Below are 129,611 nucleotides of genomic sequence, written 5' to 3' on the forward strand. Positions count from 1 at the left end.
AAAAAGGCTAGTAATAGTGTCAAAAGAGTGGTGCTCACCTCATCTTGTTCTTCAATCAGATATGGACACCAACACCACAATGCTTCTTCTCTCAACGAATCCCACTGGACCGACTTGGACTACTGCAAGGCTAACAATGTACTATATAATCTTCTAAACAGTTTATTAATTTGTTTATCCTGAATATCGATCGGTCTCCTACTATTATATATATATATATACTTGGTGGTGTAGTTGTGGTACGCATATGCCAAAACGATAGCGGAAAAGGATGCGTGGAGGACAGCCTCCGAAAATGGGATTGATTTAGTTGTTGTGAATCCCTCTTTTGTAGTTGGTCCATTACTTGCTCCAACACCAACCAGCACTCTCCAACTCATTCTCTCCATTCTTACAGGTAATTAAAGCTCTTTTTATCTCTTCTTCTTCTTCTTCTTCATTACAACAACAACAACAACAACTTTACACTGTTGCAACAGGTCAGCTAGAAGAATACCCCAATACAACAATAGGGTTTGTCCATATAGACGATGTTATTGCTGCTCATATCTTGGCTATGGAGGAACCTAAAGCATCCGGCAGACTCATCTGTTCATCCACAGTCCATCACTGGTCACAGATCATCCAAATTCTTAAAGCCAAATATCCATCATACCCCTACACACACAAGTGCAGCACCAAGGAAGGAGACAGCAACCCACACACCATGGACTCCACCAAGATTCTTCAGTTGGGTCTTCCTCCTTTCAAGACTCTAGCTCAAATGTTTGATGACTGCATCCTAAGTTTCCAGGAAAAGGGCCTCCTCCTCCCCTCCCCTCACTCTCAGACTGAGGAGGAGACTTAAAATGCATCTCCATCTTCTTCTTCTTCTTCTTCCACTTTCTTTCCTAATTGCATTAGTATCAGCAAGCAAGAAAGATCCCATCCACCTCTTCTCTGCTTTAAAATAACAAATAAATAAATAAATAAAACTATGTATATTGAATCAATAATAATGCCAGCATCATCCTTTTATTATTATTATTATTATTATTATTATTATTATTACATTAGTGGCTGTCCTAAGGAATACTATATAAAGGAAGAAGGGGGTAGTGAAGAATATTGTCAATGTGTTGTAATGCTTAATATATAATAATTAATGGGCAACATGAATGAGATGAAATCACTAACTAGTTATTTTCTCATTGCAACAGTGTTTGAGATGAAACATTTGTTTCTCATTCTTCATGTTATACCATACCATACCCATACAGACTATTAATTAGTAAGTAATAGTATTTCATTATAGTTCATTCTCCAGTATTTCATTAAGAAGAAGAAGAAGAAACACAAAAAGTAGTTAGGGTTGCAAAACATAATAGGATGATAAATGAAGCTGTTTGTGTGTTTGCAGAAATGAAATTCGAAGTAAACCTTTAATCATCCTCCTCACCTAATTCCTGCTGCTGCATCACAAATCAAAGCATTTCATTTCTCAGAGTTAGCCCTCATTATTTCAAAAGACCATAGCATAAGACTGGATGGAGTATTACTTAACCTCAGTCCGCTTCTTCCTCTTATTCATCTTCATCTCTGGTGAAGAAGAAGAAAAAGAAGGAAATTGAGAGAGATGATGAAGTTGCAGCAAAATGTTATCCGTTCTCCTTATTATCTATCTTACAGATGGAACTGAAGCTTAACTGATCGAGAGGCTTAACAACTGCTGTATGTTCCCAGCCATATCCTCTTTGAATTCTTGAATCAACTACACTTCCATTCACTACACAGAGCTTCAAGAAAGCTCCAATCCCCAGAGCTTGCAGCAAAGTAAGTCCATACCCGGAAGACAAAATGGGTAAAACTTGTATATATATAACTGACTGACAGACAGACAGACAGACAGAGAGAGGATGAGGAATCTATGGCTGCAATTAATTCTCTGAAGAAGAAGAAGAAGAAGAAGAAGAAGATTGTTTATAAATTATCAGGAATTAAAGCATTGATAGAAGATGAACCCACCACACTACTAAACCCCTACATCAAAAATCTTTTTTTGTTATTTACTAAGCAGGTACCACAACCACAAAACCCACAGATTTCCATTTCAATCAAATCTTGTGCAGCAGCAGCAGGAGGAGGAGTGTACGTAATTAAATGGCTACGCTTACCAGCTTCCCCCGCCTCGTCACCCGTGAGTTCAGTTCGATGCATCTTCCATGTGCCCGCACCTTCAGATCCAAGCCCTTGTATCTGACGGCTGGGAGACTTTTCTCTTTCTCCGCCGCCGCCGGCGAGAAATCTAATATGACTCCTCCATCAATCGTCATCTGCGGCGCCACTCGCCGGAAGCCGCCTGGAGGTGTCTCCTCCGCACAGCCTCTAACTCAAGGTGAACGGTTCCTGCAGTCGCTTCTATGGTTTACAGAGGGAGTCTACATATTCTGGCTCTTCTTACTCCCATTTGCCCCAGTATGCATTTCTATTTCTATATCTGCTCCCCCCTTAACATAAATTTTGATTCATCTGTTGTTGTTGTTTCTTGTTTATATTATTATTATAATATACTTCAGGGAGATCCCGTTTGGGCTATCAGCTCGGAGACAATCAAGGATCTTGTGGGACTTTCTCTTAATTTCTTCTTCATTCTTCCTTTGTTCAACACCCGTAAGTTTGTTTGTTTGTTTGAATAATGACAGGACAGACATCCCCAAATTCAAATTTCTTTTTGTCTTCTTCTTAAATTGATTTGTGTGAAGAAACTGATATTTTCTTTGGCAGAGCAGTTGGTATATCTCTCATTAATGCACCGATACTTCACCCTGTAAGAATCTGTCAAATGGAATTTTGTTTCTCATTTTGCATGTATTGAAATTGACATCCTTTCCTTTCCTTTCCTTTCCTGATCTGATCGATCAGATGTCGGAGGGACTGTTCAACTTTGTGATTGGGTGGACATTCATGTTTGCTCCGTTGCTGTTTACTGATTCAAAACGAGACAGATATAAGGGCTCTTTGGACATCTTATGGGGATTCCAGATGTTCCTCACAAACAGTAATTAAGTCTTTTTTTTTTTTTAGTAATAAAAATACTTTGAGAGAGATTCTTTCTGTATTTAATTAAATTAATTAATTTTCAGCATTCCTGATTCCTTACATGGCAATCCGGCTGAATGAGGCCGCCGCCGATTCCACATCAAGAAGAAAGGCTTCTGCACTGGGCACTGTTATGAGGAATGGTGCAGGCATAGTTGGACTATTTGGTGGCTCAATCTGCCTGTTGTCGATATTATGGTCATTTTTGGGCAGAGCAGAGGGAGGTCAGTTCGGGGGAATAACAGAAAGATGGAACTTCTTGGTGAGTTATGTTGGATCGGAGAGGCTTGCTTATGCCTTCATCTGGGATATATGTCTTTACACAATCTTCCAGCCTTGGTTGATAGGTGATAACCTAGAAAATGTGAAGACTAATAAGGTCGAGTTGGTGAAATACCTCAGGTTTGTTCCAGTTGTGGGTTTGTTTGCATATCTGTATTGCTTAGATGTTATTGATAAAGATGATTGATTTTTTGTATTAACATTGAAAAAGTACATACATATCCCTCCCATCATGAAAAGAATTGAACTAGCTAATTATGTAGTAGTAGTAGTAGTATATAAAATGAAAGATGATCATGATCTAGCTAGCTAGCTAGTGATGCAATGAAGGCCTTGATGTGGGAAATCAATTGAGTGGTCCTGGTTGTAGAGATTTGAGTCTTGTCCAAAACATGAAAAGCATGCCCAACTCCATTGTACACCATGCGTTCCACTCTCTTCCCTGCCCTTCCCAAAGCATCACAAAACTCCATATTCCTGTCCTTTAATATGTCCATTTCTGCTATGCATACCATTACATTATTATTATTATTATTATTACTATTATCCAACTTTCCATACAAACCACCGCCTGACGAAAACAACATCGTCGTCGTCGGGTTGCTCCACGGGTGGTCTCTGTTGGCTCCCTCGGGGAGGGACAGCCGCCAGTAGGTGTCTGAAACGTCCAGAGTCAGGGGACATGTCTTCTTGGTCATGTTCTTCTCGGAAGCGGTCCTGGCATGACCTCCAAAAAACGGTTGGATGAGTATTGTTCCTTTTATTGCCATCAATAATGAATCAGAGCTCCTCCTAATTATAAGTCCACTCACATTGTGGGCTATGTTAGCACCAGCACTATCACCACCTAAAAAGATATTATTAAAGTCACATTTCCTAGCCCAATCATTATTATTATCAAGTGCAGCTTCTTCTTGTCTCATCATCGTCTTGACCCAACTCAGTGCCTTAACTCCATCATCGTATGCAGCTGGGAGAGGATTTTCTGGTGCCAATCGGTAGTTGACGGAGAGGACAAGGCAAGAAGCCTTGGCAGCCAAATTAGCGAGAAAATCGTGGTAGCAGCTCCATGCAGCGGATCCGACACAAAAGCCGCCTCCATGAAAGTAGACCAATAAGGGAATGAGCTTGTCGTGATCGTGATGCAACAAAGGAACGTAGAGGCGTGCCCAAACATTTGTGAAGGGGTCTATGATGACATCCTTGCAGGTGACGGGGAGGTCAGGGGGCAATAGTGTGGGAGGGACAGAGGGAACTATCTGTGGTCTTTCCGTGTGTCCATCCTTGTACACCTTAATCAAACCTTGGATTTCTTCCACCACCGGCCCATGTAATTGGTTAGAAGAGGACCAAGTTGTTGTTGTTGTGGGTACTTGGCCGTCACTACTAGTGCTACTACTACTAGTATTGGTTCGATGATGTTGATGATGATATACGGTCATGGCAACCATTCTTGGGCTTCTCCTCCTTTCTCATATAGATATATAGAGAACAGGAATTCGATCTGCTAGCTAGCTAGCTAGCTAGGTAGCTAAACGACTAGAGAGAATGAATGAATGTATATATTGATGTTGTGAGTGATGAGTTTAGGTGACAAAAAAAGACATGGACATGAGGAGGGGTTTTATACAGAATTCAAAAAGTGATCCATCAAAGAGATAAGATTGAGAATGATATCAGCAGCAGCAGCAGAAGCTAGCTAGCTAGGGCATCAAAAATGTGATTCCTTTCATCCTTCTTTTGTATGTATATATATTATAGGTTGACTTGTTCTCTCACTAGTGACTTTCTTTATAACAAAAAAGAAAGAGTGTTCACATGATTTCAAGTGGGCAACTGGTTAATGCCCCATATGTCTTCACATGAAGTAGGCCAACCAACCACATCAAATTATTTTGACAATAAATTTTCTTTTTATTATTATTATTATTATTATTATTTAATTCAAAATTAGACAAATGTATCAAATAATTAATTTAAAAAAAAAAAAAAATTGGAACATGTAATTAAGAATAAGTAAACAAAAATATATATATATATATATATATATATATATATATATTAATATTGTCCATCCTTTTCGTTTGACCTTTGTGTGCCTGCACTTGCATTGCACTGCAATGCACTCCACTCAGCCACCATTATGGACCAACCAACGGATGGATGAACGGACCCCATTAATTTGTCTACTTGCATCATCATATGCATGCCTATCTTAATGTTCAAGGAACAACAAGAATATTATATATTATTTGGCACATAATTAATTGCTTCAAAAATGAATGTTATATATAAAAAAAAACGTTATTAGGAAATAAATGAATTAAAACTCATGATCTAGGAAAACCTGGATTTCATTTCCATTTTGTAACATGACATGAGCTAGCTAGCTAGCTCCATATATAAATAATTATATATATTTATAGAATTCAAAATAGAAGTTAGAGGCTGACAAATAATTAGATAGACATTCCATATGCGTTGCATTGTCTTCTTGTCGTGAGTCAAACAAATTCAATGTGGCAGATTTTGCCTCCCAATAACATCAACATGTCTAGTCGCCCCTCTTTTATTTTTATTTTTTAATTTGGAAAGTTATTATATTCAAAGATTTATTATTGTTGAGTAATTAATATTTTTTCTCTTACATTCCATCTATATTTATATACATAGATAGATATATAGTACTGATTGAGAGGTTATTTAATTAATTAATTAATTTGATCCTTCTTTGGAAATTGAGGTTATTTAAAGTTGTTAGTGCATGCGTTTTAATTAATTAATTATTTAAACTAACATGACATATTGGAGACGTGTGTATGAATGAATTGACAGACAACCTAATTATATGTGAAAGGCAATCTATATATATACAATGATGCTTAATTTTTAAAGTGTCCGGATTGCCGGGTCGAGAGCTGTGGTTAATTTGGATACTTTGGTCGGATTGTGGGTTCACCCGCCTTTAAATTTAAAACGGTTAAAAATAAAATTAAAAATGTTAGAAGTATGTTTTGAACTTACAACCTAACAAAACAAGTTTAACTCTTTAACCAACTAGGCTACTAAGACTTTATATTTTAAATTCAACACCAAATTTGATAAACGCGGTACGTTTTAACATTAATATAAGTTTAACTTTTTAACTAACTAATATATAATGATGTTGAGTAAATGAATACTTGGGTCGGATTGTGGGTTGACCCATCCATAAATTTAAAACGGTTAAAAATAAAATTAAAAATGTTATCCGGAATTTTTTTTCACAATTTTTTATATTATTACTCGTGCAAATGCACGGGTTAAATGCTATTTTAATTAATTACTCTGTATGAATTTGTTTGGCTTGGCCGTCCCTCTTCTTCTTCCATTCATTCATTCATGGAACATGCTTATGTCCCACATGTCTTAATTTCATAATAGCATCTCTTTTTTCTTTCTTTTTTAAATAAAAAAAATGATTGTTTATTTGATTTTTAAGAGACCACATATAAATTGAAGTCAAAATAATCAATGCTTTCTAGTTTCTTCTCTCCCCCACTAACGATTATATATTGTTGATCACTAGTGATTCAACCCTTTGTTTTTGTTTCATCTTTTAATTACTAGCTACTTATAATAATATCTTCATTCACATGAGAATTACATTTAATTATTACAACCCCATACAATAGATCGATGGTCGATCCTTCATTATCTCTTGCACATTTAATTACTTGTTTTTTTTTTCTCAACAAATTCAAATATATATATCCTCAATAGAACATTCCCAGTTCGCATCTAGTCACATCACTCACCCATACGTATTCACATTGGCGGATCCAAAGGGGGGCAAGAAGGGGCTTAAGCACCCCTTGACTCTTCTAAAAAGTTTGGGTATAATTTATACAAATTAATTATGAATTATATATTTTTCTCTATACATATAATTAGAAATGACAAGTGGTATTGCAAAGGGGGGTGGTGCAGTTGGTTAGTGCGTAGATCTCATAACTTCTACGAGTAATCCTTAGGTCGAGAGTTTGAATAATGTGTTTTCTCTGGTTTATTTTAATAGTGGGAAAACACTTCTCTATGTATGACCAAATGTATGTTTTTTAAGGGCTAGTTCCCTAAAAGTATAGACTAATTTTTAAATATACTCTTAAAGTATAGTTTTATGATAGATACACTTAATATGCTAAATTTTGATGTTTAACTTTACCATTAAAAATGTTGTATTCATTTATAATTACATGTTTTGGAAAAAAAATTTGTATTATAATGAATAGACAAAAAAATCTTTTATTGTTTTCTAATAGTATTTTTATTTTTATTTTTTATAATAATAGGTTATTGATACAATGATTCAAAAATTAACAATCGTTTTTTGGAATCAACTACGGAAGTATTTACTTGCATTGTTTGTTTAGATCCAAATAACTCATTTTCTCAATTTGATATTGTAAGATACTCAGTCTTGCTAAGAAGATGGTTGAAACTAAGAAACATATAGTTTTTACATCAGTATATCGGTTGATTGAGTTATCATTGAATTTACCTGTTACAACTGTTTCTGTTGAAATAGTCTTTTCTACGATGAATGATTTACTTAATAGAATGGGTGATGAGTGGATGAACGACAAATTGGTGTATACATTGAGAAAGAGATTTTTGTCACAATTAAAAATGAACAAATTTTACAACGTTTTCAACAAATGAATACCCGAAAAACTCAATTGTCTCTATTTGTTTGTACGTCCAGTAGTAGTTGAATTGTAAAAATAAATATTTTATTAGTATCGGTGTGATTTTGTATCTTTATTATTATTATCATTATTAATTATACTTTTATTTTTGATATAAATGTTTATAGTAAAAAAAATTACAATTGATAAATTTTAGAGCCCGCTAAAATCTATGATGTACCATGTCAAGCGCGTCGCACCCACCCACCCCAGTTTGTGGATTAAGTTGTGATTATCATGAGTAAGTTGACTTTGCAAGTTTAATTAATATATATATCATAAATGATGAATCTCAGCCTGCATGCATGATCAATCTACTCATGCCATCATGAAATGGATGAATACAAACATAGCTGCTAGCTAGTAGTGAAGATTAATATACTAGCTCATTAATTTGAGACAATATATGTATCATGTATGGATCCATAATTATTAATATCTTTAATTATTAATTAAAGTGTCTTTTCTTAAACATTACTTCCAATAGTATGAATGAATGAATTAATTAATTAATTAATTAATAATAACAACAACATTTTAATTAAGGCCAACAACCACTATCTGTCGGCTCAAAACCACTCATACTTACTTTTTCTTTTTCATATAATTATAATATTAATATATAATTCCACAAATTAAAATCCGAATTCTTTATTTTCAACAGACTTTTTTAACCCCCAATCAATGCTAGCTTGTACAATTACAAACAGCTAAACACATTAACATAAATTCAAAATATTATATATTTTTTTTTAATAAAAAGAGTGAAAAAGTTGTTTGGAAAATATAAATTAATGAGAATAAAATCTAGCTAAGACTCACACCAATATATTTTAAATTATATTCTTCAAACATTCCATTTTTTTTATCCAACTTTTTTTGTTCAACATATTAATTAATTAATTATTTGTTCCCCAAAACTTTAAAAGATGAATTAATTCTATTGTAAAGATTGCAACTTCTCAGCAGCATGTCATTATAATATATATCTCATCTCATGATAGATCAGTGGGAAATATTGGGAATAGAATAATATATATTTTCCAACATCTTCCCTATTGGAGAATATTCCATTTTTTTAATTATTTCATTTTTGACCAGAACCATATTTTATTTCATTTTTTCTTCTTTATTTATTTTCTTTTAAAAAATAAGTCTATACAGACACTATTACAAACTAATTAAAAATTAGGAAGAAAAAAGCAATTCCTTTTTTTGTTTAATTTTAAATCCTGTATTTTTTTAAAATTAAGATCTGCATGTGAGTTTTAATTAAACCAAATATATTTTGGATTATGACTCCATTCTTTAGTGTGTAATTTATAATTAGTCATTGTAATAAATGTAATTGTTTTGCAAATAAATGATTAAATAACATCATATATAGACTTGTTGACAATTGATTTAATTAAAAAAGTTTTGCTGCATACTTGCCAACTAATACTCCACCCATGTGCCCAACTACTAGTAAAGAAGATACTAGTAAAGAAGAAGGGATATTGAAAGCCACATTTTTTCTTTCTTTTTTATTCCTATATATGAGAAATTTTCGGCCTTTTTTTTTCTCTTTTGGGCGGCAGCTCCGATGGATGGGTGGATGGTCGGTGCAAGATCAGAAATTGGTATCCTTCGATCACGCCGGTCAATATTTCATAAATAACCACAAAAACTAATAAATAAATGAAAAGTTGGCGTGACATGTCTTAAAATATATGATGAGATGAGAAAAAATAATGAATATAAGGTTGGATTAATTTATAATTAATTCAATAATTAATAGACTTTTAATGCAATATTTATAGTGTTGTTTAATAAACCTAAATTAAAGTGATCAAATACGGTATTAAGAAAGGTTTATGGGATACTAAAGTTATGGAATAAATGCATAGAAATCAAAGAGTTATTTAAATATTTATGAGAGTCTGATTTATAAATAACCAAAATCTAAAAAAGATAGTTACGGTCTCCAATCTAAACAGCGTTACACTGGATCATACCCATTAGACTTAATACATATCGATTGGTATCAATAGGGTTAGGGCATTCAGTAGGTAATAGACATCTCTCTTGTCTCTCCATCGATATAGATTATGAGAAATCCAAAGTGAAGTTAAGGGCTGTGCTAGATTGGAAGATCCATCAACCGAAATTTATCCCAAGAACAATCAAAACAATGAATGCTAAAGGTATGTCTCGCTTTAGTAAATGAATTGATCTATCAAATCCCTTATTTATCATTTGATGACTATTTAATGTTTATATAAAGTATTATTAAATTTGGTTTATAAAATCTAACCTATAACATATGGCTTACAAATAAATTGAAATGCATTAGAGGATTTATAAAATCTAACAAATCTAACATATAACATATACAGTGCCGGACCCAAGTTTTGAGATGCTCTAACCCCGATAAAAAAAAATTCATTTTTTGTTGTTGCCCTAAATTTAGTAATAAAACTTGATAAAAAAAAATATTATTTTTGGTGGGATTTGAACTCCTAAGTTAAGTAAAATTTTAAGTTTATATCTAAAACCACTATGCTACAATATTATATGCCTATAGATGATATATTTTTCTATATATCTTATATATTTATTTATATATAAATTATATATTTTATTAAATGGACTGTCATAGGAGTAGGCTACCCTAACTCATGGACTTGTCGAGTTTAACCAGGGCTGCCCTAAACATATATATGGCTCACAAATTATGTCATCTCAATTAATAGAACTTACCGGGCCTAGCTATTTGTGACATTGGCAAGTTCATATATATAATATATTATGGCGGCCCATAAGAAGAAGTTGTTTTTGTTGTTTAATTAGACGATTTCTTAATATAATATGACTTACAAAAATAAAATAAAATATATTTTATATATGAATTTGTTAAAGTGTTTTCATTGTGGTTTTTGAAAAAATCTAGAGAGAAAAAAAGTAATGATCGGTGATGATTTTGAGGTGATAATTTTGAGGGAGTGATTATTATTTTTGGTAAAAAGACTTAAAGTGTATTAATATATGAATAAAATAAAAAATAATAATTTAAAATAGAGGGTATTTTAGTATTTTGGTTAATTAAATGAGTGACTTAAAGGATATTGATATATGAATAAAATAAAAAATAATAATTTAAAATATATAATATTTTAGTATTTTGGTTAATGAAATAAGTGATGTGATTGTTAAGAAGTGATTGATTGGAAAATTGATTTTAGATGAGTTTTTTAAAAAACTTAAAGAGAACAAGGCCTTAGGTTCTCTTCAAAAAAAAATAATGAAAAAAAAAAGTTTTGTAAATAATATTTTGTATTAATTTGCATTTTATTTGATATAAAATATTAATGTGGCATTGTAATTAATTATGAATGTGGCATAAGATATATAGTAGTCCGTGACTTATGAAGATTGATTCCTATGTCCGTGACTTTGAAGGTCCTTGCTTATTTGCAATCTAATAATCTTTCATCCTTATCCGAAATTAGCAGATGTGGTCCCTATCAATGCCATTGTCTTCATTATATTTTAAGCTTAATTAATTACATTTTGTTTTCTTATTATTATCTTTGCATGATAAAACATATTTGAATAAAATGAGAGATAACATGTACAAATAAATAAATAAATAATATTTTGGAGGGAGGCTAAAGGGGAAGGTCTCCATCATATAAAATTTAATTTATATCATATAAAGTTTAATTTATTTGAACATTCAAAATATATCGGTTGGTTGGTTGGGTTGGATTCATGTTATGTATTTAATTTTTGGGCCAAAAAATGGCCCCCTATCATCATCATAACATTAATTAATTCTTGTTTCGATATGGGAAGTTGGAATTCAATTAAATAATCCAAAAATCAAACAAGCCCTAGCTACCTAGCTAGTGGTGCTGTTACCTTTCCAGCCTGGCATAAACAAACAAACTTTCATTCTATTTCCGCGCGTGAGTGGGTCCCACTCAAATTTTCATGCCAAAAGAATCCTGTAAAATACCAAAATAGCCCTCCACCATCATCTTTCTACTTTCTTTCACACACACACACACACATTTTCAACAAACAAAGACTCTTTCATCATCGAATATCATGTCCCCGGAGCTCCACTTCCGGTTGACCTCCTTCCTCCTCCTGGTGGTCTTTTCAGCATATATATCCTCCTCCTCCTCCTCCTCCGCCGCCGCAGCCGGAGCAGATCTCCCCAAGTTCCGGGAGGCGCCTGCATTCCGCAATGGACGGGAATGCCCTCAATCACCGTCGATCATCCACGTAGCCATGACCCTAGATGCCACCTACCTCCGAGGCTCAATCGCCGGTGTTTTCTCAGTCCTCCAGCATGCCACCTGTCCGGAAAACATAATCTTTCACTTTCTCGCATCCCCCGCCCATCGCCGCCGCACCAGTACCGATCTCCGTCGCACAGTCGTCTCCACATTCCCCTATCTATCATTCCAAATGTACCATTTTGACGCCGCCCTTGTCCGCGGGAAGATCTCCTCCTCCATCCGTCAAGCGCTCGACCAACCTTTAAACTACGCCCGAATCTACCTCGCCGATCTTCTTCCTTCCTCCGTCCGCCGCATAATCTACTTCGATTCGGACCTAATCGTAGTCGACGACGTCTTCAAACTGTGGTCAATCGATCTCAAGAATCGAGTCCTGGGCGCCCCGGAGTACTGCCATGCCAATTTCACCACTTACTTCACCCAGAAATTCTGGGCCGGTGGAATTAATAATATTGATATCGATCCCCATCATGTATTCTTGAACCGAAAGCCGTGTTACTTCAACACTGGTGTAATGGTAATAGATCTGGAAAGATGGCGCAAGGGGAGGTACACCGAGAAACTGGAGACGTGGATGAGGATTCAGAAGAAATACAGGATCTACGAATTGGGTTCGTTGCCGCCGTTCCTGCTGGTTTTCGCCGGAAATGTGGAGCCGGTGGAGCACCGGTGGAACCAGCATGGACTGGGCGGGGATAATGTGGAAGGACTTTGCCGTGATCTTCATCCGGGTGCAGTCAGCTTGCTTCACTGGAGTGGCAAGGGAAAGCCATGGCTAAGATTGGACTCCAATAAACCTTGTCCGTTGGATAGCTTGTGGGCCCCGTACGATCTGCGCCTCCTGCGTTCTACCCATATATATAACACCTGAAGCACTGGATTGATTAAAATGAGAATCGCATAGACCAAAAGTCAAGAAAAATTAGGAAGGGTCATTTCGAATTTGTAGCCCAGTTTTTTTATTTTTTTTATTTAAATTGTATTTTAGTCTTTTTTATTTTTGTAAATATTTTATGGTTGAATCTTAAATTTGATTTTTATAAATTATATCAATTTAAATTTCTAAATATATAAATAAATAGTATAAAATAATTAGGAATGAAGGGAGAAAATTTAGACTTTATATCATTAGCATGTTAAAACTAGTTAACATATTTGTAACATGTAGGACTGCAAATGAGTCGAGCTACTCGTGAGCCGCTCGGTCAAAGCTCGGCTTGAGCTTGACTTTGACCGAACTCGAGCCGGCTCGTTTAAAATTCGAGTCGAGCTCAAGCTCATATAATGTTTGCTCGATGGCTTATCGAGCTTTTTCGAGCCTAAGTATATATATAATATATAATTTTTTTATTTAATATTAAAACTCTAATAATATATTTTTTCCCTCTCTTTTTCTTCAAAGCCCATATGAAAGGCCCATAATCCATAATTAAAACCCTAATTTCTAACACATCTACGACTTTCATCTAATCCCTCTTCTTTATTTCTCATCTAACCTGACTCTTCATCTAATCGTCTCTTCTTCTCTCATCTAACCTGTTCATCTAATAGTCTTTCTTTCCTTCTTTCTACATTTTCTCTTCAATGCCTCTTCTTTCATTCTTCATTCGTTTTCTTTTCCATCTTCACCATTTCTTTCACTCTTAATCTTTTCGTCATTCGTCTTCACATATTTTTTCAGAAAAGTCTTACAGTTACATTACAGGTAATTAAATTTATTTTCTCTTTTTTATGATAATTATTGTTTTTGCGTTTTTATTTAACTTTGATTTTTTTTTTACTTTAAGGAAATCTAACAACAAAGAAAGGAAAAAATTATTTATTGGTGAACTCAGTGGTAATGTAAGTCTTGTTCATCTTTTTTTCTTAAAAAAATTTATGCTTATATATCTTTTTTTTGTATTAGGATAAACTTAGACTTCGATTATTCTATACCTAGGTTGGATGAATATATAGAATAATACTTATTAGTTTCGATTATTCTATAAAAAGATTAAGAAAAAGATGAAAATAATTTTTTTTTAAAATAAATTATATATAATAAAAGTATATTATATATAATATTGAAAGAGATAAAAAAGGGTTAATATATTATATATAATAAAATAATATTAAGATATAATAATTAGTTTAGTATAAAAAGAAATAAATAAGGTTAATATTTTATTTATAATAAAATTATATTACACTTATATTGAAAAGAGATAAAAAAATACTTATATTATATTATACTTATATTGAAAAGAGATAAAAAGATACTTATATTATATTATATATATTTTTTATATATAATATATATTATAATATAAAAAAAATAATATATATCCAATATTATCTAAGATAGCAGTTGACATTTTAGTGGCTTCAGAAGCAACATTTAGTACTGGAATAAGAGTCATTAATTCTTACCGTTCATCGCTATCTACGAATACAGTGCAAACTCTACTTTGTGGAGGTGATTGACTTCGACATATAAATGGAATGAAAAAGAAGACTAAAGTAAGTTTTTATAATTAAATTCTTATGTTATATACTAAATTTTATCACTTATTTAATTAATTTTTCACTTTTTCAGAAAGAGAAGACATATCAAGAAATTTTGTTGCCGGTATCTACATCTTAAAGTAAGTTAAATTTTAGTTATTTGTTTTAACATTTATTTTTTATATTAATTATTTTTAAGATTAAACATTTCATATTATTGAATGCAGGTAGTTGTACGTGTGCTATGATTGAAGAACATGAGTTAAAAAGATTAATATATTGAATGTTCAAACAATTTTTATTGTTTTGTACTTTAATTTTTGAATTTTATGTTTTAGAATTTTGATTAGTAATGGTGATTTAATGTTTTGGATTATTATGTTTTAGAATTTTGAATAGTTATGATTGTTTCATATTTTAATTTTGAAATATCATGTTTTTATTAATATGTATGAAAGATTGATATTTTAATTTTATAAATAAATTTGGTTCGAGTTCGAGCTCAAATCGAGCTCGAATCGAGTTCGAGTTCGAGCTCAAGTTTGAGTTTGAAAATTAAATTTTTGTTCAAGCTTTCGAGTCGAGCCGAGCTTGTAGGTAATATAGTCGAGTCGAACTCGAGCTCAAATTTATAAGCTCGTTCGAGCTCGAGTTCGAGTCGAGCTAATAAATACTTAATCGAGTCGAGCTCGAGCTTCAGCAAGCTTGAGCTCGGCTCGGCTCATTTGCAGCCCTAGTAACATGTCATTACGCAAAAAACAAATAGTAAATTGAATTATAAAACAAATATGATTATAAAAAAAATCTTGCAGTATTTGACTTTTTTTTCAATTGAAAAAAAAAATCTAAAATAGAGTAACTAAGTGCAAACATTAAGCACAAAATGAATAAATTTATGAACACGGAGAGTCTAATTTTTGTCATTTTGTAACGTATATGAAATGGAAGGAGGGATAATCTTTATATGTTATTGGATTGTCTGATTCAATTGAATTCAACACACTATCATCAAAATTTTCAATATAGTTTCATTAAAAAAAAGAAAAAATTTAGATAATCATAATAACATTTAAGAGTAACAAAAACCTTTTATCTTTGTGTTATTCAATTGAAATTAAGCCTCCATTTAACCACTCGTTTAATTTGAGTATTGTTTATATATATATATATATATATAAATAAATAAAGTAATAACTAGCTTAAAAAAAATATTATAGTATCAAAATATTATTTAATCGATAATGTAATAATATATTATTTTACATGTATAATAATAAACGGAAATGATATAGGGAACGAATTAGATAAACGAATTATAGAACGAATCCACCTGGCATGCCACAGAAGAAAGAAAAAAACTTACATTTTCTCTCTCTCTAGCAAACCCTCATATCTTTTCTCGCTCATTATCAAACAAAACTCTTCTTCTTCTTCCGTTTTCTTCACCCTTGACACGCCGTTTAGCTTCTTCTCCTTCCGTTCTTTAAATTTGTCTTCATCCTCATCGTTTAGCTTCTTCTCCTTCCGTTCTTTAGATTCGTCTTCATCCTCGCCGTTTAACTTCTTCTTCTTCTGTTCTTTAGATTCGTCTTCATCCTCGCCGTTTAGTTTCTTACTATACTTTTGTTCGTTTGAAGAGATCACTACTTCTGAGATTTGCGTTTTGTTTAGATTTGTCTTCGTCACTATCCGTTTAGCTTCTTATTCTAATGATATATCTTCTCTGTCATCCTAGTTTACTTTTTTCTTTGTTTTTTTTCTTTGTTTGTTTTATTGTTCTTTTGTTTGTTTTATTGTTTTTCTATTTGTTTCAAGAGATTCACGTTTTTTCTGTTGTTTTGTGATTGTTATGTGTAGGAACCAACAATCGGGGACATAAATATGTATATCTTTTTGTTGTTTATGTAGCTAGACTGTTAATATTCTGTTATTTTCAAAAACATGTGTAAAATTGTTAATATTTTTATTGGCTTGTGTTGTCCTCTATTTTATTATATGTTGTCCCGTGTCTTAAACTATGATGTCTCGTGTCTTAAACTTTGTTGTCCTGTATTTTTATATGCTGTTGTCATGTGTTTTAAATATTTAAGTTGCTCGAAATGTTAATATTCTATTGTCATTTGTATTATTGTTATGCGTAGGAACCAACAACCGAGGACATAAATATGTATATCTTTTTGTTGGTTATGTAGCTAGACTGTTATTATTCTGTTGTTTTCAAGAACCTGTGTAAAACTGTTAATATTTTTGTTGGCTTGTGTTGTCCTTTGTTTTGTTCTATGTTGTCCTATGTCTTAAACTATGATGTTTTGTGTCTTAAACTATGTTGTCCTGTATTTTATACGTTGTTGTCATGTATTGTAAATATTTAAGTTGCTCGAAATGTTAATATTCTATTATAATTTATATTATTGTAATATGTTGTTCTGTGTTTTAAACTATATTTTACTGCGTTTTCATGCGTTTTATCCAATATGTTGTCATGTATTATTGTAATATGGTGTTCATGTGTTGTCATGTATTCTTTGTGTTGATTTCTCTTTTTTGTATTCTTATGTAGCCTTATGGATGAACCATCATCACCATGTACCAAAGACAAAATTCTCAAGGTTGGGATGGCGTTTGTTTCTGAAAATGACCTTCGAGAATTTTATAGATTGTATGCCCAATCAATGGGTTTTGAAGTTAGAAAGTTGGGAATGAAGAATGAACCAGATGGCAAGTAAAAAAATTTCTTTGTTGAATGTGCAAGCAGAAATAAGGTTAGTGTCAAAAATTATGTCGTCCTATGTCAATACCATGTTGTCCTGTGTATTACACTATGTTGTCCATGTATTACACTATGTTGTCCTATGTATTACACCATGTTGTCCCGTATACTACACTATGTTTTAAGACTTCGTTGTTACTTTGTTTTAGGATACTACCACAACAAGTAATCCTTCTCCAATATCAACGCAAGAGCAATGGAATCAACACTTCACCACCCATCCAGTCTCGGCTCAACTATCATTTACATCATTGTTAGTAAATCATTACTAACAAGTTATATTCTTTACTTTATGAATGAAATTTAATAAATCATTACTTTACATTTAGAAAAGCAAAAAAGAAACCAAGTTCTAGAAATAGTGTTAGTGTCGAAAAGTATGTCCTCTTGTGTCCAATACTATGTTGTTATGTTGTCCCGTATTTATAACGGTGATGTCCCGTTTCTTATACCATATTGTCCTTTATTTTGTACTATGTTGTCCTGTGATTATTAATATGTTGTCATGAGTACATAAATGTTATATTTCTACAAGAAGTAAATGTTAAGTACAACTTGTTGCTACACATTAAAGCGTTAAGTACAACTTGCTGCTTCACAACAAGTAAATGTTTTAATTCTACTAACATAAAACCATTACATTAATGTTTTGGATAATTTGGTTTCGTACAACATTCTGGTCTTGTATTTTAAGTTCATCCGATAAATCTTAGAATCGGATTGTAGAATCCTCGATAGGTATTGAATTTGTAGACAATGAATATTATTGCTCGCATTTGCTTGGGTTATGCCACAAGTCCACTTCGGATCTCCCTTTATGTCTCCATGTGCAACATACATTATACTCCACAATCCTTATAGTTCCATAAGTCTTTCCAGGTCATTTTCAATAGCCTCATAATGTATTTAAAGAGTGCGTAAAAAATGTTCAACTTCATATCCGCAACAAAGTTCAAAAACATGCATCCAATAGTCTTCAATATTACTTACTTTGAACTTATATCTATACCCTTCGGGAGTGATCTATTGTCAATGATATCCATTGTCTCCAACTTCGTATCGTAAATAACCAAATAAAAATGAGAATCATAACCTATGGGTAGAAAAATTTGCATCCAAATATCACAGCACAATAGAGTTAACATAGTATAGTGACAACACACAATATAGTAACATAGTTAACAACATAGGACAATATAGTTTAGTGTAAGACAAGGGACAACACAATATAAGACACTAGACAACACAGTACAAGACACAGTACAATAGCATATTAAACACAATACAACATACTTACAAGTTCAGCCCTTTCAAGGTCTCCAAGCATTAATCCAAACTCTGTCATTTCCTTTTGTAATACAGTATTATAGTCCTTTTGTGACAAGTTTGTTGCACCTTGTTGAAGAACTTTTATGTTAGACGAGAAAAAAACTATTATATAAAGACTTAATGTTCATGTGTAGTACTCACACTATGAGTGGTTAAGAAAAAAACTCGGCTTCAAGGTGCTCCTGACTTTGTAGTGTGTTTGACGCAGATATTCATTTCATGAGCTCAGGCATCGATTATACCTGCATTAAGTCAACTATTTTTCTGAATTGTCTTTAGGGTGCCGCGTTTAAGAGTAGTCATAGTGCTGAAGTACAAAATCTCCTCTTGATCTGTCTTTTCTGCGAATACCAGGTTCGCGTATACTTTGTCCCTAACTCTCAAGTGTGGTAATTCAACCTCAATCTCAACAATATAAGGCGATCTCAAATGGGTCGGTAGAAGGAAACGTTTTATAGATAGGAGAAGAAGAAGAAGTTGAATAACGTTTAAAAAAGAAGTTGAATAACATTTGAAGAAGAAGAGGAGCGTATACTGTTTGAAGAACATCAGATACTTAGGATTAAGGTTTGAGCAGATTCCGTTTGAAGAGCAGTGAATACTTAGGATTAGGGTTTGAGCGAATTTCGTTTGAATAGTAGTAGATACTTAGGGTTAAGGTTTGAGCGGAAATGAGAGGGAGTTTGAGCGGAGATAGATTGAAGCGATGGAGGGTTTTAGCAGAAATGAGAGGGAGTTTGAGCGGAGATAAATTGAAGAGAGAGAATGTTTGAGAGAAAATGATAGGGAGTTTGAAATGAGGGGGAATTATCCTATGTAGAAAAAAAAGGCAAAAATAATTATTTTTTTACCTACATGTCATGACAACGGGGATTCGTTGATGAATTCGTTTCCTGTATCACCTCTCAATAATAAAATATAATTTTATTGAATGTTATTGAAATTTAAATTTAAAGTCTATATAGTGGATTTATTTATTGTGTAAGTTGTTAAAGTATAATAATTTGTAAAATATTTCTAATCTCAAAGCATTTAATATGTACGGTTACAATAGTGTAATCTCCTATATTGTAAGATGATTTTTATCTCAAAATATTCACTTCAAGTACATACATACAATACACAATATTTTTAAGGCGTTTTGGTGATAGCGGGTATGTTAAATATGGAAGATGTGGCTAACAACTTGCCAACAATAAAAGAGAAACAGGGTTATTTGCCACTGAAGATGTTTTCAACATGGTTGTTTTTATAAATTACAAGATGATCATTCATTGAATACAAACAACCTTGACGAGAAGAAAAAAGGACAAGAAAGAATGACAGTACCATTTATTGCAATGAAGATGAGTCAGAGAAAATGTCATTATGAATAATCGGTGTGCGAAACCGCGTGCTTCAAAACTGTTAATTTACCAAAGTTTAAATTGCCAATAGTGCCAAAAAATGAGCGTGAATGACTGGATGTATTGTTTGAAGAATATGTTCGATGGTTCGACAAAAGATGGATGGACGAAAGGTTTTTTGATTATTTGACAATTGTCTGCCCATCCAAAGGTAATTCAAGGGTTACAAAATGTTAAATTGTTCTTCTTACCACACAATACAACTTAAAAATTAAGCCATGTGATGAAGGAATTATAAGAGCATTTAAGAGGCATTATCGTCGCAGATTTTGTCGTTTCATTTCAGAGGGTTTTGAGGCTGGAGAAACAAATCAGAGTTCTAGATGCAATCAACATTGCTATCTCAACTTGGATGAATGATGTTGTGAAGAATACCACAATTGCAAATTGCTTTCAACATTGCAAACTTCGTTCGGGTAGAAAATTTGGTTTCACAACCTTTAGAAGAAGAAAGACATTAGGGAATTATGGTTCAACATAAATGAGTTATATTATCGTTAACGCAATGAATTTGAATCAACTCTTAGATTATTCGGGTAAAAAACGACACGACCGAGATTTTAACTGATGAAGAAATCATTGGGGTCTTAGAGAAAACAAACAAGATGAAGACATATGAGGATGATACTAGTGGTTTGGAGCCTGTTTCTCGCAAAAAAAATCAATTAGAGCAGCAATGAAACTTAGTGATTTTTTCCTACATATGATAAAGCACTTCACAACTTCATAGAGTTTTGTAAAAAGTGAGATATGAGATTTAAATGAATATAAATTTTCATACAAAGCAGACAACAGTGGACTCATATTTAACTGAGGCCTCTGAATTATTAAAAAATAATATATTATTACTTTATATATCGGTTGGGACCTATATGTGCCAAAAAATTATATTACTTAATAAAGTTTATGAAATTATTAATTTAAATATTCGTTCCAAGTCGGGGACTATAAAAATTTATTACTTTATCGAGGTTATAATTTTATTGATACTTATTGATTCGAGAGTCTTATATATATATATATAATAGATTATATATATATATAATAATAATAATAATAATAATAATAATATATGAATTTATTTATTAAATTATATTTACATAATTTTAAGACAAATACTAATATTACCTTACAAGGAACTAATCATCTAATCTAGTTGAAGATTTAAAATTTACATGATTTTAGAATATTATTTCTTTTCATATATATTTAATGTCATATCAAAATTTATAATCAATATTAAAAAAAAAGTATAAATACATTGCAATAAATATATATATAATTAAAAATCAAATAAAGTATTATAGTATCTTCAAATTAGTAAATATATAATTATTTAGAATGACTAATTAGAAACAATTCATCATTTCTTTATAAGTTGGTAAGAGGAATTCGTATCAGGTCCAATACCTTAAGTATCATAGGGAGTGAATTATTTTCAATAGAAATAAATGTGATTCAAAATATTAAATTATAATAACTAAAATATTTTATCCTATATTATATATTATTAAATATAAGTATACTAAAAGATATATGATATTCATTACAACTTTTTACTTAATTTTATTTCAATTAATAATTTTAAAATTATTCAAAACAGGTTAATATGAATTATTTAATATATTTATAAAAAGTTTGTGATCACAGTTTATTACTAAATACGGGAAAAAAAAGTTTGAATTATGTATATTTTGGTTCGGATTGAATAAGTCACTCATTTAACCTCATTTAACCTATTATTAAATATATCAAAATTAGATCTTTAAATAACTCAAAATACATGTGCTAATATATTTAAAGAATTTTGTTTTATCCTTTTACTCTTTTAGTTTCATTTACAGATTTTTTTTTTTTTACCGTTTTTGTTAGACATTTTCTCTTGAAATAAGTTATAGAAATATATATAAACTGATTGTTACAACTAAATGAAAAATAACATATATGAAAATAATATCACCGAATAAATGGTTGATTCGAGGCATGTATTTGACACATTTTCTTTAAAACAGTTTCACCGTCTCCCTTGTGCTGAAAGCTTATTCACAGATGGCCAGAGCCGGTCCCGAGGTTTGGACTGCCCTAGTCTCGGTAAAAAAAGTTGGATATACTTTTTGTTGCCCTAAGTCTAGTTTAAAAAATTGATAAAAAAATTCATCTTTTGTGAGATTTGAACCCATAACCGAAACTTTAAATGTATAACTTGAACCACTAAGTTACTACCATTTATGTTTAAAATTTCAATAAATATATCTAAATATTTTGATATTTTTATCAAATGGGCTACCTGGGGAGTGGACTGCCCTAACCCGAGGGCTTGTCGGGCTTATCCCAGGGCCGACCCTACAGATGGCTGTCTTCCAGGTATACGAATCTAGTAGTGATTCAATACTGAAATCACTATGTAACGAACTGACAAAGACCTGAATCAATCACCAGGTTTCAACAAGAAATACGACGAATTGAAGATCTCAAAGACCACTCGATTGAGTGAAAACTCAAAAACACTCAGATTGAGTGAAGAACTCGAAGAACACTCAGATGAGTGAAGAACTCGAAGAACACTGAAGAAAACAAATAAAAAAACTTTTTAAATCTAAAAAGCTTATGGACGTGAAAAGAGATATGATATATATTTAAGAATTCCAACATGAAGATGATATTTATAGCCGGAAATTAAACTATCACCAATAAATTCATTTATCAATTAAACGGTTAATAGTTCATCCAAACCGTTGTCATTCTTAAACTCTTTAAATTTCAAAATTATTGGCATTCATCATTAAATTTCACAAAAAAATTCACATTTGTATTGATATTAATTTATATTTATTTAGATTAATTATATTTAATTGTATTATCTAATTCTCATTTTTATTAATTAATGAAATTAGTTTAAATTTCGTATTAAGATACCAATCTAACCTATTTCATGAAGAAAATGGACCAAAGAAAAAAAAAAAAAAGAACAATTTTAACTTACTTCTCACTCCTAATCCTACTTATTCAAATTCACTCATTTTTTTAAGCTGTCCATCAATAGGCATCATGAGGCATCAAAGTCGTTTGTAGTCATTGTTGTCACTTTGTAGAGTCTATTTTCTTGGTTTAACTTATAAATGAATTGTGTTTTAGTTTTATCATTTTTTGTGTTATAAGGGTTAGTCCAGCAAATTATGTCAAATTTAAGTTAATGTCAAATAATCAATAAAGTTAAAATTTACCCCGAATTATGACTTCCCTTAACAAAGAGCTCGTTTGATGTTTTTTTTTATAAAAAACTAGGTTTAAATAAAAACAAGTTTATATGATTTAGAAGAATAATTGATTTTTTAAGTACAAATTAAATAAATATCCTTTGTAACGCCATTTATCGTCGTTCTTGGTTGTCCTGACTCAATTTGAAAAATACTTTTTGTTTTAAAAATTTTTAAAGTGGGGAGAACTGACTTTGTCTATGCGTTGGGTTTGTATAGAGTTGCATCTATTTTTTGTTCGGATTGTATAATCAAACATAATTTTTCTTTGATTCAGAGCTTGATTACACTCCAAGGCATTTATTGCTTTGTCTGACTATCTCAAATTTTAAATTTTTGATCAAATTTGAAGTATTATTTTAACAGGAAATTTGAAGAAATGACACATGCACCGGTGACCGGGCATATTTTTTTTTACGAAATTGCCCATGTCGCGAAGGACGAATATCTTGCTGCAGGTTTTAACCGTAGCCTTTTTTGATTGTCGAAGCTGTTCTTGACCGACGGAACGGATTCGCCTCTCCTTAATATTTTTTTTTTTTTTTTAATGAAGGGCTCGTTTGTAAATATCTCAAATTCTGGAAGTTTCTTTCCGTTCTTTCTTATATATATTCTTTCCGGCTCTCTAATATTTATTCTTCCATTCCTCTCACTTTTTTTTTGAGTGATTCTGAATTTTTTGTTCTTGATTTCTCCTCTAACCATGTATTCTTTTCTTCTTCCATTGAATCTCACAGAATACCTATACCAAATACTGCAAACTAAAATGCTGAAGATGAAGATGTTGTATTAGAACTTGACAGAAACTATCGTCATTATAAAACCTAGTAAGTAGCGATCCTGATAGTTATATACCTACTTACCGATTCCAAGTATGAAAATGGTCCGCCTCCCCTTCCTACTTTTCTTAAGATTCTCTCAAATTTTAAGAGCCAAGTTTGGCAAGATCCTAGAAATTGTAGGATATTTCTTTCTTACACGGTTAACAAGATCTACGTAGAGATGGAGTGAACCAAGAAGACGACTGGGGTAAATCAATCAACTTAACAGACGGATCTGGGATTTCTTTACTCCATATCGATTACTCGGATTTTAATTATGTGATGATTTTTCTTCCATGGGAAATTCAGATTCTTATTTAGCTTGTATATTTTATTTAGTATTGTTTTTTAAGCACTTCATATGGGATTTTGTTTATGTAAGAGTTATTAAAGTAGTGTGGCTGTTTGATTAGTTAGTAGAGACTTAATAATATAGTGCAAATTTGTTGGTTATGAATTTAAATTTTATATTGTAAACTTTAAATCATAACTTATATAATTACTCTATGAATCGAAAAAAATAAACAAAAATGGATACAGAGAGTGAAAGTAATAATTAAATGAAAGAGGTAATACTTATTTATATTATAATATTGAAATACATTTGTTGTTACAATATATATGTTTGGATTTACAGTTATTTTCCGAACTTTTACCATATTTCAAAAGCATTTTCAAAAATTATATATTATTCTATAGGTATTTTTCGATATTATCTATTAATTGATTTTGCGCCCTATGATAAAGTTTTATTATTTATCGTTAATTTTTATCAATATGTTTAATTATTATAAATGTACTAGAGGTAAAAAAAAAAATATATATTTTTTTTTTTAATATGATTACTCTAGCTCAGCTGCAATTTCCAATCTATGCGAGGGCAACAAATATATGTGTCCAAATATTTACATAACATTACAATAATATACTTAAATGATTTAAATATTACATAATTTTAAGAAATATATAATAATACTTTTTTATATATTATCTCATATTAAAATTATATCAATATTTTAAAAAATATTAGGAAGGGTCTCGTCACTCATTTTTTTAAATGCTATCGATTTTATTAATATTTTCTATTAATTTTGTAAATATTTTATGGACTGAATCTAAATTGATTTTTACAAATTTGAATTATAAATTATATCCATTTGAATTTCTAAATATATAAATAAATAGTATAAAATAATACTTATTATTATTATTATTATTATCTTATATAAAAGAAAAGATATAAGAGAACGTAAAAAGAACACACCAAAGTTTAGTTTAAACTTTATTATTAGGATTAAGGGAAGAAAACTAGACTTGAAATCATACTCCTCCTGATAAAACTAATTAACATGTCATTACACCAAACCAAAAGCAAACAGTAACATTAACAAATATAACCTTCTTTGCCAAATACTTGTTGCATGTTGAGAACAAATACGTATAAAGCTAATAATAGCTCCTTGCTGAAATATATGATAGATTATAGAAAAATCTTGCAGACTTTGGCTTAATCAAAAAAACCTAAGATAGAGTAGCTAAGTGCAAACATTAAGCAGAGATGAAGATTTTGTACAAGGATTTGTAATATATTGGCCATTCTCTATGAATAACTTGGAACTCCGGTCTAATTTATTATCAATATTAACGAACATAAAATGGAAAAAGATACTACTAAGATGTAAACAGCAACGGTTCTCATCTTAACCTTTTCCGATGGATAATCTTTGGATGTTGTTGGATTGCCTGTTTCAATTTATCAACGAAATTCTCAGTATAATTTCATTCAATAAAAAAGAAAAAAGTACAGATAATAACATATTTAAGAGTAACAAAAACCTCTTTTCATTGTGTTATTCAATTGAAATTGAACTTCCTTATTGTAATGACTCTTTTAATTTTAGTGTTATTTAGATGTGTTTGTATACGTGAGAATATGATATATATATATATATTTTGTAGCTGAGAAGATAATGATATAATTTATTAAATTATATTTACATCATCCTAGGACAAATATTAATATTTAATTAATTTTAGGAAATATATATAATACATTTTATATGTAGTTTATCTCATATCAAAATTTATAATTAATATTAAAAAAAAGTATAAATACATCCCAATATATATATATATATATATATATATATATATTAATAATTAAAAATCAAATAAATTATTTAAACTATCTTCAAATTAGTACATATATAATTATTTTAGAAATGCCTTCTTAAAAAATAATTATTTTAAAAAAAATAATTAAAAATAATCCAGCATTTTTTATAAGTTGGTAAAAGAAATCCGTATTATGTTCAATACATTCCTATATATATGGAGTAGATTATTTACACTAAAAATAACTAAATGAAAAATATGAGTTAAAAAATATTCAATTACATCATTAAAATATGTTTAGGTTATATTATATGTAATTAAAAATAATATATTATATTTACAATTTTTATTTAATTAATAATTTTCAAATTAATGTAAAACATGTTAAATATGGATTATATATATAATTGTGCTCACAATTTCTTACTTAACCCAAAAAAAAAATGATTTAAGTTGGATAGACGTGGTGGATCGTATATTTAACATGATTAATAAACCTATCAAAATCCATGTACATAAATATAAAATCTCACAATGCTTCTTCTCTCAAGGAATCTTATTATTATTCAACCAGATACACTACTGCTTTTTGAACTACTGCAAGGCTAACAAGTGATGTAGTATAATCTCTCAAACAGTTTATTTAATTAATTTGCTATTTTAGCACTCATCCCAAGTAAGCAATAGACAGTCAAAACAAACAAAACAGATCACAAATTAAGGAAAGATTGCATATATTGTGATGTTTGTAAAAAGATGTATCAGTCATTCACCTCAAAGTCCCTAAATATACTACTGCCACTACAACAAAATAAACACACTCATAGTCTCATGTCGAATGATTATTATTAATTTCCCCATTTCCATCTTCTACACGCCTCCTCAAGAACCATTGCACGGCCTTGGCTTTTCTTTCCAGCGTCTTCAATCCAAGACCTGCACATTTCCCAGCCCACATTCATTTATTCATCTATCCAATCCATCGCATATAAACAAACACACAAGGCTACCTTAGTATTCGCAGAGCCTCTATCTCAGTTTCAAGTATACATTTAGTATCCACCTGTTCCTTCTAGCTTCATCTCTAAATACTCGTTGCTTTCTCAATATTCTTTCGCTCATCAATATCTTTCGCTTCTCATATTCAAGCCTTTCTGACATTTCTTTCACTTCTTCATTCAGTCTAACCACCAACTGCTTTCTGACACCTCCAAACCTGCCTTCTCCTTCAAACACCCTGCCTAGCATCTTCACTTTCACTCTTCTCCTCTTCTAGCTTCTCGACTGCGTAAAGGTACCCTCCTTCACATTACAAGAACAGTTTTCACTTCTTCCCGCTCTATCCCAATATCTCTTTAGAGTTTCTTTGCTCAGAATCTCAGACTTTATCTCTTCCATTGCTTTTTTTCCTACAAAAACCTCTCTGCTTCTACCCTCGATATCTCAAATTGAATTGCATCACCCCATCCTCCGCTGGTCAGCGCTACAGCTGCTTGTTGCCTTTGTTGAGCGGTTATTTTGGCTGAAACCGCTTACCTTGTCCTGTGAATAAATAAGTTATGCAAAATACTACCAAACTTCAACATCTACATCAAGGCACCCTTAAAATGACTCAACTAATCATTTGTAATGTGTCAAAAAGAATTTTACATGGAAAAGGATGCCTATATATTACTGTTTGATTATTTGGATTAAATCTAAAGAAACCACAAGAAAAAGAAGAGACATAGACTGACCAAAAACTTTTCGGAGTATGCTCTTGTCACCGGCCATCATGTCAAAATAGAGCGATTGTGATGCATCGGAACTGATGTTCCCCATATCCATAAAATCCATGCCCATCCTTGATATCTGGACTGTAAATAAGTCAGACATTAAGGCCCTTTGGACAACTAGACTAAAACAAAATGTTTCTAAATGGGCAACACAAGTGAATGAATATTGAATATAAACCTGTTTAAAATTTCCCTATTACCTTTTCATTAACCCAAGGAACTATTCGTCCATACTCTAGCGCGATTTCCAATCTATAAGATCCTGACGCGATAAAAACCTAGGGCAACAATATGTGTCAAATGACTAAAACATCAATAAGCTCGCTACTAATTAATGAAAATGATAATCACTACATTACATTGAACATCGATGAAGTACCTATCCGGAAAGAAGTAGACTAGGCCGTTTGGGTCATAATTGGAACAGCTACCTGATAACTTGCTACTAGTTATACCCGACTTTGCAAGAGCTTCATGACAATCCGAGAAAATCTTTAATTTTCCTTCAAGCGGCGACTATAGGCTCTATAGAACAAATGAACTGAGGTGCAAAGAAAAAAAAAATACCTTGTATAGGCCCAAAATCAGGGTCTTCAGGCCTCACATCATCAAATGCAGCAACTTCTGAACTAGAAACGGAAGAAGAGATGTGTAATCTATGCTTCGGGTTCCTGTAGAAGACATAAAGATTACTACAGAACAAAAAGAGGAAAAAAATAGTTCACTATCAGATTTAACATGTACCTTTCCAACATTGAATTGGATCGAACTAACCATCGAGCATATTCCCTCCTAGTACACAATTCGCAGCCTTAACATCATATTCAATAATCTGCATACCTTAATGACACGTGCAATAATGCACAGAACTGAATTTTAAAATATGCATACTTTAAAAATTGTTTCCCGAAACATGAGAGAAATCTTGAAGCAGGGTTATACGATTTTACAAGTTCAAGAAACCATGGTGACCTTGAAAGACAATTTAAATTGATGCTCTTTCTAACTAAGATGTACCTTCAATTTCTTCAATACCAATAATGCTTCATGTTGAGCAGCATCCACAACAACCGGAAGAATGACACGGACAATCTTTTGTTCATGCCCTTTATATAATCAAAGGAAAAGGTTGAGTATTAACATATCTATTATCTACTTATGAATGGTACAAACAAGTCACCCCAGATGGAGAGATATACAAGCAAATTAAATTAGCAGCGGCATTTTTCTAACAGTAAGTATAGCACATAAATACATAAAAGTTACCTATACAAAGTTCAACATCTGAACTGGGATACACTCTCCGAGCTAGCACCACCAGGTAATTTATTATCAGTTATTTCCCTCTCTACTTCTCTTTGAGGCAAAGCAAAAATTGGGCTGCTAAAATCGAAACTTCAGTCGTCGCCCTGATGGAAGCAGAGAAAACACAAAACAACAATTCAGAGAGCTTACTTTAATGTGGGTAGAACAGATATCGTATTGGTAAATTATCTATCTATCTATTACCATTTATTGAGAAGAAAAGTAAGCAATTGCAGCAAGCAAAGCAGCAATCGAAGTCCCAAACCCAGTAGCATCAGTGGTGGCGGCAAGCCTTGAAGGAAGGAAGAAAGAATGAATTATTTTATAATCAATTGCTAAAAAGAATGAAATAAAACTAAAACCTTTTTTGTTGTTGTTGTTGTTCCTGGGCATATGGTCGATTATTTCCCCAATTCCCCAGCCTCCATAATGATCATCATCAGAGGCATTAATAGGGAACCAGGAGGAGAGATGATGATCAAGGTTTCTCTCAGCAAAAGAAACAGAAAGTGATGCGAAAGACTTTGTGGGTCTCGCAATTGAATGTGGAGTGGTGAATGCTGAGACATTGTTGTTGCATCGATGATGATGGAATGCAAGTGGAGAAACAGTGGAGAGGAAGAGAGAGTAAGACGACGACATTGAACATCACAACCACACCAAACGCGGTCAAGCTTCTTCTAAGCAGAATTTAGGGTTTTTTTGAGTCAATTCACTAGGACATGACTCATGATAGATAGATAGAGAGAGTTAATAAAAGAGTTTTTTATGTTTTTTTTTTTTTTAATTAAAAGAAACTCACTTGAGTAAAGTAATTTTTTGGTGAGATAATAGGATTATGCTCTCAAAACGCTGCTTTATTGTTAATATAAATAAATTTATAATAATAAATAAATTTATAAATATAATTTGTTAGTTATTGTTTTTTAAATTATGTTATATATAAATAATATTATTAAATTTGAACTCCCTTCCCATAACATTTCTTTTTTAAATCTTTTCAGTTTGGCCTTTATTTAATCTTGGCTAAGAAAAAAGACTTAATTTTTTTTGTTTGACAAAGTGATAAGATTTTATAAAACTATACCTAAACAAACAACAGCAATACCGTTCTTGAGAGTTTATATACAGTTTAACCAACTACAACAAGAAGCAAAGAAAGAAGATCTAGAAAGTTTTGGTTTAAAAAGGGCTAACAATTCTAGCAAGCTTCAACATGAATTCCGGTGCAAGGCGTTTACTTGGCGGAGCCTTGTCATCTTTATCGAGGGCTTCCTCGTCTGCGGCATGGATAACCGCCACTAAATCACGCACCATTTCATCATCCCCACCCCTCATAGGATCCTGCAGAAGACAACAAAGCAAATAAGTAGTAATTAATATTTAATGTTGTCCTCCTCAGAAAATCACATGAAGAAGAACACAATGATTGATGACGACTTTAACTACCTGAACGAAAACATCTGTATGCGTCTTCCCCTCGTACATAACTGCTTCAGCTTCCACACCCACCCTTTCAAGAGTCTTCGCAAACGACTTACTGCCCATCAAAAGTCAAAACATTAACTAAACGCATAAACATAAACATAAACAAAGCAAAACAAAGAAAAGAAAAGCAAAGCAAAGCAAAGTAGGAGACCTGGAGTGACAAGGAATGGAGTAGTCTTGAGTGCCATGGAAAAGAATAGTGCGTGGAAGAAGGGAAACCGCTTTCCTATTTGCAGGATCCTCAACTTTTACTTCAGGAGAGAATCGCCCCAACGATTCTTCACCCTCCATCATTCTATATATATATATATATATATATATATAGATAGATAGATACTCTTAACTATTAGTTATTCATATGATGATGATTGATGAAGAACAAGAACAAATCTAACTGTTAAATAGATATATACCTCAAAAAGACAGAACGAGATAGACCTCTATTATGGAAATGATCCAGGAGCTCAAACAGATTATACCCTCCAGATAATCCAAAAAATATTTTAATCTGCTTTACACTCCAAGAAAGACTGCAATCTCCAGCTTCTTTTATTGCTTGATCCACAATAGCACATGAAGCAATGTGTGCACCAGCCGATTGACCCATCAAATAGATCCTATTAGGATCGCCTCCATAATCAGCAATATGCTTACAAACAAACGATATTCCTTCAGAAGCATCCTGCACCATCTTGCTCATGCTAACTTGAGGAAAATTCCTGCTTCAAATCAATTCTACTCACATATATATATATATATATATTTTAGTTATTTCTCATATTACAGTTTTGCATTGGCATAAACTTATAGTTGTTACCTGTAATCTATGCACGCCACAATGATATCCCTTTCACATAGCTGCTTCCCTAAAAGACAACCCCATGCTTTATACCTGCATGCAAATTCAATAAAAGAAACTTTAATAAATATGTTAAAGAGACATTGAAGAAACAAATATGTTAATAAGCTCACTGACCCAAGAATCCATGCTCCTCCAGTTATAAACACAACAACTGGCTTTGGGCAATGAGATTTAATTGGTAAATACAGATCGAGCCTGCACGAAGAAGAATATATCAACAAAAATCGTAAAGCAATCAAAGAGGAAGAAACTGGTGCAGCAAACCCATATTACTTATTCCTCGGTTGATCGCCATAGACTATATCTCTGCGGACATGACTTGAGGTATAATAATAGTATGCTCCTGTGACAAGACAAAACAAACAAACACTGACACATATTAATAGATAATAATAATAATAGATAGAGAGATAGATAGATATCTAAAGAAAGAGATAGAGAGAGACCTCTTAGAAAACCAGGGGAAATAAGGAAAGCATAAGAAAGAATGGCAATAACCCTCAGTATGACCATACAGCCTGACCTGAAAAACGATTAAATATATCAAAATTTCAATGAATACAAGAGAATTGAGCCTAGCCTAGCCTAGCAATAAGAATATATATATATATACCGAATGCAACGAGTGAAGTTTAATATCATCAATAGGTACGTCGTCTCCTCTTGTTGTTGTTGTTGTTGTTGTTGTTGTAGTGCAGAGTCGACACGAGCGGACGATCGGGCGTGAATAGCGTCGGGGAGTTGAAGAGGACAGGGTGAGTGGGAGTGCGGTTTGTGAGAGAATTTGGTAGTTGTTTGATCGGAAACCCTAGGAAGATAATAAGGTTTATTTGTATGAATGACATTGGAATAATCATCCTCCTTAAATTGAGGAGTAGGAGGAGAAATGAGAAGAGAAGCGGAGGATAAATTCTGTTTTGATCTCAGCAACATTGTAGGTAGCAAGCAAAGTGGAAAGAAGGTTTTTAATGAGAGAGATGTGGTATGGAGATGATTATATATATAATGAGATAGATCGAAAGAAAGAAAGAAAGAGATGGAAGATGTATGGATGGATAGATGGATAGATACTTAAATTAATGGAACGGTTGAAGGTTGAGAGTTGCCAGTCTATTTGTAAGATATCGTGTGGGTCTCTTTCTTCTTCTTCTTCATCTTCATCATCATCTTCTGCTTCTTTCGTCTTCGTCGTCATATTGATTAATCCACTACAAACTCTGAAAGTCAGAGAGAGAGAAAGTGATAGAAACACCTACTCTTTCTTTCTCCTCCACCTCCTCGTTGAAGAATTTAATGGCGATCTAATTCTGATCTGCCTTCTTCACCTTCCCACCAAGTAGCTAGGGAAATTTGACAAAAATGACTTTAATAATGGACCGTTTGTTTTTTGGAATGATTTTCTCCGCAACTTTAAAAAGCAAGCCAAGCCAAGTGCTTCAATAATATTTGCAAAAATTATATCGTCTGACGCGAAAAGTGCCTCACGAGAAAAGGGTATTTTAGAAACGTAGGGGTATTTTCGTCCCGAAAGAGTTATTTTTTTAAATTTTATCCGACCTAGTTTTTTTAAAGTACCACATCATCGGATATTCATTTATATTAAAGAAAGAAAATCAAATTAATTAATCAAAATGTCACTTAAATCATTATTATTATTATTATTATTATTATTTGACATACATAAATCCTTGACCTTCAATTAAAATTTCAAACCCAACCTAACTTAAACTTATCAAAGTCTTTAACCCTCCTTTTCTCTCAAGTAATAAAACTAAAAAAAAAAATTTTAAAAAAGAAGTCTAACCCTCCTCTCCCTTCATACACACATATATATATATATATATAATGTCAGTCATCTTTGACCGTTGATTTTTTATTTATGGCCTAATTGATTGGCTGTTGAGATTCTAAAAACACACAATAGAAGGTTAAGTAATTATAATTTATAACAAAACAAACAAAATATATAATTTATAACAAAACTCTTGTATAATAATAAATAAATAAAAAATAGTTTATGATTAATCATTGATTATAATATATACTTCATTAAATTCATATCTGGTCCAACGAAATACATTGATTGATTTGTTGCAAATCTCCCACTAGATAGTGATCATGAAAGATTATCATCAATCTTATTTTTGGTGGACATAATTAGGAAGAACAAGGGCAATCACACATTTTCTCCTAATCCTCTTTAATCTTTTAATACAACTTATTAATTTATTATTAATTAATTAATTAATTATTGTGAGACCGACTATTTCAACTTATAGCTAGGTTTACGTATTCTCTTTAAATATACTACCTTTTTGTCCTATTGCTATATATATATTTATGGCAATCCATTATAAAAAAAAAAAAACAAAAAACATGCATGACTATCTATTTAGTAAAGAAAATATAAAAATTAATTGGCTTTCTTGCACGCATGCAATTTATACCCTTTTTTTGTGTGGGATTAATTATTGTGATTAAAATCATGATATACTTTTCTATAAAAAAAAAAAAAAAAAAAAAAAATTGTATTTAATATAATATAAAAGTAATATATAGATATCAAAATTGAAAATTAATTAAAGAGAACATTTCAAAGGTTTTCATTCCAGTTCCACTTTGTCATGCATACCTAATAAATATGATAACAATAACTCTGACCCTGGAATTTTCTTAACACGTGCTCCTATTATTTAGATTAAGTATACTTTTGAAAATGAAGATTTATATATATATATATATTTAAGATATTGAATAAGACAGATATGTTAATTAAGATGATATGAACAATACCCAATGAAATTACAAGTCTTTATTTGTAACATTCAAGTCTGAACATTTTAAGCTAAACCTAACCAACCTATTTTTAAAATAATAAAACATGTCTCCTTCACAAGTTATGTTTATGTACTTTATATGAAATGGAAGTATATAAATTTGGGTTAGGGACATGGTAGGTAAGATGTCACTATATATATACATATCATAAAATTAAGTTTACTTTAGTCCCTTAAATGCTCAAACTTGAAATCAAATGTCCTTTTTTTTAGCGGGCTCGTTAAATTTAACGAGGTATAATTAAATTTCCTAATATACTTTTTCATTAAAAAAAATATTTTGAGTTTTACCATCTGATAACTCGTTTTTAACTACAATTTCATGTAAGTTTATTATGAATTAAAGACGACTAAAGTCAAATTATGAAACTTAGTTATATATTAATCTTTTGAAATACTCAAACTGTAAAAGGGTCTTACTTTTATGACCCATAAGATAAGAAATGTATAAAGTTAGATTCTTACTAGAAAGGGAATCATGACAATAGGGTCATGTTAACCACCCCAATAAATAAATCACTCATCACAACAAACAACAAATAATATTCAAATAAAAGAGGTTGTTTGTTTTGGGATTTTGGAGAGAAGTGGGTTTTCATAGTTTGTTTTAGGAAAAAAAAAATAGTGTTAATGTTCAACTAGAACTAGTATAATAATAAATAATAATTTATGTGAATAACAACATTGTTTTATAAAACAAAAAAGACATGATTATCCCGAAAAGATAAATTCAACCAAACAAAAGTTATAAAATCATATACTTCATCAATTCTATGATTTTGGGCAGTTGGACTTGGAGGAGGTGGATAAGCACTTAAAAGGTGGAGGCAAATTTGTAGCTTTAAGAACAATACTAATATATTCCAGTAACAATTCAAACAAAATTCTAGAATAGGGTTTGAGAAACAATGAAATAGCTTGAGCGCAATCACAAAAGGTTATGAGTTCGAGTTTTCACCCCGAACATTTAAGCAAAAGAAAAATGATTGAGATAGAGTCCGGGGGAGACTGAAACATAGCTAAGTCCTGATAAAATTTCATTGGGAGAGATCACATTTAAATATTTATCTATATATCTTCTAACATCATCTATTTATACTAATTTCCCTAACCACCCTTCTTGGAATAACCTAAGTCACCTAACAAACTTGGCTCATTTAACATCATGTATGTATGTAAGTATCTATGGCTCATGCACAGAAAAAAAATAAAAATGTATCTGTTAATCAGAAAGTGCAATTCAATTTCATTCCATTCTGAAATTCTTCTTCCGTTTAAAGACACAATCTTCTACTATGCCCTATTTACACTCAAAGAGAGCTTCTTGATCTTCTACTAACCTCTTTCTGAATGTAGAGGCATGACCTCATTTGAGTTATCATAATTATTCCTGCTGTTCAGAATCTCTGTAGTGGAATTATGAATACCAAAGGCCATCTTCCTAAATAATCTAATTTCCGCCCATTGTTCACCAGAATTTATTATTTGACTTTCACCCACACGCATTCCATTGCTTAGATCTGAAGAAGTGCTCATACTTTCCAACACTCTCACTATCTGAGATGACCAATCCAAACATGTATTTATTTAACCCCACCAAAAGACCAGATCTTTCTATATGTATATATTATGTTAAGAAACGTTGTTTCTTACCTGTCCCATCAATGGTCTTTTGGTGGCTGAATGTCGTATACAAGATGCAGCTGCCTCGATCATGTGAAACATCTCTTTGGCAACATAGTTGTTTTCTAGCCTCGGATCAACCAACCCATCTAATTCTTGACTGTCCAGGGCACGGCCAAGCAAAGGACGCGCCTGAAAACCAAACCAGTCCTCATAAAATGCAAAAGATCTAAACCAGACTACACAAATAAAATTAGGTTCAAATCAATCATCATGAAACCTAAATGCAGTTTATTTATTGCTCAAAACTTACCCATTCAACAAGACTTTCATCTCCCAAAGGTTGAGAGGGATCTACTGGCTTTCGACCCGTAATGAGCTCCAGAAGCACAACCCCAAAGGAGAACATGTCAGATTTCTCGGTCAACCTACCACTTGATGCATATTCAGGAGCCATATACCTGAAATTACATTACATTACAACCTCCTCCATTAAATTAAAGCCTTCCTTTGAATATACATATTTTTGTTACAAAATGTAGCATCCAAAACAACGGAAGACTGTATACCCAAATGTTCCCATAACGCGGGTTGATACATGCGAATTTGTATCCAAATATAATTTAGCAAGCCCAAAATCAGAAACCTGAGTGAACATATATACAGTTAACACAAAATATTAGAATATATTATTTATATTCCATTTTGACATGAAAATAACTTGGAGGCACTGCATATTTTACATACCCGAGCTTCAAAGTTAAGATCTAGAAGAATATTAGAAGACTTAATGTCCCTGTGGATAACACGAGGATGACCTAAAATTGAACCCAATGAATTTAATCAGAAAGACAAGTTAATATATATATATATATAGTGGCCGAATAATAAAGAATGAGGCTACATTCATTCTTTTATATAAAGAATTATAGACTTGGCAAGAAAAACTGCAAAATACAGGAAAAAGCTAAAACACGGAGGTGAAGATAAATTACAGTCTTCATGCAGATATGCAATGCCACGAGCAGCACCTGCAGCAACCTTCATCCTTATTGCCCAGTTCAAGACTGGTCTACCTAATCCTCCTGAACAAATGAAGCAACAATATTTACACAAGTCAGTGAGCTACCAGAGGTAGATCAAATTTGATACATATTTGTAGTAAACTTTACCATGAAGATGATAGTGAAGGGTATGGTTAGGAACATATTCATACACCAGCAGCCTCCTTTCTTCGGAAATACAGTAGCCCACAAGTGACACCAAATGGCGATGGTGTATCCGACTAATTATCTCAACTTCTGCCTTAAATTCTCGCTCTCCCTGCCCTCCACCAATCGTCAGTTGCTTTACAGCTATCTCTCTTCCATCAGGCAGGTATCCTTTGTACACTGAACCAAATCCACCTTTACCCAAAATATTCTCTTCAGAAAACCCCTTAGTAGCACGTATCATTTCTTCATAGGTGAACCATGGCCGCGAATTTCCCAATCCACGTGGCCCAACTGGTGAATGTGTTAAATCACTACCAGGACCACTTCCAGTCTTAGGTGAAACCATCTCTATTTTTAACAAGGCTGAATCTGAATGGGAATAAAAAACCTTGAATAAATAAAGATCCAATCCAATGAACTTTGAAGACAAGGAAATTCGGTCCTCTTAACTGTCTCACAAAAGAATTGGTCCACAAATACTTTGATAAAGATAGTTAAGCAGTGATTTACTTTTAATAAAGTAAAACAGGGAGTATAATTTGATAAATAAGATGAGTGAGATAGATCATTATTACCTGATCTGCGTGAAGAACCTAGTGGAGTAACATGGCCTCCATTAAATCCAGAAACTTTCTTTTGTCGTTTGCTAATGCACCAGGCAGCAATTCCAATCAGACCTAATAGTAAGAAACCTAAAATCAGACTAAGGGTCACTGTGCCTCCAGTGCCTAGGCCTCCATTACTCGGAGAGCTTGAATTGCCAGTATTGTTTGTTGACATGTTTCCTGATGATGGAACTGACACATGTGAAGGTGGAGTTGGGGAAATAGGTAGAGGAGGAGGAAGAGGTGGTGGTGTAGACGGCTTAATTGGCGATGATGGAGGAAACCGTTTGGGTGGCTCAGGTGTTGGTGGAGGGGGTGAATTTAGATGTGGCTCAGATTTTGGTGGAGGGGGTGAAGTCGAAGGTGTATCAGATTTTGGTGGAGGGGGTGAACTCAGGGGTGGCTCAGATGTTGGTGGAGGGGGTGAAGTCGAAGGTGTATCAGATTTTGGTGGAGGGGGTGAAGTCGAAGGTGTATCAGATTTTGGTGGAGGGGGTGAAGTCGAAGGTGTATCAGATTTTGGTGGAGGGGGTGAACTCAGAGGTGGCTCAGATGTTGGTGGAGGGGGTGAAGTCGAAGGTGTATCAGATTTTGATGGTGGGGGTGAAATCGAAGGTGTATCAGATTTTGGTGGAGGGGGTGAAGTTGAAGGTGTATCAGATTTTGGTGGAGGGGGTGAACTCAAAGGTGGCTTTGATTGGGGTGGGGGAGGTTGTGCCGGTGGAGATGGAGTAGAACTTATTGGAGGGGGCAAATTCGATGGTGATGGTGGTGGTGGAGGTGAAGGTGAAGTTGGTGGTGCGCTAGGTGATGGTGGGGGAGGTGAATTAACTGGAGGAACAGAAGGGGAAAGGAAAGGGGGGGAGGTAACTGGCGGAATATTGGGTGGAGGAGGAGGTGAAGAAGTTGTGGGTGGATTAGAATCCGGAGGAGGAGGAGGAGAAGTCATGCTGCCTGTGGGAGGAGGAATGTATTGAGGTTTTGGAGTTGGTAAGAGCTCTGGAGGATCTGCATTGGGCTGAGAAGTTGGAGAAGAGACAGCAGCAGGAGGAGGAGGAGGAGGAGATGCTGCCGGATTTGGAGATGGCAATGCTACTACAATTGCCATCTAACCAAAATATATATTAAATGGGTATGCATACATACATACATACATACATACATACATACACAGAAATTCAGCACAAACATACACAAGGCATACTAATAAATACACTCAATTGAACGGTCCAGCTGGGATCAGGTCACCTTCATTCAAACCTCAGCAAGACAAATTAACAAGCTACCAGCTTAGCTGCATGCCCAAATCCAGCATCAATCAAACAACAACAACACGAATGCAATAAATTAACAACTAATAAATTAATTAATTGTTTCTTCTTCTTCTTCTTCTTGTTTATAAGAGATCTCAATATCATGTACAATTTCACAGTGTTTGACCTAACCAAACAGAGATGCAAAATCAGTTAACTACTGAGCACCTGATGCGCAAAAACAACACTTCCGCGGCAGGCAGGCAGGCAGGCAGGCAGAAATAAATCAAACTCCCGGTCAGATTTTTTCCGACACAAGTAAAATTGGTTGGTTCGATCGAATCGATCGACAGTCTGTCTAAGAAATATAAGTAGAGAGATTAATGTTATTTTTACCTCGTTAGTTTAGCAAAAGTTGAAGTGCAACGAAGAACACCTCAGGCTCAGTCAGTCCTGTATTGTGCCCCGTAGAAGAGAAGATATCAAAAACCCAATCTCGTTTGGAGTGATAGTGACCTTAAAGGACAAAGCTTTGAAATGTGAACACTTCTTCTAAGTCCTGTTTTCTCTTATGCAAGAAGAAAGAAAAAGAAAGAAAACATTTTCTTTTCTGTTCTTTTCTTCTTTTTTTGGGTTTGTCGTTTTCTCGCCTTTTTCTTGTACTTGTGTTTATCCTCCACGAGTATATACTGAATTATTAATTTAATTTAATTTATTATAAGAAAAGAAATATGTTTTATAGAATTCAAATATATATATACCGGCTACCTAAATTGAGATGATATAGGATTTGGGGAGGGGCGGGAGAAGGAGGTTAATAATTTAGATCGGAAAATTCTCTGAACCCCTCAGTTTTAAATAGGAAACAGAAGGAGGGAGGGGCATATAAATCCCGCATCTCTCTCTCCCAAACCATTATTAACACCTTCTCTCACGAAAACTACCTCCAAGAGGAAGAAGAAGAAGAAGAAAGAGAAGAATCTCATCAAAAAGCCTTCTTCTCCTCCTCCTCCAACCTCGCCGCCGCCGCCGTGTATTATTCTTCATTGGATTGATTCTCTAACCGGTACCCTTCTCCTCTTATATTTCTCCAATGTTCTTGTTGTTTCTTCATCATGAGCAATTGAATCATTTTTGAAAATCTAACATTAATTCCAACTAACTTCTTCTATCTATGAAATGTATATAAATGTCTGGTGGTATTCAGGTGGTAAGGGGCTGAATGACTTAATGGAGTCAAAAAGTGGGAAAAATAAGTCTAGCAGTAGTAGTAATAATAATAATAATAATCTATCCTTAATCTACGAAGCTCCCCTCGGTTACAGCTTTGAAGACGTAAGACCAAGCGGAGGAATCAAGAAGTTCAGATCTGCGGCATACTCCAATGTATCTCACTTTTTCTTCTTCTTCTTCTTCTTCTTCTTCTTTTATTTTACTAACCCAGATCATTGTTTTTTATGTTGTTCTTCAGTGTGCACGCAAGCCATCCTGACACCCATTATTCATCTTGCTTCCCTTAACTACATCACATCCTCTCTCTCTCTCACGTGCTGCTGTAGTTCATCGATCAAACATTTTTGTTTCATTTTTTTAATTTTACTTAGTTCTTCCTCCTCCTCCATCATCAACATCCTTTCCTTTTCCTTTCCTTTCTTTGTTATACACTCTCGACATATACATACAGACATGGCAATCTCTGCAATTGGATTTGAAGGTTATGAGAAAAGGCTCGAAATTTCCTTTGCTCAATCATCTACCGGGAAAACCCTCCGATCACTTTCCAAAGACCAGTTGGATGAATTTCTACGACCAGCTGAGTGCACCATAGTTTCCTCTTTGTCAAATGAGCATGTTGATTCATACGTTCTCTCTGAATCAAGCCTTTTTATCTACTCTTACAAGATCATAATCAAAACCTGTGGGACTACCAAGTTGCTTCTCTCTATCCCGCCCATTCTGAACCTGGCTCATTCCCTTTCCCTCCATGTACAATCCGTTAGATATACTCGCGGAAGCTTCATTTTCCCATTAGCTCAGTCTTATCCTCATCGTAACTTCTTTGAAGAAGTTGATGTCCTCAATAGCTACTTTGGCTACCTTGGTTCAGGTGGCAAAGCTTGTATAATGGGTACTTCTGATAAGATGCAGAAATGGCATGTTTACACAGCATCTGCTACTGCTGCTGATGATGATGATGCTGCTGCTGCTGCTACACAATTCTCTTCTTCTGACCAACCGATTTACACAATGGAGATGTGTATGACGGGTTTGGACAAGCAAAAGGCAGCTGTTTTCTTCAAAGACCAATCGTGCTCAGCTACTGTTATGACCGTTGATTCTGGAATAAGAAAGATTCTCCCTGATTCCCAGATATGTGATTTTGATTTTGAGCCGTGTGGCTACTCTATGAATTCTATTGAAGGAGATGCGATTTCGAGCATTCATATAACTCCTGAAGAAGGTTTCAGTTATGCAAGCTTTGAAATGGTTGGTTATAACCCGAAAGTGATGAATCTAGAGCATTTGGTGGAAAGGGTGTTATCGTGCTTCCAACCGAGTGAGTTCACGATTGCTATCCATGCTGTTGATGTAACAGGGGAGCAACTTGAACAGACATGTTCTGTGGATGTGGCAGATTATTGCATTCAAGAGAAAAGCAATCACGATTTGGGAATGACTACAGGTTCTACTATCTTCCAAAAGTTTGTGAAAGCCACTGGACTTGAATCTCCTAAATCCGTTTTGGTATCTTGCTGGACAGACGATGAAGAAGAAGAGGAGTGAAACTATAAAGGGTATATGGTTTTAAAGCTTTATTTTGCTTCTTTTAAATGTTTCCGCCAGTGTAGCTCTCAGTGAAACAAACTAGCGGCACAAAAGAGATTTGATTTTGGCGACCACTCTCCCCTTCAATCTCTCTGTACATTTTTGTTGATTTGTTTTTGTTAATGTATATATTGTTGATGTGTAAACAATATTTTTTTATAACTTTTTTAAAATGCAAAAGTTTAGAAACAACAATCTTTATATTCTATATCTATATCTATTGTAACATGTAACTTCATTTGTTGTTTGTTGAAAATATAATATTATACATGAAAATTTTATGATGGAAATTATGGATTAAAATTTTGTATCTATTCATTTGATAACATGCATACAACTTAAGGTCTTGTGAGAGGACTTTCACATCAGTTTCATTTTCAACATTCCACATCTCCCATTTGCACATTTCCGACGTTCCTCGGCCCAATGCATCGGTGTCAATTGTCACACGAATTTTCAGATTCAAGTCTCGTTCATTAATCATAAGATTTAATATATCTCTAATTTGAATTCCAAAAACCAAAAAAATCAAAACCTTATGTTTTGAATATCGATTCCTAATATTTTGGTATCCTTAATTAAAATTGTCTTTGTAAATATATTCTAAAAACTCCCATGAAACTTATCCAACTAACTCCATAAAGAAACACCCAAAGATAAGTTAAAACCGCACTAAAAATAAGTTTGCCAAAAATTTTAAAATTGGAATTCAAAAGCGTTTGATACACACCAAAGAAGTGCTGAGAGAAGAGATCAAAATCAAATCTATTAGAAAAGTGAATTATATTAAATTGCTGCATCAACTTTTTGAAATAGATATATACAAACAACGGCGAGTTATCAATTGAGAAATAACATAATTAAGCCTTAAAAATATTGCATTTTACTTTTCATCTCCTTACGTAATAATCTCTATATATAATGATGCTTAATTTTTAAAGTGTCCGGATTTCTGAGTCGAGAGTTGTGGTTAATTTGAATATATATGTGAGAGTAAATTAATACTTGGGTTGGATTGTGAGTTGACCCACCCATAAACTTAAAACGGTTAAATATAAAATTAAAAATATTATAGGTATGTTTCGAATTTGCAACATAACAAAACAATTACAACTTAACCAACCAAACTAATAAGATTTTATATTTTAAATTCAACACCACATTTGATGACACAGGACATTTTTAACAATATAAGTTCAACTTTTTAACTAATATATATATTAGTTAGTTAAAAAGTTGAACTTATATCAGTTGCCACTAGTAAAAAAAAGGCAATTAGCTAGAAAACATAGCGATCAAAGCAGAGTTCTCTTGTCTCCCTTTGATTTCGTATCAAAAGAAACTTCCACGGAATGTTGTCCTTCTTCTTTGGAAGAAGAAATTTCTTGTCTTGCTTTCTCGGTCTAAGGAGTGCACTGAAGGAAGACATAAGAAGATAATGAATAAACTAAAAGTGAAGGAGGTGGATTTTTTTTATAACAAATTGATAAACGGGCAACTCTTGAGTTGGAAGTCATATTAAGCAAATCCTAAGTAGGCCACCAAGAGATGAGATCCATAAGTTTACTAATGTTTTTGGTGTTATAAAATAATGGGGAAGCACATAGTGTCCTACTACTAGATGTTTTGGGCGTTATAAAATGATGGGGAAGCAGATACTACTAGATATTTATTTGTTATAAATTGATTGATGGTGAATTACTTAGTGTCTAACTTTACACTATAAATTTATAATATGTTTTTTTTTATTTTTAGGAGTAAATCTCAGTGTCTAACTTTACACCATGCATCTTATATCTAACTTTGTCTCATATAAAGGTCTTTGAAAACTATCGTGCATGTACTCATTTCTATAAAGTACATGTAGCCAATTCTATTCATGAGGTTCTAAAACACCCCAAATGGAAGAACAATATCATTGAAGAAATGTAAGCTCTTATGAAAATTGCATTTGGTCCATGTGCAAGTTTCCCATAGATAAAATGTGTGTAAGTGGAACTTCAAGATCAAACACAAATTATAAATTGAAGAACAATATCATTGAAGAAATGTAAGCTCTTATGAAAATTGCATTTGGTCCATGTGCAAGTTTCCCATAGATAAAATGTGTGTAAGTGGAACTTCAAGATCAAACACAAATTATAAATTGAAGAACAATATCATTGAAGAAATGTAAGCTCTTATGAAAATTGCATTTGGTCCATGTGCAAGTTTCCCATAGATAAAATGTGTGTAAGTGGAACTTCAAGATCAAACACAAATTATAAATTGAAGAACAATATCATTGAAGAAATGTAAGCTCTTATGAAAATTGCATTTGGTCCATGTGCAAGTTTCCCATAGATAAAATGTGTGTAAGTGGAACTTCAAGATCAAACACAAATTATAAATTGAAGAACAATATCATTGAAGAAATGTAAGCTCTTATGAAAATTGCATTTGGTCCATGTGCAAGTTTCCCATAGATAAAATGTGTGTAAGTGGAACTTCAAGATCAAACACAAATAAAAAGAATTCGACAAGAGGAAGCCAAAACCGATGGCCTTGACAACCATATTTTGAACGTTCAAGAATTTTCGAACGAGTTTGTAAAGGCTTTTTGGCGAAGTTCGGATGTTTAAAATAGTTGGTTTCCTTGTTTTTTGTTTCTTGGAAGAAACGGGGGTGAAGAAGTTTTCTCTTAAATACCTTCCCACTACAATAAAAAGAGATTTGCACGGTTAAATATCATCATATAATTTTAAAAAGATGAGAACATGACAATTTAATTTAAGAAACATGACATTTCGGTTTAATAAATATTAAAAACCAATTTAAAAAAACATGACATTTTAGTTTAATAAAATGACATTTCAGTTTAATATAAAACATGACAACACTGTTTTGCTAACATGACAACGCAATTTCTTAGAAAATTTGTTTATACATTTGTAGTATTCAAAACATGATGAGGAATGACATTTGTTTAGATATTTGCAGTATTCAAAATATTATCGTTTGTTACTTTTCAACTTTGTCAGTTAACTTCTTTTTCACTCTCTTACTCTTTTTCTCTTCATTATTTTTCGATGCATCAAAGAACCCCATTTGTTTATCTGAATCCTAAACATCATATAAAGTCGAAAGTTAGACATCATTACTCACGAAAAAAATAATTAATAGTATAAATGAGTTTACAATTTTTAAAGCGACGTTTGCGAAACCAACACCGAAGAACAATAGTCGAACGAAAATCATAGATGACGAAAGAGAAAAAGAAGAGGCGCGCTAATGACGAAGAGAAAGAGGAAGTTGCGCGCTAATTTTGTAGGAAGGGGCTAGAGTTTGATATAAATTGCAAATTTGAAAAAGAAGAGTAGAGAGGCGTAATGTTTCTCGCTAAAAGAAAAGGGGAAAGAAAAAGAGAAAAAATAATTTATTATTATATTTTATTTTATAATGTTTTGAATCAGACCCACGGGCCGACACATGAAAATAGATGATAAACCCGGCCCTGGAAGAAACGAGTTTTTATATATATTTATAGTATATAGACAAATAAAAAAAACGATATATAAATTAGGGCTTTGGCGATATTTCAGACGAAGAAACAGTACTGGAGAAAGTCATAGCCTCTCTAAGCTAGGGTTTGGATATTTGTCTTCTCTCGATAACTTCGGTGAATTGCTAAAGATCGTATCTCTACACCTTACGTAGGTTTACTCAATTTTTACAATTTCTTTAGATTGTTCTTCTATTCCTGCTTTGGCAGTGCAGGATTCGAGGTGTTTTCCTTTTGAGGAAGCTATTATCTTTATTTTCTCAATCTCTTGTATGTAATATTGAGGAAGACATCGATGTAAATTTTTTTGAAAAATAAAATAAAGAAGTGAACTTTTCTCTTTTGTAATGCATGATATACTTGTGTAATCGATGAGAGTATGTATGATGAGTGGGTACTGCATGCATAAATCAGCTTGAATTAGACCGTTTAGTGCATAGTTAATCTGCGATGAATGTTACTGTTATTGATGTTTATTGCTACTGGTACTTTTTTTGAATACTGATTGAAACACCATCTGTGAACCTTTTGAATACTTATTGAACATTATCCTCCGTGGAACCTCTGTGGATGCTTTCAGTAAAACAATTTTTAAGTTTGAAGCATTGCATACCATTCTTTGCCAAATTGGGTTGAAATAGAACTTTCAAGTATCTGTATATGCAGGGCCTTACCGATGGCTGATTCAGAGGCAAATGAAGCTGTCTTGGTTGAAGGAAAAGAAGTACTAGAGGATGTTGATGACGGTGTTTCTGCTTTAGTGCAAGAGGTTGACAAGAAAGTTGATGATCTGGATTTGGATGAATCTGAAGGTTTGAATATATAAAATATTATTAGTTTAAACTGAACAATCGCCAAATCTTAGGTATAGGTTTCTTGATTAAGTAAAACTCCCCTCCTTTAAAAAGTGATTTCCTCAGATGTATCAGGAAGTACAACAAAGAAGAAGAAAAAGAAGAATAAAAGTAGGTAAGAATTTCTTCAAAGCTTCTATAAACTTCAATATTTTTGGCAAGCATTATTTTGTGTAATGATGGTGAGTAACTTGGTTATTCCAGCCGGAAGAAGAAGGAACCGCTACAGCAAACTGATCCACCATCTATAGCAATTGTTGATCTTTTCCCATCTGGTGATTTCCCCGAGGGTGAAATTCAACAGTACAAAGATGAGTAAGTAATGCTTAACATGTTTGATGTTCACTTCTATTCATTTGATGCAGTGGTCACTTTGCTTTTATTGGTTTCTTACCCTTTTTTAGTTCACATATATGGATGATGCAACTGCTCATCTTTAAGGTTTGATAGATGTTGACAAGATCACAAGTCCATTTGTATTTTGTGCTTATTATACATTCTGCAGAATTGTTCTTTAATTTCAAAAATTTGTATCAGCAATCTTTGGAGAACAACATCCGAGGAGAAAAGGGAGTTGGAACGGTTAGAAAAACCAATCTACAATTCAATTCGGCGAGCTGCTGAAGTTCATCGTCAGGTTGCTATTAAAAGAATATAAATAATTCCTTCTATATGTATTTGTGTTATATCGTTTCACTTTGGAGTATGTGTTCTCAGGTTCGAAAGTACATCAGAAGTATTTTGAAGCCGGGGATGCTAATGATTGACATTTGTGAGACGTTGGAAGATACAGTTCGCAAACTGATATCTGAGAATGGTCTTCAGGCTGGGATTGCATTCCCAACCGGATGTTCTTTGAACTGGTAACTGCTCCCCGCAGTCGTTAATTTTTTTTTTGTGTCTTAATTTTTTTTATTATATATTCTTCCCATACGTATTTGCGCTGATATTACACTACTTCATCAGGGTTGCTGCACACTGGACTCCAAATTCTGGAGATAAAACTGTACTTCAGTACGACGATGTGATGAAATTAGATTTTGGAACTCATATTGATGGTGATTTCCCTTGATCGATTTTAATATTTCTTTTTGGTTTAGCTTTTTTATACAGTATCTTTATTTTTAATTTTACCCCCTTGCAGGACGCATTGTCGATTGTGCATTTACAGTTGCATTTAATCCCATGTTTGATCCCCTGCTTGAAGCTTCCAGAGAAGCGACAAATACTGGTATTAAGGTATTAACGCCAAAATTTGTTGGAATTTTTGTATTGATGACCTCCATTTATGCTTACAAATGATAATTGGATAAATTTGATTACCATAGGAGTCTGGAATTGATGTTCGTCTCTGTGATGTTGGTGCTGCAATCCAAGAAGTTATGGAATCTTATGAAGTTGAGATTAATGGGAAAGTCTTCCAAGGTTTATTCTTCTGCTCTTGCATTATAATAATAAAAATCTTTTCTAATTCTTCGATAAAGGAGTAATCTTAAATTTGCTAGTTTCATAAAATAATATAACATTCCAGTACCAGTATGAATGTGACCATTTAGCTATTTGATTTGGTTGACAGTTAAAAGTGTTAGAAACTTGAATGGACACAGCATTGGGCCATATCAGATTCATGCTGGGAAATCTGTTCCAATAGTGAAGGGAGGAGAACAGACCAAAATGGAAGAGGGTGAATTTTTTGCAATCGAGACGTTTGGTTCAACAGGTGATGAATGTGTTCCCGGCGACCCTATACATAAAGTAGAGTAGAGGAGGCATTACTAATAAACAGGAAATCATAATATAACGATTGGGGGAATTTGTGTGTTAAATTCACAGGGAAAGGGCATGTGAGAGAAGATCTGGAATGCAGCCATTACATGAAGAATTTTGATGCTGGGCATATTCCTCTGCGATTGCCGAGAGCAAAGCAGTTGCTGGCTACAATAAACAAGAATTTCTCTACCTTGGCCTTCTGCAGACGTTATTTGGATCGAATTGGGGAGACCAAATATCTCATGGCACTGAAGAACTTGTGTGATGCTAATGTTATTCAGGTATTATTGTAAATTAAACTGTTTTCTTGTTTCTTGTTTCTTGTTTCTTATGTGTTGTTATCATAATTAAAAATGTATATATTTTGGCAGCCTTATCCTCCCCTTTGTGACATAAAGGGCAGCTATGTATCTCAGTTTGAGCACACCATTTTACTGCGGCCTACATGCAAGGAGGTGATATCAAGAGGGGACGACGGCTTTTAAAACTGGATGGATGGCAAATACACTGTATTTGTATATGAACATTCTGATATTCGTCGTAAACAGAAAACAATCCAATTTTTGCTTGTACTACCCTTTTCTGTCTGTTGTTTCCTACCCAGTTCAACAACTGCTTTGTCTTTTTTATTAGTTTTGAAAATAATTATGGGATTCATGAGACTGCAATTTTGGAGAGAAAAAAAACTTTATTTATAATCTACATATATACAGTTGAATTTTATTCAAAATGGGAAGAAATTGATGGTTATTTTTTGATTTACGTGTAATACCCAGAAAAGTTCTTCTTTCTTCTCATGATTTGAGATTTGCAACTCTAAACAACTCCTTTCCTGAAGTTTGGATGCTGTTAAATTCAATATATAATAATCACTTTGAGGGTGAATTTTAGAATTCTGGTTGCCTTTTCAGCCAGCCAGCCAGCCACGCTTTCTAATATCAAAGACCAGTGGTGGAGATTTTTAGGGATTTGCTGGGGGCCTATATATCATTGGTTTATCTTTTGGACATTTCAAATCAACTCCAATTCCTTCTCCACTTGCAAGTATTCATTCATTCTAGCATGCCCAACTTCCTTTTCTCATGTTTTCCTCTTCCAACACTCCCTCCTTCAAAACATGGCTTCCTCTGCGTCTCTCTCGCCATTCAGCTCCAACTCTAAGAATTCTTCATGTCCGCTCTGTTTCCACCAATGATCTAGCTGTCCAACAACATCCTCATCTAAACTCTCTACCTATTATTGACCCCCCAAAAGGAAAGTATGATCCTTTTCCTCCTGAACCTGCTCAAAATTCCAATCCTCCTGAGGCTGCCGGAGGTGGGGAAGGAGACGGTTCCATATCTGGTATTCAGGTCCCGCGACAGGGATACATTTCTGTTCCAAACTCTGAGCTTTTAGACTCAATTTTGTTGATGTTTGAAACAGTAGAAGAAGTAGATCAATTCCTTCTCTTGTCTGCGTAAGTTTTTACACTTTTCGCGGCATTTCTGATTTTGTTACTGTTAGAGTTACGTTGTCATGAGACTATAGATTCATAGTACCATCTTCAATCGGACGACATAATTTCCCATGAAGGGAGGCTTGATTAATAATAAAAAAACTATCTTGAGCTTCTCGTTTCTAATTATAAATATGGAGAAGTTAATTGCATTTGCAGGTGCTTGGATTCTGTTCTTCATGCTGAACATAAGATTATTTTAGAAGGTATGAGACGTGACTTTAATCTCATTGATGAAATAGAGAAGAAGCCACCACAAAATGGTGGTTCACATGAACAAGTTGTTACCAATGATGATACGGTCAACTCGACTAGAAATGATACACGCAGGATAAAAGAGATGGAAGAAGAAGAACTAGAAGGCTATAACAGGACCAATGGCGCTGAGGCAATATTTACAGATTTTAGACTGGATTTGGGATATCTTTTTGGTTCTTCGACAAATACTTTCAATGATTCTTCAAACAAGTCCAGGTTTGATATATTACTATTTGCAGGATTTTTATTTTATTTTTCAAGCATAGTTTAAAACTGCTATTTAAATTTGACACCTGATGGAAAACTCCCGTTCTGCCTTTTTTTTAGTAATTTTTTTTTAAACAGTCCTACTAGTGTTTTACACTTGACTAAATGAAGTTCATTGCTAAAGTTGTTCTCTTGTCCATACACAGTTGTCTTCTTTATTTCAAGTTATACTTTATATCCATCATGTCCACCTTATTATGTTTTAACAGCTCCCTCCTAGTTATTGCCTTTTATGCATTTGTTTGATGTCTCTCACAGTGCAAACTCTGTAGGATTGACGGAGCAAGTCGTTTCCAGGATTCTTTTGTGCAGCTTCTTAAAAATGCTCAATTTGAAGAACTCTCTGTCAGGGATTTGTCGTTGACGTCAGCTCTGAACAGTGATTATCTACTCACTTTACCGATTTATGTTGACTGGAAAAAAGCATCAGAATCTAATGCAATAATATTCAGGTATTCTAGTTGTTTTTGTTTTTTTTTATACTGTACATTGATTTCGTTATGAGTACTTTAGTCTATGAATTGATGAATCTTTTACCTAGCAAGTTGTAGAAATGTAACATCTCCGTGGACCGGTACTTCAAATAAATAAAAAATGAGGATTTCTTAATATTTATAAAATGTACCAGAGTCGTCTAGCTTATACCCTAAAATATTCTTGGAAAGTACAAGAGTAACCCATTATAACTTTTGTAATAGTTGACATCAATATAGAAACAAAAACTCCATTTCAAATTTCTTCTAGGTTAGGACTAAATGCCGAAATTACAAAAAGACACTAAGCATGGTCATTACTAGAAACTTATCTGAATCATGATGTCCTCCAGTTATGACTTATAAAAAAACGAATTAACCAATGCTTGATAAAAGTTTCTAACAAAAAGGAAAATGTTCTTTTTGATATGCAATGAACTAGTCTCACAATGGAGAATGAGATGATCGCAAGAATTCTGTTGCAGCCATTATGTGTTCTGTAGCACCTCTGTAATATTCCAACCATCATAGGTTGTCCTCTATTCTTGCTACAATGTATTATCTCAAAAGTGTTTTTGGCTCGGGTTAAAGTGATATCTAGTTGCATGTATCTGTTTCGTTTCTCCTGCTTTTGCAGCTTTGATACGCAACTGACCTCATAGTTTTCAGGCGGGGTTACACCACAGAAAGGCAGAAAGGATTTCTTATTGGTGAAAAACTTGATTATTTGCAATCAAAACTTTTGCGGGCAATTTTTTCTACCTTAGCTAAACCATCGAGGAAAATTGGCTTATGGATAAATGAGGTAACTGTCTTAATCCTCTGAACAGTTGCACACAGTTTGATGTCACTAGTACATGAGTGACTAATATAGTTTTTATTTATGTGCTGAAGTAGGGAAATGATGAAAACACATGCATGAATGATAGTTTATGATTGACAGAGTTCCATATTCTCCATACCTTTCCATTCTAAACTTGTCATCCTGGGTTCACCAGGAAATGTCCTCTACTGGAGTAAAAAGCGAACCTGTAATTTTAGTATTTTCGATTAGGTTTGTGAAAGCATAGTGGTGTCTATGCTTTCACCTTTCATTTTCACCATTACAATAACTACAAGAACATCCTCTTAACTGTATTTTGTTATTGCTTCAGAAACTATGCAATAGTAAGATATAATGTACTATACTTTAAAAAAAAAGGAGAAGAAGATATAATGTTCTATAGTAGTCGTTATTGTTTTGTTGCTCAAATTTGACTTTTTTGTCTTCTTGCTTTTATATTAGGCTATTAAAAATGCTAATTGGGGCCATGATGCACAAGTTTGGATTGAGAAAGTAAATCTTTGGCTCAAGGAACTTCCCCTTCTCGAGAAGAAACACATAGCCAGTGAATATATATTTGATAGCCCGCCAGAAGTTGGTAAACAAGCAGAAAACGATTCTCCTGTTTGGTTGAAAGCACAACGGGCAGTCGCTCGCTATGAAGGAATTCTCTCTTCAGTTGGACCCCGTGGCAGACTCTTGAGGAAGTTGCTTATATGGATTGGTATTATTCCCTCCTCGCCAACAAAAGATTTTGACTCAGACATTAGTGTACCTTCTTCCGAACCTTATTTAAGGTTTGATCTTGCTGCATCATTTGCTTTTTACTAGTTTCAATTGTTCTTACATGTCTCTATAACAGAAGTTACAATTCAATTCATTTTCAAAAAAAAAGAAAAAGAAGTTACAATTCGATTAATGTTATATAGTAGGTGCAAAATATTATTTTGAATGTGGCCTAAAACTATAGGCAATTATTGTTATTTTTATTCATTTTTTTGGAGTAACAAAATATTGATTTATGCTTAACTCATCAAATATGTTGATTAATATTCACACAGGCCATCTTTCATACCAAGGATAACACTTGGTGATATATGGGAACCTGCTACAATGAAACGGTGTGGAAATGACATTTTGAAAATGTTAAAGGTTGCTACGTCTATTCTTTTTTCTCGATCAATCCTTCAGGTACTAATCTCCAATTGGCCAGTCATATGATCCATTTTCTACTCATTGTTTCTCTTGGTCTTTTTATTGAACTTGAGTTCCTTGTGAATAAAAGTTGCCCATGTGGAGAATATGTTTCATTCGTATGCGACTGTTTCATACAAAGTTGCAGGTGCTAACCATCATCTTGGTAGAATACTCCTTAGATGAAAAATATGATGACAATAGTGAAAGATTACATTACATATAAGCCATTTTCATATTTATTTTCTTCTTCATATTTTCTGGCTGTTATGGTTTGAAGTTTGAACCATGGAATCCATGCATAAGGCTTGGTCTTCCTTCAACATTCATCACTGTGGCGTGAAACACTCTTTCCTTGTTTAGGAGCCAGCATTCCGTGAATTAATTATATTGTATAGGGAGGCAAACAGTAAAGGGAAGGCTGAAGATAAAGAGCAGGTTGCTTCCCTTCAGTTGAAGATTTACGAAAGAATTTCAATCCCTGATTTACCGGTATAATTTTCTGTCATGAAATGGCTAAGAAGCTTTCTTATTTTCTTCTTGTACAGTAAGATATATATATTGTTTGCTTTCTGCTGATTCTTCTAATTGCGAGCCAGTTGATTCTGAACATTTTATTTATTTATTTATTTCCTGCAGGTTGTTTTTCCACACAAAAAGTTGTCTTTCAGGATTCTGGACACAGTATGTGTAGCTTCATCTTCATTCTTGTTTCAAAGGCTCTCAAGTCTGGATTCATGTTGAAATATGCATTTTGTTTTGTTTAGGTACGGTTGGATATTGCCTCAGTATTGGGGCTTTTAGCCTTTGTCATAAATTACAAATTTGAGAACATTCTATCATCCCCGTAAGTTTGAACCTTTTTTTTGTGCTTGTTCTGCCTTATTATTAAGGTTTCGTCGTGATGTAATGATACATACTCCTTTAATACAGATCAGCACTTCTTCTAGATGTGATCACCACCAGTACTCTCATATTATACGTGACCCGCGTGGCTTTTGGATACAAACAGACATGGGATAGGTATCAAGTAAGTTTATCATATGTTTCGTCATCTTTGATAGTGTGTTTTATATGGTAATGTTCACGCTTATTTTGTCACGAGTTTATTAAGTATTGGGTACTTGCTTTATTGCAGCTTCTTGTCAATAGAACACTTTATGAGAAAACACTAGCCAGCGGATTTGGCTCAGTTTACTTTCTCCTGGATGCTTCTGAACAACAGCAGGTAGGTTAGTGGTACTCTGTTTCTGGCTAAATTATATACATGAATGCTTAATAGGACAAATATACCCTTAAACTACTTTAACTAGTACAAAATTTGTACCCGTTAAGGTGTTCACTGTGTGTATATGTTTTTTTCTTCTTCTTTTCTTAGTAAGCTGCTATAAATCAGAATGATCATATCTTATGATTCTTCTTACACTGATCTTCCAATTGTACATTCTATTGCTTCTATTCTATGGGCAGTACAAGGAGGCTATATTGGCTTATGCTATGCTACTTAAAGCTGAAAATAGCAAGGTTTGTGGCTTTGAAAAGTTTTTCTAGAAGGTCTTATTTTTGTTCTAGCAATTCATCATATCCTGCATGGGTATCAATATATTTATTTGGTTTTTTTGTATTGTGTTTCTCAACTGCAGGCAATATGTGAAGCAAGCATCAAAGACCAATGTGAGAGGTTTATGTACAACACAATGGGAGAAAAGGTGGAGGAAGAATCTTTGTCATTTTATTTCATTGTCTCTTTATGTTGTTTGAGGCTTTTTATGTGATGCAGGTTGAAATGCCAATTGACAAAGCTTTGAATACTCTGGTGAGACTAGGTCTTGTAACCGAAGAAAATAATGTTGATCACGAGAGAATGTTCAATGCTGTTCCGTGTGCCACCGCTTATAACATCCTTAAACAACATTGGAATCTCTTGCTTCATGACAGTGGATGATTTGGAAATACAGTTTCTTATCCAGATGTACATTTATAACGATTTTATTACACTGATATTCTAAAAATTTCTCAAACCACAGATAATTCCGTAGAATACAAGCATGCATTTGAACACCGACAAGAAATCTTTGCAACCACAAAGGAAATTTTTGAACTAAAATAAGAAGCAAGTAAATGGACAACATGCCATCTAAAATGTTGTTAACAATCTAGACAGAATCTTCTAAGATGTTTTAAAGCCACTCCTTAGGGTTGATGCAGGCATCTAGAAGTTTCCATTCTTCACTGCCTTCTTCTGGTTGCTGAATTATATTATTATTATTATGATTTCATGTTAGTATACCAAGGGCACAATAAATACTCTAAATAATAGCATAAATATTTAAATGAAGAAATTTGGAAAGTCATAAGAATGTGTGATTGTTCCAAAATGAGTTAACATGCAAGAAAATTGATTATCAATCCTTAAAAATGGTTTATCAAAAACGTTTCGTTATTGCTAATTTTAGTAAAGAGAAATTCATTTTCTTCAAAAAAAAATGTAGTCAGAACAAAGTTTAAGAGCTTACATGATCGTATTCCCATCTGCAAGTTAACGGAAGAGAAACAAGAATACTCTCTATCCGACCTCCAGTCTTGAGGCCAAATGTAGTTCCACGATCATAAACCTACCCGCAATCATCCAACAGGTCAAGATATATATAACTGTTAAGTAATAAACAAACTAAAAATAGTCGATTTTATACCAAATTGAATTCGACATAACGGCCTCTCCTTAATTGCTGCCATTCCTTGTGCTGATCTGTGAAAGCTGTGTCTTTCCTCTTCTCTACTATAGGTATATATGCTGGAATTACAGAATTTGCACATTCTGCAAGGAAAATATAATAAGTATTTGAATCAATAAAGCTCGAATTGAGAACAATAAGTGTACCTGTTGCAAATGAAAGAAGCATCTCCTGGTCATAGTTATTCAGATCGTCAAAGAATATTCCTCCAAGCCCTCGCCTTTCTCCTCGGTGCTGCATATCAAATAACAGAAACAATGTCTATTGAAAGATTTGTCACAGATAAGGGATTTTCTTTGAAAGATTTAAGTAAAAACTCATACATACCTTAATGTAAAAGTAGTCGTCGCACCATTTCTTGAATCGGGGGTAGAAACTCGAGTCAAATTTGTCACATGCGCTCTTTTGGACCTATAGCAAGATCAGGTTTACTCCCACGACATGCATTGGCAAACAAAGAAAGCATAAACGAATAAAAACATTCAAACATCCAAGGGGAGGTCATTATGTACCGAGTGAAAGTGTTTAACGTCCTCCTCAAATATGTATGCAGGTGTTAGATCAGTACCACCACCAAACCACCATTGTCTAGGTGCACCAGGAGCATCTGAAACTCGAAATGTAGGTGTTAACTAAAGAATTCAAATAAGAGTCGCGAAATCTGGAGTTGCGTTAATTATACCTTTGGGAGCATCTGTTTCAAAGTACCGATAGTTGAAATGTATGGTTGGGGCAAATGGATTCTTTGGATGTAAAACCTAAAGTACACATTCCAGAATGATAGACAGACAGACAGACAGACAGACAGACAGGTGAAAATTTTCATTTTTGTTAGATGTTTCTGCAAAATTAAGCATAAACAGTGATAGAAATTGAACCAATTAAGCAGCAAAAACTGAAAGAGAAAACGAGAGAGAGAGAGAGAGAGAGAGGTGTTACCGACCGAGCTGACTCCGGCGGCGAAAAAAGGAATAGGTCCAGGCTTATGATGATCAGATGAATCACCGGTGACAGGCTTGGCAGCTCTATAAGCATCAGGAGGCATAATTCCGTAAACAACCGATACATTAACACCTGCCTTTTCAAAAACAGCGCCATCCTGTAACACTCGGCTGATACCGCCTCCACCTCCAGGCCTCGACCATACGTCCTCCTTGAACTTGCCGGTTCCGTCAAGAGCCTCAATGGCAGCGCAAACACTATCCTGCGTCTCCCTTATCATTTTCTCAAACCGAGCCCTAACGCTAGAACCGGGATCCGCGTCGGAGAGTGGACGACCGTCTGATTCCCGGAGAAACGTATCCGGCCTTTCGTTGACCATGGTTTCCTTCTCGATAACCGTGGAAGAGGTGGACGATGGAGAAGATGCTTGAGCTCTCCATTTAGATTTGTTGTCTGCTGATGCTGATGCAAGTGTTGTTAACATCCTGGTTGTCCGAAGAAGAAGATGTGGAATTTGAATCCGATTAGCAGCAGCAGCAGTAGTAGTAGTAGCTTGGTTAAATTGAAAAGAAGAAGAAGAATGAAGAAAACGACGAGAAGCTATATCAGGGCCTGCAGACAATGAAAATGTGATGGCCGACATTGCAATTGCGATGAACTACTTCACCGATGAAGAAGAAGATCCAAAACTCTATTTCTTCTTCTCCCTCCACCTGATCGAGAGATTAAAGAAGAGAGAGAGAAGAGAGAGAAAGAGTGGAATCCACAATCCTTATCAATAGAACCAAAATTTCTAAAGCTTCTTATTGGTGTGATGTTTTATCCATTCATGTTTCCTCTTTCCTTTCGGATTCAAGTTAAACCCATCCATCCATCCATCATTCTTACCCACCCGACTGATTGAATGAATCAATGAAATATTCAAGACAACATTTCTAATATCTTATCCTTTACGATGTTAAATTTTTTTTATATAAGATTCTAGGATCAATAACTCACAATCTTACCTAAAATAAAGTCAACAAAACCCAAATGAGAGCCTAACTTAAATAAGACAAAAATATATGAAAAATATTAAGCAAATAACTGTGGTTAGCTTTCAAGGTCACAAAACCTGATTTTAGCCGAGAGGTGAACCATACTGGTCGAACATTACACAATATGTCGATCCTTGGTCTCCAGGTGCAGCAAACATCGGTCCCAGGTGCAGTAGATAGTATCTGTCCCAGGTGTAGCAAACAACATTAGTCCCAAGTGTAGCAGACAACATCCATCTCAAGTGTAGTAGAAAATATCGGTCCCAGGTGCAATAGACAGTATCAGTCACATGTGCACACCAGGTTCAAATTCTCGGTCGTAGGTGAGCAGCAACGGTCCTCGACTCATCGGGTGCATCAGACGTCGATCTCAGTCTTCAGCAGCAGCATGTGAAAGTTCTCGGTCCTAAGTGAGCAGTAGAGTCGGTCTCTGGTCAACATCAGGGGTCCTCGCGTATAGCAAAATGCGACCCTCGGTCCTCAACAGTAGCAAGCATCAGTCTTGGGTTCATCAGGTGCAATGGACGTCGGTCTTAGCCTTCAACAACAACAAGTGTAGATCCTCGGTCTCCTATTGGGTGCAGAAAATATGACTGACAACATGTGCATGAACTCTTAGTCATAGGATAGCATCGGGAAACGTAACTAGCAATAGGTCCATTCTCTCGGTCCTATGTCAGCATCAGGTGCAAAAAATACAGCCAACAACAGATCCATTTTTCTAGTCCAAGCTGAGCCACAAGTTTCCATCGGGTGCTGAAAATGTGACCAGCAACAAGTCCATTCTTACGATCCTGGGTTAGCATCGGGTGTAGAAATTTGACCAGCAACAGTCCTCGGGTGAACCCTTCCCTCGGCCAGAAGAAGGTTCAACAGTACACTTTGGGTCCTAAGCGTCAGAAAAACTAGCCGAGAGTAAAGGAGATCCTCGGTCGACTGGCATCCGTGCACGCTCCAGGGTGCCTGTTCTCGGTCGGAGGCTCCTCCAGCGCGCTGCAGGGTTCGCTGTCTCGGTCCTAAGCGTCGCTACAACATAGGGGTTTGTTGTTCTTCTGATTTTCGACATAACCCTGGTAATCCTCCAAATGGATCCTAATTTGGACGAAATACTCCAGAATGGTTATTACACATGAATGAACATTTAAATAAAAGAAATCGAAACTGTGCAAAATGAGACAAATTATATTATTCTTTTTGTTTGTGTATAAATATAATGTAGAAATAACACATCACATTTCAAATGATCTATGATGATTGATTGATTTTGTTTAACAATTTGGACATTGTATAGACAGACAGGCAGACAGACACCACCAAGAAACAAACAAACAAACAATCAAACATTATCAGGCCAAAAGTCTCTAAAAAAAGCTTGTTCGAATTCCTTCTCTTGCATCTGCTTCTCTAACTCCATTCTTTTCCTCGTCTTTTTTGTTATACCCTTTGCTTTCTGAGAACAAACAGACGAGTTAAATTCAAGCAATGATCATGCATAAGAAAGAAGCTATTATTAATAAAACAAGGATCAGAAGGAATTACTTTCTCATCAGTTTGATCAGAACTGGGATTTCTTTCTGAATGCTGCTGCTTCTTCTTCATCACTTTTTCAATTGCTCCCAAACCTCGTTTGTTCTTCTTCATATAAGCCCTTATGGGTTCCAGCCTTCCCTGTTACAACTATATATTATGGTGATCACTCATTGAATACATTGATTGAATAATTTCCATTTCATTTAGAAGCTCCAAAAATATTCAAGAAGAAATCTGGCAATTTATTAAAACATTCAAGCAGCACGAATCTACCTACTATAATAATAATGACTGATAAAAGCAGGTAGTATCTCCTAAGTAGATCTCATTAGAAAGGGGGGGAGGACAGAGTTCATTGCACTAAAAGGAACTTCCAATCCGGGAGTGCTTGCTTCAAAAGTGATAATTCAGCAAATACACAGAAACAGAAAGGAAGCGATGATCGATCATTGTAAGAAAATCCCACTAGGAGAGGAGGACAGTGGCAAACCTGCTCAGAAATACCAAGACCCGTGCCTTCTTTCCAACCATGTTTCTTCAGAAGCTGCAAGACAAAAATGAGTAAAAATGGAGGGTAAGGAGTATAAACCCTAATTTTCAAATAAATAAATAAATAAATAAATGGATAAAGGAAGACCTGAAAACCAATATTGGAGGAGCCAATTGGTGCCTCAACAGAAGATGATGAGGAGGTTGATGCGGCACCACCATCAGTTCCGCCGATACCTACACGACCCAAGTTACCACCACCACCATACTCCTCTCCCATGTAAATTACTACTCAATTAATTGACTTCTTTCCTTTCTTTCCTTCCGCCGCGCCAAACCTACAATCCAAACACGAGCAGAGCAGAACAATCAAATACAATCGTTGATGGCCGTACGTCCTCCTCCGTCCTTTTCTGTTCTTAAACACCGTTTGTTAAACGACGGGCCATCAAGATTATTCAGGCATCACCTCTGTTTTATTTTATTTTATTTTATTAAATTCTCAAAAATAATTATTTTTTCTAAATTAATTTTTAATAATTTGTTTTAAATTAATTAATATTTGTTTTTTTTGGGTACAACATTATTAATAATAATATTATAAGTAAAGATCTTGATATATATAATAAATATGATATATACCTAAATAAACATCCCAAAAGGGGGTCGAATTTAATCATCGACGACACTCTAAGAAGATCGTGTCCTAGATTGTTGGATACTCGCACGCACCGGTCGTCATCGCCATCGTCTCTCTCGCCGGCCCCCCTCCCTCAAAAGAATCGCCATCGCTCCAAAGCTCGATGATGGCGGAGACCATTACTATCAGTAGTAGTTCATCTGAGGGCGAAGAAGAAGATGCGAATGCTCCAACCACTATCTCAGATACTGATAGCGATTGGGATCTGGATGAGTACAGAGCATTTGAACTCTCTCTAAACGAAGTTTCTGCTGCTGCTGCTTCTGCTTCTGGCTCTCGACTTCTTCCTTCTTGGGCATCGTCTAATGGAGGAGGAGCGTCTTCTTCATCAGGTAATTTTTACCCTTTTCAGTTCTTAGCGGTTTTTATAATCTTAGTTTCTCAATTCTTCAATTTACCTTCTAATTGCATGCAAGCTCCCACCTTTATTCAAATTTACTAGTGTTGGACCCTCTCTCTAAGGGTTTCTCCTAAAAGGCAGCCCTAGTTACAGCAATGGTGTTAGAACCTTGAATCGGAGAACACCCGCTTATTTCTGATGGTCATGTTATTTATTTATGCTTTTTCAGCAAGTTCAAGTATCAGGATTTGAGATATTTTCTTACTCTTATGACAATGGATTTGAAACAGTTAATGATAGGCCTCCATCTCAACAAGATACAAAGAGGGCTCTTCCAAAATCGGTGCAGCAGCCGCCTTTTTCTAGGCTAGAGAATATCAACAAAGTGAGGGATTCTCATGGAAAATTTTACGACTCTGCTGCAATGCCGAATAATGCCAACAGCCAGAACTATATGAATGACCCTTTTGGTGGTGGAATGAATAGTTCTTTTGCCATGCATGAAAACGCTAAAAATAGGATGTTACCTCCAACCTTGATGCATGAGAAATCTGCTTCAACTTCTCAATATGGTGGTTATGTTGATCCTTTGCGTGCTGCTTTTGGTGATGAAAGAGCTACAACTGGCGATGAGAGACTAATTTATCAGGCTGCAGTTCAGGTAAAATTTGCCTCTTTCTTTCCACGACAAATGTGATCTTCGCGTTTACCATGGATTAATGAAAAGATTCCCACTTTTCAAAATATGAATTGCCTTTGTTTAAGATCAGATTATAAGAGTAACCCTGTATTTGTTAAATGGTCATCCTTGATGCTGTACTTTCTGTTTACAGCAGAATAAAGGTGGCTTGCAAAATTGTCCTGTAGAAAGTGGTATATTTTAGCTTTGCTGATTATAAGCTTTGCATTTTACCATCCTAGGAAGCATAAAAGGAGAAAAAACTCCCACCGTCTTCATTTTGCTTTTTGTACCAAGCTACTGGTTATTGAGAACAGGCTATTTGTAATTTTTGGTATTTTAGTTGTTTGCCTTGATTGATTTTCCACTAGCTCATAGTAGGACTATTAAGTTTCTAGTCAGGATTTACTTATGTTTTTGTGAGAAATGGCCGCTTTTGAATCTTACTGTCAATTTGATAGACTAGAGCAGTGCTGCTTTAGAATAGGGAAACTATATTTTGCTGGTATTTTATGATTTTGCTTGATATTTTCTGATATTGGTCCTATTTGGATAAGCGGTAATTTCCATGACTCAGAATTCAAATTAATTCGGTTACATATTTCCAAACCATTTACAATAATCATTTTCTAAAACTCAAATTAAAGTACTCACATACAAGTTGCACCACACTTTCTTATAGACCATTTCCAATTGAACTTATTATTTGGAATATATATACTTGTTAGTTGAATAGTACTATTTGGATTTTGGATACACCATTTTATATTCAAATAATAAATATTTCCTTAGTACTAGTATTGTATTGCGTTCACTAATAATAATAAATATCATTTTGTTTTCTTTTGAGTGGTAGCATGGAGACGATGTTTGGTCCACCTCTAGGTTATCTATTGGTAGAAACTGTTTTATCCAATATACACTGTTTCTAAAACTTTGTGATACGCATAAGGCTGTTTCTCATTGCTGATATAACTTGCCTGGTACATGTGGGGTTTTATTTAAAATTCTATTCAATTATTTCTCAAACAAAATTATTCTTTTGAAATTTTGTTCCTCAGAATGTGAGTCTTTGATGCAACCAACAGCTTCTCAATAATATTTTCATAACAGACTTTTTTTCTTCATGATATAGCTCCTGCTTCTCTCCAGTTTATCAACCCGTATTTTCTTTAAATTTAATTGGTCTGTTTTGTCAATTAGAAAAGTCAATAACTATTGCTAAAATTTTATCATATCTTGTGTACAGAAATTAGTCAATATTTTTGTCATTCATTTGCTCCACAGCATTCTCATTAATATTTTCATAACTCAAGCCAAAACTATTGCATAGCAAAGAAAATGGTCAACTATTGTTTCTCTCACATCTTTTTCTTACTGATATGTTGTTAACAAAATATATCACACTGTATCTGACTTCGTACCTACTATGATATTTTCATTTTTAAATGATTTTCTACAGAATCTTAACCAGCACAGAGGCGAAGCTACATTACAAGAGGGTCTTTTATCCATTCCATTGCTGAGACACCAGGTTTCTTACTCATTGTATTTTCATAATTGGGAATGATCATTTTGCTGGTAGTGGCACGGTTCAGTGTATTTCTTGATAAGTAATATTCTCGTTCTTTTGTATTTCAGAAAATTGCTTTAAATTGGATGCTTCAGAAGGAAACTAGAATGCAAACATGTTTGGGTGGAATTTTAGCTGATGATCAGGTAAAAACCCTCTATCAAACTTCATCTTTCCCTTGCCATATATATTTTCCATGCTCTATGGTCTTCTGGTCCTTTTATTAAGTGTTGTTTGGCTGTATTATTCAGGGTCTTGGTAAGACTGTGTCAACAATTGCACTCATACAGAAACAGAAGTCCTTACAGTCCACATCAAAATCAGAAAGTGAAAACATAAAAAAAACCGAGGCCTTAAATTTGGATGATGATGAAGAAAATATTAAGGCAGCTGCAGAAAACAGTAAGAAAAATGAACCCTTGAATTTGGATGATGATGAAGAAGAAAATGCTACTAATGTTCTAGACAAAGGGAAACAGACTGTGGGATCTAGTAATTCCAAAGTGGTCCATGAATTTCGTAAGCGGAGGCCTGCAGCTGGCACATTGGTTGTGTGTCCTGCAAGTATCCTGCGACAATGGGCCAGAGAGATGGATGAAAAAGTAACAGCTGAAGCCAAACTTTCCGTTCTTGTCTATCATGGAAGCGGGAGGACAAAGAATTCTGAAGAATTGGCTGCATATGATGTGGTTCTTACAACGTATGCCATTGTGGCTAATGAGGTCCCTAAACAACCTTTGGTGGAGGATGATGATGATGACCAAAAGAATGGGGAAAGATACGGTATATCACCAGAGCTCACCGGTAATAAAAAACGGAAGCAGACGGCTGTTGCTGGCAAGAAAGGAAAGAAAAGTAAGAAGGGGATTTCTAGTGCTGATTTTGATGCTGGTTCTGGTCCAATTGCTAAAGTTAATTGGCAGAGGGTGGTACTTGATGAAGCTCAGACTATAAAGAACCACAGGACACAGGTTGCTAGGGCTTGCTGTGGCCTTAGAGCTAAAACAAGATGGTGCTTATCTGGGACACCTATACAAAATTCTATTGATGAATTATATAGCTATTTCAGATTCTTGAAATATGATCCCTATGCTGACTATAAATCGTTTTGCCTTTCGATAAAGTTCCCCATAGCTAGAAATTCAGATCTTGGTTACAGGAAGCTTCAAGTGATTCTTCGGAATATAATGCTACGGCGAACAAAAGGTGACAAACTTTGCTTTATCTATGATGTTCAAATAATTGTTTGCTAAATTCAGGTTTTATGGACTTCTCTTAGAATATGCTTGAAGCTATATCAATATATGGCCCTATCTTCTGAATTAGACAAAAGTGTAGAATATCTTATTATTCTATTCCTTTTTGCTATATGCTTATTACTGTCTCAGCCTGCCGGTTCTTATTTTCTCAGGAACATTGATTGACGGGAAGCCAATCATTAGCTTGCCACCAAAAACTATTCAGATGACCAGGGTGGACTTCTCTGGGGAAGAGCGGGCATTTTATAAGAAACTGGAAACAGACTCTAAGTCAAAATTCAAGGTGCGTCCTTCTTTCCCTTCTCATTGTCATTGAATGTTGCACTTGGAGTTATACAGCAAAAACTTATGTATGATGAAGATAAACTTGAAAGACCATCTTGACCTTCTTTTAGATTCTTTGATTCCTTTTTAATTCTTTGATTGTTCCCTATCTTTAAGAAATTATTGGCCTTATCTCATTATGAGATCAATTTATGGAACCAACTTATATCATACTAGTTTTGCACCCACCGCTTCTAAAGATGAGCATCTCCAAATTTCCATCCAATAGGAAATTGCTTACACAATACCTCGGATATCATTCATTTTTCAAATATGGGATTTGCTACACAAAATCTATTTAATCATGGCGAAGCATGTTGGATATACTCGTTTTAGATTGTATAAGTTAATTTAATCTCCGTTCTCAAAAAAAAAAAGTTAATTTAGTCTCTAGCAAGATTTAGTATTCTTTAGGTCAGGGCTGTAGTAGATACATATTGCCATGACCCAACTTGGATCATTTTCTTTTTCAAATAAAATTATAAATCATTCATATCCGAATCAGCAATGTCCTCTCGGACAATACAAGAGGTTACAAATCCAGTTACTTGGATCCTAGTGGCGAAGTTAAATGTTGCTTGGGTCGGTGAATTAGACCCCCATCTCATGCCAGTTCATCTGAATACATGATCTCAATCATGCCAACCCTGATTAGAATAGATCACTATTACTTTCCCTCACAATAATAAAATGTATTATCTTTTCAGTCTGTATTGATGTTTCTCTTCTCTGCATTGTCATGTATTTTGAACTTTCAAGTTCTAACATGCAGGCATATGCTGCTGCTGGCACTGTAAGCCAAAACTATGCAAATATTCTACTGATGCTTCTTCGCCTCCGTCAAGCTTGTGATCATCCGCTTCTGGCTAAAGGATCCGCCTCATATCATGTTGGAATAGATTCATCAGAAAAAGCAAAGAAACTCCCTAGGGAATTGTTGATCAGTTTATACAAGCATTTTGAGAAGTCTTTGGCTATCTGTCCTTTATGCATTGTGAGAATTTGTTGATTATCATTGCTTTCTTATTTAAGACTTGATAATAATTTCAATTTTTTTTCCCTCTCCCTAAAACTATGTTTTCCTTATGATTATTTTATAGGATCCACCTGAGGATGCGGTTGTAACAGTATGCGGGCATATATTTTGCTATCAGTGTGTTTCAGAATATTTAACTGGAGATGACAACACATGTCCTGCCCCTAGATGCAAAAAGCAACTTAGTACCGACAGAGTATTCTCCAAAGCTACCTTAATTAACTGTATTTCAGAAAAAACTGAGAGAGATTCTGTGGACAAATCCCATTTTCGAGAGACATCTAATGTCATGCAGAACGATTTCACTTCAGCTAAAATAAAGGCTGTTCTCGACATTCTTCAATCACGTCATAAGACAGAGCCTTCTGAAATGATTGATGATCCGGAGATCCAATACCTGGGTAGTTCTTCTTCTGATGCTGGAAGACCAATAAAGACAATAATTTTCTCTCAGTGGACAAGCATGTTGGATTTGGTTGGCCATGCACTGGACCAAGCTGATATAGAGTTCAGGAGGCTTGATGGGAGTATGTCTTTAGTTTCAAGAGATAGGGCTGTGAAAGATTTTAACACTGACCCAGAGGTTTCTGAACAATTTTCAATAATTTTCTTACCAATCAATATTTTGATGTCTGTGAAAAAGATATTCAATCGTATGCATTCAATTGTTGCATTGTAGATAACGGTAATGGTGATGTCACTAAAGGCTGGAAACCTTGGGTTGAATATGGTGTCTGCTTGTCAAGTTATCCTTTTGGATTTGTGGTGGAATCCAGCTACAGAAGACCAGGCAATTGACAGAGCTCATAGAATTGGACAGACGCGGCCAGTTACAGTATTTCGCCTAACTATTAAAGACACTGTTGAAGATCGGATTTTGACTCTCCAGGTAACTTCTTATATTTGCTTTCTTAACCAATCATATTTGAGATTTTTGCCCATTTGGGATTGTTTTGGTTTGGAAGTTCAAATAATTTGCTTCTTAATCTATTATTTCACAGGACGAGAAGAGGAGAATGGTTGCATCTGCCTTTGGTGAAGATCAAGTTGGTGCATCTGCAGCTCGGCTAACAGTGGAAGATCTCAATTACATTTTCCTTGGCAGAACGTAATATTATTCGACTGTCTTCACTTATCATATTTTGAATGTGTTATTTTGGCGGAAAAAAAGAAGTAGAAAGCACATTAGTCGTGTTGTCTTGAAAGTTAATTATAATGGCTACACTTGATGCTTAGAATTGTTTTTTAGTCCCCATCAAATGCACCTTAAAAGATGTATATAGCAAGGTGGTAGTCATGTTTAAGTTATTATTTTTTTCTTGTTGCTCAATATACACAGTTCAAACTTATATTATTTTACTCATGCCAATTTCCCGATTGAATGGCAAAAGCTGTGATATTATCTGCTGGGTTTTAAATAAATGCTGTCAATTTTGTTAAAATGTTAACTATTAATATAAATAGAGTAAAAGAATTTATCATTTTCATAAAATCAATGAACCCACATACATAATAAATAATAATACAAATTTCCTACATAAATATAAGTATAAGTCTTCAAAGTTTTACAGCCAATGATGAATAATAGTGTACCTGTTTTATCCTACAAACATTTTTCAAATTCTCGAGAAGACTAAAGTTCTGTCGGTGTCGTGTGAAGACTAGCGAAACTCGTCATGATTCTCAAAGTCGTCTTCCTCTTCCTCGCTGAATATAGCACTATAAAACACATAGGGGTTATCTATCATTTCTGTCAAGCTTAACTTTCCATCCTTATCCGAATCAGCCTGCGATTATTTATGTAGAATGAGCTTTCAATTCAATTTGCATGAAAAAAAACAAGTTAAATCTATACCTGTGATAAGATATAGTCAGCCTGTTGTTTTGCATAATAACGCTCTGATGGATGAAGTTTTCCAATGACCGGTACCAATTCAGTATCCGACAAGTATCTACACCAAAAATGGTAAGTTTAATGCGTTTTTCTTACGGTTTTAATAACAAGGATGAAAAATATGGACAAGAAAGATCAGACAACCTGTCTGCGTCCTTATCAAGCTGTGCAAACAACTTTCTAGCAGGGGCCTCTCTTGCATCTTCAGATTCTTGTTGATCTATCAGCTCTTCATCATAGTTTCTTACCATATCAAACAGTCCACCGAAAAATTCCTTAAAATTTACCTTCCCATCTTTATCCGAATCCCTTTCCCTATACATTATAATGCAAAAAAACCGTTGAGATGGAACTTATGAACCTTCTTGATTGATGTGGATGCATCAGATTTGGATGATTTCATTAAGAGAACAATACCTTATCTCTTCCTTGCATAACCAATGCAGTAGTTTTGGGTTATTGCTGTCAGCTGGATGGAGAAAGCTGCATATATGATATATAATAACAATAATAAGGAAAGAAGTTGAGATTGATCCAATTTGAATGAAGGAAAAAGCTTACTCATTATACTCTGTGATGTTAAGAAAACCGTCTCCATCAGAATCTGATGCATTGAAATGCTCTTCCTTCCACCAACCCATGTCATACCCATATGTACTATTATTGTCTGGATGATGATGAAACAATTTACAGTCAGTAGTTGCTCCTCCATTGACATTTTGTCAAACAGGTGGAGGGTATTGTTTAATCGGGGACCATTTGTGAATTGAAACAACAAATGGGGTGGGTAACAGTGGGTACCTGAATTGCGAACCCATGTAGGAGGCTCGTACTCGGCGAAGGAGACTAAGCCATCATGATTCTTGTCATGAAGCTCCAACTCCCTCTGAGTTCGATGCAACACTTCCTTCTCCGAACTCTTTAACATCCATTCAGTTAGCTCGTGCTGAGTGGCAAATCCATCGGGCGGATCAACGTCCAACTTGGGGAACAACAAGATGAGACGACCGGTAACATTGAACCTGTCTTCATCGTTGATATAGTCCTCCGCATTCATGAAATCCTCGAATTCGGGCTGAGATTCCGCCCCAGGAGCTTCATGAGTTGCGAATTCGGGATGAGAATGCTCGAAATGCATCTTCTCCCACTCTCTGTCTTCTCTCTTCATCTCAATGTCGGCAACCAGCGGGTCGAAAGGGACACGCTGACGGTCGCGATGGGTATGTTGATGATGGTTTTCTCCGGCGGCGGCGGGAGAGAAGGAGAAGTTGGAGCGTAGCTTGAGGCGGCGATGGCGGGAGCTTGAGGGTCTACTCGGAGTGTAAGAAATGAGGAAAAGTATGAAAATGGCTAAAGCGATATATGCGATTACAGATCCTTCTTTACCACCCATCATCTCATCCGTAGAGAAAGGAAGGAATGGATCTAAGTTAAGTTGAAGATGATTGTCGATTTAGACTAAATCTTCAAAGATCAGATTGTGAAGCAAATGAAGCTCTCTCGATTCTCTCATAGATAAATAGATAGATAGATTTATCGCCAAGTTTACCGCCACCGCGCCAAAACACGTCACCGCCGCCGGCGTTGTGTGCACGTAGCTAGCTAGCTAGCTAAGTAGCTAGGTAATAATATAATCGCCTGTTTTTTCTCACGATATATAAATAAATAATATAGGTGCCTCTATTTTTTTTTTTTTTTTTTTTTTCTTAACGAATTAGACACGTTTTATTAAAAAAAAATAATAATAAACCAAAAAAACCGACCTAGGTGAATAAAACAAATACAAGTTCATGACATCAAACCCAACTGAAAAGAGAATGAGAGTTGGAACGAACTTATAACAAGAATTCTTAGAATTCCTTGGGTATTCTTGATTAGTGTTGAGTTAACTATAACGCAAAGCCGTATCTCTTTGGTTAATAATTTAAATAGTTTATCGACTTTAGAACAATCAGAAGGGATGAGCGAGGATAAATCCTAAAATGACGATTTGGCCCCGAGGAGTGGGCAGCCAAAGGCATTAGGACAAAAACTAGACTGCTTTACTCCAGCTTTTCAACTAACTGGCTAGGAGAGTTTACTTGCAAAATTCAGTTTACTTTCCAATGAATTTTGCATTTGCTCTGTGTTCGTTCTCCTTTTTAGTTTACGATTACACAGACAAAATAAAAACAAACAATTTAATAGTATTTTTTTAGATATAAATTGGATGCATTTAACTAAGAAAATGAACCTCAATTTAAATTGAAATGGAGTTTAGGACTGTAAAATTATGTGCTAAAATGACGAAAAACTCGTAGAAAATAAAAACAAAAACTTAGTACGAAATCATCAGAAAGATAAACAATACACAGAAAAGAAAGTATGTCTCTTAACATGAATTCTTTAATGTATCAGAACAAGATATGATGATGAGCATTGATGAAAGTCTAATAATAATAAAACAAAAAGTTGGATAGGATTTTAGGATAGAATAGAAGAAGAAAAACCATATCATCATCATCATGCCATTATTTTTGCAGATCTGACATACAAACTGTCGACAACCTTTCCGATGTTAGAAATTGTCTCGAGCGATGCTGGATAAATTGCATCAGTCTTAGGATCGTCAAATATAACAAGACAACCGGCACCTTGATCCAAAGTCCCAGCAAACTTCTTGTCCAAGATCATCTGAGACAGCTTCTTCTCCACATGATCAACCCCCAGTTCAATCAGCTCAGCAATATGACTAATTTCAACTCTAGAGAATGGCTCAATCAACCTACACAGATTCTGCTCCAAAAGAGTATCGTACAACGAAGATAGATGCCTATGAACAATCGGGTCTTCCTCCAGCTGTGCCTTGAAATCTCTAAGCCCCTTCTCGAAAAGGTTCAAGGACCGTTGCGAATACGCCTGGGCAACCGCCTTCATCGCATCCACTTCCGCCCCTTGATATTGCAGTCCAACTTTAGCAGACGATAGTATTCCCGCCACATCATCAGCCTGATTCACCATGATCTTGCACAGCAACATGTATTTCAGGCTGTAAACTGCTCGAGGATCTTCCAGGGCGTTGAAAGACTCAAACGCTTCGAAGAAATAACTGTAACCAGTTTTGTAATCCTTCTCCTCAGCATGAAGAATCCCGCTCTGAAGATCGATCGTGCCTTGCTGATCTGGAGGGACATAAATGGCGTTGGCCGCCGTTCTCGCGGCAGTCAGTGCAGCTTTCGCTTTTGGAAGATTCCTTAGCGAAAAATGGAGTTTGCTTTCTAGCAATTCTATGTCCACCAGTAGAAGTTTGTCGTCTAATCTTCTCACTTCCTTGATTAAGCCCGAAAGAAGAGACAGTGCTTCAGAGTACTCTTTGCTTTCCATCAGAAGAGAAGCCAGCCTAGCCTCCACTCGCTGACGAAGGAAGGTTCGTTTCTCTGAACGAGTCCACTGCACCATTTCCTTGCACAGAGAAATTTGGAGCTCCGTTGTGCCAGCTATTTTAGCTACTGCATCGATTATACCGCGAACGATCTTAGCAGTTTTTGCCTTTGGAATCACGGAGAAGAAGGGTCTTAGTTGGGTCAGGAGGCTTCGGAGTTCTTCTGCCCTACTCTCTTCCTTAAGAAGATCTGTGAGATTAGCGATAGCTTTTTCCTTAATACGCAAAGCTTCTGAAGAAGATGAAGGATTTTCCAGAATGCGGTAAAGGATAGCAATTGCCTCAGATGGTGTTTTGGCTTCCTGAGACTGGTCAAGTGACTCGGTTGTTGCAGGGAGATAAGATGAAGACATGTTTAAAACAACCTGCAAGAATTAGACACCCTCAGATGTAATTATTATATGATTGATTTCTAGCTTGCAAGACAGTTTCAAGTTTTATGCACACATAAATCAATGAAGAAACCACATTATAACACTTACAAATATTACAGAGGCTACTTTATAACACTTACACTTACATTATAACACCCTCAGATGTTAAGATATCAAAACATGGGGAATATCAATATAAAACTTACAGAGATAATTATAGAGGCTATAAGAACAAGTTTCTTAATAACAGTATCAAATTTGAATTCACCAGACAGAAGGAGAAACCAATGATCGCACTTAGAACAAGTAGTTTTCACTCTAAATAAAAGTCTGGTCGCTGAAAATCACTGTTCCCTATTTCAGATCTGGGGTCATCACAGAGCTTAAGAAACAAAAAAAAAAATTAAAGAGAGGAGAAGGTTGTAGGGTTTCTTAGGGACTAGGTTATTGGGCCGTAATCTAGGACTAGGAGTCATTCTTATTTTTCTTGTTGATTTTCATGCAGTTGACCTTTAGATGCCTTTTCTTCATTTGTGCATTGGCGTTAACATGGTACAGTTCTTGTTAAAATCTTATCAGGGGAAAACGAGTGTCTACACACAACTTTCATCAGGTAGTAGTTATCTCTAAAATGCTGATGTTTTAAAAAGGAAGCACATGTAAATAAGAAATCTAATCATTCCAATGTATTCAGTGACATCAGTTACCAAGATCTGTCCACTTTCCTCTATTTGCAGCCCTGAGAGCTGAACTCATTTTATTAGTATTTGGTTCATGAGATCGTGCTTGGGTTTTGCTAGAGGACACAGATAAACAATCAAGCTCATTCAACTAAACACAAGAGCTCACCGTCTTTTTATAAATTCCAAAGAATTAATAGACAGTTATCCCAATTCTGTTTAAGAAAGTTCAGCTCCCAAACAATCAAAGTACATATTAACTATCACATATTCATGATGAAAAGCATAAGGTATTAAAGTTCCTGCACAAATCTATACTTCGATATGGAGGTTTTAAATTCAAGAACTGTACTTCCTTCTGCAGCCTTATGATTTGCAAATCAAGAAAAATTAGACTGAATCTTGCGCATGATAGGTTACAATTTCTACATATATATATATACACGTAGACATCACTTCTACAAGTAACTTCAAACAAAACTTAGAACTAAAGGTTAAAGAGTATAGTGCGATTAAGCGCATTTTAAGTTATCTGAGGATACTAAGATTAGATTAGGGTTTTACAGCTCGTATAAGTAGAGATATGTAAACAAGTGAATCAAAGACCTACCTCTGAAAACGATATGAGGTTACGTGCGGAGAGCTTTAGATCGGCGGCGAGATTAAAGTTCAGATTGCAGGCACCTTCATTTTCGGAATCACAGGAGACGACGATAGAAAAGTGAGAAATAGAGAAAGAGAGAGAGACGGTGGCTTAAATGGCAAGACAAGTTTTTAACGAGTAGGTAATATTCTGGTGCGGAAATGACTACAGCAGGAAAGCTGCACCATCAGATAATAATGTGACACTTGGCCTCTGCCAAGATAATATAATTTTGTTTTCTTTTAATTTTTGCCATTGATTTTTATTTATACTCAAATTATTATGCCGTGCTTCTTTAGACGTTAAAAATAAGCAATTTATTATTATTATTTTATTATAACTTCCTTGCCTAAGTCAATTTATATATTAAAAAGAAGTATCAAGAATGAATGTGAAAACATCAATTTATTTAGATTAAAGAGTATGTATTCATTCCCTTTCATGTTATAAATAAATTGTATGTATAAAGACAGAATTTCATAGATAAAATGTAAATCATACAGAATTCAATAACAGTCATCATATTAAACTAAAATGCAATAAAAATCCAAATTTCATTGATATAAAAAAGCATGGAAGAGTTCAATTAGACGAGTTTGTCGGAATTTGAAGTATCTCTCGGATCCCTTCACAAACCTGCAGTAAACCGAAAAAATATGTAAGCTTAAAAAAGAGACGAGACGAGGAAATTTGTATAATTAGAAGAAAGAAACAATGACAGATGATAGTTGCAACATACTATTTTGATTTGCGACTTGATAGATGCAATTAGGCGAGTATAGTCTTCAATTTGCCTGCATAGAGAAACCAAATTGATAATGAAGGGCAATTCTAAGCAATTCAAACCATGTTTGCTACTTCTCGTAAGCCTAAACTTCAACAAAAGGCTGGAAATAATTCGGTAGTGTCAGTGAAGAATTACCCGGATAACCTTTCTTCCCTTGTTGCTATATAACCGATTGCTTCAGACCAAGTAAACTCCACATGGAACCCAAGCCCAACATCCACAAAGATCCGCCTTGTATCAGGGCTGCAAAAATAGATTGAATCTCTAAGTCGCGGATAGTTCAAGTTCTAGCACCAATTATCTGCTTCTTCGGGAAATTCGAAATATATAGGGAATAAATAATGAACCTACACATCTGCTTGCATGTACACTTCAGATCCCAGATTGACTAAAGACCTGAGGCTGGTCACACTGTTTTTCTCTAGATTCTCTATATTCTTCCTCAAATCAGAGCTGAAGTACGTTACCAAATAGTTAAGAAGAAAATCCAGGATCAAATACCATCGCCCGTGTTTTGTGTTGTGTTGGGCTAAAGCAGTAATAATAATAATAATTTTATTCACAAGTATTGGATGAAGGATACAAAACTTTTTGTTGTTCAAAGAGCTTGTCCCTGCACACATACACACAGAATAGTCAATTTGTCTTCTTTTTTCGAGTAGAGAGCCTAGGAAATAAGAAAATCACAATGGCACTCGCCACAATCTTTTAATTGTCTAAAGAATCAGAAGGTTCTGAACAATGTGATTAATATTACCTTGCTTGTCAACCTATAAAAATAATAACCAATGATAAAAACATGAGCATAAAGAAAAATCCTACCTTTCTGCAATAGCACGGACAAGATCTGGCTTTAGTCGACGGTCAACAAATTCCTCAAATCTCTGCACCTTTTCTGCTCGGCTCTTGTCCATTATAGTCTACAAACAAAACAAAGTTGATAAACAGGGACTGTTATTCTGAAATCTCTTTTCTCTGGAGCTCTCAGCTGCTGAAAACAAACGAAGAGCAATCAAATTAGCTGAATCTCTTCTACCTTTTCTTTCTGTATTCTTCTGAAATCGCCTTTCTCTTTTTCTGCTTTTCTTCCCCTCCAATTGTGTGAGGTTTCCCTGGGTCATATGCAAACATAAAGGTTACAACCCAAATCTAGATTCTTGCAATGTTTCTTCATCAAGATTTGAACAACTTCATTATAACGCAAAGTTTTTTTTTCTGAAAAAATCTACTATAAATTGTTTTAGGTATTAGTACTATGTCTTTCAAAATTTTCCAACCTAGATGGTTTCAATTTCATCCAGTCCTCTAAATGGAAATTTTCTTCTTCCATATATAAAAAAAAAAAAGAATTGCTAGGGTTTGATAGAAAGAATTTGTACTCATTTGAGAGCCCATATATCTTATTATAACTAGCTTATCCTGGCAACTAAAGTGATGTTTCTCATCATGATTTGACACATTTATACATACACACACAACACAACTAGAAATGTTTTAGATTTTTGCAACTATTTGAAAACCCATTGAGAAAATCTGTCTCAGACAAAAACCAAAAAGAATACCAATACCCAGAAGTTGAAAGAATGAACTTAGCATCTCCATATCCTCACTTGAATGAAACAAAGAAGTATGTAGAAGATGATCAAAGGTAGATTCTTTAGATGGAATCCGAGTCAATTGTAACATTGAAAAGTAGACATGATTTCTACACTATATACTGACAAAAATCAAAGTGTATCCAATGGGTATGAAATACTGTATCAATCTGCAGATTGTAAATAATACTGCAGGGATAGTAAAAAATGGTACCTGAGCGGAGATGCGGCTGTCCGGTGACTATCTGCCTGAGGTAAGGACTGCCGTCAGCTGTCTGCCCTGGACCTGCCGAACTGGAGAATGGAGACTGGAGACTGGAGACTGGAGACTGGATTCTGGAGAAGAACTGAACAAGACTACTGAACAAGAAGAAGAAGAAGACCGCGACTATGAAGAAAGAAGAAGAAGAAGAAGTGGGCTACTGGGGCGGGTAGCACGTCGATCGACCGAACGGCGGGTCGATCCTCGAAATTATAAGAAAGAATGTAATTTTTTGTGGGAGCGAGTTACATCAGTTATTTTTTTACCCAAAATTCGACTAATTTTATTTATATTTATTCAATTACAAATTTAATTTTTATGACTTTTTCTTCTAAATTATTATTATATTGATATATTTTAAATAGAATCCAATTTTCAAATAATTATCAATCAAATTAATATTTTTATTTTAAAAGTCTAACTTTTTATTTAAAAGTCTAACTTTTTATTTAAAAGAAAACATGAATAAAAATAAAATATAATAATTTTAAATACCAATAAAATAAAATAAAAATATCTCACTCCATACCCATACATTTCATTTTGAATGATGCAAAGGTGTGTAATATCTAATATAAGTGTTTAAAAATTCGATAAATCGAAACGATAACTAACCCGGCTAATCGATTCTAACGTTCTAGTTAATCAATTTTTTTTTTATCAGTTAAACAATTCGTTTACGATTGAACAATTTTTCAACCGGTTTAATTTTTATTAGTAATAATTTAATTATATATTTATATTAGTTATTTTTGTAAATATTACAAAGTAATATTTAATAATTTAATTATATGTATATTAATTATTTTTAAATTATAATCAGTATAGAATTATTTTTTAAAAATCATTTTAATTAATATATTTATTATTTGAAAATGGAAACACTTAAAATATATTATATTGTTGCAATTGTAACATTCTTTTAAATATATTTATAAAATAAATTAGAATATATTGTATTACCTACTATATTATAACATAAATAAATTAACATAGTAAATAAAGATTTTGAAAAAAAATTATTTAATAAATTTAATAATTAATTTAAAAAATTAAATTAGCTGTTCTCGATTAAATCTGATTAACCGATCGAAACCAGTAAAACCATATAAAACCGATACCGATCGGTTTGTAAAGTAAAAGGTAAAATGGGACTTAATCGGATTAGAAAAATCAACATTTTTACGTTAAGATATAAGAACATCAAATAATTTAGTATTTAAAAAAATAGTTATATTAAATCTTAATAAAACCATTAAACATTCAAACAAAAATTAAAAAAAAACTAATAAAACCCATTAATTTTACAAGGGTGATATTGAAGGCATACTACTGCAAGAACATTTTATATGAAGTGACTAGAAATCTGTCATCACGATGATGAAATTAAAATTTGAGAAAAAACAGGAAATATAAATAGTAAAAGAAACAAGTTTGACATTTATTAACTGAACCTGGAGCTGTTTCTTTTGCTCCACCACTTCTTGTTGTTCATCATTTTGTCAGCAGCATTATTTTCATTTTCATTTTCAAGCTTGTGTAGAATAACTTTAGTTTCCCTCAATCTTCCACTATAATCCTTCTTCCATGATTCAAACACCTGTTTCAACCTCCTCAGCTCTCGATCAGGGTCCAAACTGGCCTCCACCTGACCCGATTTCACCTCCACCAAGAACTTCGCATCGTCCCCAAATACTTGACTTCTCTGTTCCAACTCTTCAGCCAATCGACTTATAACACTCAATCCCGTACTCATTGGCCTCCACTGCAGGTTATTATTACTATTACTATTACTATTCTCCCAACTCTCCTCGTTGTTTAGATTTACAGATGCATCCGAATTTCCATCAGAATCATCTCCTCCTCCTCCTCCTGCTGCTGCTGCTGCTGCAGATGAACTCATCAAGCTCTTCTTTGCTATGGAAAGGCTGGACTGAAGTGACTTCATCTGTTTCTGCCACACTTCTTCCATGGATTTCATTTTTAGCTCGTATTCAGACCATCTGCTCTCGTATTGCTGGAGCCGTTGGAGGAGAATGTCGTTTTCCTCTTCCTTTTCCCTCAGAGCAGCCTCCGATTTTAGAACCCGACGTTGAAGCTCAGCTAGGATCGACGACTTCACTTGCACCTCTTCCATATCGTTTGCCTGTAAAACAAATCACAACCTTAATCAGTTGAATGAATGAATGGATGAATGCCAACTTTATTCAAAATACAAGATTTATTCATCAACCAACTAATTAACTAACTACCTTTGTGCCTCTGTATTGCAATGAACCACCTATGTCTCCTGAGCATCTTCTCACTAACCAGCCACGTAGAACTGTAAAATAGTAGTCAAATTTACAATTATAATGATACATATTGGCCATTTTTTATGTATGATGGGTAATAACCAGAGTTCATTTTCTTACCTGATTGTATACAAACCGAAGCATTGCGAACTTCTAAATAAATATTCCTTGAAATCCTTCCTCTAATGTGTTTCTGTATTAACACAGCAGCTCGATGCCTCTGTAACGTGACAGTAAATTCTTTTCTTGTTTTTTCACCCCGGGAAACTGAAATTGAAACGTAATGGATATTAAAAATTAAAAAGAAAAACTGAAAGACAAAATAAATAAAATTAAAGGCATGCATACATGATTGAAGGGTAATAGCTAGTCTCTTCAGTTCCTTAAAGTGACAGCGAGCTTGATGACCTCGAGAACAGCTTTGAACACGAAGTATACCGTGCAAGGTATGGTTTCTTATATCTTCAAGCACACCGATCTACATTATTCATTCCAGCTCTTTTAAATTGTTAGGAAATGAATAGTGAAAAGGCAAAACAAGAAGACATGTAGATTACACAAGAATTGATGGATCATTGGCAATTAAGATTCTTCATTTTTACCTGGCCAGTGCGGAAAAATAATTTTGTATAGCCAACTTGATACATCTCGGGAAGAATATTAAACTGATGAAGAATAGCAACTGAAACACTCAGTGGATCTTGGGGAGCAACACTATCCAAATGAAGAAATCCATACCTGATGCAGAAACAATGTACTAACTGAATCAGATGAGAGTAGTATAACGAAAAAAAGAGTTCATTGGAATATTATTAGTCTTTACCTTCCTGCAAACTTTTGATGAGACATTCTGGTTGGAAAGCCAGATCTTGAGATTCGAACAACCTCTATAACCCCACAGCACCTTAGTTGCTGCAATATGAGCCTTTGATCATAAATTCCCGGAGATTGGTAGTTATTGGGCTTGATACAGCGTATAAAATGCGGTGTAGTACTTTCCAGACGTTGCATCAATTTGAATAATTGGCCCTATAATCAACAAAAAGTGTCAAACAACTAATAAAATCCCAACAAATCAGTTATTTTGAACTTTTATTCTCACTCAATAATACTCACTAAAAAACAGAGGTATTTTGTATTAGCAAAGGAAGTAGATACCTTAAACTTTGTGGCAACACTTAGCTTCTGGGATTCTGCACCACCTGATTTATGTAATGCACCAACCACTAGCCTTTCGGATTGCGCAAGCAGATAAGAAGCAAATACTTTAGGCAGACGGTTATTGCATGAGGATAGAAGTTGAATTGAATCCAAATGCAACAAATCTCGGTTCTTCTCAAGAAACCCAGTGGTGTCATACATAACCTGCAATATCAAATTTCCAGGAAACATAAACATATATAGATTAATCAAAGTTTTAGTGAATTTCTAAATATATAATATTACCTCGCCAGCATAGTGACTGATAGTGAAAGCTTTGCCTCGTTCTCCTCTAAAACAAGAATTAGAATTTAAGTGTTGCTTGAGCTTGTTTGCAAAAGTCAAATCTGTACCATTTGGAAAGGTGGACTCTTCATCTAACAATGATAATAGCCCCAGTGGTTTCTACATCAAAATTAAACAAGTCAGATGGATGAATGGCATAAGATTTTAAACTATCCACAAAAGTGTTAATAACTATGAATTTAATTATTCATATCTTCTCCTGGCAAGCATCCTATAGATATTACTTTCCAAAATCAGCACTAAAATTAAGAGTACAGAACAATTTTGAGGTTTCAGTCACGAAAAGAAAAAAACAAAAAGATTAAATACATGGGGTGGGTATACATAAAAAATACTGTGTAAGAAAAAAAATCATAAATTGATCAAAACGCTATTTACATGCATAAATTCATGCTAATTTAAGTACGACAAGATATAACAAAAGATTATATATGGTGACATTCTTATTAGCACGTTATTACCTTTTCAAATAAATTCAGACAATCTTGGTTGTCCTCAAATTCCACTTTAGCCCAATCAATTCCATCTTTTACATATTCCTGTAGAGGAAATTTTATATTAATTAATAATAGTTTAGCAATGCAGTTTAGAAAACAAAACATCACTTATAAATTCTAGATTCCAAAAACATTATAAATATTTACCTCTTGCTCCAGCTTAAACAAGTGTCTATTGAAGTGTTGTTGAAGCCTTTCATTGGCATAATTTATGCAAAATTGCTCAAAACTGTTCCTCTGAGATAATTGAACAAAATCAACGTCAGCTTCAGCATACAAAATTTCCATTAAACCCAAAACAGAATAACATATTAAATTATTTAATCACGCAGAAGAACCTACATCAAAGGATTCGAAGCCATAGATATCCAGGATGCTGATGGATCTGCCCGTACGACATTTGCCAACAGCAAGGGACTTATTAATTTGTTCAACTAGCCAGTCAAACAAACAAGAATAGATTGATTTTGCCAAAGCATCTCTTGCATCAATGCCCTGGAACAAAAAGAATAAAGTTTCATCATAATGATAAAAGATTGTTGTCTTCACAACTCCATGGCAAAACTTGATTGAAACAAATTTTAAGAAAAAGAGTATTGGTAATAATAAGGAAAAAGGTCATCACAAACGATGGTTATTGGTTAGATAATAAACTCTCCACTTCTAAAATTTAAGAAGCCCAGTCATGAAACATACAAAGTTGAGATAGCATGACATCATTCCTCACAGAAAAGTATTACCTGAGAGAGTGTGAGCATTTGCACAATATTATCGTTTCCCACCCGCATTGTTCGAGTTGATAAAGCTAGCTTTAACTCTGTGTTGGTACATCCAATCAATTTTGCAGCAGTGGCTAGACCTGAGAAACAGGAAGACCATATTTGTTAATTAATTGAATGACAGTGAAAACTAGTGCTTTATGCCCATTCATTAGCCACTACCAAAATAGAGATATATAAACTTTGTTTACATACATCTAGCAGCATTTCTTTAGTCTTACAAAATGTTCTTAATTTCTCTCTTCTTTCAACATATGTTCAAGAAATGAAAATCCATGAGGAAAGAAAGCTGCATAAGAGTCTGGCTCCATTGAACCCTCAATGCCAGCAAGGAAAAAACAGTCTCCAGAAAATGTGCTAGAACTAGTTTAATAAAGATATAGAAAACAAAAGATGAATTTACTTTATGATGACAGTCAGAATTTATTAATTTAATAGTTTGATTTTATGTGGTGAAGAGAAGAAAAAGATATGAAAACATAGATATGGAAATTAATGCTGAATTACAGTACCCAAAATCAGTACCTTCATTTTCAACAGGTTCAACATGGTTTTCGTTATCTATTACAGTGAAGGAAATATTCCCCAGCCACAATACCGCAGCGATCATAGCAAATACATCCTCTTGATCCTCTTTGCTAACATGGACAACATCCAGAGCTTCCTGAAGGACGAAATTGACCATTAAGTAAATTCAGATAAGGTTTGGACAACAAGAACTATTTTGAAATACATGGAGTCCTAATTGCATTTTACAAGTGCAGATTAGAGATGAGATAAAGATCAATCAACAGTTTGATTGAATAATGTACCTGTACAACTCGAAACTCTTCAGAATCGTCAACCCCAGGAATTGAAAAGCAATTGCTTTGCCTCAAATACTCATATTCACTTGCATCCATTAGATTTAGTTTATCTGCATAAGAAGTAAAAGGATAAGAATGAGGGTAAGTAAGTATTATATACAGTAAGGTCACAGTTAAATATTACTCCATGTTTTTTCTAGAAAAAAAAAAACATTGCTCCATGGTATTAACAGCATCAGGTGTTAGCATTTGCAACCCACTTATAGTTATAGCTCAAAAAAAAGGATATGGACGGATGGAAATGAAACTTAGGATGCATTGAGAAAAATTATACTTTTAACTGCCTTAAAGAAACATTAGGAGATCAAATGAAAGTATGGCATGCACCTCGAAGTGCAGAAGGAGCTCCAGAACACAATTGATAAAATATATGATAGGACCTTTCACCTTCTGTGCATTGAACTACTCTTGACTGTCAAGATTCGGAATTATATTAGAGTGTTAATAATTTTAATTAGTCCTCAATTGAATGTACATGTGTTTAGCAGATATACCTTCTCTAGTAGAACTGCACAACATCAAGGACCATTATTAATCAGGAAGAACACATAAAAGAGTACACAAGTCAATTTTTGGAGAAAACTAAAAGAAGGGGAAATAGTTATTATCATTAATTGATTCAACAAGCTTACACGTCTGAATATTGGCACCCGTTATTTTTCCAGTTTCACTGAAGTTAATCTCAATCAGCTTTCCCTGTTATAGGCACCAAAGGTTATTATACTACATGCATAAGAAAAATGGTTTTCATAATATAATCCAAACAACTCACAAAGCGACTTGAATTATCATTTCTAGATGTTTTTGCGTTGCCAAACGCCTCTAAGATCGGATTAGTTTTCAGTATCTCAAACTCTATGCCACTACCACCTCCAAGAGCAGCAAGATATTGCATTGCTATTTTTGCTGTTTCAGTCTTTCCTGCTCCACTTTCGCCACTGCACTCAGAAACAATGTACAATCATTATACATACGGGATTAAACTATCAACCACAAAATTTCCTTTTCAAGAAATCCACTTATTACTTATAAATCAACAAAAGCATAAGATGTTGCAAGCCATTTCCTAATTAAAAAACATAGTGCATAGGTCGGTTATCAGGCAACTTAATTCTAGTAACTGTGTTCTAACCACTGGGACATAGTTAAAACAAGGAAATAAAATGAATTGTGAAGTGTGAACATATAAGTTCAATTTACCTTATAATAATAGATTGGTTCACTTCATCTGTAGAAGAGCAGACAAAAAAAAAAGCATGGTGAGAATTCTACACAAAAGTTCAATTGGTATAAGAAAACAAAAGCCAAAAGAACACCTCTTCTCATTTCACTTATAGCTGCATCAGCTATTGCGTAGACATGAGGGCTTTCTATAGATTTACGTCTATATGCTTCTATATAATGATTTCCATACAATGGAACTTTCTTGAAGGGATTAATAGCAACCAAGACAGGTCCTGCTTTTGTCTGCAATATGGATGACAGTTTAAATATGGAAGATGAGATTTCCTAAATGAATTCACAAAAGAAATTAAATGTTGAGCGCTCACATAGATGATATCTCGATCATATCTATACTGAAGATTGTGCAGTACAGAGGGTTCATGTAAGTAACTCAGTTGCATGAGATCATCAACTCCATCCAGAACATCAGGATTCGCTGGTAAAAGCCTCTCAGAGAGTACCTTAAGTACCTGAAATAAGACATGACAAAATGGTAAGTTACTTGAAAGGCGAAAAACAAGCATATTAAGATTTTGATTAAATTGCTTACTTTTCCATCTGCAAAAGATATCACAGATTCTGTCCCTGAGATTGACAATATCTTGCCTAGCTCCCAGTTTCCATCAGGTTGTAGCAACCAAGATTGAGGTTTCTGTAAATGGAAATTTAGTTAATACGTATAAATATGTACGACATGCACGTACACCGCCTTATTTTAGATGCCAGTGTCATTGAAAAATTGCTGGAATTGGAAAAGAATAACGAGAGAAAAAGGAAAACTCAATACCGTACTTTTTTAATAGTGTATGTGTTTGTGTCACTCCACTTGGATTTGGTAATTGCTGAATGTGATAGAGATGCTGATTCCTGATCATCATCATCCCCATCCCCAACCCCAACAGGAGTTGTTTGTTTGCCAACAACCTGTAATCTGCAGTAAGGGGATTCATCGCAGTCCTGATCCATGGTGTTCTTAGCATTCACATTGCGCCCAACATTAATATTCCCATTTCGAAATCTGGAATCCACAGCATAAGTGTTTTCCGTTTGAAGAGGGTTGTTAGGCAACCTAAAATGAACTGGCAAAGAGTTCATTGTCTTAAGGAGGAATGGAGAGTCCTGAATCTTCTGTGACATTTGCTCTACTAAGGGAGAGGGGTCTCAATCACTGGACAAGCTTTGACAGGAACAACGTGACAATAATTCAAGATAGAGAGAAAAGCTAACTTTCCCCCTTCAAAAAGGCTAAATCAAGCTTTATTAAAGAACAGTTCCTTTTTTGCCAAACTTAATGGAGGGGCCATGAATTGGAAAACCGACCATACTGTACCTCAACAATCAGTTTGGCTGTCATCACTAGAATTTGAATACTAAAGTAAAGCTAGAGAAATCTGACAAAGTAGCAGTAAAAAAACACAGAAAGGGGTTGTATAAAATTAGGCCGCCAATTTCTTCAGATTTAAACTCTTCTAGAGAGAAATTCAGCGTGAGTTCCTCCAGATCAATTAATTTGAGACCTGTAAATCATGCGATAGGTCTATCTATTTTAAGGAGTCATTTCGACTACAAGTTTATAGATGAAGTTCCAGTAGAAACTGACCTGATAAGAAGTAGATTGAGCCGTTGAACGGTAGCCGATACGAGAGAAAACTGAGGAGATGAGGAAGGTTTTCGCTTGAATTTGAATGTGGAACGGAAGAATAGATAGAGAGAGAGAGAGAGAGAATGGGGGTAGTAGAAATGAAACTCGAATTTCAAAATCTCACAGTGAGCGCGAGAGAGATAGAGATAGAGAGAGAGAATAAAGAGATAAAAATGTAGCAGCTTTTGATTTGATGCTCTTCTTCTTCACTCCTTCAACACTACATGCATATCTATCTCTCTTTCTTTCAAATTATTTTGCCACCCAATTCTTTTTTTGAATTTTTACACTTTCTCTTCCCTATATTTCCGCTACAATTCAATCAAACCTTATATAATTCATTTTAAAATTTAATAATTTATTATATTATTTTGTATTTTAATGTATTTTAATTTTATAAATTAATTAGAAGAGTGATAATAAAATTGAAATTTGTGGAGAAAAATGAAAAGAGAGATAATAAGGGGAGGGTTAATTCAATGTCACATATAAGGTAAGGAGGAAGGGTTGATTCGATGTTAGTAGTAATTTTATTTTTATGTATAAGTCTCATTTTATTACTGAAATACAAACAATAAAAATAAAATTTTATTATTTTAACAGCCAATTAAATTATGTCACTTCATTTTACACACCAATTTTCTCTTCCCAATATTTCTCAATTAATAAATACTTTTTATAAAAATATCAAACCATAACCTTAATCGCAACAAAATTATATTAATATATACAGCAATAATTTAAATCATTATTCAAAAATATTAGTAATTTATACACTATATAAATTTAAAAAACAGATTATTATCTAGATTCTTAAATTGTGATATAAGAAAATATATATATATATATATATATTTATTTTTTTTACTAAATGAAGTAAAAATTAGATCATAGTAGTTCAGAAAATAATCTTTTATCAAAAAAAAATCATTACATCGTAATTCTAAACAAAATGTCAATTTTAAATAGGCTATATCGGGAAATTTGACGACATAACCCGACATAACCCTCGTAAGAGGGTTATTTCCAAATTTAGCATAGGTTAAATAAAATTTTCAAATATAACATTTTCTCTATACAAAAAGACATTATTGCCCTTAAATAATAATAAAAAAACAGTGTCTTTCCTTTCTCCTTCCCTTCTCCCCTTTAATTTTCACTCTCTCTCCTCTTTTGATATTTCTAAACTACCTCCTCTCCGACGACGACCAATCCAAACCCACGACCCACCTCTCTCCGACGACGACCAATCCAAGCCCACGACCCACCTCTCCCCGACGACGACCAATCCAAGCCCACGACCCACCTCTCCCCGACGACGATCCAAGCCATGAAACCCCACCGCTCCCCCGACCTCCGGCGACTGTCCAAGCCCCCGACGACGATCCAAGCAGAATAAAGAACGATCATCGCTACGAAGATCGATCCAACAAAATTAGGCTTCAAATACATCGTCGAAGGTTGACTGAATCATTTTGGGTTTAAAATACATTTGTCGAAGACTGTTGCAGGCGACGGTGCATCTGTCGCATGCGACTGCGCATCTGTCGCAGACGACTACGCAGTCGCATGCGACAGATGCACAGTCGTCTGCGACAAATGTATATTCCACCGTAAACCAATCAACCAAGCTCTAAAACCATTCATCCACGACCTAACCTACACCCTAGACTCTAAACGACGAAACCTTAAACATTATTTCATCTCAGCGGTGAAACGACGAATGCGACGAAGGCAACGGAAACACAGAAAACTAACCTGAATGTTGGAGACGTTCCGGTTTCCTTGGTTTTGTTGGATCGTTCTTCGCAGCGATGATCGTTCTTCGTTTTACTTGGATCGTCGTCGGGGGCTCAGATAGTCGTTGGGGGTTGGGGGAGAGGTGGGGTTTCGTGGGCTTGGATCATCGTCGGGGAGAGGTGGGGTTTCGGGGGCTTGGTTCGTCGTCGGGGAGAGGGGGCTTGGATCGGTCGTCTTTGGGGAGTGTTTGGAAATATGAAAAGTGGAGAGGGAGGGAAAACGGCTGAAAGGGAAAAGGGAAGGAGAAAAGAAACTGTTTTTTTTTTTAAATTAAGGGCAATAAGGTCTTTTTGCATAGGGAAAACGTTATATTTGAAAAAATTATTTATCCTATGCTAAGTTTAAAAATAACCCTCCTATAAGGGTTATTTCGTCAAATTTCCCGCTATATCACTATATGCCTCTCAGAATGTACTTAAAGAAATATTTATTTACTCCTTTCACAATCTATAGTTTTATAAAAATAAGTCTAAAATTATTGAATCTCTTAATTTATTTAATATTTAATTTCTTTTTATTTTTTTTTTTTGTAAAACGACTTAGTATTATCTTAATAAAAATTCTCAAAAAGAAAAAAAATGGATTTATCATTCTAACCGACCTTCAGAATGAAAAAATAAAAACATTCAAAATTACTAGTTTGATGACTTATTACAATTAATTATAAAAATCTATCTCATTTTAAATATTCTAACTTTCGTAACTTCCGAGTATTTGATACCCCATCTTTCGCATAACTCTCAATTCTTGTCGATGAGAGCCCGACAATCAATCATAGCATTCTTCCACACTTTTACGAAATCTCCCGTAGATTATAGAGTTTCTTTCCCTATGTGTGATAGATAACCGAGTCAAAACCGCATTTTAATATACTTGCTGGAAATTTATTACCCTTAGTTTTGTTTTGGACAACAACTCTGATTTCCTCCCACGCTTCCAAAAAGCTCAATAAATCTATAGCTGAGATGAACTTGCACCACACTAGCTTAGTAAATGCACAACTGCCCAATAAGTGGTCAATAGATTTCTCGTTCTCCTCGCAAAGTAGGCAACAAACATATGGACTGTCCATGTATCAATAAATTCGATCGCAAGTATTTAGCCTTCCACAAAAAATCAACCAAAGAATAAATTGATGTGTCGGGATGACCTTCGGAGACCAAACAAGTGGAGTCTATTCAACAACCTGCATTTTTTCCCGAATAACATTCCATACCTTACTGGAAATTAACTTTTTATACACTTTGCTCTGTTGTGTAATTGAATTGAATGTTGTTGATGCGGTAATAATTTTTTTTATTTGTATCTTATGTTCCTTGGAATCACTCTAATATTTAATTAATTTTAGAAATGGGTCAGAGTATAAGAATATATATATATATATATATATATAATCAATAAAAACAATAGTCTAGATTTGAAGTTGAAATAATTGTTTTTGTTGTCAAGTGTGTAGTCTATGTTAAATATTAACATGGGACAAACAGTTTCAAAAGTTATAATTATAATTATTATTATTAATGTCATGAAATAAGTTAGTTCAAAGGTAAGAATCTTGAATATGTGGGAATGTTAATTTCTTAATTTATATTAATTGTAGATTCAATCTTCAAATCTAATGCATTGTGATGAGATTTGAGTAATACAAATTGATTTTTAAAAACTCAAATTAAAACAGCTACAGTACTTCTAGAACTCTTTATGTTTTAAAAAATAAAAGTAAAGACAAGTAATACTATTGAGGAATATAAATGATTATAGATGGTAACCAATAGCTACTTTATAAGGACAAATTTTGTAATATCTTTGTTTTAAGTATTAAAACTATTTTTATTTTATATTTCATCAATCATATATTATGCATCTTCAATCTCAAACCATATGCAATCATATACAGTATACATACACTGAATTAATTAAAGATGTAATTTATATTTATATTGATGAACTAACAAAAATAAACCAAACTTTAATAAGAGATCTGAAATATTGAAGAACATTAGGGTGCCTTTTTGTCTTTTCCTTTTTTAAAATCTATTATTATTTTTCAAGGGAAATTTGATGAAATGGCCCTCATAAGAGGTCTAATTCCAAAAAAGGCCCACGGTTGATAAAGTTGGCAAAAAGGGCCTTTTTGCCCTGTGAAAAGTTTGTAATACCCCTTGCGCCTGTTTTATCGCTCAATTACGAGAAATGTATTTCTCGCACTTGGTATTTCTCGCATTTGGTGCTCAATTACGAGAAATGTATTTCTCGCATTTGGTATTTCTCGCATTTGGTGCTCAATCACGAGAAATGTATTTCTCGCATTTGGTATTTCTCGCATTTGGTATTTCTCGCATTTGGTATTTCTCGTCTTTGGTATTTCTCGCATTTGGTATATCTGAGTATATATATTGAGATTCGGACATTTCTCGCTAGGGTTTCGAATCGATCTACAATAAACTACGAAAGAACAATCTCCAATAGAAGACGCGATCGTGATGCATTCATCTATGGATATCAGATTAACACACATACATGACGACGACTCAAGACAAAACGCCTTATCATCGGAGGCTCCACTTGCCCCCGTCATCGTCGAACGCAATGTTCGCTCCGACCTCGACACCACACTTCCAAAGGCTTGTATGTATTCTCTAGCTAGATCTTGTTCTTTCAAATTATTAAATCTTTGAGATTGGGTCTTTCATCAAATATGCAGACTTGGCTAGATAGGTCAACTGGGTTTGAAGGAAATGGTTGGTATTATATGAGATTAGAAATTCGAATCCCTAAAGTTGGATCTTTTCTCTCTATGATTAATTGGGTTTTTTTCGTTTCTTCTTTAGTTCTAAGAGTTTTCGTCTTATGTATACAGGATAAAATGAATCACCAAAGATGTTATAACAACAGACAAGGAACGAATCCGGGAGATACACTACCGAAAAAGGTGGATGTAAGTATCGAGATGTTTCTTAGGTTGCTGGTTGTTGGATTTCTACAAAAATAAATTTGATTGTCTTACATATACTTCAGATATTCATACTCTTGTGTTTTATCTGCCAATTAATCACAGGCCTACTGAAAATGTTGATCTTGATAATGTAGAACAAGTTTCATTGAATACACAATTGTCATCTTCTAATATTGGATTTAGGCTTCTCCAAAAGATGGGTTGGAAAGGAAAAGGTCTTAGGAAGGATGAACAAGGTAAATAAACATCAGTTCTCATATTGAAGTAGATTGATTATAATATGTTATAGCAAGGTTTTATGGGTGAACTGGCTCTCAACATAGACACTAGAATTGAACATTTCTTCAGGAACTTCATTGTTTGTGCATCTGTTATGTTTTCTCTATCAAATAATTGGGTAGTAAATTATTTTTTTGGTTTATATTAAGGAATAATTGAGCCAATAAGGTCTGGTATGCGGGATGCAAAATTGGGAGTTGGAAAACAGGAAGAGGATGATTTTTATACTGCTGAAGAAAATATCTAAAGGAAGAAACTTGACGTGGAGTTAGAGGAGACAGAGGAGATTGCTAAGAAACGAGAGGTATGCTTTTTGCAGTTTGTATGCGTGCATACCCGGATAATTGGAGATTGATGCTTGCTTTTTTTTTTTTACAAAACCAACATTTATTAGCAGAAGGCAGCACATATTTCTTTTATATGTGTGTATTTTGAGGGGAATTGGTATCATCAAGTTTGGAAGGTCTTGAGAATTTCGTGCAATTTTTATTACCAGGTTGCTTGCTTCTACTGCCAAGGTCCAAGATTCTACAAAACAAGCTAAGCCAAAAAGGGAGGCAATTGTTTTTCATTGTTACTTCTGTTGGGACTCTTGTCATTGTTGTTTCCTAATTAGGAAGTTTCTTATGTTGGCTAGATTTTAAACAGTAGCTCGACAAAGAAGAAAGCAAAGATTTCAATAGCTTCAGTTTTCGGGAATGACAGTGACGAAGAACAGTGAAATATGTTTGTTGGGTTGAACCTGAATCTGTTTAAGTTTGTAAACTATTACTGTCTTTATGTCTCTCTTTTGCATCATCTTTAAGCAAACACTATGCCAATTACAGTTTATTTATGGAGTTTTTACAGTCAGATTATTAAGTGAAAACTACAGTTTATTTGTGGAGTTTTACGGTTAGTTTCTATCCAAATATTTATTATTTTTTTTTGCTAAACCCATTATGTTATTAAAACCGCAGGCTGAAAAATATCTGTTTTGAAATAATCTTATGAATATGAAAACCAAAAACAGATGATAATTGACAAATCGTTGTCTGGTTTCATTTTACGAGTACAAATTTATAAGCATTTTTCATCATAAAATATTCACAATCTCTTAAAGTGATAGCTAAAATATCCTCTATAAAAGATACAGATTTTTCTTTATTTCATGTCAATTCGACAGACTCATGCTTCAACAACTGGAATCATGTCAATAAGAGGCTAACTATGGAGAAATTAAGAAGCTAACTATGGGCCTTGATAAGAACACAAAAACTCCTTGCGGCTTTTGCTTTGTCCTGTAAGAATTGTTGACATTATATATGTTGGTATTAGATATAAACCCTTTAACCATCTACTTTATTTATTCCCCATTTTCTTGACTAGATATTTTACATATTTGAATAGCATGTTTGGTATGACCCAAAATTGAAAACACTCACATACATCAACATTCATAAATATGTTATGCGTATCACAAGAATTGAAAAGGTATATGATTCTAATCTCAGTTGTGAATCAAAAAACAAAATTGACAAGTTTTTAAAAACAAAAGAGTCCCCCGACTTTATCAGACAATAGCATTCACAGCACTTACAATTCTGGGTCATAAATCAGCACATTCCTTCCCAATTGGACCAGTAATGGCAGAACCTGATTTTTTTACCATTAAACAAATAATTGTGAGTGAATGAATGAGGCCTAAAGATGATATAGTAATTTAACACATTTTGAGCCATTTTTTACCTTTCATTTCTCTCTTAGGATTCACTATCACGCCAACATTATCTGCATAGTAACAACATATTTATCAACCAATATATTTACATATTACAATAAAAAAATTTCATATATAAAAAAGATCGAGAAGTAGGTAAGACTTAGAACGCAAATAAGTGAGTATAGTGTTTCTAAATACATCATTCATCATACCATAAACTCTATTCATTATCCCTAATACTCTTTTTCTTTAATATCTTAGTGGGTATATACAATACCCAAATACCCTTGAAAACCAATACTAAAGAAAAACTATTTCTAAATCCTCAGCATAACAAATAAGGGATTGTATCAATCAGATCGTGAAAAGAGTGGGTTCTTGTCTAACTGTTCTAGTAAAGAATAACAAAAAAATGGTTAAACAAGTAACAAGTTATAACACAAAACAAAATCAAAATATACTAAATCACCTTCAAAATACATGAACACTCCATCCTTTCGGCGCCAGGGCTTGCGTTGTCTAACAATGACAGCAAGCATGAACTTCTTTCTCAAATCAGGTTTCCCTTTCTTCACCGTCGCAATAACCATATCTCCCACACAAGTATACGACAATCGATTCAAACGACCCTTGATCCCCTTCACTGATATGATGTAGAGATTCTTCGCGCCGGTATTGTTGGCACAATTGATCATAGCCGCCACAGGAAGACCCAGTGACATGCAGAACTTGTTTCCCGCCAATCCTCCGCGACCTAAAACGCTTTATTTTTCAACATTGAATTACTATCAAGTATCAAGCATGTAGTTAACAAATAATTCTATAGAAGATGAAAACACTAACCTCGCTTCGACATTTTGGCAACTTTAGAATACAAGGATAGTGTGAAATTAGGGTTTTAGAGTATTTATATGAGAACCCTAAATTTAGGGTTCGTGGCCGGATAATATTTACCAAATGAGAAAAATACTAAATGCGAGAAATACCAAATGCGAGAAATACATTTCTCGTAATTGAGTCTACTGTCATTGTTAGAAACGCAAGCCCTGACACCGAAAGATGACTATTCCATTGTCATCTTGATCAAAGAAGGAAGAATGTTGTTGGAGGACACTCATGCCATATTGAGGGTGCCCTATTGTTTCTTGTGGATGGTCCATATCAGGAGCAGTCGACCCTCTAGCCAAATCTTCATATTTGATGAAAAAAAACCCAATCTCAAAGATCTAATAATTTGAAGAACAAGATCTAGCTAGAGAATACATACAAGACTTTGGAAGTGTGGTGTCGAGGTCGGAGCGAACATTGCGTTCGACAGTGACGGGGCAAGTGGAGCCTCCGATGATAAGGCGTTCTTGTCTTGAGTCGTCGTCATGTATGTGTGTTAATCTGATATCTAGAGATGAATGCATCGCGATAACGTCCTCCATTGGAGATTGTTCTTTCGTAGTTTATTGTAGATCGATTCGAAACCCTAGCCATTTTCATATATTTTACAAATGTCCGAATCTCAATATATACTCAGATATATCAAATGCGAGAAATAGAAAATGCGAGAAATACCAAATGCGAGAAATACCAAATAGGAGAAATACCAAATGCGAGAAATACATTTCTCGTAATTGAGCCAAATGCGAGAAATACCAAATGCGAGAAATACATTTCTCGTAATTGAGCCAAATGCGAGAAATACCAAATGCGAGAAATACATTTCTCGTAATTGAGCCAAATGCGAGAAATACCAAATGCGAGAAATACATTTCTCGTAATTGAGCGGTAAAACAGGCGCGCGAGGGTATTACAGACTTTTTACAGGGCAAAAAGACCCTTTTTGCCAACTTTATCAAACGTGGGCCTTTTTTAGAATTATACCTCTTATGAGGGCCATTTCATCAAATTTCCCATTTTTAATCCTTATATCCGAACCCCGACCCGAATCCTGAACCTATTCGGATCCGAAACCTAAACCCTAAACCTATCCGGATCCGAACCCTAAACCCCTCTCTCTCGTAACTTCAGGCTATGGTTTCCACTTTACTACTGCGAAAATGGCTCGTAAAGCTCAATCCCTCCTCAATCGATTCATTGCCATGAAATTCGACGTTAAGAAGAAGAAGAAGAAGCCAAAGGACCGGCGTCTTCACCTCGCTTCAAAGTGCCTGTGTTTTTTGGGTTCCATTGATTGGAAGTTGGAACAGTTGGATTAATTAGTATTGATATTGGAGTTCAGTTGTAAATATAGATGACCGTTGCTAAAGCTAGAATCTTCCAATCATTCATCCGTAGGGTGTCGTCTCTACACTCGCCCACCACGTCCTTCTCTCGGATTGCATACCAACTGTTCGGTGAAATGCCTTATGTGAAGCAACCCGTTAGGGAAGATCGTGCCTACCTAGTGAATATACTTAATGGGAAACCAACCAAGTATGTCCTCTGTTTATCCCTGAACTCATGTGCAAAGACACAAAATAAGCTTCTGACTTTACAAATCCATACCCAGCTAATCAAAACTGGTTTTGAAAACAACTTGTTTATAAACACTGCACTTGTTGATGCCTATGCAAAATGTGGTGCGTTAGGAGAAGCAATGAAGGCATTTCAAGAGATGAAAACGCGTGATCATGTATCGTGGACAGCAATCATAACCGGGTTTTCACAGAATAATCGCGGGGTTGATGCAGTTATGTTGTTCAAAGATATGTTGAGCTCACAAGTGAAGCCCAATTGCTTTACTTACGTTAGTGTTGTAAGTGCTTGTACTAGCCTGGAATTCGCTATTGAACTTACTACAACTCTTCACGCTCATACTGTTAAACTAGGTTGGGGTAGCAATTCTTTCTTGGTAAGTTCTCTAATTGACTGTTACTCGAAACTTGGAAGAATAGAACTAGCTGTAATTCTCTTTAGCGAAACATCTGAACACAACAATGTGATTTTGATGAACTCTATGATATCAGGATACACACAGAATCGCCTAGGAGAAGAAGCTCTGAAATTGTTTTTGAAGATGCGGAGTGAAAATATAAACCCAACGGATCATACTTTAACAAGCATTCTAGATGCTTGCGGAAACTTAGCAATCCTCCAGGAAGGAAGACAATTGCATTCTTTAGTTTACAAATTTGGTTCTATCTGCAATGTGTTTGTCGCAAGTGCTTTGGTAGATATGTACTCAAAGTGTGGCTGCATGGATGAATCTCGTTCTGCATTTGACCAAACAATAGAGAAAAATAGAATCTTATGGACTGCTATGATATCCGGTTATGCTCAGAACGGGAGAGGACACGAGAGTTTAGAGCTCTTCGATCGCATGATAGATCAAGGTTTCATTCCGGATCATTTGTGTTTCACTTCTGTACTGATTGCATGCAACCATGCCGGGCTTCTCGAAAGAGGACTTACATATTTCGATCAAATGAAATCTGTTTATAATCTGATCCCTCGTTTAGATCAATACGGTTGCCTGATTGACCTCTATGCTAGAAAGGGTCATCTTATGAAGGCGAAGGAGATAATGGAGGAAATGCCGTTTGAACCAAACTCTGTTATGTGGAGTTCTTTCTTGAGATCTTGTAAAGTATACAATGAGATTGAACTTGCATCAGTGGCTGCAAACGAGCTCTCGAAGATGGAGCCGAGTTCTGCTGTTCCGTATATTACACTCGCAAGCATATTTGCAGGGGCTGGGCTATGGAATGAAGTGGGTAAGATAAGGGAATCAATGAAACATGACAAAATAAGGAAAGGCATTACTGGATGGAGTTGGATACAGATAGACAAGGAAGTAAGATGTTTTTCTGTTCTTGATAAATCTTGCTTGCAATCACAAGATATCTGCATAGAGCTCGAAAAGCTTAACGTTGGTTTAAGAGAAACTGGATATGTTCATTAATTATGATGAACATATCATAATTGAAAAATAGGGAACAATCATACACTTTGCTATCATTTGATTAATCGGTTTTGACCAGGTTTGCCTTACAAGGATAACAACGTGACATGCAAATTTTATCGGCTCGATAAATCAATTTCTTTCGGATTGTCTAGATCTGTTTGTGGCTGGCTGGTCCATGTGCACAAGCCACATTGGTGGTACCACTTATTTTTTTTCTTCTTATCCTACTACTACTACACATTATCAGCAATTTATATGGATGGGATGCAAATTGATTGGGCTTCACTTCACTTGGTGGAGTGTTATTTGTATTGTTGTAATAGAGGTATAATAAAAGTCATATCATTTTATTTATTTAATTATTTAATGAAATTTCCTAATCTGTTAATAAAAAAGGACAACTAAGAAATTATCACGAACCGCCCTGTCAGTATTAGAAACGACACAAATAACTCCAACCGAACAAGTCCTAAGGATTAGTATTAGTAATAGTACCAGAAACATGTATAAATTCTGAAACTTCCTTTATAGATGCCAATTAAGATATAAAGTAATACGAAATGGGTCCATATAACTGCATCTAGCTTGGTATAAAGAAAAGGTCTTACTTATCCTTGTAATGGGAAAGAAAGAATATAATACAATACAGAATAGACATTAAACAATCACCTGTAAATTCTCAGCCACAAAAAAATTTCACCAAACGATTCTTATTTAATGGCATTAGAGTCCAAACATAACTTTTTTCGCTTAATCTAGTCCAAGTAATTTAATCTTAGACTATACAACTATACAAAGAATATATTTAAGTTCCAAATTTTCCTTTTAGATTTGACATTATATTTAGTATTTTAGATTATCTCCATATTAACTTAAAAGAAATTTATTCGATTCTAAAATGTCAATACAGCCCATGATGATTTATAGTTGAATGTTGAGAAGTGAGTGACTACGTGTATGATTGTAATTGGATTAAATGTTTTTTGCCAATAGAAGACACGCAAAATTGATTTCCATAATCCGCCGCCCCATTATGACGTCGTTTTCACGCGCCACTTTTTTTCTGAACCCGTAGTATATATAAAGAAACCCTCTGTTAGGTTTTCTTATCATCATCTTCTTCTTCTCCAATCTCCATTGTTAGCTTCGATTTCAGTCTTTCTATCTGAGATGACAAAAGTATATCCAAATGCCTCCGTAGTTTCTAATTCCATCAATACTGCTAACAGTAATTGTACTTCTTCATCTATGATTTCCGCATATTCCGATGAAAATTGCCGAATGTTTACGGTATGGAAGAAATCTCTGCTTTTCAATTGTGATGGATTTACCGTGTTGGATGCTAAAGGTAGTTTGGCTTTCCGCGTCGACAACTACGGATCCACCGGTGAGGTTGTTCTCATGGACGCCTCCGGCAAGCCTCTTCAAACAATCCGTCGCAAGGTATTTTTTTATTTTGTTGTAATTTGAAACAAGTTTTTGAATCCCTAATGATGAATTGATGAACTTATTGTTATTATGATCAGAGATTGAGCATGTCGGGGAATTGGTTGTTATACGATGGTGAGAAGTTAACGAATCCAATATTATCAGTTAGGAAACATGTAAGCCTTCTTTCAAACGCAAGGTCCTGTTTAGCTCATGTAAATACAATGTTATTGGGAAACAAAGGGAGATCAGTGTACGAGATTGAAGGCTCTTACACAAAGAGATGTTGTGTCATATATGATTCCAATAGGAATCGTGTTGCTGAGATCAAGCGGAAGGAGTCTGCTGTTGTTGGCGCAGCCTTTGGTTTTGAAGTTTTCAGGTTGATCATTGTAGAGCCAGATCTCATCGATTCTTCTGTTGCCATGTCACTTGTTATCCTCCTCGATCAAATGTTTGGATCTCCCAAGCGTTAAGTTCATTAATTGATTGCATCTCATCGCATTATGTAGTGTTGTTGTTTCCATTGTCACTTGTCATCCTCGTTGATCAGATGTTTAGTTGTTGTTTTCCTCCCCTCTTCATGGTGCTTTTTTTCATGGTTGGTATTCATTCAACCTTGCTTCCCTTTTTTCTTTATAAAGGGTAGAAGCTAAATGTAAGAGAAAGGTGGGGATATAGTTAGATTTGTTTGTACTATTGTTGTTTCTCTTTTGACCAAAACAAAAATATTCCATTTTCTTTCTTGTACAATGAACAATCAATCAATCAACACACAACTCACTTTGACATTATTATGAATACCCAATGTTCTTGGGTTCTAACTAACAATCAGTCCATAAACAAACATGAGTTCAGTAAATTCAAAATGGTGGAAGGAAGAAGAAAAAGAAGGCAAGATTAGATAGATAATAAATATTACATCAAAGAAGTAGGTAGCAGCTGGTGCAAGTGTTTTTTCTCATTTATCATGGCTGGCGATATCAAAATCAGAGTTACTTAAGAAACAAAAAGAATTAGCAATGAATGGTTTAGAACTGGAGCTTCCTGCAGCATAAGTTAAATTCATTAATCTTGTATGTCCTTCTCCTTGTCTTCTTCGTCTTTGCAGGCTTCCTTGGAGCTGCAGGGCATGTCTCAGCAACAGAAATAGTAATAGTAGGACTCCTAAATCCATCAGCATAAAGAAGCTCATAATCAAAATCCTCATCATAATCATCATCTTCAGCAGCGGCAACACTAACTATGTCATCTAAGAGATTCTCAGACAACAAATTCTCATCATCTTCAGCAGCAGCAGCAGCACTAACTATGTCATCAGCTTGCACACTAACAACTATGTCATCAGCTTGCACACTAACAACTATGTCATCTAAGAGATTCTCAGACAACAAATTCTCATCATCTTCATCCTCCTCATCATCACCATCACCATCACAGTCCAATACAGACGTCCAAGACTCTTTTTCTGGATCAGCATCATCATCACATTTACCACTTCCACCCAACAACTCAAAATCAAGCCTACGGGAGATCAGTCCATGTGAATCTTCTTCAAGATGCTCTGAACCCTTTACGAAAGGGTCAAATACAGCCTCTTTTGGAGTATGAGAGTTGCTGCCATCATCGCATACTGCAACCTGTGAAGAAATCAATTTCAGATCTAGCTTCGATTTCCCCATTTCCTCAGCCTCACTGTCCTTAATCGGAGTTTCAGGGATTAGTACTAAAGAAGATTTCGGAGCCTCTATTAATTTATCAACGGGTGGTTTCTGAAAGGAATCTTTCACAGCACTGGATTCAATGATGGCGTCTACTCCTTTCTCCATATCTTCTCAACAAATTTTACTGCCCGTATCTCAGAAATGCACTCACAGTGTTTTTGTCTGTTACCTATAAACCCTAATATGAGAAAAATAAATAAAGACACCTCAGAGCATAAAGGAGAATCAGATTGATTTCCCTTTTTAAGACATTAACTAAATCGAGAAATGATAAGATCTCAGTTGAGAGGAGGAGAGACAAATAACAAAGATCATACCTTTTTACGCCCAAAAGCTGAAACAGGAAGCTGTTTTGCTGGTGGGGCGGTGTCGGAAAATGATGCTAAGCGAACCAAACCACCAGCGGTGCGGTCTGGCGAAGGGAAAGAGAGATACAGAAGAAGTGTGGGGGAACTTACTAATCGACAAGTCGTGTAATATGGGGAAAGGAAGTTACTTTCCAAGGAGGCTTGTTTGGTATAAGTAATTAGTTATTTCTTCGAATATAGCCGTTTTAGAAATAAGTTTACTACTTTAAGGTCGTGTTCGGTTTATTTTTTTAAAAAAAATCAACTATAATCAAACATCACTTTATTTACTCTCACGTCACATCACTCCATTCATTAACTAAATTAAATATTTTTTATAAAAAAAAATTACCTTCAACGGATAAATTTGATTGATCTTGTACGCGAATCTTATTTATTTTGATTAATAGGTATAATACTTCTTGTACATTTAACTAAGTTTAAAATATCTCCTTAAATATTATTTTATTTTAAATTAATCCTTATACATATATTATTGTTTGAAATTGCTCTCTATACATTCATTTTTAGTTAAAATTGTTCATTATTATATATATATTTTTTTTAATTTACACAATAAATATTTAAAACATTTAAAATTTTATAAATTCATTAATTTGTGTTTTATATAAGAACAAATTTCTCTTAGGAGTAGTATATTCTTTTTTTCTAACTTCTATGACAAAGTATTCATTTTTGTTTTGAGATGATTTTTTAACTCAATTATCAAATTATGACGCATATATTATTTTTCATTTTCAGACTACGATATTACAGATTAAGACGACGAAAATGATGTTAATCATTGGTCTCCTCTATATTTAGATCATGTGTGTTTGTGTTGTGCTCCAAAACCATCTAAACAATAAAAAATATTGATGTTGGAGGAAAGAAAAATGTAAGATAGTTATATAATTAAAATGTAAATATCATGATAAATATTACGATATATAAAATATGATATTGTAATACAATATCTGTAATATGGTTGAATCAGATAGCTAGATAGAACTTATACCAAAATGACGACTAGATTTTTAGTGAAAATGAATGAGAGTGAGAATGAATTAATTTTATTTGAAGACAAAATTATGTTATTAGTCAAAATAAGTTATTATTCAAATATAAGAAGCACAACCTAGTTAGAATCTTTGGTGATTGATGGTTTAAAATTAGTTATAAAGAGTTTTTAAATTTCGACCATAAAATAAGAATTGTTATATATTTGAGTTTAATTCTTTATTTTGTACTAGTGGAAAACTTCAAATTATTTTCAACAAAAATAAATATAATAAGGAGCAATTTCAAACAAAAATAAATGTATAAGGATAAATTTAAAAAAAAATTATATCATAAAATATTTAAAATTTAGTTAAATGTATAAAGAGATTATATTTATTACTCCTATTTATTTTTATTTCTATATTTATAATAGTATTATTATATATATATATATATAAATATTTTTTTCATTAACTTAATTTTAAATATTAATATATTAATTTTTATAAATTTTGATTAATATATAATTTTAAATTTTAATTAAAATAATACTTATTAACATATTTAAAAGGAAAAAAACTCTTATATATAATAAAATTTTATTTAAATATACATATTATTAAAAATTGACTTATCTAATCTCTATTAGTAATTTGGTTAATTTGAAAAAAAGAAAAAATATTTATTAATTTAATATTCATTTTTTCTCTCTTTTTATATTAATTAATTAATTCATTTATCTCCTTTTACTATTTTTTTCTTTTGTCTATTTTTTTATTAATTAATTATGTCATTTATCTTCTTTTATTATTTAATTATTTTATTTATATTTATATTTTTTTTACTATTTTTCTTCTTACTATAACAACATAGATTATTTTAAAATTATTTGATCTCTTTTAGAGAATAATAGTTGAATATTTTAATGTATAAAGCAGTTTAATATTTACTATAATATTTAATTAGCTAGTTTATAGAATAATATATTCATTTGTCCTCCCTATAACTTTTACTCCAATTTGTATAAATATGACTAGTACATAATCTGTGTTCAACTTGTAAAAGAATAGTTTATACCGCAAATAAAATTCTTTGAAAAATATTATACAAGTAATTATTTAATAAAAATACTTAGCAAAATATAAAAATATTAAAGTATCACAACATTGAAGTACTTTATACATTATAATATTAAAGTATTACTAATTAATTTTAAAATAATTTATATTAATATAAAAAGAATAATAATAAAAAACAAATAAGAAATAATAAAAATAGATAAATGAATTAATTAATATAAAAGATAATAAAAAAATAGTAAAAAGAGTTAAAGAAATTAATTAATTAAAAAAAAGCAAAAAGCAAAAATAAATATTTAATATATAAATATTAAATTTTTAAAACACAATTAACCTTATTACTAACCGAGGCCAATTTTTAATACATACGTCTAAATGATTTTTTTTAACCATTATTGTAATGTTGTAATGAAAAAAAATAAAAAAACTTTCATTAATCATTCTAACAATAATTAATATTCACCAAATAAGATGGTCTTTGTTTAAGAGCTTGGTGTCATGGCCCATTGATATGGGGTGCACATGTCAAGCCTTTAAGGTGCATTTTTTAGAATATTTCAGGTCTTGGGTCATTTCTAGAACTCTCTAGAATCCTCTAGGAGTTCCTGGATTTTGGTTGGTCATGGAACTCTCTAGATTTATCTAGGAGTTCCCCTTTTATGAGTGAGGTCATGGAACTCTCTAGAATTTTCTAGGAGTTCCTCTTTTTGTAAGTAGGGTTATGGAACTTTTTAGAATTCTCTAGGAAGTTCCTTTTGTATGTAAGGTGGGAGAACTCTCTAAATTCTCTAAGAGTTCTCATGTATAGGTGCTAGTAGAATTCTCTAGAAACCTCTAGGAATTTTTAGGATTAGTTTAATAATAGAAGAGTCTAGAAATGTCTAGGACAAGGAAGATCTAGAATGATCTTCCCACTTGTATATAAACAAGTCTAGGTCATAGAACTCAACACTCATCAACCAATGTTCTAAACACTCAACACTTGTAATACCTCACTCTTGTAAGTAATAAACAAGATATTCTTCAAACTCTTTCTCTCTCAAGTATTCCATCTTCTTGCATATTTTAGAAGACTGACTAGCTAGGATTGTGGCAATCTAGCCTAGTGCCGCGCGGGATGAGAGAATATTCGGTGACCGAGTTTCTGCCCGTGACATTGGTCTTACTTCCAAAAGTATTAACAAAAAGTAAATATTCATAAGAACGAGATCTCAATTCGAAAAGCGCAGCAAAAAGGACACCACTTTCAAATATATAAAACCTCAAAATTTTAAAATAAAATATTTAAATGATTAATGGTATTGAATTATGTATTTTTTAATTTATGTTTAGTTTTCTTCAAAAAACTATTTCTTAAACAAAGTTTAACTCTTTTACCATATTAACATAATATTATATCGTTATAATCTTCCCTTAAACATTGTTTTAAAAGTTATTAATTTAACACTAAACTAGTTAATATGTGTATCTGAAATGCATGTGTAAAACTATATAGTGAATTAAAATAATATAAAAAATTATTAATAATCCTTCCTCCTACATTAAGAAACAAGCATCTTAAGAAATTTAAGACTAGTATTTTTAATGAAACATATTAAATTATTAATATATGAGTAAATATTCAAATTTTATCAAATAGTTTGTTATATATATATATATATATATATATATATATATATATATATATATATAAATATTAAGTTGTATAATTTTTATATTTTTTACTTTAACAATTTTTTTTTTTCATAATAAAAACTTATTGTGTTAGTACATAATTTGATGAGATGACTCTTGTAACATCGGAATGTGTTTCATTTTTTTATTATTATGTTTTGTTTGTACGACATTCATTTTAGCCGGATTTAATTTGTTATCTCAAATTTTTGTAATTCGAGTAATACTCTCGATCTTTGAAAATTTCTCGTACCTTTCAATTGTGTTAATGATAATTTTTTGAATTTGTACAATCTTATCTTTTACGGTAGAAGATATGCTATTGTTAGATCTAATTTATTTTTATGAGTATTATTATTTTGATAATATAGGTAGACAGTCAATTATAACATAATTTTTTCGACGTTATTAACAACTTTCAGATAAAGACAAATTTTACCGCTTGTTCAAAATTTTGGATAAAGAATTTTTCAACGCAAGTTCATTAATTTGTTATATTTGTTATATTTCATCCATAATTGATTCATTATCATGAAACTCAAATGAGTTTTTGTTTGAAGTAGTAAAAATTAGTGTTGTTCAATAATTTCTATTAATATTTGTAAATTTGTACTATTTAACATATAAAAATTTATTTAGTTCATTTAAATTTGTAAATGTTATTTTATATTATTGGTAAATTAATGTTTGGTATGTTTATATATTTTGTATCATATTGAATTTATTACAAGTACATCTTAATTTAAATAAGTGCATTGTTAATAAAATGAATTATAAGATAATTGAAATGGCATTAATTAAAGGCCATCATTTGACATTTTGTATAAAAAGAAGCCACTTGGGTTGAACTTACTTGGTCTCTTTGATTCAATTGAATTCAATTCTCTATAGAGTCCGTCTGAACAAGTCTGCTATGAGTTGCAGTCTGTTTTGAACCATTTCTCATCAAATTAACAATTCCTATAATTCCGCCATCTCACATAATCCCTTCCCCTTAAATAGGAAGAGATATTCCTGGTGCTAATTCATCCCCATAACCGCAAACTCATCTCTCCACATTCCCATTCCCATTCCCATTTCCAATTCTCTATTCTCTCCGATTAACAAAGCGTAAACATAATAATAATATTATTATTATTATCTCTATTACTTTCCATACAATATTAATTGCTTACTATGGAATCGACAACAGATCAATGCCAGACGCCTAGCCTGGCTGGATTCAAGGGCAGAAAACCCTCCTCCTTTCGTCTCCGAAGCTCCAGCCTCAACACCCTGAGGCTTCGCCGTATATTCGATTTATTCGACAAGAACAACGACGGAATGATCACCACCGACGAGCTCAGCCAGGCCCTCCAACGCCTCAGCTACGACGCCGACATGGACGAATTAGCCACCGTCGTCAATTCCCACATCCGCCCAGGAAATATCGGCCTTGAGTTCGAAGACTTCGTATCTCTTCACAGTTCCCTCAATGACACTTTCGTCGGCCTAGAAGGGGATGAAGAAGAAGAGGAGGATAATCAAGTAATTGTTTTATTTTCTTTATACATACATACATACATACATTCTATTCTATTCTTATATTAAAACATTTATAATTTAATTAATTAATTAGTTGGAAGAAGGGGAGTCACAAGAGGATGTTGATCTCAAAGAGGCATTTAAGGTATTTGACGAAAATGGAGATGGATACATATCCGCCAATGAATTGCAAACCGTCTTAGTCAAGTTGGGTTTCGCCGAAGGAAGCGAGATCGATCATTGCCGGAAAATGATACTATCTGTCGATCGCAATCACGACGGTCGCGTCGAGTTCTGCGAGTTCAAGGAAATGATGCGGAAGACCGTTCTCGTTCACTCGTCTTAATACACATACATATATATATATTCTTTTTATACTATGTTTTCTTTTTCTTTGCATATATAGTTCATTCATGTGTAATTATCCTGCATTATTTATTTATTGGCATATTGCCATAATTGTCAAACTTCTATTCAAATAGTGTGTTATATATGTATAATAACATCTTTCATTTTTTCATCATAATGTATTTTAAGATTTCATATTGCTTCCTTTATTATACATATTGTGGATGGATTAATATATTACTATTGTAAATGACTCCAAATGTATCAAATAAATGTCAGCATTAATGTTTTTTTTTTTTTTTTTTTTTTTTTTTTTTTTTTTTTTTTTATCAAATCTTCAAATACTAAACATTGTAAAATCCAACATATAAATGTTGATAATAGTTTCAATACAATTTTTTTTAAGCAAGCCGTTTGTTCAATAAAAAAAGTTAACACCTATCTTTATCCGTTTCGATTTAAGAAGGTTTCAGTAAAAATCATACATAAATATTTTAATCTCAAATAAACTATAATTTATTAGTTTATAAAACAATAAATAATATATATTTTGTAGTAGTAATATTTTTAATCAAATTTGAAGAAGAAGAAGAAGAGTAGCCAAAGATTGAGCGTTGGATTGAAAGAAGAAAAGTGGATCCAACGGTGTGATGCATGATATGAGTAGATTAGAGTATAGCGTGGCATGATATAACTCCCCACACCCACCCGGCAGAAAAGGCGGTAACCTTATAACCGGTAAGTTGGTTATTTGATGAAGAAGAAATTAGTGTGAATTAATTAGATGAGGTGGTACGTAGAATATAATATTAATTGTAGATGATGGCATATAGAAGAAGGCAAGGAGTTTCCAGATCTGGAACCTTCTTCCAAGGAGAGATTCATCATCCTCATCCTCATCCTGATGATCATGATGATCACGATGATCAGACCAACTCTCCCTCCTCCTACCTTTCTCCAATGGCCGCCGCTCACACCATCAGATCATCTTCCTCCTCCTCCTCCTCCGCTTTTAACTCTTTCTCAGAACAAAGATCCAAGGTTCGTTCGATCGATCCATCGTATTCAAATCTCTAATTACATGTATGTAGTGTAGAGGTTTTATTTAGTCAACCGTAGAAGAATTAATTTGTTGCATCTCATATCCATGTTGTTACGTTTTGCATCCATTGTGTTCTTCTACATGTTTTCAATCGCTACTGAATTTGATTGGATAGATTAATTAGGAGATCTCAGTATTCGGAGGATTTCATTATTATATGCTAATTTGGATGAATGAATGAATGAATGAATTCAACTATTAAATTATTTGAACTATTTATTATTCTACCCCTCAGCATTATTTGTTGTGTGATAAGATAGATGCTTGAAACCCTAGGATCCTCCAACATACGAGTATACATCATTCCAAATTCCAAATCAGCCCAAAGGTTTCTGGGAAATTCTAGCTCAAAAGGCTAAATCAATTATTGATGATCATGATCATGATGATCATCATCCCAGTACTACATTGAGGCCTCAACCACTTACCACCATTACAGATAGCCAGGTCGATATCTGCTCCATTTTTCATTCTCATTCTCATCATCGTCATCAGAGTGAGTGTGATCTTCTCTAATCATTTTACATTCTTCAGTTCTCTGAGAACACTAGAAGACCGGAAAATCAAACATTCAGGAAAAGCTTGGATGCACTTGCCTCCTCCCTTAATCACATTGGTGACACCATAGGAAATGCTTTGGAGGTAAATACAAATATATATATTTACCTTAGTTCTAAAACAACACCTTTAGAATTCATTCTTCCACCTTTAGCGTAGTGCCTTAGGGAGGAGGAGACATGTAGATTGTTTATAGCCAGTTAGTTAAGCAAATGACTTTTAATTTTATTGCAGCTTCTTTAATTACCACCCCATTTCATGCTGTGATTACATTATTAATCTTCTTCATTGAATATGTTCTCAGGAGGGACGGACTATGGTGGAGAATAAGACAGCAGATATAATCCAAGAAACACGAAAACTGCAGATTAGGAGAAAAGGGAATTCAATTGAGGAACAGAATCAAGTCCCTGGTTTATCTAATAATCGATGGCAGCAAACCTCTGCACAGATAATGCAACAACAAATACAAAACAATCCAGAAACTCAGCTCAAGGCATCTCGCGACGTAAGGTGGCAAATTTGTATTGTATCACTTTCTTATTTTATTATTAATTTTAAACCATGACGATAATAAGATCAATCTTGAATGAAAATCCATTGAAGTTTAGATTTAGTAAGTATTGTTGATCTTCAGGTGAGACTGTCTGTCTGTTTTGGTCACACGTGCAGGTGGCAATGGCAACAGCTGCCAAAGCAAAGCTTCTTCTCAGGGAGCTGAAAACCTTGAAAGCGGATATGGCTTTCGCGAAAGAACGATGTTCTCAGCTCGAGGAAGAGAACAAAATCCTTAGAGACGTCGGTGAAAAGGGAATTAACCCTGCAGATGATGATGACATGGTTTCTTCTCTAATCTCTAATCTATCATTTGAATTTATTTTTCAATTCTCCTTCTCATAGTAAATTGGTAAATTTTTCAGATAAGGCTTCAACTCGAGACTCTTCTGAACGAGAAAGCTCGTTTGGCAAAGGAAAATTCTGTATATGCTCGCGAGAATCGGTTTTTGAGAGAAATTGTAGAATATCATCAGCTTACAATGCAAGATGTTGTGTATCTAGATGAAGGCATAGAAGAAGTTACTGAAGTTTATCCCATTCCGGCAATTACCAGATTGCTATCAGTCTCTCCTCCTTCGCCATCTTCTCCGATTTCACAATCTGATGACCTGCCAAATTGATGACGCTACATCTTCTTGTATTCATTTTTCTTTTGGCAGCTAATAACACAGTTTCTTCTTTTGACATCAATCAATATGAACATGTTTCAGAATTCTTATTCTTCACACATTAAAAAGAACAAAAAAGGATCTACTTGTTTCAGAAAAATAATATTTTTTCTCTACTGAGAATTTTGAGATACACAAGGAAAAATACAATTTGGGACTCTGTTCACTTTCTCTATTGCTTCTTTTAAAATTATAGGCCAAATAATACATACAATTGAGTTTCTCAATACAAATCTACCTACCTACCTACAGACACAAACAATAGTTCTTCGGTACAACAATATAATATTAATTCACCCTCTTAGAAAAACTGAAAAAACAGACTCGTCGATCCATCCCCAAATGACTTCAGATCAGCTGGTTTCACTAAAGCTCTGCACAATGGGCATGTTCTCTCCCTCTCAAACCTGAACGAAACCAAAACAGTCAATCCGACGACAAAACAAAACAAAACAAAACAAAGCAAAACGGACACTAACCATTCTGATACACAGTCTTCACAAAATATATGTTTACAACGCAGCATAATGGGTGCGTGCATTTTCTCCTGGCAAATAGCACATAGATCTCCAGCCGCATTCACCTATATATATTATATAATTGGGAATCATATATTTCACGTAACTACAGAAGAAAGAATAAAGTTAATAGAACCTGCTCCAATGTTGCGTGAGATCCGTAATGGATCTCTTTATGAGACAAAGCTTTTAAAGCAGTAAGGAAGCATTGGACCTTCTCAACTATTGATGTTAACTTAAAAGTCAAGTAAAGCCCTGTCATCAACGATGAAAACAGACTTCCATATTCCTTATTCAAGAAGAAACGATACCATACTGGTGCAGGCAATAATGCTCTATAAAGAAGCACTGTATATTCAACCAACGTTAACATTTGACCCTATACACGTCACACAAACACATTCAGAGCCCAATGAGGAGGAACATTAACCGTCATTCAATTTGTAGATTAACAAAAAAAGTAACTCACCTGCTTGCGGTAGTTTCGTCCTTTACTATTCTTATAATACATTAACAATATACACTTCATAATCATCGTAGCCTGACGAACCAACGTATCTGTAACTCAAACCAAAACAACATCAGTCTCTTCATAAAAAAATAAATAAAATCTTTTGAGTAAATGTATAGAATTAGAAACAAACCGTTGACCATAATGATGAAGACAGCATGCCAAAAGGGTGGAATAGACTTGGGAGGAAGCATGACGAGTGGATAAAGAAGATCGTCATTCTGATACCACCAATAAACGCCAAATATGTGTACAGCAAATACCATTGATATTCCAACCAAAACTGTCATCTTTCTCTCCCCCTACATTTGATCAATATTTATGTTAAGACACAAGGAATTTCCTTAAATGAACTACATTCCATAACAACAACAACAACAACACCTACCTTCAAAGCTGTCTGCTTTTGTACAATACCATTTGATTTGAACATCACACCCGCCACCCAAATCGTCACAAAGAAACCTGTAAGTTTAAGTTTATCGTAGAATCAAGAATAAATACATACCCCTTAAAAAATAAAATAAAATGAATACCTACCTTGCAAGTGCTGTCTAATGAAGACAACCAACAGAAGCAAAGAAAACGGGAGGATCTGTTCAATCCACCTGGCTGCTTGCTGTATGTCGTATCTTTGCGAAGAAGAATCTCTGTTATTAACTCCAGACGCACCACCATCCACAGACAAATCTTCAGCATCAACCATTCCATTTATCGGTTGAGTCTCGCTCTCTCTATCTCCTCCTCCTCCGCCCTGAGTATCCAACAATGTGGAAGAAGACGATACAGATGTTGTGGATGCTGTTCGGCTCATCGACTGAACATACACATCAGTATCCCCCCTCTGTTCATACGAGGTGGAAGCCAAAACAGGACCAGCCTGATCGCGTTGTTCTTGTTCGCCGGCACCAATTATCCTAATAGAAACTTCCCCATTGTTGCTCCTTGCATATTCATTAACAGATTGATCTTGGAATCCAAGTGATATGCTGCTGCCACTGCTGCTATTATCAGAAGAATCCTGCTGATTATTTCTCGTAGTCCTCAAGATACCGGCGTATTCCAACAATGAAGTAACAGGAGAACGGAAGAAATTTGATGCTGATAAATGCATTCCATATCTTCTAGCATTACTAATCGTAGATGAAGAAGCAATAGACGCTTCCATTGATGCAGCAGTAGCTCTCGACAGCCTAGGCCTAACCCTAACCCTAGCCCCAGCCCTAGCCAAATAATTACATAATTACAGGTAAGAACAGGATTGTCAAATATCAAAATCCCAACCCTACCAAACATGAAATTAAGAATCTTTCTCAATCAGAACCATTATATCTCAAAAATGAAACAATAAAACTTCATAATCGGACATGGATATAAGAATCTTCAAGTAGGGGGGAAGAATCTGACAAACCTTGGCGATGCAAACTCCGTTGAGGAGGCGCCGAATTAGATGATGAATGAATGAATGAGGTCAGCGAATGAAAACCCTTATATGATATCAGCTAATAATGAGAGACGAGTGATGACAGATGAGAAAGACGATTCAAATAAATAACGTTGTACAGAAGAAGAAGAAGAAGAAGAAGAGTGTGAATAAGGCGATGAATGCAGGAAATTGCTACGATGATGATGATGATGATGATCGGACAAACAATTATGGCTCCTGTTCTTCAAAAATCCAAATCCCTTTTCTCTCTCTATCTCTATCTATCTATCTGAAGAAGAAAGGTCCAACGGCGCGAGAAGAGAGAGAATGTGGAAATGATCAGTAAACCTCATATAATAATAATATACCCTTCATTTATTTTTCATAAATTTTCGCTTTTTTTTTTATCACAAACAAATAAACAATAATATATTTTAAATAATTTTTACATTAACTATTAATTAATTGTATCTATTTCCCATAATCCCGACTCTTCCTAGTAAATGCTTTTGTTGACTTCAATTATTGTCATTTTGAATCTTGGGTTTCTGTATAATTTTAATTTTAAATTACAAGGCATAACAAATTAAACTAGCATATTTTATATTAAGTATGAAAAATATTATTTTTTTTTTTTTGGTCAAACAAGTAAGATTTGTGAAATGACATTCTGTTATTGTCTTTTCAAGTTCACATGTTGAAGATACGATATATAGAAGAATATGTAAATATTTATTTATTTTTAAATAAAAATTTAATTTCTGAATTCCAAAAGTGGAAAAACATATAAATTATTATTTTTTAGTTGATGAGAAGAAAAACGTCGGCGTCTCAAATAACGAAATTGAAGGGCATAAATGTCAATTAACAAACCTCCATGAAATACTGTCCGTTGATTGAAATTTACAGCTCATACCATTTTCATTTTTCATTTTATTTTAATTTTACCAGTCTTTCTTCATCTTCTTTACTTGCGCTAATATACTGATACTACTACTACTCCATTGATGCTCTCTCTCTCTATCACTCTATCTCTCTAATTAGCTACTGGATTTGCTTCAATCATCTTCATTCTATAATCAGTATTTCTTGCTATCAAGTAGTTTCTTGAGCCGACATTCTCGGCTCAGACTCCGGCTAGAAACACTCGCCGCCGATCGAGGTTAATCGCTTGCCAAGTGGTCGCCGTGTTTGCAAGCAGAGAGATTCAGGTGATCGATTTACCAGTCTGACTGCCTTTCTTGCTTGCTGCATTGCCATTGGAGTTAATCTAATTCAGAAATGATCAGAACTCAGAAGAACTACTACTGGTTAGCTTCGGCAATTGAAATGTAAAACGCTTCTCATTCGCTTCATTTTTCTCGTCATTATCTCTACATTGCTTACCTTACCTTAGCTTAGCTTAGCTTACCTTACCTTAGCTTAGCTTAGGTTAATAATAATCTCTTCAGATCTGTTGTTAGAAGTCTTTACTGTTATACTCTCATTGTGTTCGATGTCTTGAATTGAAATCTCAATGCATGTTGTTGGACTTGAGCTGGAGATTCTAACATTACACAATGGACGGAAATTTGTGAATCTGTAAAGAGAGAAAATGCAGAAAGTTTTCTCAATTTGATCGGATCCCCTCTCTTTTAGTGTAAAGTATTAACGGTGTTGCTAGCTAGCTAGGTTATCAAATTGATTCTGAAGCTCTTGAGAAGACTTTAGGTTATTTACAATATTCATGGGGATTCTTCTTCTTCTTCATGATGGAAGACTTTCTATAATTCTTTCTTTGGTGTTCCTTTTTTGGTTATTACCAAATCTGAGAGGTCAACCTCAACCGCCTAATTCTTCACCTGGTTCTCAAATGATCCTAGACGCACTTCTCCAAGACTATGCATATCAAGCACTTGTTCATCCAAAAACCGGCATTGCTTATGAAGGGACAGTTCCATCTAATTTGACCGGGATTCAAGTATCAGGAATGAGGGTTAGGCGTGGTAGCCTAAGAGCCAGAGGTATAAAAACATACAAAGAGTTTGAAATTCCAATGGGTCTTATCGTGCAGCCAAATGTGGAGAGGCTTGTTTTGGTTTACCAAAACTTAGGCAATTGGTCTGCCTCATACTATTCATTATCAGGCTACACTAACTTGACTCCGGTTCTTGGCCTACTCTCTTACGATGCTTCCAATTTATCTGCCAAGAACTTACCTGAATTGAATCTCATGGCAGCTGGTCAACAACCCATCACTATAAGATTCTCAGAGGTGGGATCTGTTCCACAAGGATCTGTTTCCATGTGCGTTTGGTTTGATTTACAAGGCTTAGTGACTTTCAGCAATGTCGTTTCAGGCAATACTTGTTCAACTCGACAGCAGGGGCACTTCTCTATTGTGACTAATTACACTGCCCCGTCTCCTCCTCCTCCTCCACCACCACCAGCTGCAGCAGCAGCAGCAGCACCACTAGGAAGTAGTACTAATTCGAGGGTGTGGATAATTATTATTGGTTCGGTTTTAGGCGGTTGTGTATTGTTAGTTTTGACGGCGTCTATGGGTGTATGGGTTAGAAATTACAGAAGGAAGAAGAAAATGAGAGGGATGGAGAGAGCAGCTGAAGTAGGGGAATCGTTGAGTATGAAGACGGTTGGGAATGTAAAAGCTCCAGCTGCAATGGGTACACGAACTCAACCTGCAATTGAGCATGAAGCTTACCCTTCTTAACCAAAACCAACATCACGTGGATCATTGGAACTGTGTTTAAATTAGGTATTGTTCTGATATTGCACCTGTTTTTATTGGTGTCCATTTTTCCATTATTGTTTTTTTTTTTTGCATTGAGTGAGTAATTGTCTAGCTAGCTAGAAGAGATTCACCATTTAGTTTGACTCATATATATTATTGTGTTTCTTTTTTTCAAGGCTTGTATTCTTTAAGTTGTTAAAAAGTGATTTATCTAGGTCTCTTCTTCTAATAATTGGTTGATATGAGAAAATAATATTGAGAATCATAAAAAGGTATTGAAAAGAATAGTGGATTATATTAGTCTAGATGTTGCGTAAATATATTGTTAGTCTTTAAAAAGATTAAAATATACTATTAAACTAGAGACAATCCGGATATAATAATAATAAAAAAAAATAGATGAATCATGATGCATTTTGTGTGGCTTATTTTAAGAAATATATATATAGTTGATAGAATTAATGTTTGGGGGTTAAAACGGCGCCGTTTAAGTAATATATGTCGTCCAGTCCAGTCCAGCTAAGACTAGGTTGTATGTATGTTAATGAGAGCCGCAAATGGGGTTGTGTCTGTTGGGGGGACCAAAACTTATGATTGTGGGAAATCCATGCTATATTTTCTGCCACGTGTCTATTCCATTATTTTTATTTTTATTTTTAATTATAAAAAGAATATTCATATGCAATCTCCTCATCAAAATATTTGTCACTTTAAAATTATTATTTTTAAAAATAATTTTGCAATAACAATGATAAAAACAAATATTAAAGCTTATTATTACCAACAAATATCTATATTTAGTGGTTAAAAAAAGTAAAATGAGAGACTCTAACTCATTTCAATTTATTTTATGAGTCATTATAAATGTTTACGTATGATTGTTGATTCAAACCCTTAATTATTATATACAGTATTATGGCTATTTAATTATTACATTACTTAAATTTTTTAATTTATTTTTATAATTTTATGTATAAATATATAATTCATATTATTAATAATTAAAAAATAAATTATTTAATCCTTATTATTATCCTATCCTTTTTCTGAACTTCAGTAGTGCATAAATTTTAAATAGAGTCACAAACCATACAATATTTAAATAACAAAATTTTTGAATAATATTATTGTTAGAAATTAAAGTAATCATAATACTTATTAAGGAGTATTTGGTTGTTAAAGAGCCTATTGGATTGTCCAAGACTATTGATCTTATATAGTAAATGAGACTCTTTATGTCTCTTAGTTTAATGTCTTAGTTATACTCTACTTTATTTAAGGATTGTAATCGTGATCTTATCTACAACAATTTCAATAGACAAATTTTCATTCAAGGTTATTTTCATTCTCTAAATTTTCTATTCACTTTCTAATATATTTTTTCACGGTTCGATCATCGAAGTCCTGTGGTATCAGAGCTTTGGTAACATTGTTGAAGAAGATATCGTTGTTATTCGATATGGAAAGTGGTGGTCGTGTAGCTGGACTCGGTTTGGAGTTGTTAAACCAGTCAAACTACCGGATATAAAAAACCTGTATGGAATCGTACCTGGTTGGGGAAGATTTGTGGGACATCGTCGTAGACGATGATAATGTAGCTCTTGAGGATGTTGCTGAAAATGCGGAAGCATCGAAGAAGCGGAAGAGTCTCAACGCGAATTCAAAATTTGTGTTGAAGAGGTCAATCTCCCACAATCTATTTGAGCACATCATCGGTTGTGGATCTGCTTGTGAGATTTGGGAAACACTTGATCGTCTTTTCAACAAGAAGAACGAGGCTCGTCTCCAGATGCTTGAAAACGAGTTGGCAGCCGCAAAACAAATTGGATATGTCTTGGAGTTCTTTCTTAAGGTAAAGAATATATGCTCAGAATTTTTTTTATTGAATCCAGATGAGAAAATCTCAGAGGCTCGAACAAAGAGGCATATTGTTCGAGGACTTCGACCCGATTATAAACCATTCATCACATCGATTCAAGGTTGGGCTCAACAACCTTCACTCGAGGAGTTTGAAAATCTCTTGTCATCTCAAGAGTCGTTGGCCGCACAAATGGCTGGAACGAGTATAAAGGAGGAGTCGAACAGCGCGTTGTTCGTGAAGAAATCGAGCTGGAAAAAGGGAAAGTCGAACAAGGAAGAAACAGGTCAGGATTCTTCAAATATTCTTAAAAAGCCCCATAAGTGTTTCAGGTGCAGCAAGACTGGACACTTCAAAAGAGACTGTCGAGTAAATTTGAATGGAAATTTTGTTAGTTCAAATCTCGGAGAAAAGTTTAACCAGCGTGTTGAGGAGGATTGGGACAAGTCTTTTCATGTCAATGTGACGACTTCGAAGGAAAAGAAAACAGAGGCTTCTCATGGTAAACATGAGATTGATCAAAAGTGGATCGTCGATTCAGGGTGCGGACATCATGTTACTGAAGATGATTATGTGTTCTCATCGAGTCGAGTTCATAATGGGGGCGGTGGCATTGTCACGGTAGATAACTCGGCTCACGAAGTTAAAAAGGAAGGATCGGTTATCATTGAAAGCGACAAAGGAGAATCTATTACTCTGAAGAATGTCTACCATATTCTAGGAATTCGGAAGAACCTTTTCTCAGTCGCAAATGCTATAGATGTCGGAAACCTTGTGTTGTTCGGTCCAAATGATGTGAAGTTCTTAAAAAACGTGAAAGAAATCAAGGCGGATGTGGTTCATACTGGATCTCGGGTAAATGATCTCTTTTTCCTTTCAGCTTCAAATTCATACATACAAAAGGTGAACGACAAAAGCACTTATTTTGTATGGAATGTAAGACTTGGGCATGTCAATATGCCTAAGCTCAGTGTTATATCTCGAAAGAAACTTGTCGAAGGTCTACCTGAAGATCTGAGAATTGAGGAGGGAAGTGTGTGTGAAGGATGTCAATATGGGAAGGCTCATCGACTTCCATTCGACAACTCTGTATCGAGAAGTAAGGGTCCTTTGGATCGAGTTCATAGCGACTTGATGGGACCAACTCGAATTGTCTCATACTCGGGAAATAAATATATGTTGCTGTTTGTGGATGATTTCTTCATATTCAATTGGGTGTACTTCGTGAAAGAGAAATCCGAAGTGTTCTCTAAATTTCTTGAGTTCAAGGAGACGGTAGAAGGAGAACAAGAAAGGAAAATTTGAGTATTGCGGACAAATAATGGTGGAGAATTTTGTTCAAAAGAGTTTGAATTGTTTTGTAGGCAAAATGACATAAAAAGAGAACTCTCCTGTCCTAAGACCCCACAACAGAATGTGATAGCCGAAAGGAAGATTCGACATCTTACAGAGACTTGTAAGTCTTTGTTGCATATGAAGAATATACCAATGCAGTTATGGGCAGAAGGCATGAGTTGTGCTGCTCATGTCATCAATCGAGTTCCGCTTAGCCCAAATGAGTTCAAATCTCCATTCGAGATGTTTTTTGGTTTTAAGCCAAATGTTAAACACTTTCGAGTTTTTGGATCTACTTGTTATGTCTATATTCCAAACTCGAGAAGGAGCAAATTGGATGCGAAGGCAGTTAAATGCGTGTTTGTCGGCTATGACCAAAGAAGGAAAGGGTGGCGGTGTATGGATCCATCAACTCACAAATGCACTGTGTCGAGAGATGTTGTTTTCGAAGAAATTTCTTCGTACTATATGAAGGATGTTGAAGAAACTGTTCAGACTGATCTTCCCATTCCCACGTCTACGGGAAGCTCTTGTAGTTGTAATAATAGTGACAGGGGGAGCCCTAACTTAGCTCAAGATACTTCAGTCGATGAAGGAGCCAAAGGTGAAAGGTTACCAGGAAGTCCACATTAGGAAGAATCAAGTCAACAACAGAATGGGGAATCTCGATCAAAAAGGAACATTGTAAGGCCCTGTCGATTCAGAGATGATAATTTTTTAACAACCTTATCTTGTTTCTTGGCAAACACAATAGACGACGAGGAACCCACTTCTTATAATGAAGCAAAAAATGTCAATGAATGAGTGGCAACAATGGAGGAGGAAATGCATGCTCTCAAGAAGAATGAGACATGGGACGTTGTTCTGAAGCCTCCTAATACTCAAGCAATCACATGTAAGTGGGTGTATCGAATTAAGCGAAAGGCTGATGGAAGCATAGATCGATATAAAGTTAGATTGGTTGCTCGAAGATTCTCACAGAAGTATGGAGAAGATTACGAGGAGACATTCAACCCAATTGTGAAGATGACATCAATTCGCACTGTGTTGGCCTTAGTAGCAAGTTCTCGATGGAAGTTGTGGCAATTGGATGTCAAGAATGCATTTCTCTACGGAGAACTTGATCGTCCAATATATATGGAACAACCACCTGGATTTGAGAAGAATGATGGTCCCCAGTTGGTCTATAGACTTAAGAAGGCACTATATGGATTAGAGCAAGCCCCGCGTGCTTGGTATGGAAAGATTGCAGAATATCTTCAATTTTGTGGGTATAAAGCTTCAGAATCCGACTCAAGTCTATTTATAAAGAAGAATCATAGACAGATGGTGGTGGTGCTTCTTTATGTGGATAACATAATCTTGACGGGCAGTAACTATGATGAGGTTGCTCGTCTACAAGATGAGCTCTCGCTTCGTTTTGAGATGAAAAAGCTTGGTGAACTTGGAACTTTCCTTAGTCTGCAAATCGAAAATTTCGATAAAAGGTTGTTTGTATCGCAGATCAACTATGCAAAGAAGTTGGTAGAAAAATTTGGTATGACTGATGGAAAAAAGAGCTATACTCCTCTCGATGTAAATCTTAGACTTAGTCGAGACGAAGGAACATGTCTACCAGATCTTCGTCCTTATCGTGCTCTTGTGAGAAGTTTGATTTATCTGACAATAACAAGGCCTGACATTGCTTATGCAGTTGGAGTGGTGAGTCGATACATGCAGGAGCCAAGGAAACCACACTTCGAAGAAGCGAAGAAAATTCTGAAGTATATTAATACCTCACTAGATATTGGTCTACTCTACGAAAAAAATGCAAAATTCGTCTTGCAAAGATGTGCAGATGCTGAGTTTACTGGAGATCGAGACGATCGAAAGTCCACATATGAGTTTGTTTTTCTTTGTGGAAATACTAGCATATCTTGGAGTAGAAAAAAACAAGGATCGGTATCCTTATCTACAACAAAAGCAGAATACAAAGCATCAGCTCACGCAACACATGAGTGCATATGGCTTCGTAGACTCTGGGAGGATTTTCATGTCAAGTTTGATCAGTCAGTTTCTATACATGGAGATAATTTGAGTGTTATTAAATTGACTTTAAATCCTGTGTTTCATGCGAGGACAAAACTCATTGAGTTGGAGCATCACTTTATTCGTGAAAAAGTATTAGAGGGAATCATTGAGATGGTTGCAGTAAGGAGTGAAGACAATGTTGTTGATATCTTCACAAAAACACTTCCTAAAGGTCCTTTCGAAAATCTACGATCTAAGTTGGGACTAGTTCATCGGGCATCCCTTTAAGGGCGAGTGTTAGAAATTAAAGTAATGATAATAATAATTAAGGAGTCTTTGGTTGTTAAAGAGCCTCTTGGATTGTCCAAGACTCTTGATCTTATCTAGTAAATGAGACTTTTCATGTCTCTTAGTTTAATGTCTTAATTATGTTTTACTTTATTTAAGGATTGTAATTGTGATCTTATCTACAACAATTTCAATAGACAAATTTTCATTCAAGGTTATTTTCATTCTCTAAATTTTCTATTCACTTTCTAATATATTTCTTCACGGTTCGATCATCGAAGTCCTGATTGTGACTTCGTTATAATTATATCTTTTCAATATTACTTTTTTTTTTAAAATTTGAACGTTTTATATTAACATCTCATCATTACTAATCAACCAACCATCTTGTGATTATTATTATCGACATCTTATTTTCATATCCATGTAGCTTCACTTCTATAATATATATATATATATATATTCTTTCCCTTTTCTATCTTCCTTTCCATTTTCTATCTTTCTCTTTACTCTCTTCATCGTTAAAGTAAAATAGGACTTACATATAAAAAAAATAATTTGTAAATACAACAAAATAATGTCTACAAAATCAAAATCAATAATTAATTATCTAGATATTAAATTGCAAAAAAATTATAAATATAAAACTCTCATTAAAAATGATTCAACAATTATGCGATTAATTGATGATTCCTCCAAAAACGAACTCATTTAAGTTCTTGAATGATGACAGTTATATATAATATAGTAAGTCGAACGAATCACCGCAACAATGTCGGAAGAATTTCTACAAAAAATTCTGAGCGGCAGTTAAAAATTTAAAATTATCTTTAGTAAAGAGTTTGTAAGCAACGCCAAAAAAGGTCTTGTCAAATAAAAATGGATCATTTGCATAGATGCCTAAATAGTGAGAAAATCATACAAAATATGGAAGGATATCTGTAAGAGGTCCTCCATATGAAAGATTAAATTGAGTAACTTTTTATTGAATAAATGAAAAATAACTTCAAATCTGATTATTTCTTCTCATTTGCTGTTAAGAATAGGTTAACACAGACTCGAGATAGAATCACCAACACAATCGGAGGATATGAACAACAAACGATCTACCAGCGATTGAGAGTATTATCCGGACTATAAAAATCTAAAATAAAAAAAATTTAATTGGGCTAAATAGGATGTCAGACCGAACAAAACATAACATCAACTAAAATCTAAGTGATAAAAATAAAAAAGGCACCTCGTATGCTAAACAAGACATTGGAGGATCCAAAATATTTTGACAAATCAACTCTTTTAGAGTTTATTTTTTTAGAGAGAGAAAGACAATGAGAAATACATCCTCTCTTTTTTAAATTTTGTAAATAGATTGAACCATCTAGAGTGTGTTGTCAACGAAATGAAAAATAAATGTGATTTATCAAAAGGATATTTTCTTAATTCACATTTCACTTCACAGATGAATCCTAAGTTTTTTTTCAAAATTATCATTTTTTAAAGAGTTTTCATACAGGGCACAGAGTTGGGAGACCCATGCAAATTCAAATTTTGTGGCCCCATAAAATTAAAATGAATTTAATAATTGTACATTTTATTAAAAAAAAATTAATATATAATAATATTAACTAGTGTAAAAAATATTTTAAAATATATATCAATAATATTAATATAATAAGTTATAAACGAAAAAAAATACCATAATAATTTATTAATTAACTAGTATTTGATTCAACAAAAATACTCCTCTTTGCATTTTTTATGCAAAATTTTTAATTAAGTCATTATACTCTAAACACTATTTTTCAGTTGATATCATAACTAATCATTCGTGATATATTGTGTATAATGTCTCTATAATGAAAAAAATATAATATATATTTTAAAATGAGAAGAGATTATGAAGATAAATATAAAAATAAGAACAAATAAAGAAAAATTAATTTAAGAGTATTAAAATGTAACTTCAAAGATGATTTTCACAATTAAGGTTGGATTTATGATAAAAAAAAAATGTAAATTATTAAAGATGAAAACCTGATAAAATATAAATAATATAATTAGAGTTAGTGATATAAAAATGATCGATACAATAAGAATAAATAGGAAATGAACCTAATATTAAAGGATAAAAAATAATAAAACATTTACGAGAGAGAAAAAATTAATATATTACTATATTAGGGGCATGTTTGATTTAGCGTTTATAAGCAACTTATTGGTGTTGACTTTGCGTAATAAGCTCAAGTAAAAAATTATAATCAAACACATTTTTGTGTTTAAACTCAAATTTCTCTCTACCTCACTTTTGTGTTTAAACTCAAATTTCTCTCTACCTCCAGCGTTTAAGATTATAATCTCAACGTTTTTCTCTCTCATCAATTTTAAATACTTTTTTATTCATTCTCTCATCTATTTCATTCATTTCTAATCATTTTATTCATTCTCACTCATCAATTTAATCTCTCTAATCATTTTATTCTTTCTCTCATATATTTATAATATTTTTATATATTTATATAAAATTATTATAATAAAAAAACATACATTTAAATATATTTTTATTTATTATTTATAATATATGTATCTTAATATATAAAATAATTAAGCAAAATATAAAATATAAATACATTATAACTTTTTTTATTTATAATTATAATTTTAGAAATTAAACTAGCCTTAATTATCTAAAGTATCCAATTACAATTGAAAGGAATTGATAATACGAATAGAGTGAGAGAACTCAAAAATAAATGAAAAAGAAAAAGATTAGATAGGAGGTAGAGTGTGGAAATGTGAAAAATATATATAATAATAATAAATTATTATTTTTATTCATATCATTTATTTTAGAATATTTTATTTTTTTAATTTAAGTCATTTATTAATATTTAAAATTATATATTAAAAAAAACTTATAAAAAATAATATATTAATATAATTTATTTGAAAATATATATTATTTTTTAATTTAAATCATTTATTAATATTTAAAATTAAATTAATATATATATAACATTATATATATAATATTAATTATTAAATAATATTATAAATATAAAAAAAATAAGCTGAGCGCTATAAGTTGAATCAAACATACCCAAGCTTACGATTAAATAAACTAAAATTATATCAAATGTACCTGAGAATAAGCTGAATAAATTGGCGTGAATAAACTGAATCAAAACTATATAGAGAAAAAAATTATTATATTAGATATAATATAGAGAGAAAATTATTATATTATATATAATAGAGAGGGAAATAAGTAATATATATTATAATATAATATGGAGAGAGAAAAAATATATTATTATATATAATATGGAGATAAAAAATTAACGTCTTATAAGGAAATAAATATAAAGGAATGATAAAAATATTTTATAATATATAATTAATAATAAATATAATAATATTATATACTAAAAAATTGAAAATTTTTTGAACCCCTAAAAAATGAGGACCCTATACAAGTGCATTGGTTGCATTGCCCTTAGGCCAGGCCTTATCCATAACAATGACAAAAAGAAAAGAATGAATCACCCCTATTGTCCTTCTTGTATTTTAATATTTACCAGAGTTTAAAGTTATTATATAATTTATTTATATATTAATCTTATTTTTATAATTTATTTTATTTTTTATATAATATTTTTATATATTAATTTATATATATTAATTATTATTTTCTTATATATATTTGTATGTATCCTAAATTTATAATAATTAACAAAATAACTTTTTTTTTAAAATACATTAAAATAAAATACAAAGTAAGAAAATAACATTACAAACTATAAATTAAAAATAAAAGACATTTTAAGTTACATTAATTGATAAAGATTTCAAAATGAAAATAGTCGATTTCAAGATTTCATATATGAGTACGAAAAAATAAGAGATAAAAAAGCTTACATTGCACTTCGTAATGCATTAATTGATCATCTGTGGGAGGAGTACACCAATTCCGAGAATTGATATATCGTTTATTTTATGTGTACATAGTACTTTTTAAATTTTTAGTTATGTTTGTTTTGATGTAATTTTCTTGTTCGATTTATTGTAATTTTTGTTTATGTAATGATGTTTAATTTGATTTTTAATATATATAAATTATTAATCTATAATTAATTTTATTATAATTTCTTTTAATTAAATAAAAAAATGTTGAAGTTTAATTTGTAAAATTTATAAATATATAAATAGTATTGAAAATATTAAAAAATAGTAAGTATAATAAAAATATTAAAAAAATATTTTTTTTAAGTTTGAAAATAAGTTTTTAGATTAAAAATGAATTATTATTTGATGTGATATTTACTGTGTATTGTATTGTGAGTGTAAGAATGAGATTAAAAGTTGAAAATAACCTTATATGGTTGAAGAACCAATTCCTGTTCTACCCACTTTTAAACAACATTTTTCAAACTACCCATCTTTCCATTCACTTTCCCAAATTACCCACAATCCTATTTCTAAATCATTAATTGTCCTTTTAATTATACATCTTCCACACTAATCCACTAATTACTCTATTTTATAAATATAAATATATATAATTAAAATTAATAATACATATATCAAATAAAATATATTACATTAATATTAAAATAATATATATATATATATATTATTTTTACTTAATTTTATAAATATAATATATAATTAAAAATAAACCATTATAAATTAAATCATTTAAAATAATATTATAAACTAAAATAAAATATATTACATATACTTTTAATATTATATATTAAAATAAAATATATTATATTATATAAATATTAAAATAACATATATTACATAAATATTAAAATAATACATCTATTTTATTTGTACTTAATTCTATAAATATAATATATATAATTGAAACTAAATATACTAAATTAAATAATTAAAATAAATATTATAAACTAAAATAAAATATATAAAATAAAATAAATAAAATAAAACTTTAAAATAAATTAACTAAAAGTTAAAATATTTATAAAAGTAATCAATTTAAAAAACCTTAAAATAAATTAAATTATATAAATTTTAAAATATTTATAATATTTTATACGTAAAATATAAGTCTTATTTTAATATTTATGTAATATATGTATTATTTTAATATTTATATAATATAATATATTTTATTTTAATATATAATATTAAAATTTTATGTAGTGTATTTTATTTAGTGTATAATATTTTATTTTAGTTTATAATATTTATTTAAATTATTTAACTTACAATGTTTATTATTAATTATTTATATTATATTTATAAAATTAAGTAAAAATAAAATATGTGTTTTATTTTAATATTTATGTAATATATGTGTTATTTTAATATATAATATTAAAAGTTTATGTAATATATTTTATTTTAGTGTATAATATTTATTTAAATTGTTTAATTTATAATGTTTAATTTTAATTATATGTTATATTTATATATATATATGTGTTATTTTAATATTAATGTAATATATTTTATTTAATACATGTATTATTAATTTAATTATATATATTTATATTTATAAAATAAAGTAATTAGTAGATTAATGTGAAAGATGTGTAATTAAAAGAATAATTAATAATTTAGAGAAAGAAAAGTGGATAGTTTAAGAAAGTGAATGAAAACGGATAGTTTAGGAAAAAATGTTTGAAAGTTGGGTAGAACAAGAATTGGTTCTATAGTTGGATGTGTTGCACAAGTTTCAAAATTTTTAATCTTGTTCTCAAACTGAAATTAAGTTATATTATAAAAAGAATTAGAATGACAAAAATAATAATCTTTTGATTCATTTAAAACGCTTTTATTGAGAATAAAAATATTATATTTTTATTGACTAAATGCCTTAAAGATTAGGCTATTTGACTTTTTGACCCCTCATAAAAAAAAACGTTTGTGACACTTTTATATTTTTTTTTACGAAATTTTCCATGTTGCGAGACGGTTTTTTTTTTTCAATTTTTTTTCTCGTCTCGCGATTGCCGCGTGCGTCTCGCAAATGGCGGTTGCGTCTCGCGAATGCCAGGTGTGTCTCGCAACAGGAACAACTTCGTCAAAAAAATATAAAAATGTCACCAACACTTTTTATTATAAGGGGTCAAAAAGTCAAATACCCCGTCTTTAAGGCTATTTAATCAAATTCCCCTTTTAACCGACCATTGTTGTGAATCAAACTATTATAAAAAAATAGACCGTTTAAATGAGAAATTTGACTAAATGGCCTTAAAGATTAGGCTATTTGACTTTTTGACACTCCTCATAAAAAAACGCTGGTGATACTTTTATATTTTTTTTGACGAAATTGTCCATATCGCGAGACGTCCTCAATCGCGAGACGCAACCGACATTCACGAGACGCAACCGACATTCACGAGACGATTTGTTTTTTCAATTTTTTTTTTCGTTTCGCGATTGTCGGGTGCGTCTCGCGACAAGGGCAATTTCGTAAAAAAAATATAAAAGTGTCACCAACACTTTTTATTATAAAGGGGTAAAAAAGTCAAATACCTCGTCTTTAAGGTCATTTAGTCAAATTTCCCGTTTAAATAAAAACAACTTATGAAATGAAAAAATAAAATAAAATCAAACAAACATAAAAATAAGAAAAAAACTAATGAATTAATATTTGTCCACGCCGTTTATACGGTTTTCTTGAGATAAAAATAGTGATGGGTTTGTTGTATAATGCTATAAAGTATAAATTATAAGACCGTCCAAACAGAGTTGAATAGTGTTGGGGGATCTATCTCTCTCAATCTATCTGCCACCGTTAATAATTCCTCTCTGTCATTGTGAAGACCAACCGAATACACACACAACACACAAATTAAGGGGAAAAGGAATCTCTCTCTTCTCTCTGGTCTGGTCTGGTCTACTTTCTGCTAAAAAGGCCTCCTCGCCTTCACTGTTGTTCGTATCTGGCCCTCCCTCATCGATTCCTCTTTTCTCTCTATCTGTAAATCTACAGTTGTCTTTTATCTAAACATAATAGTGGATTCCTATTCTTATTCCTATTCTCCTTTCAGCTAAATTCCAGTGACTTTTCAAGCTCTTCTTTCTACCTCCTTCTTATATTCACTCAAAACCCTTCTCCTTTTTCCACCTTTTTCTCTTTCTCTATTCTTCTACAAGCAAGCACCATCTTCTTGTTCTTCCTCCGCCATTGATACTTTGGCGGCGGAGTGATGTCGGGTCTCTATAACTCCAATTTCTCTCCTGCAAGGGCTGCTTCTCCGCAGATTAGAACTACCCCAGATGTGGAAAAGTATGTATCTTTCTTTCTTTCTTGATCGCTATTTCTTCTGATTTCTTCTTCTTATTATTCTATTGAATCTATTGCAGTAACCAGTATTTGACTGAGCTTTTGGCTGAGCATCAAAAGATTGCACCTTTTATGCAAGTTCTACCGATTTGCAGCAGACTCTTGAATCAAGGTTTCCTTCTGCCAACTGGGTTTCTGTCCTTAATTGGGGTTGTTTTCGATCTGGGTTTTATTTTATTTTATTTGGAGTTTTGATTAATTGTATTGTTTTTACTTTTTATAATAGATCTAGTTTTTACTTGTTGTCTGTAATATACAATATGACGGATGGCAATAGGTTTGTTTTTGGGCTAACCAAATTTAATTCATGTGCTTGATTTGTTGTTGTGTTCCTGATCAGTGATCACTGGACTGTAAAAGCCTTATTGCAATGTCTTCTTTCTTTTTCTTCAGAGATTTTAGGAGTTTCAGGAATGTTACCAAATCAAGGTTTTGGTGAACTTGACAGATTACGTCATAGAAGCCCAAGTCCCATGGCCTCTTCAAACATCATGTCAAGTGTTGGAAGGACCTCAATAGGTGCCTGGAATGGCGCAGGCCTTCCACAAGAGGTATATATATATATATATATATGTAGATTAGACCTGATGTATTTATCTATCTATCTATCTATCTGTCATTGATGGTTGGTTGGTTTTCGAATATGAGACTCAGATCTAGAGAACTTAACATGTTTTCGCATTATAATTGACATTGCAGAGAGTGAGTGGAATGACAATGGACTGGCAAGGAGGGGCACCGGCAAGTCCTAGTTCATACACTGTGAAGAGGATTTTGCGTTTAGAAATTCCTGTTGATACTTTTCCAACTGTAAGTAGTTGTATCATGTATGTATATTCAATGAAATAACAGCCAGCCTATTTAACAACTGTAATTGTTTTCGAATTTTGCTTTGGATTTAGTTCAACTTTGTGGGGAGACTCTTGGGTCCTAGAGGCAATTCCCTTAAAAGGGTGGAAGTTACAACAGGGTGTCGGGTTTACATTAGAGGACGAGGCTCAATCAAGGATCCTGACAAGGTTAATGATCTTTTTTTTACTATATGGTTTGAATGAATTTCTCGTTTTTTTGTTTGAATATTATTACTATTGTTATAGGAAGAGAAGTTGAGGGGAAGGCCCGGATACGAGCATCTTAACGAGCCTCTGCACATCTTAATAGAAGCAGATTTACCTGCGAATGTGATTGATATCAGGCTAAGACAGGCACAAGAAATTATTGAAGAATTGCTGAAACCTGTGGTTGGTATTTGATTATTACAATTGATTTTTGGTTGGCTATACAATACAAATACATTTATTATTGTTTGTTTGACAGGACGAATCGGAGGATTATATCAAAAGACAGCAATTGCGCGAGCTAGCTTTGTTGAACTCCAATTTCAGAGAAGACAGTCCTGGTCCGAGTGCTGGCAGTGTTTCCCCGTTTAATACTAGTGGCATGAAACGTCCCAAGACTGGTCGCTAACTCGGAAATATTATCATAAAAAACAAAAAAAAAGAACCAAAAAAAAGTGTTTACATTACTCAATATGGTGAGCTTTTCTGGCTATAAATTTGGAACAAAAAAAGAAAAAGAAAAAAGATAGTGATTGTCTTTATACAAATTACATATATATATATATTTTTTTTCATTCTACTTTTGGCAGTTGATCATGTAAAACTGATTCATTGGATTTATTCTTGTGTAGTGTGTTTTTATATATCAGATTTCCTTTTGAAATTATTTTAAGTAATAGGACCCAAGTTTTAAATTGCATTTCTAAAAATAACCCATTAACTGACTAATTTAATTCATTCTAATTTAGAAACTAGTAGGGAACTAATTGGAATGATTATAAATGTAGTAGATATTTTACATTTTGGTAAGAATGTAAATTCTTTTTTGGGATTTTGCAATAGAGAAATTGATTTGGTGTCCAAAATTATAATATATATAGATAACTAATATTATGAATTTATAATATACATTAAAATTAAATTTATTTATATATAAAAATTCAATACTTTTATTACCTATTATTATTATTATTTTAATTATTTAGTTAATTCGATCGTACCCAATACATATAAATAAAGAAAATATACCTACTGTTACAACCGTAACATGCTGGCCTCGGTCCGGGCTGGATTGCGGATGGCCAGGACCGTGAGGTACCCAAAAAGAGTCGCGGGTGTGCGGCAGGGTACCGGAGATGAGGAAACCTAGGGTCTGGCACTTGTGTGAAGCGCCAGGACCGAGAAGAAGCGTGCCGAGACGAAGTCGTGTGCGGGCGACTGAGGTGTAGGGTTTCAGCCGAGTTGTCTTGGCTGTGTGTTGGCCAGGACCGAGAGGGGCCGAGAAGAGTGTCGAGGGCGTTCGGCACTGGCCCCAGAATGCTAAGTAATCAAAGTTGCTGTCGGACCGAAGGGTTGAGGACCAGGACCGAGAGAATGATGTTAGCATGCGTTTGCCGGACCGAAGGGTTGAGAACCAGGACCGAGAGAATGATGTTATCATGCGTTTGCCGGACCGAAGGGTTGAGTACCAGGACCGAGAGATTGATGTTAGCATGCGTTTGTCGTGGCACGAGTGTGGAATGCCAGGACCGAGAGAGGTGTTGGCAAAATGTAGGTCGTGGGCCGGATTGCGGAAGGCCAGGACCGAGTGGAGGCCGAAGTGGGGTCGCGTGCGTGTGACCTAGGGCCGAAAGAGTAACAACAGCCGGCGCATTGAATGTGCGCGCAGAAGGTGGGAAAAGTGTGGAGAAGGAAGCATCCGACCGAGGAGGACCGATGACCGTGGACCGAAGCGTTTCAGCATGGGCCAGATCATTGTGCATGGGTCAGGCCTCGACCAGAGATTGGGCCTTGGGCCAGTGGTGGACCGATAATGTCCCGATCCTCTGGGCGACCGAAGAAAGGCGCAGCGTTAAGTCAAAGATGGAAGAAGTCTTGGCCGAGACCGAGTATTTCGGGAAGGCCCGGTCAAAGTCCGGGCCGAGACCGAGTATTTCGGGAAGGCCCGGTCAAAGTCCCTATAATTTCGGAAGGCCAAGTCTTGGATGACTTTTTCAGCCAAGACCTAGCCAAGAGCTTTCTCCGTCTCCAAGTTTCTTATTGTTATTCTTAGGGCTATAAATATGTCATGAGCTGCACAAGACGTTTTGTTGGGAGTTAGGATCTAGTTAGATTTTCGGATAGAAAAATATCCCCCACAAGTGAGAGTCATTTTGTGTGCAGCCTTAATAATTTATAGCCTCTTTGTAATTGATATTTGTGAGTGAATATAATACAAAGTTGGGCATTAGCCCGTAATCTGGTGTGTGTTTATCTTTGCTGAATGTTTGATTTATTATTGTGGGTCTGGGCAAGTTTTGTTGAGTTGTTTGTTTATTTCTTTGTGAGAAGTGAACCTCGGAGTTGGCTGACTGTTTTGGTGCGCAAAACAGGCCGCACAAGGGCGAAAAACTTAGTAAAAATTCCGCTGCATAATTGCCTTTGTGACAGGTGGTATCAGAGCACCAAGTTGCTGGATATTTTTCAAAAGATGGCCGAAAATAGATCAACCAGAAGTCGAGTTCTAGAGAGAGAACCAAGGGTGCGACACCTTGAAGACTTGGCTGGTGCCCCAACCCCCGGTGGAGAAGATTCTTTATCTATTTTGAGAACAGATTGCCCAAATTCAGATTGGTTGTCCAGGCGGGATACTAATGCTGAAGTTTTGGATTCTGTTGGAAAGAAGGTGTTTCTATGCGAGGAAGGCCTTGAATCTAAACGGGAAAAACTTGATAGAGAGATCAAGTTGTGGAAGAAAGTTGCTGCTTCGAGATTGGAAACAGTAGCAGGTTCTTCAACATGGTTCAAGGTACGTGAACCAACATTCTTTGGCGGTGTGAAGGGCTGCAAAGAAAGAGAAAAGTTTCTGTGGGATCCTGGAGCAGATTGCACAGCAGCGAAGGTCCTTATGGAGGAGCAGGGACTTAGAATCAACATGTGTCTTATGGGGGATGCAGACCTCTATTGGAGGGCTTGGTTATTCGAAGGTTCTTGTTCAGATCATAAGAAGATGGGCTTGCGAGAAGTCCTATTAGGAATTCAAAAGCGGGGATATGTTTGGTCCCAATATAAAGGCCGAGAGAAGGCCTTGAATTCCAAAGCAGCGCCGAGTAAAGGCGGGCAGATTGCTGATTTCCATGCGGGATATTGGCCGGGGCAGATCAGGTGTGTTTCTGTCCTCCTAGATGTTGGTGATATCATCCTAGGAAATATGTTTCTGGTCCAAGCAAAGGTGGAGGTGCAGACTTATTTTGAAGTGCTACCAAGTGGAGAGTCGGGTTCTCCCTCCTTTATGGCAGAAACTTGCGATGCTCAAGAAGAAAGAAGTCGAGATGTCTCATAAATATTCAGCCAGTTGTAGGCCGAATGGGGGAGGAAGAGGCAGATGCGTCGGCTTTGATGGAGATGAGGGCCAGCGAGGGCCAAGTGTCGGCCTATGTTAAGGGCCCGGCGCTTAGGAAGTCCAGACTCTTGAAGGATGCTAAAAAGGTAACCAAGGGGGACTTCGCACATCAGCTTGATATAAGGCAGATGATAACTTGCCTAGGGTTATGCCTAGACAAGACCGAGAAAGAGGTGCAGAGGGTTCTACTGCTGGGGATTCTTTGGGGACTGTGGCCACGGTTTTCAGGGAGCCTTTTTCTTGGGTTCCCAAATGAGGGCGGGAAGATCTCTATCCCGGGAGTGGGTAGATTTTGCAAGTATACGGTCTTATTTGAATGGCTGAAGGGATGCTCGGCCGAGAAGACTATTGAAGGGTGTTTCATGTACTTGGATGCAGAAATATTCCTGAAGGCGTG

At 33.9% G+C, this 129,611-nt stretch overlaps 26 protein-coding genes and 2 long non-coding RNA genes across 30 annotated transcripts in view; 13 read left to right on the forward strand and 15 right to left on the reverse strand.

The window, feature by feature from the left end:
• LOC124936874 overlaps window positions 1–2,124 on the reverse strand; it is a 2,822-nt gene extending 698 nt beyond the window's left edge. Inside the window, exons 1-2 of the long non-coding RNA XR_007099167.1 lie at window positions 1,544–2,124; window positions 1–1,451 (exon numbers count right to left, since the gene is read on the reverse strand). The exon at window positions 1–1,451 is cut by the window's left edge and continues 698 nt beyond it. This is a non-coding gene — a long non-coding RNA (uncharacterized LOC124936874). The remainder of the gene's footprint in view (window positions 1,452–1,543) is intronic.
• On the forward strand, window positions 1,524–3,610 carry LOC124936873. The gene is made up of 5 exons (XM_047477403.1): window positions 1,524–2,454; window positions 2,556–2,649; window positions 2,769–2,806; window positions 2,902–3,037; window positions 3,123–3,610. Exons 1-5 carry the CDS (start codon window positions 2,140–2,142, stop codon window positions 3,545–3,547), a joined length of 1,008 nt encoding a protein of 335 aa, XP_047333359.1. The 5' UTR covers window positions 1,524–2,139; the 3' UTR covers window positions 3,548–3,610.
• LOC124936871 (probable carboxylesterase 6) lies at window positions 3,587–5,094 on the reverse strand. Its single transcript, XM_047477401.1, has one exon. It carries the CDS (start codon window positions 4,809–4,811, stop codon window positions 3,666–3,668), a length of 1,146 nt encoding a protein of 381 aa, XP_047333357.1. The 5' UTR covers window positions 4,812–5,094; the 3' UTR covers window positions 3,587–3,665.
• A 7,054-nt stretch (window positions 5,095–12,148) lies between these two features.
• Window positions 12,149–13,422, forward strand: LOC124936872 (probable galacturonosyltransferase-like 3). Its single transcript, XM_047477402.1, has one exon. It carries the CDS (start codon window positions 12,180–12,182, stop codon window positions 13,245–13,247), a length of 1,068 nt encoding a protein of 355 aa, XP_047333358.1. The 5' UTR covers window positions 12,149–12,179; the 3' UTR covers window positions 13,248–13,422.
• Window positions 13,423–14,774: 1,352 nt separating this feature from the next.
• On the forward strand, window positions 14,775–15,143 carry LOC124936875. The gene is made up of 3 exons (XR_007099168.1): window positions 14,775–14,875; window positions 14,952–15,000; window positions 15,088–15,143. It is a non-coding gene; the product is annotated as an uncharacterized LOC124936875 (long non-coding RNA).
• Window positions 15,144–27,268: 12,125 nt separating this feature from the next.
• On the reverse strand, window positions 27,269–29,446 carry LOC124933695 (the record flags this gene model as incomplete). The annotated part of the gene is given in 11 exon segments (XM_047474136.1): window positions 27,269–27,494; window positions 27,569–27,680; window positions 27,683–27,819; window positions 27,978–28,054; window positions 28,057–28,100; window positions 28,295–28,409; window positions 28,534–28,611; window positions 28,688–28,803; window positions 28,901–29,004; window positions 29,078–29,144; window positions 29,341–29,446. Coding segments are annotated over 11 exon segments (1,044 nt in total), but the record flags the coding sequence as incomplete, so codon positions are not given.
• Window positions 29,447–29,574: 128 nt separating this feature from the next.
• Window positions 29,575–30,370, reverse strand: LOC124934256. The gene is made up of 3 exons (XM_047474756.1): window positions 30,001–30,370; window positions 29,843–29,930; window positions 29,575–29,742 (listed from the first exon to the last, which is right to left on the reverse strand). The coding sequence occupies exons 1-3, from the start codon at window positions 30,278–30,280 to the stop codon at window positions 29,682–29,684; spliced, it is 429 nt and encodes a 142-aa protein (XP_047330712.1). The 5' UTR covers window positions 30,281–30,370; the 3' UTR covers window positions 29,575–29,681.
• A 321-nt stretch (window positions 30,371–30,691) lies between these two features.
• On the reverse strand, window positions 30,692–32,936 carry LOC124935745 (isoprenylcysteine alpha-carbonyl methylesterase ICME-like). The gene is made up of 9 exons (XM_047476165.1): window positions 32,602–32,936; window positions 32,435–32,511; window positions 32,262–32,331; window positions 32,103–32,183; window positions 31,944–32,018; window positions 31,540–31,845; window positions 31,278–31,421; window positions 31,088–31,178; window positions 30,692–30,982 (listed from the first exon to the last, which is right to left on the reverse strand). The coding sequence occupies exons 1-9, from the start codon at window positions 32,919–32,921 to the stop codon at window positions 30,821–30,823; spliced, it is 1,326 nt and encodes a 441-aa protein (XP_047332121.1). The 5' UTR covers window positions 32,922–32,936; the 3' UTR covers window positions 30,692–30,820.
• A 2,889-nt stretch (window positions 32,937–35,825) lies between these two features.
• LOC124934443 (proline-rich receptor-like protein kinase PERK9) lies at window positions 35,826–40,082 on the reverse strand. 2 transcript variants are annotated; one of them, XM_047474978.1, is made up of 9 exons: window positions 39,917–40,082; window positions 38,238–39,561; window positions 37,621–38,031; window positions 37,444–37,533; window positions 37,196–37,266; window positions 37,018–37,094; window positions 36,762–36,909; window positions 36,479–36,640; window positions 35,826–36,382 (listed from the first exon to the last, which is right to left on the reverse strand). In XM_047474978.1, exons 2-9 carry the CDS (start codon window positions 39,373–39,375, stop codon window positions 36,161–36,163), a joined length of 2,319 nt encoding a protein of 772 aa, XP_047330934.1. In that variant the 5' UTR covers window positions 39,376–39,561; window positions 39,917–40,082; the 3' UTR covers window positions 35,826–36,160. The 2 variants fall into 2 exon arrangements, with proteins under 2 accessions (XP_047330934.1, XP_047330932.1); XM_047474976.1 differs by having other exon boundaries at window positions 38,238–40,082.
• Window positions 40,083–40,742: 660 nt separating this feature from the next.
• Window positions 40,743–42,376, forward strand: LOC124936408 (S-adenosylmethionine decarboxylase proenzyme-like). The gene is made up of 3 exons (XM_047476908.1): window positions 40,743–40,906; window positions 40,992–41,005; window positions 41,203–42,376. Exons 1-3 carry the CDS (start codon window positions 40,751–40,753, stop codon window positions 42,302–42,304), a joined length of 1,272 nt encoding a protein of 423 aa, XP_047332864.1. The 5' UTR covers window positions 40,743–40,750; the 3' UTR covers window positions 42,305–42,376.
• Window positions 42,377–45,897: 3,521 nt separating this feature from the next.
• Window positions 45,898–49,170, forward strand: LOC124936165 (methionine aminopeptidase 2B-like). Its single transcript, XM_047476632.1, has 12 exons — window positions 45,898–46,038; window positions 46,554–46,699; window positions 46,808–46,856; window positions 46,946–47,056; window positions 47,279–47,378; window positions 47,459–47,604; window positions 47,708–47,799; window positions 47,886–47,980; window positions 48,070–48,166; window positions 48,318–48,461; window positions 48,575–48,792; window positions 48,883–49,170. The coding sequence occupies exons 2-12, from the start codon at window positions 46,564–46,566 to the stop codon at window positions 48,994–48,996; spliced, it is 1,302 nt and encodes a 433-aa protein (XP_047332588.1). The 5' UTR covers window positions 45,898–46,038; window positions 46,554–46,563; the 3' UTR covers window positions 48,997–49,170.
• Window positions 49,171–49,544: 374 nt separating this feature from the next.
• On the forward strand, window positions 49,545–55,048 carry LOC124936772. Its single transcript, XM_047477297.1, has 14 exons — window positions 49,545–49,970; window positions 50,169–50,483; window positions 50,807–50,986; window positions 51,677–51,812; window positions 52,293–52,627; window positions 52,892–53,021; window positions 53,388–53,516; window positions 53,664–53,708; window positions 53,792–53,871; window positions 53,958–54,054; window positions 54,163–54,252; window positions 54,495–54,548; window positions 54,668–54,733; window positions 54,805–55,048. The coding sequence occupies exons 1-14, from the start codon at window positions 49,594–49,596 to the stop codon at window positions 54,967–54,969; spliced, it is 2,199 nt and encodes a 732-aa protein (XP_047333253.1). The 5' UTR covers window positions 49,545–49,593; the 3' UTR covers window positions 54,970–55,048.
• Window positions 54,998–57,493, reverse strand: LOC124936773 (oxygen-dependent coproporphyrinogen-III oxidase, chloroplastic-like). Its single transcript, XM_047477298.1, has 8 exons — window positions 56,703–57,493; window positions 56,442–56,517; window positions 56,272–56,366; window positions 56,087–56,170; window positions 55,906–55,993; window positions 55,718–55,842; window positions 55,541–55,639; window positions 54,998–55,273 (listed from the first exon to the last, which is right to left on the reverse strand). Exons 1-8 carry the CDS (start codon window positions 57,342–57,344, stop codon window positions 55,205–55,207), a joined length of 1,278 nt encoding a protein of 425 aa, XP_047333254.1. The 5' UTR covers window positions 57,345–57,493; the 3' UTR covers window positions 54,998–55,204.
• A 1,456-nt stretch (window positions 57,494–58,949) lies between these two features.
• LOC124936627 (G patch domain and ankyrin repeat-containing protein 1 homolog) lies at window positions 58,950–60,176 on the reverse strand. Its single transcript, XM_047477141.1, has 4 exons — window positions 59,906–60,176; window positions 59,759–59,812; window positions 59,278–59,406; window positions 58,950–59,188 (listed from the first exon to the last, which is right to left on the reverse strand). Exons 1-4 carry the CDS (start codon window positions 60,035–60,037, stop codon window positions 59,075–59,077), a joined length of 429 nt encoding a protein of 142 aa, XP_047333097.1. The 5' UTR covers window positions 60,038–60,176; the 3' UTR covers window positions 58,950–59,074.
• A 247-nt stretch (window positions 60,177–60,423) lies between these two features.
• Window positions 60,424–67,027, forward strand: LOC124936821 (helicase-like transcription factor CHR28). The gene is made up of 10 exons (XM_047477343.1): window positions 60,424–60,789; window positions 61,088–61,458; window positions 62,939–63,010; window positions 63,118–63,195; window positions 63,301–64,255; window positions 64,461–64,591; window positions 65,405–65,626; window positions 65,733–66,251; window positions 66,348–66,557; window positions 66,670–67,027. The coding sequence occupies exons 1-10, from the start codon at window positions 60,561–60,563 to the stop codon at window positions 66,778–66,780; spliced, it is 2,898 nt and encodes a 965-aa protein (XP_047333299.1). The 5' UTR covers window positions 60,424–60,560; the 3' UTR covers window positions 66,781–67,027.
• Window positions 67,028–67,134: 107 nt separating this feature from the next.
• Window positions 67,135–69,159, reverse strand: LOC124936822 (calumenin-like). The gene is made up of 6 exons (XM_047477344.1): window positions 68,364–69,159; window positions 68,124–68,229; window positions 67,980–68,045; window positions 67,707–67,877; window positions 67,524–67,620; window positions 67,135–67,455 (listed from the first exon to the last, which is right to left on the reverse strand). Exons 1-6 carry the CDS (start codon window positions 68,956–68,958, stop codon window positions 67,330–67,332), a joined length of 1,161 nt encoding a protein of 386 aa, XP_047333300.1. The 5' UTR covers window positions 68,959–69,159; the 3' UTR covers window positions 67,135–67,329.
• A 756-nt stretch (window positions 69,160–69,915) lies between these two features.
• Window positions 69,916–72,781, reverse strand: LOC124934113 (26S proteasome non-ATPase regulatory subunit 11 homolog). The gene is made up of 2 exons (XM_047474585.1): window positions 72,648–72,781; window positions 69,916–71,348 (listed from the first exon to the last, which is right to left on the reverse strand). Exon 2 carries the CDS (start codon window positions 71,334–71,336, stop codon window positions 70,065–70,067), a length of 1,272 nt encoding a protein of 423 aa, XP_047330541.1. The 5' UTR covers window positions 71,337–71,348; window positions 72,648–72,781; the 3' UTR covers window positions 69,916–70,064.
• Window positions 72,782–73,116: 335 nt separating this feature from the next.
• Window positions 73,117–75,503, reverse strand: LOC124936409 (protein UXT homolog). Its single transcript, XM_047476909.1, has 8 exons — window positions 75,277–75,503; window positions 74,504–74,578; window positions 74,290–74,387; window positions 74,051–74,080; window positions 73,819–73,920; window positions 73,603–73,710; window positions 73,420–73,474; window positions 73,117–73,316 (listed from the first exon to the last, which is right to left on the reverse strand). Exons 3-8 carry the CDS (start codon window positions 74,379–74,381, stop codon window positions 73,263–73,265), a joined length of 441 nt encoding a protein of 146 aa, XP_047332865.1. The 5' UTR covers window positions 74,382–74,387; window positions 74,504–74,578; window positions 75,277–75,503; the 3' UTR covers window positions 73,117–73,262.
• Window positions 75,504–76,527: 1,024 nt separating this feature from the next.
• Window positions 76,528–84,004, reverse strand: LOC124933863 (myosin-1-like). The gene is made up of 23 exons (XM_047474304.1): window positions 83,283–84,004; window positions 83,041–83,142; window positions 82,817–82,960; window positions 82,583–82,733; window positions 82,467–82,494; window positions 82,039–82,204; window positions 81,899–81,962; window positions 81,761–81,774; window positions 81,594–81,678; window positions 81,213–81,316; window positions 80,926–81,064; window positions 80,362–80,480; window positions 79,964–80,116; window positions 79,769–79,858; window positions 79,586–79,663; window positions 79,065–79,223; window positions 78,777–78,983; window positions 78,442–78,647; window positions 78,221–78,356; window positions 77,967–78,096; window positions 77,739–77,885; window positions 77,577–77,647; window positions 76,528–77,470 (listed from the first exon to the last, which is right to left on the reverse strand). The coding sequence occupies exons 1-23, from the start codon at window positions 83,625–83,627 to the stop codon at window positions 76,769–76,771; spliced, it is 3,540 nt and encodes a 1,179-aa protein (XP_047330260.1). The 5' UTR covers window positions 83,628–84,004; the 3' UTR covers window positions 76,528–76,768.
• Window positions 84,005–90,755: 6,751 nt separating this feature from the next.
• On the reverse strand, window positions 90,756–91,725 carry LOC124933699 (60S ribosomal protein L23-like). Its single transcript, XM_047474139.1, has 4 exons — window positions 91,713–91,725; window positions 91,339–91,623; window positions 90,896–90,937; window positions 90,756–90,802 (listed from the first exon to the last, which is right to left on the reverse strand). The coding sequence occupies exons 1-4, from the start codon at window positions 91,723–91,725 to the stop codon at window positions 90,756–90,758; spliced, it is 387 nt and encodes a 128-aa protein (XP_047330095.1).
• Window positions 91,726–92,863: 1,138 nt separating this feature from the next.
• LOC124935755 (pentatricopeptide repeat-containing protein At2g13600-like) lies at window positions 92,864–95,130 on the forward strand. The gene has a single exon (XM_047476178.1). The coding sequence runs from the start codon at window positions 93,112–93,114 to the stop codon at window positions 94,759–94,761; it is 1,650 nt and encodes a 549-aa protein (XP_047332134.1). The 5' UTR covers window positions 92,864–93,111; the 3' UTR covers window positions 94,762–95,130.
• Window positions 95,131–95,877: 747 nt separating this feature from the next.
• On the forward strand, window positions 95,878–96,942 carry LOC124933580 (protein LURP-one-related 8-like). Its single transcript, XM_047474001.1, has 2 exons — window positions 95,878–96,207; window positions 96,291–96,942. The coding sequence occupies exons 1-2, from the start codon at window positions 95,935–95,937 to the stop codon at window positions 96,666–96,668; spliced, it is 651 nt and encodes a 216-aa protein (XP_047329957.1). The 5' UTR covers window positions 95,878–95,934; the 3' UTR covers window positions 96,669–96,942.
• A 12-nt stretch (window positions 96,943–96,954) lies between these two features.
• Window positions 96,955–98,402, reverse strand: LOC124933579. Of its 2 annotated transcripts, none has more exons than XM_047474000.1 (2): window positions 98,234–98,402; window positions 96,955–98,085 (listed from the first exon to the last, which is right to left on the reverse strand). In XM_047474000.1, the coding sequence occupies exon 2, from the start codon at window positions 98,019–98,021 to the stop codon at window positions 97,224–97,226; it is 798 nt and encodes a 265-aa protein (XP_047329956.1). In that variant the 5' UTR covers window positions 98,022–98,085; window positions 98,234–98,402; the 3' UTR covers window positions 96,955–97,223. The 2 variants fall into 2 exon arrangements, with proteins under 2 accessions (XP_047329956.1, XP_047329954.1); XM_047473998.1 differs by having other exon boundaries at window positions 96,955–98,094.
• A 4,787-nt stretch (window positions 98,403–103,189) lies between these two features.
• Window positions 103,190–103,888, forward strand: LOC124933700 (calcium-binding protein CML42-like). The gene is made up of 2 exons (XM_047474140.1): window positions 103,190–103,539; window positions 103,637–103,888. The coding sequence occupies exons 1-2, from the start codon at window positions 103,195–103,197 to the stop codon at window positions 103,886–103,888; spliced, it is 597 nt and encodes a 198-aa protein (XP_047330096.1). The 5' UTR covers window positions 103,190–103,194.
• An 824-nt stretch (window positions 103,889–104,712) lies between these two features.
• Window positions 104,713–106,817, forward strand: LOC124933701. The gene is made up of 6 exons (XM_047474142.1): window positions 104,713–104,931; window positions 105,269–105,439; window positions 105,527–105,634; window positions 105,855–106,058; window positions 106,223–106,390; window positions 106,471–106,817. Exons 1-6 carry the CDS (start codon window positions 104,713–104,715, stop codon window positions 106,726–106,728), a joined length of 1,128 nt encoding a protein of 375 aa, XP_047330098.1. The 3' UTR covers window positions 106,729–106,817.
• Window positions 106,818–106,844: 27 nt separating this feature from the next.
• Window positions 106,845–109,554, reverse strand: LOC124936316 (E3 ubiquitin-protein ligase RNFT1). Its single transcript, XM_047476804.1, has 8 exons — window positions 109,217–109,554; window positions 108,346–109,028; window positions 108,194–108,270; window positions 107,939–108,107; window positions 107,764–107,852; window positions 107,431–107,673; window positions 107,256–107,359; window positions 106,845–107,183 (listed from the first exon to the last, which is right to left on the reverse strand). The coding sequence occupies exons 2-8, from the start codon at window positions 108,971–108,973 to the stop codon at window positions 107,078–107,080; spliced, it is 1,416 nt and encodes a 471-aa protein (XP_047332760.1). The 5' UTR covers window positions 108,974–109,028; window positions 109,217–109,554; the 3' UTR covers window positions 106,845–107,077.
• A 1,403-nt stretch (window positions 109,555–110,957) lies between these two features.
• On the forward strand, window positions 110,958–111,941 carry LOC124933702. The gene is made up of 2 exons (XM_047474143.1): window positions 110,958–111,570; window positions 111,739–111,941. Exons 1-2 carry the CDS (start codon window positions 110,958–110,960, stop codon window positions 111,939–111,941), a joined length of 816 nt encoding a protein of 271 aa, XP_047330099.1.
• Window positions 111,942–124,273: 12,332 nt separating this feature from the next.
• On the forward strand, window positions 124,274–126,497 carry LOC124934268 (KH domain-containing protein At2g38610-like). Its single transcript, XM_047474769.1, has 7 exons — window positions 124,274–124,717; window positions 124,795–124,886; window positions 125,168–125,325; window positions 125,474–125,584; window positions 125,677–125,793; window positions 125,872–126,015; window positions 126,092–126,497. The coding sequence occupies exons 1-7, from the start codon at window positions 124,638–124,640 to the stop codon at window positions 126,239–126,241; spliced, it is 852 nt and encodes a 283-aa protein (XP_047330725.1). The 5' UTR covers window positions 124,274–124,637; the 3' UTR covers window positions 126,242–126,497.
• Window positions 126,498–129,611: the final 3,114 nt, after the last annotated feature.

Source organism: Impatiens glandulifera, chromosome 4 (assembly GCF_907164915.1).
Source record: "Impatiens glandulifera chromosome 4, dImpGla2.1, whole genome shotgun sequence".
In the NCBI taxonomy this organism is placed as follows: Eukaryota; Viridiplantae; Streptophyta; class Magnoliopsida; order Ericales; family Balsaminaceae; genus Impatiens; species Impatiens glandulifera.

Bases quoted from the DNA above. Each gene is read 5' to 3' on its own strand.
- LOC124933863 (XM_047474304.1), bottom strand. From the start codon at position 83,627: ATGTCACAGAAGATTCAGGACTCTCCATTCCTCCTTAAGACAATGAAC. The intron at 82,961-83,040 runs GTAAGCAATTTA...GTCTTATTTCAG, and splicing joins TATCTTTTGCAGATGGAAAA to GTACTTAAGGTACTCTCTGA. The intron at 79,664-79,768 runs GTAAATATTTAT...TTTCCTCTACAG, and splicing joins TGTTTAAGCTGGAGCAAGAG to GAATATGTAAAAGATGGAAT.
- LOC124933579 (XM_047474000.1), bottom strand. From the start codon at position 98,021: ATGGAGAAAGGAGTAGACGCCATCATTGAATCCAGTGCTGTGAAAGAT.
- LOC124936822 (XM_047477344.1), bottom strand. From the start codon at position 68,958: ATGATGGGTGGTAAAGAAGGATCTGTAATCGCATATATCGCTTTAGCC. The intron at 67,878-67,979 runs GTATTGTTCTCT...TATAATGTATAG, and splicing joins TTATGCAAGGAAGAGATAAG to GGAAAGGGATTCGGATAAAG. The intron at 67,456-67,523 runs GTATAGATTTAA...AAATAATCGCAG, and splicing joins CTGACTATATCTTATCACAG to GCTGATTCGGATAAGGATGG.
- LOC124936821 (XM_047477343.1), top strand. From the start codon at position 60,561: ATGATGGCGGAGACCATTACTATCAGTAGTAGTTCATCTGAGGGCGAA. The intron at 65,627-65,732 runs GTGAGAATTTGT...ATTATTTTATAG, and splicing joins CTATCTGTCCTTTATGCATT to GATCCACCTGAGGATGCGGT. The intron at 66,558-66,669 runs GTAACTTCTTAT...ATTATTTCACAG, and splicing joins ATCGGATTTTGACTCTCCAG to GACGAGAAGAGGAGAATGGT.
- LOC124934268 (XM_047474769.1), top strand. From the start codon at position 124,638: ATGTCGGGTCTCTATAACTCCAATTTCTCTCCTGCAAGGGCTGCTTCT. The intron at 125,585-125,676 runs GTAAGTAGTTGT...CTTTGGATTTAG, and splicing joins CTGTTGATACTTTTCCAACT to TTCAACTTTGTGGGGAGACT. The intron at 125,794-125,871 runs GTTAATGATCTT...CTATTGTTATAG, and splicing joins CAATCAAGGATCCTGACAAG to GAAGAGAAGTTGAGGGGAAG.
- LOC124934113 (XM_047474585.1), bottom strand. From the start codon at position 71,336: ATGTCTTCATCTTATCTCCCTGCAACAACCGAGTCACTTGACCAGTCT.
- LOC124936409 (XM_047476909.1), bottom strand. From the start codon at position 74,381: ATGGACAAGAGCCGAGCAGAAAAGGTGCAGAGATTTGAGGAATTTGTT. The intron at 74,081-74,289 runs GTAGGATTTTTC...GTATGTGTGCAG, and splicing joins GTCCGTGCTATTGCAGAAAG to GGACAAGCTCTTTGAACAAC. The intron at 73,475-73,602 runs GTAATTCTTCAC...TTCTCTATGCAG, and splicing joins AGGGAAGAAAGGTTATCCGG to GCAAATTGAAGACTATACTC.
- LOC124936871 (XM_047477401.1), bottom strand. From the start codon at position 4,811: ATGGTTGCCATGACCGTATATCATCATCAACATCATCGAACCAATACT.
- LOC124933701 (XM_047474142.1), top strand. From the start codon at position 104,713: ATGGCATATAGAAGAAGGCAAGGAGTTTCCAGATCTGGAACCTTCTTC. The intron at 105,440-105,526 runs GTCGATATCTGC...TACATTCTTCAG, and splicing joins CCACCATTACAGATAGCCAG to TTCTCTGAGAACACTAGAAG. The intron at 105,635-105,854 runs GTAAATACAAAT...ATATGTTCTCAG, and splicing joins CCATAGGAAATGCTTTGGAG to GAGGGACGGACTATGGTGGA.
- LOC124934256 (XM_047474756.1), bottom strand. From the start codon at position 30,280: ATGTCGTCGTCTTACTCTCTCTTCCTCTCCACTGTTTCTCCACTTGCA. The intron at 29,931-30,000 runs GTTTTAGTTTTA...CCTTCCTTCAAG, and splicing joins CAACAACAACAACAAAAAAG to GCTTGCCGCCACCACTGATG. The intron at 29,743-29,842 runs GTAATAGATAGA...TGCTTCCATCAG, and splicing joins ACTTTTCTTCTCAATAAATG to GGCGACGACTGAAGTTTCGA.
- LOC124933700 (XM_047474140.1), top strand. From the start codon at position 103,195: ATGGAATCGACAACAGATCAATGCCAGACGCCTAGCCTGGCTGGATTC. The intron at 103,540-103,636 runs AATCAAGTAATT...TTAATTAATTAG, and splicing joins ATGAAGAAGAAGAGGAGGAT to TTGGAAGAAGGGGAGTCACA.
- LOC124933702 (XM_047474143.1), top strand. From the start codon at position 110,958: ATGGGGATTCTTCTTCTTCTTCATGATGGAAGACTTTCTATAATTCTT. The intron at 111,571-111,738 runs GCAATACTTGTT...GTTCGGTTTTAG, and splicing joins TTTCAGCAATGTCGTTTCAG to GCGGTTGTGTATTGTTAGTT.
- LOC124936408 (XM_047476908.1), top strand. From the start codon at position 40,751: ATGGAGTCAAAAAGTGGGAAAAATAAGTCTAGCAGTAGTAGTAATAAT.
- LOC124936773 (XM_047477298.1), bottom strand. From the start codon at position 57,344: ATGTCGGCCATCACATTTTCATTGTCTGCAGGCCCTGATATAGCTTCT. The intron at 55,843-55,905 runs GTACACTTATTG...TTTTCCTTGCAG, and splicing joins GCTTCTTTCATTTGCAACAG to AATGTGCAAATTCTGTAATT. The intron at 55,274-55,540 runs GTAAGCTCTTAA...AATATAATTCAG, and splicing joins GCAGATGGGAATACGATCAT to CAACCAGAAGAAGGCAGTGA.
- LOC124936165 (XM_047476632.1), top strand. From the start codon at position 46,564: ATGGCTGATTCAGAGGCAAATGAAGCTGTCTTGGTTGAAGGAAAAGAA. The intron at 47,605-47,707 runs GTAACTGCTCCC...CTACTTCATCAG, and splicing joins ACCGGATGTTCTTTGAACTG to GGTTGCTGCACACTGGACTC. The intron at 48,793-48,882 runs GTATTATTGTAA...ATATTTTGGCAG, and splicing joins GTGATGCTAATGTTATTCAG to CCTTATCCTCCCCTTTGTGA.
- LOC124936772 (XM_047477297.1), top strand. From the start codon at position 49,594: ATGTTTTCCTCTTCCAACACTCCCTCCTTCAAAACATGGCTTCCTCTG. The intron at 54,549-54,667 runs GTTTGTGGCTTT...TCTCAACTGCAG, and splicing joins TTAAAGCTGAAAATAGCAAG to GCAATATGTGAAGCAAGCAT. The intron at 54,734-54,804 runs GTGGAGGAAGAA...TATGTGATGCAG, and splicing joins ACAACACAATGGGAGAAAAG to GTTGAAATGCCAATTGACAA.
- LOC124936872 (XM_047477402.1), top strand. From the start codon at position 12,180: ATGTCCCCGGAGCTCCACTTCCGGTTGACCTCCTTCCTCCTCCTGGTG.
- LOC124934443 (XM_047474978.1), bottom strand. From the start codon at position 39,375: ATGGCAATTGTAGTAGCATTGCCATCTCCAAATCCGGCAGCATCTCCT. The intron at 36,910-37,017 runs GTATACAGTCTT...ATGTAATTTCAG, and splicing joins CGCGTTATGGGAACATTTGG to GTATATGGCTCCTGAATATG. The intron at 36,383-36,478 runs GTAAGAAACAAC...TGGTCATCTCAG, and splicing joins AAAGACCATTGATGGGACAG to ATAGTGAGAGTGTTGGAAAG.
- LOC124936873 (XM_047477403.1), top strand. From the start codon at position 2,140: ATGGCTACGCTTACCAGCTTCCCCCGCCTCGTCACCCGTGAGTTCAGT. The intron at 2,807-2,901 runs GTAAGAATCTGT...CTGATCGATCAG, and splicing joins ATGCACCGATACTTCACCCT to ATGTCGGAGGGACTGTTCAA. The intron at 3,038-3,122 runs GTAATTAAGTCT...ATTAATTTTCAG, and splicing joins CCAGATGTTCCTCACAAACA to CATTCCTGATTCCTTACATG.
- LOC124936627 (XM_047477141.1), bottom strand. From the start codon at position 60,037: ATGGGAGAGGAGTATGGTGGTGGTGGTAACTTGGGTCGTGTAGGTATC. The intron at 59,813-59,905 runs GTCTTCCTTTAT...TTTGTCTTGCAG, and splicing joins CCTCCAATATTGGTTTTCAG to CTTCTGAAGAAACATGGTTG. The intron at 59,407-59,758 runs GTTTGCCACTGT...TAGTTGTAACAG, and splicing joins GTCTTGGTATTTCTGAGCAG to GGAAGGCTGGAACCCATAAG.
- LOC124935745 (XM_047476165.1), bottom strand. From the start codon at position 32,921: ATGTTGCTGAGATCAAAACAGAATTTATCCTCCGCTTCTCTTCTCATT. The intron at 32,332-32,434 runs GTCTCTCTCTAT...GTCTTGTCACAG, and splicing joins TTCCCCTGGTTTTCTAAGAG to GAGCATACTATTATTATACC. The intron at 31,422-31,539 runs GTATATATCTAT...ATATATATATAG, and splicing joins TCTCGTTCTGTCTTTTTGAG to AATGATGGAGGGTGAAGAAT.
- LOC124935755 (XM_047476178.1), top strand. From the start codon at position 93,112: ATGACCGTTGCTAAAGCTAGAATCTTCCAATCATTCATCCGTAGGGTG.
- LOC124933699 (XM_047474139.1), bottom strand. The intron at 90,938-91,338 runs GTGATTTAGTAT...GTTACTATGCAG, and splicing joins AGTGTTCATGTATTTTGAAG to ATAATGTTGGCGTGATAGTG. The intron at 90,803-90,895 runs GTAAAAAATGGC...TAAAAAAATCAG, and splicing joins TCCTAAGAGAGAAATGAAAG to GTTCTGCCATTACTGGTCCA.
- LOC124936316 (XM_047476804.1), bottom strand. From the start codon at position 108,973: ATGGAAGCGTCTATTGCTTCTTCATCTACGATTAGTAATGCTAGAAGA. The intron at 108,108-108,193 runs GTAGGTGTTGTT...GATCAAATGTAG, and splicing joins AAAAGCAGACAGCTTTGAAG to GGGGAGAGAAAGATGACAGT. The intron at 107,184-107,255 runs GTTAGTGTCCGT...GGTTTCGTTCAG, and splicing joins GAAGACTGTGTATCAGAATG to GTTTGAGAGGGAGAGAACAT.
- LOC124933580 (XM_047474001.1), top strand. From the start codon at position 95,935: ATGACAAAAGTATATCCAAATGCCTCCGTAGTTTCTAATTCCATCAAT. The intron at 96,208-96,290 runs GTATTTTTTTAT...TATTATGATCAG, and splicing joins TTCAAACAATCCGTCGCAAG to AGATTGAGCATGTCGGGGAA.